At 46.2% G+C, this 144,179-nt stretch overlaps 1 protein-coding gene across 1 annotated transcript; it reads right to left on the reverse strand.

The window, feature by feature from the left end:
• Positions 1 to 6,988: 6,988 nt before the first annotated feature.
• On the reverse strand, positions 6,989 to 85,396 carry LOC147692496 (delta-like protein C). The gene is made up of 9 exons (XM_086938706.1): positions 84,734 to 85,396; positions 66,280 to 66,519; positions 35,288 to 35,345; positions 29,671 to 29,928; positions 19,304 to 19,665; positions 16,312 to 16,528; positions 11,931 to 12,603; positions 10,994 to 11,108; positions 6,989 to 7,901 (listed from the first exon to the last, which is right to left on the reverse strand). Exons 1-9 carry the CDS (start codon positions 84,806 to 84,808, stop codon positions 7,896 to 7,898), a joined length of 2,004 nt encoding a protein of 667 aa, XP_086794832.1. The 5' UTR covers positions 84,809 to 85,396; the 3' UTR covers positions 6,989 to 7,895.
• Positions 85,397 to 144,179: the final 58,783 nt, after the last annotated feature.

Genomic DNA, 144,179 nt, shown 5'->3' on the forward strand with positions numbered 1-144,179 from the left:
ACATTTAAAAATAAATACAGACAAGAAAATAAATGGTTCTCTGTCTGTATTTATCTGTAAAAATCAGTAAAAACTGAAAACAGGGAGCCTTACTTATGATGCATACACATGCAGAGTCCTGGGATTTGTACTGATGCCCATTCACAGGAACAAGACAGGATATTAGCATTCACAGCTCTAGTGCTGCTTTCAGTCCTAAACAGATGACTAGGTTTACCTACTAATACGTAATTATAAGATTTCAAAATTACAACACAAGTGAAGTATGTGTTTTTTTTGCAAACTACGATATAGTCATAGATAAACAATGTTTTTGATAAGCCAAATTTTTCTGACATCAATGTGTTCTTATGCATCAGATGATTGAAAGCCACCTTTCCCAGAAATCAACTAGAACAAGCAAAAAAGTCCAAAAACTGTTCGACCTCATCAAGTCTCAAGCAAACAGTCAACATAACCTCTCAGCCTTGGGTCAAGGGCCACAGCTGAATTGCAAAGAATTTGCTGATTTCTTCATGGATAAGACTGCTAAGATCAAAGCTGAACTAACATCAGCTCTTGAGCACTTGTCGATCAGTCCGCCTAACACCCTCCTTCCTTCCTGGTCGAATGTCACCTGCCTGCTCAGCTTTGCTCTTCCCCAAAAACAACGCACCCTGGAGCTTTTTCAAAACCCTGGATGCAAGCACTATACGCAAAACGCTGGCTACTCTGAAACCATCTAATCATTACAATGACCCCCTGCCATCAAACCTCTTCTTTGAAATTTGAACCTCCATACTCCCACTTTGGACTAAGATCGTCAATGCTTCACTTTGGCACGGTACTATTCTGAACTGCCTAAATTCTGCACAAAATACCTCTATTCTAAAGAAACAATCTGCTGATCCCACTGACCTACATAAGTTCCGCCCAATCTCTAACATCTCCACGTTGGCAAAGCTCCTGGAGAAATGTGTGCCTGTCCATCTGTGTAACCACATCGATCAATCCCAACTGATGGACCAATTTCAATCTGGTTTCCGCCAGGGTTATAGTACAGAATCTGCGCTCACTCACATTGTAGAGGATGCGCTAAGAATGCTTGATCAAAATTAATCTTGCCTATTGATCCTCCTCTACCTTTTGTCAGCATTTGATACTGTCAAACATGATAACCTAATTGACCTCCTGGAACACAGGATGGGGTTGTCTGGGCCTGTACTAAACTGGTTCTCCTCATTCTTTCACAATAGAACCCAAAGCTTCAAGTGAACCAGTCCCTATCTCATCCTACTCCGGTCGCACTGGGGTTCCACAGGGTTCTGCGCTCTCACCCATGCTCTTCAACCTGTTCATGGAGCCTCTAACAGAAATTCTGAAATCACCCAGCATTCACTATCATATGTACGCTGATGATACCCAACTTTACCTGAAGATCTCCTCCCCTGAAGACATCAGGTCCCTCAACATAGTCCTTCTGAAAACACAAAGCTGGTTGACACATAACCACTTGAAGCTAAATGCTCTCAAATCAGAATTCCTCCTGATCGCACCGCACAAGCAATCGTCAGTCATAGAACAATGGATGAATCAGCTAACTGCTCTCAACTGTATGCCACACATCGTTGATTCCAGCACCTCTCCGGGAATAATGCTAGACAAGATTCTGAACATGCAGAAGCACAATAGTACCCTCACCAAAGGAGCAAACTTCCAACTCAGCATCTTAAGGAAAATAAAACTTTTTCTCCTTCCACATAACCTAAAGCATGGGTACTCACAAACTTTCTGTCGGGGGCCAAAATTACAGTATGGTTTGTGGCCGAGGGCCGCACCGGTAGGAGTGGGGTCTGTGGGGCCGGTGCCAGTGGGGGGGCGGGGCGGGGCTAGAGTAAAAAAAAAATCAAACCCTTTTCAAAACATTAGACAATGCGACAATGCTGTATTTCAAAAGCAGATGTAACTACAAAGAGCACATTTTGATAATACATTTTTATTAGCAGACAATAGCAATCTTAAGAGGCATTGCATAGCTTTATACACACTTTGACCCCAATTCCATCACAGTCTTTTTCTCTGTCAGTCAGAATCCCTCTCTCGGTCAGTCTCTCTCTCTCTGTCAGTCAGTCTCTCTCTAAGTCAGTCTCTTTCTCAGTTAGTCTCTCTCTGTCAGTCAGTCTCTCTCTCTGTCAGTCAGTCTCTCTCTCTCTCTTAGTCAATGAGGTTCTCACTCTTAGTCAGTCTCTCTGTCAGTCAGTCTCTCTGTCAGCCCGTCTCTCTCTCCTATTTAGTCAGTCAGTCTCTGTCAGTCGGTCTCTCTCCCTCAGTCAGTCAGTCTCTCTTTCAGTCAGTCTCTCAGTCAGTCTCTCTCTGTCAGTCAGTCTCTCTTAGGCAGTCGCTCTCTGTCAGTCTCTCTTTCTGTCAGTCAGTCTCTCTTTCAGTCAGTCTCTCTGTCAGTCACTCAGTCTCTCTCCCAGTCAGTTGTTCAGTCTCTCTCTCTGTCTGTCAGTCTCTCTCTCTCACTGTCTCTCGGTCAGTCAGCAGTCTCTGTCAGTCTCTCTCTGTCAGTCTCTCCCTCTCTGTCAGTCTCTCCCTCTCAGTCAGTCTCTCTCTGTCAGTCAGTCTCTCTTTCAGTCAGTCTCTCTTAGTCAGTCGCTCTGTCAGTCTCTCTTTCTGTCTGTCAGTCTCTCTTTCTGTCTGTCAGTCTCTCTTTCAGTCAGTCTCTCTCTGTCAGTCAGTCTCTCTCTGTCAGTCAGTCTCTCTCTCTCAGTCACTCAGTCTCTCTCCCAGTCAGTTGTTCAGTTCAGTCTCTCTCAGTCTGTCAGTCTCTCTCTCTCTGTCACTGTCTCTCTCAGTCAGTCAGCAGTCTCTGTCAGTCTCTCTCTGTCAGTCTCTCTGTCAGTCTCTCTCTGTCAGTCTCTCCCTCTCAGTCAGTCTCTCTCTGTCTGTCAGTCTCTCTCTGTCAGTCAGTCTCTCTCTGTCAGTCTATCTCTCTGCCAGTCTATCTCTCTGCCAGTCAGTCAGTCTATCTCCGTCAGTCAGCAAGTCAATCTCTCTGTCAGTCTCTCTCTGTCAGTCAGTCTCTCTCTGTCAGTCAGTCTCTCTATTAGTCAGTCAGTCTCTCTCCCAGTCAGTTGTTCAGTCTCTCTCTCTCTCTCTCTGTCAGTCTCTCTTTCTTAGTCAGTCTAGCTCTCTCCCTCAGTCAGTCTCTCTCTATCTCTGTCAGTCAGTCTCTATGTCAGTTTGTCAGTCTCTCTCAGTCGTTCAGTCTCTCTCTGTCAGTCAGTCTGTCAGTCTCTCTCTGTCAGTGTCTCTGTCAGTCAGCAGTCTGTCTCTCTGTCAGTCTCTCCCTCTCAGTCATTCTCTCTCTGTCAGTCTCTATCCCAGTCAGTCAGTTTCTCTCTTTCTCTGTCAGTCTCTCTCTCTGACAGTCTTTCCCTGTCAGTCAGTCAGTCTATCTCCGTCAGTCAGCAAGTCAATCTCTCTCTGTCAGTCAGTCTCTCTCTGTCAGTCAGTCTTAGTCAGTCTCTCTGTCAGTCTCTCTCTGTCAGTCAGTCTCTTTCTGTCAGTCTCTCTCTGGCAGTCTCTCTCTGGCAGTCTCCCTCTCAGTCAGTCTCTCTGTCAGTCTCGCTCTGTCAGTCAGTCTCTCTCTGTCTCTCTCAGTCTGTCTCTCTCTCTCTGTCAGTCTCTCTTTCTTAGTCTATCTCTCTCCCTCAGTCAGTCTCTCTCTCTCTCTGTCAGTCTCTGTGTCAGTTTGTCAGTCTCTCTCTGCCGGTCATCTCTCTCTCTGTCAGTCAGTCTCTCTCTGTCCGTCAGTCTCTGTTAGTCTCTCTCTCTCATGCAGTGTCTCAGTCAGTCTCTCTCACTGTCAGTCTCTCTCTGTCAGTCAGTTTCTCCTCTTTTTCTTTCCACTCTCTCCACTGTGTTTCTCTCTCCACTCTCTTTTTCCACTCTTTCTCTCCACTGTCTTTCTCTCTCCAACCTCTCTCTCTCTATCTCTCCACTCTCTCTCCACTTTCACTCTCTCTCCACTCTCTCGATCCCTCTCTCTCCACTTTCTCTCTCTCTGGGGGGCCATGGGTACATTACCTGCAAGATCTGCGGGCCGCCAAAGAAGGCCTGCCAGGCCGCAGGTCGTACTACGAGTACCACGGACCTAAAGGTTGCGGTGCAAGCCGTAGTGATCTCAAAGCTGGACTATGGCAGCGCAACCCTTTGCAGCCTTGCAAGAGCGAAGGGTTGCCCTCAATTCTGCTGCTAGGCTCTTAACAGGCACTAAAAGATACCACTTGTGCTTTGATACCTTGTTTTGGTTTTAGCGGTTTGACAGGAGTTGGTGTGTCAAGGGCACGTGCATATTGTGACAGACGTAATCCAACATATTCACGGGCTCTTTTGGACTCTGTTGTTTGGGCTTCATGGCACTGTAAAGTGAGCTCAAAGCTCTCTGTGGAAATTTTTAGAGGGGATGGAATTACTGTTGTCGCCATTGGAAGGTTTGCTCTGTAGGTTGAACATGCTAGTAGAGATGAAGCACTGTTAGGATCATAGTAGCAGTAGAACCAACAAATTCGATTTTCAGTGGTGTGTGTGATAAAGAGGGCGATTGTGTGCCAGGCAGTGTGCATTGGCCCAGTCAAAACTCATTAGAATCCTAAGGCTTGCACAGTCACAAGTAGGCTCATTGCTGGCATAACTTGTCTACCTATGGGATGAAAATGCCTATGAGCAACATTTTGTTGACTTTACATTGTAGGAGGATGTAGGTTCAATTAACTCCTCTAGTAAGTTATGGGTATAGGGCAGCAGTAGACCACTGCTGCTATTAGAATTATAAGATTTAATGATGCGGAGGGCTGCTACACACTCGTATGATGAGTGGAATATATCACATATATTGGTGCATATTAGGCCAATGTCAATGGCATATGTTATTCTACCCCGCCTCCTCTTTTGCCCTCTCTGTTCTGCATCTTGATAATATGGCTTGTAGGAGGAAGATTATTTGAAGTATTTTCCCATAAACCATGTTTCAGTAAGGCTAACTGTATGACAATGTGAATTGGATAGGAAGACGTGGGAGTCCTGAGCTCGCTTCAAAGCTGAGCAGGTGAATGGGATAAGCAGTCTGGGGTATTACTGAATTACTATTGGATGCAGGGTGTAGCCAAGGGGCCAACACTGGTTAAGGACGGGTCACATTAGAGGGCATATTTACAAGTGAAGTGGTGGAGCGTGGCGTTGGCCACCTTGGCTTAATGCGTCTGTACCATATTTACAAAAATATGGTACAGCCCTGCGTTTCCCTCTGCGCTGGCGCTATGCTTAGCAGCCTAGCGCCAACGCAGGTACGCTTGCACCATAGTGCAAGGGTGTCTGCGTTGAGGAGAAGATTGTTTATGTGCAGGAATAAACCTAAACAATCTTTTACATGCCGTTTTGTAACTTCTATGTGTGCAGCACACATAACAGTTGCAAATTGGATTTTTTTTATGATTGTTTATGTACAGGAAGTGGGACTTTTCTGTACATACACAATAATTGGTGTTTTGCTGTTTCCATGCAGCACACATGAAAACAGCAAACATGAGGAGAAATTAAACTTTCTCCTTGTTGCGCCAGGGTAAGACTAGGTTTTCTCTGGTCTTAATTTTGGCGCTGCCCCATATTTACGCTGCCCTCGTAAATCTGGGGCAGCGTCAAAATTAATGGGTGTTGCGGTGGAACACCCACAGCAACACCCATTGCCTCCCCCTTTCACGCTAAGTATAGGTGAGGTAGTGTTTTTAGAAATGTGTTGAGGCGGTCAGCTCTAGCCTTGTGGTTTGGTGACTGGAGCAGTATTGCGGTGAGAGGTTGAAAAAGGTAGTTTTGTATTTGTGTATGGTGATGGCAAGGCAAACAGAAAGGGATGGTAGTTTGGACGATGTAGTATTGGCATGAGAACGAGACAGTGCACGTTTTGCTATTTTAGTGGTGAGCAGTTTTCTTTTTCGATTTTTTTTTTTTTTTTTTTTTTTTTTTGAGAAGCTGCTAGATGTTTTTATAGGTCAGTGGGTTCTTGTAACTGGCCCGAATCATAATATTTCTGTTGCTATACAGATTAATAGTGAGCTAGTGGTGCAAACGGGTTGGCAGCAACAGCTGAATTGTCAGAAGTGGGTTGAAGGCATCTCTTAGCTTGGCAGTTCTCCCTGGTGTCCAAACACACTGAAAAAAATATTTATACTAGAAATCAGAGGGCTTGTTTGAAATCTACGATGGTCAGTGCTGACGCCATCAAATGTTTCAAGGAATTCTTATTTGTACGTTAGCTGCATTCCCTCATTCTTCCTACCCTCCCATCCAGTGTGCTTTCCCCTCCAGCTGTGTGAAACCGGACATGCTGATGATGCCAGTAGAAGAGGGGGGTTTCCACGGCACCTGCACATGAAAGGCCCCCTAAACAGGAAGGACGAGCTACGCAAAAGGATGGCCCGGTCAAGGAAATTCTAGGGGAAGGAGCCAAAGAAAGATCTGCAAGCCTTAGCTTCAGAGAGCCGTCGAACAGGCTGACCAGTGGACAGGTCGATTGTGGGATGTGGCGGAGAGGTTAAAGGGAGCCAGTCCCGAACCATTGCTGAAGTTGGGCTCACTAGACGATTTAACATTTTTGGTATGCAGCTCACGCCTCCTCTGATTCATTGAACCATATTTCTGAACATTAAGATAAGAGTTCCAGGGAAAACATTCAGGAAAAGGAACCACTTCTAAAGCAGCATTGAAAACAGCACTTCAAAATGCAAACACATGCAGTGTGTTTTCCATGAGGGATTTAACGAAAACGAGCAAACTGGGCACGGTTAGCTCACCTTCATGGCGTTACCCATTCCTTTGTGTGCCTGCATAGCCCTGAGGGAGATTATAATCTCTTGGCATTCTGTACCATGATAAGTGGTCTCCCAGGCACCATTTCTAACACTAAGAACAAGAACAAATACATTAAAAAATTAAAGAAACTCAAATGTGCATTTGGCAAAATATATTTCATATATTCCTTTCAACAGAAAGCCGTACAAGAAAACTGACAGGGGATCTATATACAAACACGTCTTATAAATATACAAAATATACAAATTAAATATGCATATATAGCGATATATAAAAGGGATCTCAAAGCTTTGTACAAGTAGCATTGTTTTAAATTATAATTAAAAACACATTATGATAAAAATATTACACCCAAAACTTTGTTTTTTTCATTGATAAAGCTCAGTTTTCTGTAAAAGGTTTATAGTCCGTGTTTCTTATTTTTCTTTTGTCCTGAAGTAGAAAAGGTTTGACACGTTGGCCCTAAGTCAGCTGCTCCTGTAAATCTGTCCGGATTAAGTCAGGAGAAGGTCCTGTCAACACCACTTTGTCCAAAGTCTTCCCAGTCTCAGGAAAAAGTTTCACTCGGTCGAGAGTTCTTTAGGTTGTCTGTTAGACTTGGCCTGGGTTCCACCGAGAAGATACAGTCATCGTTCATGCATTGAAAGTAGGATGAACACAACAGTTTGTGGATGGACCATGATACGACTACCGGGGTAACGTTTGGAAAAAAAGGACCCGCCTCTTTGCCCAAAACTCTGGCGCAGAAGTCCCTTGGAATCAAAATGGAATGCTTCATGACCTTGCCGTTAGTGCAACATTTCCCCCGGCTCTGCCCATCCTACACACTCACCGGGACGCCAAGTGTCATACGCTCTTCCATCCCATCCCTGCTTCCGCCAGGATTCAAACCACAGTCAGTATTTTATAAATAGCAGCAGGAATAAATATTAAATATAACAAATGGTCTATATATAAATAAAAAAATAAAGAAAATCTAACTCCAGAAGTCCAGGAAATTTGTAAACATTGGTTATTGGTGGAGGCCCCAGGTCAGAGAAGTTTTAAACCTAGAAAAAAGAACCAAAGAGAAAAGGTTACACTTCTAAAGGGTGTAGGCATGCTCTGTCTCAGTGGCCTTCTAATGGTTGGCCAAAACATGAAATGGCACCCTAAATTAACAAAAGAAAATGCTTGAGACAATGCTGCAACCTCTGTGAAACCCTGTGACTAGCATTCCATTCCACCATTTTTATCTCAGTTGTACAGTTGAACCTCTCCATGATCTCCATAATCAATATGAAGTTATATACGTGTGTTCGGATTATAATACTCATCCAGTATTTGTTCTCTATTTCTGGAGGAATGTCAAAATCTTTGATCTGGCTATCATTCACTTTAAAGATCACCTTGACATATATTTTCTCCTTGCACCCTCAGGGGTCAGACAGGAATTCACTTTTTTTTACTCTTTCAAGTAGTAACAACTTAAAAATACATGGAGTATATGTGCTTCCCAGATTTACACTTTTTCCTTGAGATTGCTGACCTAAGAACGAATCAGTGCTGTCAGACAGCAGTTTAGTTAGAGCGGACACAGAATATTAACCAAGCTAGCCTAACAATATTAACATTCAGTTAACAGATATGGACTACTGCCTGCACTACATTTCATACTGCATTTCTAACACCCAAGTAACATTGCGCAGAGTCCACTAACATATCTACCCTGAGACAGACTCACTTGGATCATTTATGACATCTCTCGCAGTGACTGATGGTTAACCATAACTCGGGTATCACCAGGGGCTATCCCTAGAAGGGTCAATTATCATGCATCCAATCTGAGGTAACCTAATTTATACCATTAGAGACCTTACCTGTTGTACATATTAACTTAATATCCAGTGATAAACTAACCTGAAGGATCCCCTCAGTGTCACTTGTAGTAGCGCTGACATATTTTACTGCACAAGACCAGTAGCACTTGCAATAGTTGAGTGATTTGGCATCATACTATGCCTATTGTTTGCTACACTGTGGCATAACGTGGTTGACTGAGCAGTTTCCCAGTCTCATTCTGATGTTGGGCAATATATTTGTCCTCTGAACATTGCGATAATTTCTCTCACTACAGTGCACTGTATGAGATCCCCTATTCTTCAATGCCATAATGGCATGGTGGTGCCTGCTGGGTGCAGAATTCTCTGTAGTGTTTAGTGGGGCTAAGGAGATAGTTAACAGAAGGGTAATGAGGGGGTTTGATCTTTCTCTGATCTAAATGTAAAGTAAAGGATACTTTAAAAAAAATGCATTATAATTATCCCTTTATTTTAAAAGCTGGTATTTAAAAAAAGAATCTATTGGTAGCTGGAATGTAGGCCGGCAAGCGGGGAATATTTGTAGGATACCTTGTAAGAGCGTGGGTAAAGAAAAATCAGGAGGAGAGAGGGATTCCCATGCCACTGTAGGCAGGGTGTTGGAGAGGCAGGCAGGGAAAAAGGGGGATTTGATTTTTGTGTTGAAGTCACAGGAAGGGTCCGCCTAAGTAGATCAAAGTGGGGACCATTTCAGATTTGGGCGAAGTGACCTTTGTGATAAGAATGGACAAGGCTCCCCCAATTTGGGAGAGCAGCACACATGGCGGCTGCGCTGGGCCGGCACACCGGGGGACAACGTTACTGCACAGTAACATTGGGGGCAGCAATTGGCTCTTGGCAGGGCTAGGACCCTGGAAGTCGTTGGTTTCCACTTCTGGGGCACAAGCTCACTTGGATTGCGAACCCCTGCCCAATAAAAGGGGCGCAAGGCGGCAGTCGGGTCTTTTACTCCTTTTCTTACATTTGCACAGCAGCGGGGTCAAAGGACCACCCATGGGGTGCTGGCAGGAGGTCGTGGAAAGGTTCTAGGTGCACAAGGGGTTGCGAGCGACAGCTGTCATCTGGCCCTTATGGCCAACTACCCACGCATGCGCAATGGGCATACCTAGCACTAGCCCTTGGGGGAGAGGAAAAGTGACGGGTGTAAGGGGTAACCAGAGATAGGTACTATAGGGCAGATGTGCTTCTTGCACAGGGCATACCCCTAAAGAGGCATGTGATGGGGTGTGTGGGGTCCGACTCCTCCCCTAAGGAGGAACACACCAAAGTTCATTGGGCGGAGAGGCCGGGCCTAGACCGGAAAAGTGTCACAGAGCCAATCATGAGCTCACTTGAGGCATAAATTGGGATACACAGGAACCTGTCTAGATAGTGGTGGGAAGGTGATGTCTAGTGTATCTGTTAAGGCTAGGCACACATCACCTGGTGTAAATATAAAGGGTTACTCTGTATGCAGACGTGCAAATGAACTGTGATTTTGCTTTCAATAATGTATGTAATAAAATACGGCCGGGGTTTACAACTCTTAATCCAAGGAATTGTGTGGAGTTTGAGTTTTTAGGGGGCAGGTGGGGGGAAGTGGAGCGGACGTGGCTGGTCGAAGTTAGGCACCGGAAGACCTCAGCGATACAAGGCCATGTAGTATAGCATGCTTTAGCTAAAAAATAAAATGGGGACAAATTAGCTTGCCATTTCACTATGGAAAAAGTAGTATGATCACTAGATTAATGTACAGTGGGCCCTAAAAATACATTAACACATCATTGCAACTAAATTTCACTTTACGATTACTCGTTTTTTTGAATTTTTATATTCATACGTTATAATTTTTCAACAATATCATTAGTTCTCCATTTTTAGGAAAATATAAGTCATAGGTCCTATAAAAGAGCATTGAGTTAGCATTTTTTAAAGTTTGGTTTTAAGGGGTAACTGCTGAACACTCCTTCCAAATATTTTCACTCCCACGATCAGTTGTGTACAACATTTCTGGGGAAATGCCACCCCACCGCCTCTGATAGTTTTTGAGATGCTCTATGGGCCCTAGAATAATGCATTAGAACCTGTGCCTTTGGTTACCCACCACTTTTACAAACCTACTTCTAGTTTGACACCCACTGTAAAAAACATGTATGTCTAAGTGGTGAATGAGGCAAAACGTCAAGTCAGCCTTTGGGTATAGGAGTATGTCCGGAGAGGCTCCCGGTGGTACTTACAGTTCTGAAAGAAAAAAATTATTGCAGAAGCTGCTATTCGACTCACTCCTCTGACATATTCATTACCTCTGTGGCATAAATGCACGGCTCTGGTGGGTCCGGAATGATATAAATAGGGCGATAGCCCCCTTCTTTAGGGTAACCAATGGGTGGACTGCAAAGCCTCCCTTCAGACTTTTTACTGTAATGTAAAGAAAGCACAAGTTAGTAAATGTTTTAGGGGGAGATAGGATTATAGGAATACAGGACACAAGGTGGAACATGGGTTCTCTGCCGGGCTAACTATCAATAAAAAAAACAAAGCATCAAATTAGAGCATAGCTCCGAGGGAGAGAGAAACTGCAGAATCAAGTCCCTCATTAACACAAAAACAGGATCTGACTGGAAGCACGAAGTAACAGGGAAGAAAGAAATAAGTCAGAGTAGATTTTTTTTAAGTAAGGAAGGAAAAAATTGCAAACCAAAAAAGTGAAGAAATACATCAAATCACAGTAAAAGAAAGAAGAAAAGTGTGGAAAAACAACTCTGCAAAGCAACAATACAATGCGAGATAGAAAATGAGTAGCAGGAGAAAAGGTAAATTGAAAGATTAATTAATTTGAGAGAAAATTGCCAACGATTAAGTAAAAGCAATAGTAAAATAAGAAAAGTTGCAAGGAAAGTAGGAAGGGAAGATTGAACAAAGAACAGAAATACAGAAGTAAAAAGCGACTGGCAGATGGAAAGAAAGACGGAAAGCAGGGGTGAGAAGAAACTAATTAGAAATGAAAAGGTCAAGGAAAGAGCAAAAGATGCCAGAGAAGAGGATACACGAAGATTTGGGGAGGGATGAAGCTGGAAAGAATAAAGAAGGTAATGGGACTAAGTAAAGCAAGAACAGTGATGGAAAGAGGAAAAAGAACAAGAAAGAATAAAAGCAACCTAGATGAAGTAATCAGAATGAAGAGAACAAGACAAAAGAAACTCAGCTCTTAATAAGATGTTTAGAAAGGAGTGTACTTACTTCTCTAGCTTCTTCCTTCCAAATATCTCTGCCTCAGAGACGTTGCGTTCCAGGAGTTTCTGCTTGTATTTGAAGTTGTCGCTCAAGCAGTCCGAGCCGAATCGTGGGTCTTTGTTGGGAACCTTGAAGCATCCCGGGGAGATCAGGAAGGCCTCCTTTTCCTTCAAGTTGTTCCTGGTTTCCAAGTCATTCTTTACTGCATTCCTAGCTTTCTGCTGGTTCCGGCGCATCTGCTTCAGTAGCACCACAGCGGCACACACCACCAAAGCCAAGGTGATCAGCCCCAGTACAAAGGAGATAGCTACAGATGCTGGAAACTGGTCATCAGCTACACGGCGGCTGGGAGATGGGGTAGGGTTCTGGACCCGGAACTCACAGGTGGAACCCATAAATCCAGGAGGACACTCGCAAACATGGCCACTGAAGTGGGTGTAGCAAGTGCCCCCATTGCGGCAAGGGTTGGAACCGCACGCATCCATGCGGATGCTGCAGTCCTTGCCACCATAGCCAAGTGTGCAAGAGCAGGTGTAGCTGTTGACGCCATCCACACAGGTGCCACCATTGGCGCAAGGATACTTTGCACAGTCGTCGATGTTTACCTCGCATCGGATGCCAGCAAAGCCAGCCCGGCATTTACAGATCATACTCCGCCCCATGTCCAGGCAGTGCCCACCTTGGAAAAGAAAAAGATTGAGTAAAAAACAGAAATTGGTATCTCACATTCCTCCAAGCGTGGATTTAGACCCTTGGATGTTAAGGGGTAGAAAATGTATCAATATGCTAAAGCCTAGTGCAACTCGTAGGTTATTTCCATCAATTTATACAATTTGAAATGGAACAATAGCAACTTATCAACATGGCACAAAGTGTATGTGAGGGAAAAAAGAGAAGTTTCTTGACCGATTATGTTTTTGAATTTATATATAAGAGCATGACAGTCTATTCGTCTCTTTTAGTAGTTGCTGCAGTGCTGACATAACCGTATCTTTTTGGGAGAATACAGAATAACATATCAGCATGTCAAATAAACGTGTGGCTGTGTTTTTCGATTTATATTTTGTTCAACGTATTCATTTTCTGATTCCCTATCACAAGATGGGTGCCTTTAATCCTCAGGGCTCCCACTTACACGTCACACCCTCGCGAGTGGCAGGGTGGACTCTGGACCTTTATTAGGCCGGCTAGCATGAGATTCTATTTCCATCATGGACGGCATACTGCCACCGTAGATGAAACTTTTGGTATGTTCCTGAATTTAGTATCTCAGTTATAGAGGCATTGTAGGAAGTAGCATCGGCGACTGCCCCACTTTGCAAACTTTGTGTAAGCCCTATTCCCCGTATCGGGCAGCATCTCGTTTAAATCTCTTCCAACCTTGCAGTTAACATACATTTTCTCCTCACCTGCAGTGCAATACACAGATGTGTATGTCATCGTGAGTTACCGCTCACGTTTTCGACCTGGTGTCCCTTATTCCGCTGGGAGACATTGTTGGTGGTCTCTATTTTAAAACCGCTGTGGTAAGAATCATTTGTTGCCTATTTTGTAAGAGTATAATTGTGATCACCATTTTGTCCACAGCTGTGGATATTTCATTCATTCTCTACCTACGTGGACCGGAAAGATCTTAGGTCTAGTTGCTGTACCTTTGACCTATCCACTCTTCCTACACTGTGATTCCTTTAACCCCTTCCATGCTGATGACAGAACGGTTCCGTCATCAGCATCGGTTGAGCTGTGCTGATGACGGAACCGTTCCGTCATGACTCCGCCCGCGCAAGGCTGAGTCAGCACAGGCGGGGAATATGCCCCGCACGCAAGGGGTTAATACAGTAAACCATATTAGTGAGTAAGAATCGCTCGAGTTCAGTCTTTTCTCTACTGGACACATTTACACCGTGTAATTCGGGTTTTTGGCTGTATGTTTAGTCTACAGCTATGTGCTCATGAACCTAAGTGGTTTATCCACCACCTGTTGTACATCATTCATTCTGTGAGACAGCCTGCATTATACATTTTCCATCTATTTACATGTCATGCGCTTTTTAAGATTTCTTGCAGGATTATACCACACCTCTGAACACATTGAGATACCTTACAGTGTTGCATTCTCTTTCTTTCCTGTCAACAGGACATTGGTGGACTATCCATCAATGAAGTGGTTAATTATTTTCATCATATATCGTAAGAACCCCAATCAATGACAGATGGGAGAGATGTTTTCCCTGGCTTCTCTTTCTTCTTTTCTTCCTCCTGTATGGTCGTATATTGTTCTTATTCCTCTGAGTACTTTACTTGGACTATCAGTGCCTTTTCAGTATGACAGCCTTGTGTAATCTTAACTTTTTCTCATCTTTTGGGTTAATTCTATTTCTAAATACACAATATTCTTTATTTTCGTTGAACACATTTTAGTGATTTTCCTTTTGGGTATCTAGCTCACTGGTGACAAATCGTGAACTATACAGTGTTTCTATAATTATTTGTGAATGCATAGGTTTGACGTAAATTAACTAGGCACATGTGATTGCAGGTTTGTATCATAGTTTTATAAAGTGGCTTTCCTGAAGAAGGCGCTCGTGCCGAAACATTCGTAGTTTAATTTGGAAGATCACTGTCAACTGGCCACGGCAAGGATTTACTGTTACTAATATAACTATCATGGATGTTTAACGTACACCTCAGAAATTATTTGTTCCGTATGAATTGCATTCGATCACATCCGATTTAGTCAGTTTCCAGAGTGTATATGTGGGTTATTCTTCTCTGACAACAGGCGCGAATGGAGTACGAATGTATGGCTATTGATGATGTCTAATCCGATTATGATTATAGTATGTTTCTGTTTTTAATACTTTGAATTATACTGAGAAATGTATATATAAATGAAAAAACATAATCGCTTAAGAAATTTCTGTTACTTCTCTCACATGCCTTGTTGATGTGTTGCTAGTATCAATCCATTTCAGACAGTATAAATTGAGAGAAATAATCTAAGAGTTGTCCTAGGTTTTGGCATATTGATATATTTCCCCTGCTCTAGCAACTCATATTGTTTTGCATGGGGTCCCTTCTCTTTACAGGGGGTAGAAAATGGACACATTTAAAGGAGACAAAACACCAACTTCCGAAGGACTGTGTTGATTCCTAGGCCGCCTGCTATATTAGAAAGAGAAAAAACGCCTTCTGAGCTATGGGACAGTGTATTCCTTTCAATGCTGTTCAATATGAGGAATCCTCACCCCGTACAAAAGTGAAAGCATCCTAGAGGGAGCGGTACCCAATACCTGTACTGGTGTTTCAGGATTTTCTGTTGCAGATAAATAATGCTAATGTATGGTGCTAGGTATGGAAGAGAGGATCCGGCGCATTTGCTGCAGTCCCTCATTCTCTGCAATATGGAGCAGGTATTAGTAAATTGCCATGGATGCTTGCGCAGGGCTTGCCTGGCTGCGGACTGGGCAGTGGACTGATTGGGAAAACTCATGCTTGAAGTATGAAAAAGTGATGTCTAGGGTGTGATTATTGGACTTTTGCATGCAGATGTGGAAATTGGGCACCAATTAGTAGAAAAGGGGCTATACCCACCTTGAGACTGCAGGCTTGAGCATTGCAGCATTTGATATTTAATCCAAGCTAGACTGTCCTAGAAGGTCATGAGGAGCCAGATTAGTGACTGCACATCAATCTGAACAACATGTCCCGGAATGTATTCCTCCAAGTGTCACCGAACCACAGATTCTCACCCACCTAATAACCAAGCTCTTCCCATCACCCACCATCAGGTATCACCTCATCCAAAACCTTATTCTTGCATAATGTCCCTTGGGAGATTCTGCTAAGCTTCCTACACCCACAGATTACATTTAGGTACTCAAACCACGAACAGAGCCATCACAATAGACTGAGGGCTCTCAACCAGCTCCCAAACTGTACAATATGTCCCTTCTACTGAACACTGTACACAATCTCCGTCACTCCCAAAAGTCCATTCATTTCTACTAAATTCCCACCATTGTACATTCTTGTGACCAGCTGCGACAGCTACACGTTCCAACCAGTACACACACCCATAGAATATGTCAACTAGATCTTAAAGAAGAACAAGTTCTCAAACAGTCACCAGTTTGAACAGACTACACACATTCTTCACCATCTCACAAGACTACACCTGCACTCAATCAAGTGTAAGGCCAGCGCATTTCTCAACCAGTTCAAGACTGCGGAGAAGCCACATGCACTAAAGATCATTCACACTCCAGCAATACCCAACCAATTTGAATGTTCCCCCACCTCAGCAGCATGCAACTTTGCATCTACTCTCAATAAACGAACAGCACAACAAACATTCTATTGCCACGTATTCATACGCTGTTTGTACCGTTCAGGCAAGGGTTATTGCTGCAGCGGTCAATCTTCTTCTCACAGTTGGAGCCGTGGTAGCCCACTGGACACCGGCAGGTGTAGCCGCCACTAGACTTTTCTGCGCAGGTGCCTCCATTGAAGCATGGTCCGTCCGCGCAGGTCATGGCACTAATCTCGCAGTTCTTGCCATAGAAGCCCTGAGGGCAGGTGCACTTGTAGTCGTTCTCCAGATCCTGGCAGAGACACACACACACCATTAGAGGTCAAGTCACCTGGTCAACAACAGTGGATCTATAAATTAGTTCTCAGCTTGACATTTAATTTGCCCCACCACTAAGACTACCACATGCAATGACTTGTAGGAAAATGTCAGTGACCTTTTTCTCCTGGTCATGATGTTCTGCTGGTAAACCTCTCCACTAAAATGAACACTGACTGGTTGTGGCACCTTTCGATACGGACGGGGGTTTCTAATTCTCCAGTTACCTATGGGGAGCCACATATATATTTCCAGAGTAAATGACCTACTTCTGCAGATGTTCACGGAGGAGGATTAATTGCCACTCCTCCAATGAGCAACAAGACTAGCAAGCAGGTTGGGAAGAATGTAAAAAGTCAGTCAGCCTCAGGTTAAAACATGTCCTGAAATAACAGACTGATAAAGCTTTTACATTAAAATATAGACGGGCAAAGTCTTTATGTAAAATAAACATTGTTGTTGTTAATTATCTCTTTGCATGCATCTAAACCCACGTACCTGCATGCAAGTAGGGTGGGAATAATCTGAATTTAAGAACTCAAAACAGGTAGAAATGTATGCAAGGAGATGGTTATGGAAGAACGAGATTTTGTCACTCTCTTTTTTTAGTAATATTTTTGCAATCTATGTTTTTATATGGAACCCAGGAACTTCCATTTTGAGGGTTCTATGTTGCTCAAATACCAAGGCATAGTCAACTCACGAGTATAGAGCCAGCTTCCTCAACTAGTTTTCATCTGAAACAATTCCAGGGTAATGAAAATAGAGGCATCAGTTTGATCAATAAAAATATGTTACTTGTGTCTCCCTCAGCCCTAACATGCCACAATAGTGGCTATGTTTTCAAGGGGCAAAAGTATGTTTAGCTAGCTCCTTACGTTAGGTCCCGCTTTACTGTGGTGTCACACAGTAGTTGAGCTTGGAGACATCAGACCTACTCTAAAAATTCAGACTGACTTTAGCATCAGCTTTAATCCATTCTTTCCTGTGCTAATGAGCCTGTCTGCCAAAAGCACTTTTAATTTAGCAACAAGTGTGTCCTGCAACCACTTTTGCTTTGGGGGCAGATCCAAGAATTCAGGGTCACCATCTTTAAATAAATATGTCCCTATGCTCTTTCTGTGTCTCTACACCCAATCGAGTCTCACACTTTTAATTGTGAGAGTACAATACTGCTAAAAAAAATGCTGCTTGCTTCAGTAATTTAAATGGCTCAGACATATATTGTTGTCTCTAGTTTCCTCTGCGGTATAAGTCAGCAGGATACAAATATACTTTTTATATAGCTCACAATGACCTGAGTCGCCTCTAGGCACCAGAGATCTAGTACCTGCAAAAGATGTGACCACCTTGAGGTGATTCATGACTGTTCATCCCATGAATACTTTCTTCATGCCATCCTGTCAAAAGCTATCAAGCCACAATAACATGTTGGGTGAACACTGCTTTCTCTTGAAACACCGATGCCAAGCATTGGTCCTTGAGAGCCAGAGCAAGGACACATTTTCAGGATGACCTTTACAATATTTTGACGCGTGGCAGTGCAGCAAGCCTTCCTGCTGCGCTGCCATGCGTCAAAAATAAAGGGCAGGAATGTGCTATATCTACAAGATCAGGGGCATTCCTGTAATTGTCCCCTGTGCTGGCACACAAACAGCAGCCATGCGCCAGTGCAGACACACTTGCGTAATTTTGCAAGGTTGCCTGCCCTGAAGGGATGATTGTTATTGTGCAGGAAGGAAAACCTTCCTGCACAAAAATAATCATTTTAGGTATTTTTCCTGCAGCACGCATAGCAAGGGCAAAAAACGAGGAGAAATATAAGTATTTTTCCTTGCTGCCCCTCCTTATGCCTCCCCTGAGGAGGTTCCAAAGTTTGCAAAATGTTGTAAATCTGTGAATGCGTCTAGTTCCATGGATGTTGCATTGAAACGCCCACAGCAACACCCATGGAACACCCCTTTCACGCTGAGTTATGCGTGAAAGGGAAACCTATTTACAAGGGCATGAAAAGTCACGCAGGGTGACTTTACATGGCCTTGCAAATTTGGTAAAAGGCCATTGCACTGCAGATGCGTCAATAAAAGTGACACCGATGGCACAATCGTCTTGTAGAGAAGCCCCTTCGTATTTAAATCATTTACATTTAGGTCCATTAATTCCCCCTGATTTCATGTTGTGAGCCTCAGAATCTGGTGTGCCAGTAGTCCTCGTGAATCTATGTTGGACATCCATGATCCCTGATAAATTATGTAGTGGTGCATTCAAAATAGGGGCTTAAGAAAATAGCCATGGTCATTCTTTATGGGCGAAAGTCCCAAAAAAGTCAACTTGTCAAAACGCCAACATGAGGGAAGTCTTCTCCAGAAAGGAGAGCGTGGGCAAACACAGTTATGAGGAAAACCTAGCTCATACAAAATTGCAATCACTCGAAAATAGTAAAATGAATAACTGGCACGTTTTCCCAAATTAAAATTCATAAATACTCACAGCGAGAATATATCATTATCAGAACATCATCTGCCATGAATATTGTGTCATAAATATCATCCATTAAAAAACGGACGCCCTTTGGAGTCAGGATTACAAAATCTTTACCAAGTGGGATGAGATTTTTGTAAACAATATTTAGGGCATGATAAACAGGGCAGAACATATTTCTGTATAAAATATATTTTGACAGACGACCCCAACTGCCCATGGAAATAATAATTCAGAATAGTATAGTATGAAAGTTGCTGGTACTGACGTTGCAGCTGCCGCCGTTTTTGCAAGGGTTGCTGTCGCATTCGTTGATCTCGATTTCACAGACGTTGCCGGTGAAGCCGGGCTTGCAGCCGCAGGTGTAGCTGCCCTGGCCCGTGTTGCTGCAGGTGGCGCCGTTCATGCAGGGCCTGTGGTTGGTGCAGTAGTTGAGGTCCTGGTTGCAGAAGAGGCCGCCCCAGCCTTCCTGGCAGTTGCACTGCCAGGGCTGGCTGCAGGTGCCGTGCGAGCAGCCGGGGTAGCGGACGCACTCGTCGCACACTCGGCCCTGCCAGCCGATGCGGCACTTGCACTCTCCGGGGCGCTCGCAGTACCCGTGGCTCTCGCTGCAGCCAGGCAGGCAAACGGCTGCAGGTGGGGAACAGAGTCAGGAGGGGAAAGGGGGGTGTGGGGGTGGAATGGAGATGGAAACGAATAGAAGAGAAATGATAGAAAGCACGGAAAGTGTGAGAGAGCAAAGTGAAGGAAGGGTAACGTTTTTTTTTAAAGTATGAGATAACAGTAGAAAGAAATGGGGAGATAAAAAAACAAGGGAATGAAAAAGAATGAAGGTAAACGAAGGATCCGAAGGAGAAAGGATACGAAAAAGAAGTACATCCATGATGTCAGGAATGAGTACGGAGGAAAAATTGAGTGAGGACATTTGGGAAGGAAGGAATGACAAAAGACAGTAGGGAAGACAAAGGAAAGCAAAATAAAGGAGGTAGTAGGGGATAAGATAATATATAAAAGAAGGCAGAGATAAGAATAAAGGTTAAAATGAAAGGATGGGAGTGAAGAAAGGAACAAAGAAGGAAAAATGAAGCGACCAGAAATATAGGAATGTGTAAAAGTGAAGGAGAGATGGAAAGAAGAAAAAGTAAACAAACAAAATAAAGTACACACGAAGAGTAAATAGAAAATAAATCAAAGGAATAAAGGGGTATGAAAGAATTTTGGAAGGAAGGGAAAGAATGTAAAATGGTTTTGAGACACGTTAAGATGGGAGGAAAGAGAAGAAAAAAAGAACAACAAACAAAGAAAATACATGGAATTATTTTTACATACTAAGCAGTTAAACAACATCAGGCAGCTGTCGTCCCCTAGCTCAGACAAAAGACCCAGCCTCCCCCCTTTCCCGCCTGTACCACACGCCTCACGGGGCAGAGGATTTGGGGGAGGGTTGGACACGCGTGCCCCCTATTCACAGCGCCAGCATCTATTGTTGGCTTGACAATGGGGCCTGGGAGCTGCAGAGTTAAGGGGACCGCCTTGTGTGAATGGGGACCTGAGGACCCAGCTTAAAGTCTTCCTGCTTAGCAACCAGACTTGGGAAAGAAGAAATGTAACCAAGGGGAAGCCTGCTCCTGTCCACCCTTCGCTTTGTAAGGACGAGACCAGGAAAAGCTGGTTAAACCCCCACCACTGTCCCAACCCTCTCCTCACATCCAAACGGGGCCTTGTCAAAGGTGCCGCCTGCATTCAGCAGGCCCCACAGCCTTAACTCACGGTGCGCCATATGCCAGGGATCAAGACACTGTGTAACGCAAGTTAAACACTCCGGCTGGTGCCCCGCCACGGCTGCCCAGGGGGGAATAAGAAAAAACAAAGAGCATCACTGCAAAATGTCAAGATTCAGCTACCAGGCCTTGCAGTGTGGCAAGGTTCTAATCCACAGGGCTCTGGCCTTCCCTGGGGCTAGGAAACTGTTCAGAAATAAGGCCCCAGGTCATGCTATATTTTAGGCTAAATGTGCCATGTGATGGGGATGCTATGTATTAACTTATGACATATGTTGCACTATATTATCGTGTTTTCTGGGTTATTCATTTCACTATGGTGTATAACATTCTATACGTTATGTTAGAGGATGTGTTGTGTTATATGTCTTGTTCTGGTGTTTGAAGTTGCTTACCTGGAGGCAACAACACTTCTGATCTGGTTTATTTGCGGAGTCATCATCTATCCATATACAGTGCCAGAATGGGATGCAGGTCCTAGACTGGGCAGGAGAGATGGCCAAGCTCACTTGGTGATGTGTCATCAGACCACTGACCTGAAGCCCCTCAGGGTCTAAATAGCCCCTTCAACATTTCTTTCACAACTGTTCCTCTCTGTTTCTCCATTGCTAGCAGGAAAGGATCACTATATGGGTGTCCAATGGCAGGCAGCCGGGTGAGTGTGAATGATCATCAGAAGGAACAGTACATCCTTTGGAAACAATGTTGCATTCTGGTGCAAAGATGCATTCTACTCACCCACTTGCATACCCATGCAACTGCTGTGTGCTTAGCCTTGGGTGGCGGGGAACCCAGAAGGAAGTTTGAATAAAAGTCCTTTCTGACCAATCCTAGCTAATTTCAGCTTCCACGGATTGAAAGGGTCTTAGAACGATAGGAAGATAGGATATACAAGACAGAAGTTCCAGCTTAAAACGGAAGCATCCTCCCGAAACTGGTTTTGGCTTCCTGTTGATTGCTTTCAAAGATGTCCACCTAGGTAATACTTCAGTGGGGTAAGATTGGTTCCATTGAATTGAATGCCTCAGAGTATCTGTGTTGGATATGACCCTTTCTAGGGTGCTTTCCCTCAACTTTTTGCTTTTCTCCTTCCCAGTTTTCCACTGCTCTGGATGCTAACCTTGACTGCGAGCACGTTTGACACTGCTGTGCAGTGCCAAAGCTCTGTGCTCGTCATACAAACTGGCGATTGGTGTATATACGATTGGCCGATTCGAGTTAGGTGAAAGTCCCTTGTCAAGGGGTAAGACCTATACCTGCGTCATATATCTCGAATGCGCCTCCAGGGCCTGCTGCCTAGTTGTGCCATCCACAGAGGTAGCATCATCGATTGTGCCACAGGTTTGCCCTGGTGTGACCTGTGTGCACGTTAATTTTACTCGGCTTGGCATTTAAAAGCTACTTGCCAAGGATCTGCATGTCTCTTGCTATATCAGAGCTCTGGTGACAGGGTGCGATTTTGGGAAGAGGTTGGTTTGGTCATGTATGCCTGTGCATTACATGCAGGGGTCATGAATGACACCGGATCGGTTGTTCGGTATGATGGGGTCTGCTTCTCGCATTGGATTAGCATGAGAGCATGTAGGGAAAAGCTATTAAGCAGCATTTCCTATAAGAAGGATAGTAACAGTATAGTGTTTGGTATCGTAATGGCGAATTCTGCTCGGAAATGGGAGTGATTTTGACATTACGGTGATAGAAATGTCACTTTGGGAAAGTGGGCCTTTCAATGCTCATGGCTCTGTTGGCTTATCTCCTAGTTCACAACTGGGTGCTAGGGGGACAGCCACATCTGTGCATTCCTGATAGAAGGCAATAAAATAGGGGCTCAAGGGAAACTGTGGACCTCTGACTCTCAGGGGCCTTTCTGGGATGCTTGTGTGAGGGTGGAATTGGCACCTGCATTCCAAGGGGACGAGTCTTGGCCCCACTAAAGATTGTGATGAAACCTCCCATGGTAGAATGGTAGACAGGACAAAATTTAGAAAAAGCCAGCACATTTCAAAGATGGCCTTTTGAACTAATCATATCATCAAAGGCCATTGTAGGTATAACTACTGGGACCCTGGCCTCAGAAGCTAGAGATGTTTTTGGATTGGTAACCATACTATGCTAGTTCGATGCTGGGACATCGACACAAAGAATCATTAGGGCAGGAGGGACTGCAACTGGACAATCTGCATACTTGTGGTGGCCTGGAGCTTGTCCTGCTCCAGGAAGGGGACTATCACTTGGTCTATTTTGCCTGGATGTTACTGGCCTGCAGCTTAGTGCCAGCTGTCGTGGCTTGGGTCTCTCCAAGGGCTGGTGAGCTGGCCTCCTGTCCACGAGATCCCAGGGACACAAAGGTTCTCACTGTCTCCACAAGATCGTACGGACCAAACTGGGTGCGGCAGAGACAGGTGGAAGTGATCGTGGCTGGGAGAAAGGACCATCCTGATGTACACCATCATGCTGTGCAGAGGAGTGTGCACGTAAAGATCAGCAGCCACCTAAGGTGCCGGGACGTTAGGAGTTCAAGGAGTGCAGGGAAATTTGCTGAGTCTGAGGGACCCGTGCTTGGAACTAGGGGACCTGTGCTCCAGAGGGTGTGGTGTCTGAGGGGTGTTGGGGAACCTGAGCCGGGAGCTGAGACTGTTTCGGCCTCCAGATGGGGAGGATGACCGTGCCTGACAACGCGGCCTCTGTCTGAGGTCGTTGGCCCCCTCTCTCCAGACCCACGCCACAAGGTGCTTTGTTGTGGAGAACACTCTGACATGCCCAAGTGGTTTTGTGTGTCTTGTGGGCACCTACCGCTGACAGGTCACACCTCCACTTGAGGGGAAAACATTTCTCCAGACTTGGAACAAGGCAACTTCCTGGGTCAGAACCTTTTGTCTACGGGTGGATTGCGATCCCACACTCGTTCAGGTGCCGTCGGGCACCTGGAGATCTAATCCGGATAGACAAAACTAAGTAACTGTTTCCGTGTTAGGTGGTTCCAACTGTCTAGTCAACGGGGCGCCAGCCGGGACAACATGTATCATTGGCTGGTGTCGGTGAAGACTGAGGGTCTGGGTCTTGAGGAGTAGTCAAAGGCCTGTGACTGTTTGACCTTTCTGCTGATGGGAAAGTTCGATAATTGCATAAAACTGTAAATTGTATATACAATGTGTTTTTGTTTTGATTTCAATAGAGAAGTTTGAAAATTGCGTATAACTGTAGAGTGTATACACAATGCAATGTGAATCTCATTTTAATTTCAGTGTGTGTGTATAATACAAAGACAAGTGTTTTATACATACGGTGTGGAGTCTTTTTATAGCATACGCAGTGTGTTGCAAGGGTGGTATTGTGCCAGTTCTTTACACTCGAGCCCTGGGGATAAGCCTGACTGCTCAGTGCCAAGCTACCATAGGATGAGCACAGGTTATCAGACAATGGTATCATACTCATCCTATTTGGAACTGTGGATTCTGACTGGCTTTGATGCGTCTTAGCTAGTCCAAAACCGCTGGGTCTAACAATCTGTCTTACAGTTTTGATCCGCAGCTTTACTGACGGGACTAGACAGTTTGTAGCGGCACAGATATTTCATGCCATTCATTTTTAGGAATAGTATCATGGTTGTCTACAAGGACCACTTACTGTTAAAAATCAATGTATTTGACCATTGCTGAGTTAGGTAAAGGAGACAAGAAGTCATATACCTTGCGATCATGGCAAACTAAGTGGCACCTTCTTTCAGTAATTGAAAAGTTTCAGCACTCTGTCCATCATCTGCTTGTGTTTGCAATGTTCGCCCTAAGTGGCTATGGGTATACCTATACGTGGATTCGTTGCTCTCTGTGCCACTGGATTCAAGCTAGCCTGGCTGATGAGGGGTGATACCCTGAAACTGGTCCAAGAAGGCGTTTATCCGGTCCAGGGAGGACCTGGACTGTCTGTTCAGGCTGGACTGTTCCCATGAGGAGCTGGGTCAAGACTGATTTGCATATGGCTGGGTTCAAACTGGGGTGGCATAGTGAGCAAAAGAACAATGGATTCAACCCAGATCTCTTGACTGGGGTGAGTGGTTGAAAAGTTTCAGCACTCTGTCCATCATCTTGTTGTATTTGGTAACTTCTCTGGTTGAGACATACAAACTGCCAAGCCAGCTTCCATGACGAGTTAGCTGGGTTTTAGGGTGAGAAGAGCCTTCCTGCACAGTGACTGCCTCACCCAACCTGTAAAAGGCCAGCACAATTGGGCGAAGGCTGATACTGAAGTTCCACAGAAGAGTACACATCTCAATGTAGGCCTATGAAACAAGGACAGTGTATGAAGGAGGAGATTGGCACAGAACTCAGAAGCCATTCTTTTAGACGTGTCTGACTTTGACATTGGAGGTAAAATACCTCTAATGTGTAGTGCTGTCGCCATAAAACAATCAGCCAGCAAAAGCCAAAACAGTTAACTGAATTGAATGCAGACTCTAAATTTGAAACCATCTTCCTGAAATGAGTCCGAGCTAATAGAGACTTACACTCGGAGGCATCACGTGCTTTCGAACAAGAAAGCACTAAGAGAACATAGGACGAGACATTATGACAGAGGCTCACAGAAAACAGGCAGCACTTGGAACACTATTCAATACAAACATATTATTCGCTTTTGTGAAAGACTCTTGATGAGGAATCCTGAATGAACCATTAGCCAACACTGACTAATTTAGCTTTCAAAGAAAAGGGTTCAAGTCCCATGCATCTGTGGGGCAAAACGTAGACTGTATAATTGGTGGTCTGGGTGCTAGTGACGTGTGCCAAGTGCCATACATGTGCCATTGATGCTACATCCTTGGCAGGTTTGGCTACGTTTGAGACCCTTTGGCAAAGACGCTAGAGTATACAGCAAGGCAGCGTCAAAGATGTTGAATCTGCAGGAAGAAAACATTCATCTAAGCTGTGGTGTAAGTGAAATTATATTCGCTTTGTTGTATATGTTGCTGTTGTGTCACGGTATACACAATAGACTATTAAAAAAATGTAGTGTCTTTTGTTGGTGTTTTGTCAAGTATCGGCGTTCATGTTTATTGTTTATTAAAAGAGGTTACAAAGCCTGGACATGGACAGAACGGATCTACGTCATTTTCCAGTGGGACATAAAGAATTGGACACTCACAATAGCATGATAAACATTAGTATTACAAGAAAATAGACATTTGCATAAAACACACACACACACACACACACACACACAGGCACTAGAGTCCAGTCAGATTTTGATCACATGGAGACTGACAGGTTATTCACCTTTAACTAACTCTGTAGTTTTCAGAGGCATTATTGTATCAGGAAGGGCAGTTTACCTCTGGCTATCGGATATTCCCCATGACTATTATAGGGGGTACATTGTGCACTGTTGCATTACAATGGTTTTTGAGGTGAAAAGACTCCCCAGTGGTTTCCGCCATGTTGAGTTTGAATAGCACTGGCAACAATACTGCTCCCTGGAGCACCCTACACTCCCCTGATAAGAGTTGGGACACAGCTGTGCCCGGGCTCTCGGCCTGAGAACTTTTAGAAACAATGTGAACCAGGGAGAAGTTGTCTGCCCAGTTCTAACTTGGAATGATAAGAGCTCCTGCGCACACCTCAGTCCATATTTCACCTGCTGCTAATATTTCCAGCACCACCAGCAAGGGGCTTCAAACGTAGCTAGAATTGAATATTTGTCTGCAGCACAGGATGTAGTAAGTGCAATTGCATATTCTGCCATCCCTGTCTTTAATCTGCATCTACTTGGTTCAGTAATGACCTTTACAGTGGGGGAAAGAGCTATGATAGAGTATTGACCTGGGCAGCTCCTCATTCACTGTCTGTGTAATTTTGAGGATTGTATCCAGTCAATTAATTAAGCATGGTCGAACTTCAAAGCCCTTAGAAAAATGTGCTGCTTAGGAGAGAGCTCCTTTGGTAAATAAAATGTTAGTCCTATGTCTGAGCAAAGGGAAATATTTGACTCACTGTTTAGTAGGTGGATTAATCTAAATCCGGTTTGTTTCTTTTTATTCATGGACGAGTTCTAGAACTTCGTAAATTATGCATAGAAAATAACTAGAATGCTAGGTAAAAAAAAAGTTGCTTTCTAAAAAGAAAGTTGTTTTCCGAAATGCCCATTGAGAGATTATGGGACTAAAAACTGCCTTTAGAAAAATGGTGGATTAAAATAAAGTATGAAGATGCAAAAAAAGTACAGTTTTACAGTTAACTTAATGCAGTGAATATTTAAACAGGTTGGTAAAATGTATATTTCTGTGACATTTTAGGAACTAATGTACACAGTAAATTGCCTGATCAACAGAGGCAAATATGTTGAAATGGTACTGGGGAATCAATCTGTGTTGCTGGCTACTGTGAAGCGGGTTAAAAATTTCACCGTTAACTGTCTCTTTTGTGAGTAGTAGGCACAAGACCAGGAAAACTGATGTGAAGTAGATTGCGAAAGCTTTAACAGCTAAACTGTTAGCCATCATCATGTAAGCTGTTCAACCTAATACTATTATAAATAGGATTCACATCCCAAGATCTATACTCAAGTGCGTGTTCAGCCAGACTCATCCACTTATGTATATCTTCTCCTCCCCGACCTCGGTTTTCCAAAGTTCGCAAAGGGTAGTAATTAGATAACTACTGTAAACAAAAAATGGGATGAATGGTGTAATGTTAATATTCAAAGAGTGCCTAAGGATCAGATGTACTAAGAATCAATTTGGTAAAAGTGGTTGCAAATTCCACACTGACGTTTACCGCATTGATTCTGATTTTGTGAGCCAACTTATGTACCAATTTGTAGTGGGTCACAATCAAACCTGCCTTTTTAATATGCATGAGGTGAGTCGAAAAATTACAGCACACTATGAATGGCAACAGTAACAGGGATGGTGGCATGCTTGGGTCAGCAGACAACCATGTCTTTAATTGCTTTTTAATAAAGCAATCATTTTCTTTTTTTTTTAAATGCAATCCTTTTTCCTTAAAGAAAATCGGGATGTGTTAAAAAAAAAGTAATTTTTTTAAAGTAAGCAGCGGTTAAAAATGCTTACTAAAATAAAATTTTAAAATGTGTTTTTTAAGCATTCACAAAGGGTAAGAAGGGTCTTTTGGAGGCCCCTTTCTGTTTGCCAATGATTTGCCACTACCTTTCAGTGGTTGGTAAAATGTAAAGTTTTGCCACCTGATTTCAGTTGCAAAACATTGAGGCATTCCACTGTTAATCACGCCGGTTCCAAATAGTGATTTGGTAACATGCCACTGAAGCGTTTCTTTGGATTATTGGTCTCAAGCGCTCTTTTCTTATACATCGCATCCTTTGCAACTGCAAAATGCCTTAGTACATTTGGCACTAAGAACGTTAAAGTTACCATGCAGGTAATTTTTTTCTCATGCTAAATTGTAACATGTGCGAGCAGCTGTCTAAGCAGTTTAGGAACCGTCCAACCAACTAGTAACCACGCTGGAATGGATTACTTGGTCAAATTGTATATCCTGCTCATAAGAATCATCCAGTCAGCAATGCGTCGCAAGGCCAGTGTTGCCCAAGTGATCACCGTACACATTGTTGTTCCTTGAATGGAATGAATCTTTGAAATGTCATGGGTTTTACCTTGTAATTTGGGAGTTCTACTGGAATGACCTCTCGAAAAAAAAGGGACAGCCGATTGCCTAATCTAAGTCAAACTGTGCGACCTTTAGGGATAAATAGTGTACACAGAGAGCCATCTTATCTCTATGATATACAATATAAGGCAGAGCAGCAGAAACATATTTGAACTGAGATAACTGATACTCCCTACAAATGAGAAAAACTCATATTAGCATGGAGCGAGAAGTAATTTGCTTAATCTGTCTGTCCCCGTTCCCCACTACTGGATGCCTAAAAGGAGGTTGTTGTGGTGCAAAGATGAGACTCTGATCTCCATGACCAACTGGCAGAGATGACTGGAATAGTTGGTACATTTCTCCGTTTTGGAGGACCTGGCAATCATTTTGTCTGGGCAGTCAAAACAGACATTTTATGTAAGAATGGAGCTTAGGCCAGGGGTTTATTGTCAGGAACCTAAGCTCGGAAGACTCAAATGCAACCTCTTGACATCTGATCACGACTTGGTAATTTATAGGTAGTGCAAATATGCTCTTGCGCTAAATGTGAATCATCAGTGGTGATGTGGTCTAAGAGTCTAGACTCTGATAGGGGCTCCAATCAAGGTCTAACTAAACTTGTGCTTAGATAAACATTAGTTGTTTTGCTCTTGAACCAACCAGTAGTGTTCTTGGTTCATTCTGAAAAGTGATTTTGATGCCCTGAAAATGTGTATGGAAGAAAGGTCATACTAAAGGTCGTATTGAGCACAGTTAAAATGAATTGTAAAACGAATTGTAATCACTGTGCATTAAATCACTGGTGGAATAGCTGGTACATTAGAGCTATTGAGGGATGGGATGTAAGGATAGGGCGAAGAGTGCGACTAGCCCTGGGTCTGTGCATGCAGCCCTGATAAGAGTGGCGCAGTCTCGGTCTTAAAATGTTCTCTAAAGTGTCAGGAGAAGGGAGAATTAAGTGAGTAGGCAATAATGGTCAGACAGTGAGTTCACTTTCAGGCGATACAGAGAACCTCTTGGTCACAGTGGTAAAAAGGTAGAGGGTATCTCACTACCAGTAGTGTGAATGCTAAGGGCGATTGGTGTTCTGTTGTATTTTCCACTAAATTATCAGAACATAATTCATGGATTTGCCTGTAATTAAGTGCCTAAACTACTTTGCTGGCCAGGTACACTAGTTAACACATTACAGCATGCCAGGGATGCAAATAATAAGCACAGTGATCCATACTCACGTTCAGAGCAGTATTCGCCCCTCCAGCCAGCCAAGCAAAGGCGGTTTCCTTCTTCGTCGCAGCTGTAGTGGCCAAAAGTGTCATCCCGGGGACGGCAGTAGTCAGAACAGCTGTCCCCATAGTAGTGTTCATCACACAACACGTGGTAAGAATAGCGCAACTCGCTCTGCTCCCCAAGATGCACATCCTGTGACCAGTCCTCACCCACAGCCAAGCGCCGCCGAGTGGCCAAGCGGCTGAGCAAGTTATCACTGTTTTCTGAAGGTGAGAGGAAATGAGATTCAGGTCAGACATGCACCTCTGAACCTTTCAAGATGACGGCCATTCATTTACACTTTACCTGCTAGCATGCAAGCACAAAAGTGGAGCACATGCCCATTTAAACATTCAGCAGCCAATAAATTAGATACAAAAAGTTGGGCATGGATCCCTTTTTCATAATCTTTTGTGTGATCAAGCAAGTAGGTCAGGATCCCTGTTTTTAACATCTCTTCTGCGAAGGGTCCAATAAAAATGGCATTGACCTCTCTTCCAACACTGTGCCTATTGTGCGACTCAACCTGTAGGGGTTGGGTGTCAATTATAGTATTTCCTCTACCTTTTGTCTAACCCAATAAATAAGGCATGGTTTTGTCTCCTAACCCCTTCTATGCTTATTGTGTGACCCAAAATACTAGGCTTGACTCCTTGTTCTAAGCACCCCCGTCTATCCCATGAACTAACAAATAAGACAATCCCAGTCATTCTATCTGAAGCAGTCCTGGCTCGGAACAGTTGAGGCAAGACTACAGCTTTTGCAATTCTGTGTGCGATAAAAAAGTGTGGTCAGGCAACTCCAACCACCCAGCAGATTTCCTCAAAAACTCTTTACAAACTGCCCGGTAATATTGGCCATACAGAATGACCGTATTCTGTAGAAAAACTGCTGGGAAAAACCCTATGGTGCTCCAAAAGTTTCCTAAGGAGAAAAAAATACAGATTTCAATAAGTATTTTTATGTTCACATAAAAACAATATTGAAAGTGATGATCATTAGCGCATTTATGAACATCTATTTCTAAGAGGAAAATCTGAAAAAAATCTAAACTCAAAACCACTACAAAAAGTATCCATACATGGTTATAAAACTGAAAAAAATGTTTTCATATCTGACTCAACTTTGCTGTCAGAGTGATGGATACTGAGCAAATGATTACTCCTGGGAATATCAATGTGTATACCTATAGGATGCTGGGAAGGAGATAGGAGTCGCACATGGTCCGTTCCTGGACTGAGGACAGCTTACATTAACTATAGCTCGTTTTCTGTTATTATTTAAGAATCTACTTTTTCGATTATTTGCTTAACCTATGGCTGGCATTGATGACCTTCTCGTGGAGAATAAGTTGGGATCAGACATATGGGTTTCTTCATTGTCAGCAACAGCGGCTCTGTGTATTTCTTCTATCAGATGAGACTAAAACTTTAGCCTCTGCAGAAGATGTCATAGCTATTGACCATATCAGTGGGTATAGCTATTCCATGGCAGTACCAGATCAGTGGGTGAAAATACTTTCATAGAATTATTCAAATCTTTCGCAATTTTGGGAAAGGAATTTTTGATAGAACACTCTCCTTGTTAACTCTTCTTGTACTACATCCAAAGAAAAATGCAATGGTTTTGCTGTATATTTGATTTTGATAGGGCTGAGAACTTGAAGCACCCGCTACCAAACAGCGATCATAATTGTGAGGCAGCGTCCCCTCCTGCCTTTGAAAGTCTTCCAAGTCTGCTTATAAAGGCAGCAGAACCTCAGTCTAGCCATGAATGGAAAAACATGAGCATTCAGTTTCAACCAAAAAGCACCTCGTATTTGCAGTGCAATAATACTGTGATGCTTCTATCAGTAGTAAAGTGATTCCACTGAAATACCCAATGGAATGGAACATTGAGCTTCTGCACCAATTTTCACCTCATCTAGTAATTATGGGGTGTTTTCCAAGGACAAATCCTTTAAGCTTGACCTAGAAGTTTGACTCCTGGAAAATAATGCTGCATTAACACATGCAACAATGCTGGAGAACTTTTAATTCTGATTTAGATGGAAACACCTGTTCTGCCCAAGGCTACTTGCATTCTGAAAGGGGATAATGGACGTCTTAAAATTCCAACAAATTAAGATTCCGGTGCTTTCAGCACATTTGGCGCTTTTGGACATTCAAGATGTTAATTGTCAGCACCAAGACCTAATAACTATAATATTTGCCTGTGCAAGGCTAGTGATGGCAAGATCGTGGATTTCAAAGGAACCCCAAATGTATCAGAATGGTGCACTTTGGTAAACGAAATAAGAGTAATGGAACTTTCGCTAGCAAAACACAGAGGTCCAAAGGCATATAAAAAGAAGGAAAAAACTTGGAAAATTGTTTTTGACCCTGAAATATCAATTGTATAACTTCTACCTTATAAGAGGCCAAAACTACTGTGCTTTATTTGTCTTTTGTTAAAAAGTACATATGTTTTCTTAAAATGTATTTGCTTTTCCTCTGTTCTTTTTATTTGCTTTTGACGCTAACTGATCTGCTTATCTATTTTATACTGATTTTCTCTTGACATGTAAATGTAATATGCTCCATCTTGCAATAATAAATATATTTTTTTTTTAAAAAGGAAACCCCTGTTCTGCCCCATACTTTAACTTTGTGTGACACTGGAAAAGGTGCAGACTATCTATCGCTCCTTCCCTAGTACCATCCCCCAGAGCGAGGACTTGAGGTCCAACTCCACTACTAATGTGGTTCTTCCCACATTTCTCGCAATCTCTGAGGTAGAACTTGATAGGCTGGCGACCAAAGTAAAATCCGGATCTCCTACCGACCCGCTCAGACCGCGCAGTTTAGAGAGTCGGCTGCACTATGCCTTCCTCCTGTGCGCCAACTCATTAATCTCTCGTTCTCCTCAAGGACAGTTCAAACAAAGTGGAAACAAGCCTACGTCACTCCCATCCTGAAGAAACCCGCGCTGGACTCTCTCCTATTGGAGAACTACCGTCCGATCTCTCTTCTCCCTTGGGCCGCGAAGGTTGCGGAGGCTCATGCCAATGGAATCTTGACCAAACACCTCCAGACTGCTAATATTCTAGATCCCTCTCAGAATGGTTTTCGGGCAGGTCATAGCACCGAGACCGCTCTCCTTGCTATGACGGAACATCTGCGCTCTGTGCTTGACTCTGGTCAGACTGCGGCACTGGTGTTACTCGAACTCAGTGCCGCATTCGACACGGTCTCACATGAGATACCGCTACGACGTTTGGGAGAGGCGAGGGTCTGTGGTCTTGCACTTGAATGACTTCGGTCATTTCTAACAGGCCGCTCTTTTCGGGTCGCAACTCCTCCATTTGAGTCTAAACCCTATTTCATCGAGCAGGGAGTACCGCAGGGGTCGGCACTTAGCTCCACATTGTTCAATCTGTACGTTCAGCCGCTGGCTGCGGTCGCCAAGCAGTAGGGCCTGACTATGGTTTCGTATGCTGACGATACGCAGCTGGCGGTTGCACTCAGTGGGGACTCCGACTCTGAGGCCTCTCGGTTTAGGGAGGGTCTGACAGCAGTGGCTGGCTGTATGACGGCGAACTGCTTGCAGCTCAATGCTAAGAAAACTGAGGTTCTTGTTGTTGGTAAGCACAGCAACCTCTGGGGCGATCAGTGGTGGCCTCCAGAGCTGGGCCCAACCCCCATTCCGGTATCTGAGGTTAAAAATCTAGGTGTCTGGTTAGACCCTGCCCTCAGTTTCTGCGGACACACCAAAAAAGTGGTTGCTACATGCTTTGGTATTCTGCGTGGGCTCCGACCAATCTTAAAATTCTTCGACGCCCCTACTAGGCAGTTGATAATCCAGGCCACCATACTCTCGCGGCTTGATTATGCGAGTTTGCTTCTGTTGGGGGCCAATCAGGCGGAAGTTACCCGGATGCAGCGCTTGCAGAATGCGGCGGCCAGGGCCCTGGTGGGTCTTCCTAGATTCTGTTCAGCGAAGGAAACCATCCGGAAACTCCATTGGCTGCCCATGGCTCAGAGGATTGAGTTTAAGACCCTATGTCTTTCCTTCAAGATTCTTAAATTGTCTTCTCCCCAGATCCTAGAACACCTTCTCACTCCCTATGTCCCCTCTTGCTCCTTTAGGTCATTGGGTCAGAATTTTGCTACAGTTCCACGGTTCAAACGCTGCAGAGCGGGAGGCCGCTCCTTCCGCTTTCGTGCGGCCAAGCTCTGGAACTCCCTACCAGCTCACATCTGTGCCCTAGATGACCTGCTTATGTTCAGGAGGGCTATCAAAACCTACCTTTTCCCTCCTGGACCTTAATGGACTGCTCTTGCTCCTCTGCTACTTCTCCTCTTTCTGTTATGTATGCTGTGTTCTTTCTGCTAGTCAAAGCGCCGGGACGCCCCTTAGCTGGGGCAGCTGTGCGCTATACAAGTTATGATATGATAACATAACATAACACTCCTATTGACTGGGTGGATCAGCACAGAGTAACTCCTTTCGAGATGGTGTTTAAACAAAGAATGCCCATCATTGCTTCAGAGTCTCCACAATTGACTAAGTGTGCCAACTAGCAGTGTCCCTCATTGGAGTGGCATGCCAGCAGGGGGTGCAAAGAGTACCCACCAATGGTTGTAGCCTCAACACAAAGTGACCAGAAGTTAACTTGTATACCAAATGTGCCAATCATAAGTTAAGTGTTCCAAAAAAAGAGCATTGGGTGTGTCAACAAAGAGTACCCCAACAGAGTCTGTTTGTGTTAACACAGGGTACTTAACAAATGTGCCAATAAAAAATGTTCATCGATAGTTGGGTCCCCTGCTGTGTCCATCAGTGGTTGAATGTACCAACAGTGAGTGCCCATCAGCAGTTGAGTGTACCAACAATGAGTAATCATTAGTGATTATGTAGTCAACAAAGAGCCAGCTGGGCATTGTTCTAACAAAAAGACCTGTTTGTGGTGACAGCGCCAAAGGTGGTCAGATATGATATCAAAGAATGTCAGTCGGTGTCTAAATGTGCAAACACAAAAGATGTAATTTAAGGTGGGTGTGAAATATTTCGCTTCTGTAATACGACTGCATGAGAATCACCTATTAGTTAGAAGTGACAACATGACTTGGTACAATGTCTGGACACATGAGCATGCAGACAGTTGCAAGTGGAAATATATCATGCTCCCCAAGGCAAGGAATTTCTGCACTCCAGACATTTTCTAGGTGGAACACTGACGGCCACACAACCCTGCTATATATACGGAGTCGTAGGCAAAAAGTAATCTTACTAGATGTTCTTTTACGGCTGAGTGATGGCTACTTGGGTGGCACATGTCAGATTGATTGATGCCACCAGGCCCAGTGACTATGGCTATGTCTAATAAAATCGAGAGTGCAACTGCACCAATTGTGTCAAAATAAAAATATGCCCAGAGTTCTGACAGTGCGTAGATGTATCTAAACAGAGCTCATCCTACTGCCACCAAGCCTAAGCACATATTACTGTGATACGGTTAGTATTTGGACACTGTTCCTCATACCTACATGTGTCTACAAACAAAGACCCCTGTGGGATTCTGAATAACCTGAAGTCACTTACCAGTAGATGCCTCAGCATTGTTTGTGTTCCAGGACTCAATGATGAGGGAGAAAGTACCCTGAAATACACAAAGGCTTATAATTAAGGATCATGCAATCTGAAATACACAGCATCACTTCTTGCACCATAATGTGCAAATATATCCCAGCACTTTGTATGTGTTGTAACAAAGTAGTTTGTCAACTCTGTTAAAGAGCTGCGTTACTTACCAGAGCACCAGGGATTATTTTTAACAGATAGAATTACATTAATAACTAAAGGCGTGGACTCTAAGTCATGCGACAGACCTGATTTTGTGCACCTTTTAACTTTTCTTTATTTATAGACCCATTCTTAGATAGATCTCATCTTCTCTTCAGCTTTTATCAATAAGCTGTATCCAACAAATAGAATCCAGAAGTACAACTGTGTACGGCAAAAGATTGGTTAACTGCAGAACCAGATTGAATGAAGAACCCTGTGGGACTATGGTGCTTATGTCACTGATTTGGCCAACTCGTTGGGCAAAGAATAACTAATAGATGAACAGGTGGGAGATGGCAACATCGTAGTAGTAATCTAGGTAGGGTACGTTACTGATCGATAAGGCAATTCGTCATCAAGAATGTATGGTCTATAGAGAGCAGAAAGAGTAGACCAATGTGGCAATGAGAAGAATGGTATGGGTGGCTGCAATGTCTACAGAAAAGAAAGGCGCTTGTTGTATTGTGCAATAGTGTTCCTAGCCAGTCAGGGGTCAATAGCTGATAAAGGAACTCAAAGCTTTGCTGAAGAACCACAGGTGAGTAACATCATGGGGAGAATCTCATCTGTTCAATCTTCATCTTCATAGCTAGGCTACTGAACATCGTTTAGCCGGATATTAATTAACAATTCTAAAGAATACTTCTTAAAGACCATTTATAAAATAAAAATAAGCATGAAAAGCTGTAAAGCAGATGTAATGTGTAACAATTTCTCTTCAAACTCTCAGTGGCGGCTGGTGACATTTGAAAGCAGTGAGGCGTAAAAGTTGGGCATGACTTTTAAGCCGCAAGCGAAGCGAGCAAACGTGGGGCACAGGTTGAGCCCACTCCCAAGAGAAAATTGGAACAAGATTGGCAAATGGTGCATTTTAAAGCAAATGCATTTCATGATAAAGCTAGGCTTATAAGGCATTGAGAACGTATAGTCTTGAAATGGTATGCACCTACCCAGAATCTCAACTCTGCCCAACCCCATCAACAGGTTCAAAGTAAACACCTGCAACAATCATAAACATGTTTACCACTATTTCCCTGATAGCCTGCATCTTCATTAGCAAACAATCGCCCTCTACAATAGTCATCTACTGCCAATTATAATTGACACACTTAGAGACTTATTGGCACTAAACCACTAACACTGCCTCTTACCGAGGGCCACTTTCACTATTACCCACGCCGGTATGCTTTCTCCTGATACCATGACCTCCCCAGTGCCACTTTCACTCAACTCATATATTGCCACTCGGACCACTACTTATCCAAAGCCTCTCAAGTTATCACTTTCATAGCGTCACCCACTCACCTAAACCTAGCCACACTACTACCAATCACTCACTGCCACTGACGAAGAACAAATTTGATTGTGACATTCATATTTTGTATGCTTTGTACCTAGACATGATGCTGACATAACAAAACACTGTAATGTTCCGACTAACGGTCACTATTTTTAATCTAAATGTGATAACTACCTTTCACTGAGAATCTGTCCTAACCACAAAAACGATGGGTTTAGAAGGTATTTTAATCAAGAAGGGATGCTGAGAACTGAACCAGGAAGACAATCGTTGAAAGGTGCCTGTTCAAATCTCAACCAATCATCGGCAAAACTCTTTGGTACAGAACGTAACTATGGCAGTGAGACAGCAGTGCGTGGGGTATTACAGAATAACAAAGCCGTTATTGGCCACTGGTATGCAGGTACATTGCCGTTAATAATACTGGAAATGTTTAATTAATTGATTTCTGCCCTGCAAGATCCCTGACAGAGCGACAGACGCTACTTATTCAGGACATAATGACACGTATGGCAGTAAAAATCAACTGCATAAGCACAAAACTTAGCTGAAGGCGAAGCACCGATTCTTCAAGAAGCTGGAGACACATCCCTGGAGGAAAGCAACTCAGAGCCTAAATCCATCTTTAAACCTGAATAACGCTTGCCCCTCATTTCCTGTTTTTAGGTCTCGGGCCTAGCGTCACACTGCGTAAGCAGAGCCCGAGATTTTATGTTTTCCCTACAGTGGGGCTTGAACCCGCCCCTCTTCTCCATTGGCTGGCCTTGTAAATGCTGGCCAGCCATTGGAGGAGAGGGGCGTCACTCGGTTCAGGCCCCGTCTTGAGCTGATTCGGGGGCGTGTTTTTTTGAAGTTTTTAATCAGTGACGTCATCAGTCACTCAAATGCAAAAACACGCCGTCGAATCCGAAAATGTGCGTGTGTTTCTCCGAGGCATTTCCGCCTTGTCTTGGAGAAAGGTGGTGGTGTTTCCGGAGCTGCTCGCCTCATTTCCCTTCTGCTTTCAGGAGCTGCTCGGCTCCGCTCGCCTTCCCCCCTTCCCTCTGCCCTCCTCCGTCGCGCTCTGCTGCTCCCCTGGGCCCCCACCCCTCCCTCCCTCTCCAGCGGCCATGCTGCCTCGGCTTGTTTAGTTCGAGCCGATGAGTCGTATTTACAACACCTCCCCAATCATTTCTTAAGATTCAGTAGACATTTTTGTTTTTTTCCTTTCGAGCTTTTATTGCGTGCGGAGCAGAAACGGCGATTTTGAGTAAGAATCCCGAGGTTAGAAGAATGCATGCGGGGATGGGGCGGGCAGAGTGGCGGTCTGAGCATGTTCACCCCCTACGCCCGACAGACAGACAGACACCACAGCAGGGTGGCCCGGACACCTCAGAGGTGTCCCCCCTTCATCAGAAGATTATGCGCCCATAAATGTCTGTTTTCTTTAATATTCACCTAACGCCTTGACGCCACTTCTTAGCGCTTTGGGAAAACCCTAACAGACATGGGTGACACGCACATGTAATGTGCGACATTTGACTCCGGCTCGCATTATGTCTGCATCAGGACAAGGTGCCCGGGGAGGTTGAGGGGGGGGCATAAGTCAGTGCGGGTCACGGGGGCTGGGGAGAGAAATTGCAGGCAGGCTCCGCCAGGTGTCACCACGAACGCACGCATCTCTCACGCACACACACACGCCCTTGATTTGATTTGAATAAATTGATTTGATTTGAATAAAATGTATATCGCGCAGACAATAACCCGAAGGCATCAAGGCGCCTTCCCATTCACACGCACTCGTGCAACCCCCCAGGGTCCAGGCTAACGAGCCCGCGTGCCTCTGTGGACCTGAGCACCCAGTGCAGCGCCTAGCAGCAGCACCGCCGAGCAGAAGCACCAGGCGCTATATTACATGTCTACTGATAGACACCGTGTTCATGAACTAAAGCATCACAACGACCGAGTCAACACAATTCTGCGCCACAACACCGCCACCTGCGTGCATTGAGGGTTGTGTTTGTCAGTGCACGCGTGTCTTTGTCAGAAGAAGCCGCGGCTGTCACCAGACACTGAGTTTGCACCGTTAGATGTGTCTGAGAGTAGATTGTGTCTTGTAGGCGCAGACAGTGTCAGTGTGAGGTAGTGTACTCTGTGTGTCAGTGCGTGCTATTTGTGCCTCAATAGGTACTGTGTGTTTGTATCACTTGACGTGTCAGTGAGTAGATGTCTGTGTGTCACAGGTTACTGTGTGTTTGTATCGCTCACTTGAGGTGTCTGTGAGTAGATGTCTGTGTCTGTCACAAGTTATTGTGTGTTTGTATCACTTGACGTGTCTGTGAGTAGATGTCTGTGTGTCACAAGTTACTGTGTGTTTGTATCACTTATGTGTCTGTGAGTAGATGTCTGTGTGTCACAAGTTACTGTGTGTTTTTGGGGGGCTATGTGTGTGTGTGGGGCGCTGTGTGTGGGGGGGGCTCTCTGTGTGTGTGTGTGGGGGGCTCTCTGTGTATGGGGGGCTCTCTGTGTGTGTGTGGGGAGCTCTGTGTGTGTGGGGGCGCTCTGTGTGTGGGGGCGCTCTGTGTGTGGGGGCGCTCTGTAGGTGTGTGGCTCTCTGTGTGTGCGGGGCTGTGTGTGTGTGGGGGGGGCACTCTGTGTGGGGGGGCTCTGTGTGTGTGTGGGGCTCTGTGTGTGTGTGTGGGGGGCACTCTGTGTGGGGGGGGCTCTGTGTGTGTGGGGGGCTCTGTGTGTGTGGGGGGCTCTGTGTGTGTGGGGGCGGGCTCTGTGTGTGGGGGGGGCTCTGTGTGTGTGTGGGGGGCTCTGTGTGTGTGGGGGGCTCTGTGTGTGTGGGGGGCTCTGTGTGTGTGGGGGGCTCTGTGTGTGTGGGGGGCTCTGTGTGTGTGTGTGTGTGGGGGGCTGTGTGTGTGTGTGTGTGTGTGGGGGGGGCTCTCTGTGTGTGTGTGTGGGGGGCTCTCTGTGTGTCTGGGGGGCTCTCTGTGTGTCTGGGGGGCTCTCTGTGTGTCTGGGGGGCTCTGTGTGTGTGTGTGTGTGTATGGCTCTGTGTGTGGCTGTGTGTAGCTCAGTGTCTGTGTGTGTGTGTGGGGGGGCTCCGTGTGGGTGTGGCTCTGTGTAGATGTCTGTGTGTCACAAGTTACTGTGTGTTTGTATCACTTATGTGTCTGTGAGTAGATGTCTGTGTGTCACAAGTTACTGTGTGTTTTTGGGGGGCTATGTGTGTGTGTGTGGGGCACTGTGTGTGGGGGGGCTCTGTGTGTGTGTGTGTGGGGGCTCTCTGTGTATGGGGGGCTCTCTCTGTGTGTGTGTGTGGAGCTCTGTGTGTGGGGGGCGCTCTGTGTGTGGGGGCGCTCTGTATGTGTGTGGCTCTCTGTGTGTGTGGGGCTCTGTGTGTGTGTGGGGGGGCACTCTGTGTGGGGGGGCTCTGTGTGTGTGGGGGGGCTCTGTGTGTGGGGGGGTCTCTGTGTGTGTGGGGGGCTCTCTGTGTGGGGGGGGCTCTGTGTGTGTGGGGGGGGCTATGTGTGTGTGGGGGGGCTCTGTGTGGGGGGGGGCTCTGTGTGTGGGGGGGGTTCTGTGTGTGGGGGGGGCTCTGTGTGTGTGTGAGGCTCTGTGTGTGTGGGGGGGGGGGCTCTCTGTGTGTCTGGGGGGCTCTCTGTGTGTCTGGGGGGCTCTCTGTGTGTCTGGGGGGCTCTGTGTGTGTGTGTGTGTGCCTCTGTGTGTGTGTGGCTGTGTGTGTGTGTGGCTGTGTGTGTGTGTGTGTGTGTGTGTGTGTGTGTGTGTGGCTCTGTATGTGTGGCTCCGTGTGTGTGTGGCTCTGTGTAGATAGCTTTTTTGTAAGTGGCTCTATGTGTGGGTGGCTCTGTCTGTGTGAGTGGCTCTATGTGAATGACTGTGTGGGTGGCTCTATATGTGTGTGTGTGTGGCTCTGTTTGGGTGTAAATGCAATAGGTCATGCATATGCGAGCGATTAAGCTATTGGCATTGTAAATGACAATGCCATTTATTTACCGACTAAGCTATTGGCAAAGTAAATGACAATGCTATTTATTTATGATTTTTAAAAAAAAGTCATAAGCAATGCCAATAGCTCTACCTTTAATAATGCCGAGACCATTGCATTGTAAATTCTTGTTTAAATATGGAGCCAATCCGTACAACTTCCTCTCTCGTATTTCACATCATGTTTCAGTGTAGGAGCAGCAGTCATGTTAAAATAGGCATCCTCGTAGCAATACCACTATGACTTTCCTACTATGATATTTCCCAAATAATCATTTAAGCTTTTAAACCCACTCACAAAAGATTTCAAAGCCTCGCAGGAACGAGTAAACATCTTTAAAAAAAAACAGCTAAAACGGACAGGGCTCCAGCGTTAAATTTGTTTTCTTTTCATTCCAAACTCAGGCCCTCAAACCGAGAAATAGGCGATTACCCATGACGGCAGCAATGCGGTCTTTCAGTAGATTGTTCCTAACAAGTCACACAAAGAGCTGTTCTTTTTAAAACACTGAAAAGTATGTAATGTTGAATTTGAAACTAGGATTGAAACTCACTCACGAGGTCGTCTCAAGACGCGGTAAGAGCTGCACTCTGGTGGTCTTGTACGTTCAATAACCAAAATGCTTCCAAGTTCCTACATGACATCGGCTCCCATAAAACCCTTCCAACCAAGCACTCTGCCAGCATGTAGTGTGCATCTCGTCCTCACAGCGCGTCATGGCCTCACGAGGGGTGTAATGCGCTATATAAGTACTACAACAATTAAGTTGAACTGCTACGCACCAGATGTAACACCCCCACATTCTATCGTGGAGAAGTGTGGCTCACTGGTTAGAAGCTGCAGACCCTGAAGCAGAGGTCGGCCCGGGACCAAGGTTCAATTCCCGACGCGGCAGGGTCTTGGATCAATGTCCGCGGACTCGATAATTCTTGCCTCTGTGCCTACGCTAACCATGGGTCCCACTCTGCAACTCTGGGCAATAGCTTGCTTAATCTCAACAACGGCCCTATCAGCGCCAGGGATGCCTGGCTTCACCTTGGGGGTGCCCTCTCACAGGGAAAGCCAGGATGGGTTCCCCAGCGGTATACAGCGCCAGGATGCCCCGAGTGATGGGGTAACAGTGCGCTTTACAAGTATACATACATTTACATTTACATATCTTAGAAAATGGTGTTTCAGTGGCACCCGCCAGTAACAAACAGTGGAGAGCGCATCGGGGGAAAGTGAGCGGGGGAGGGGATTAATAATAATTTTAAAACGTACCTCGCGGCTCATAATACTCGCGGGGGGTCGCGCGGGGATGGTGCCAGGGGTTTTAAAAATTAAGTTTAAAAGAAAAACTTGAACATACCTGAACGGGCGGGTCGGCACCGCCTCTGCTGTCTGCTCCTGGGCTGGGGTCTGGTGCATTGGAATGGCGCCTTCTCTGCGTGAGTGGCTGGCAACCCTGGCTCTCAGCCAATCCAGATGCTGCTCCACTACTCCAGCAGCGCCCAGATTGGCTGAGGGCAGGGATACTCCCTGCCCGTTAGGAGACCGGGGGCTGCGCATGAAGCAACCCTCGGTCTCTTAAGGGGAAGGCTTAGTGCGCATGTTCGGGCTGATGGCACAAATTATCAGCCCAAAAACGAACTTGCGCATTATTGCGGTGCCTGTTGTCACTCAACCCGGAGAGTGCTGCCGCAGCCCCACCCCCTTCAGCGTCTGTGGCGTGTTCTACTTCTGACGCTAATTCCAATCAGGAGTCCTGATTGCTGCAATTAGCGTCAGAAGTAGAATGATTGAATGTAAATGGGGCCGTGGCATTAGTGGGGCAACGCCCCTAATGGACGCACCGCCACTGCGAACTCTATTGGGAGCTGTTATATCTTTATTATTATTTCTATGAAGCCTTTGGTCGCCACAACCATGTTGTTCATGAGCCGAGTGCTCATATCTTAAAAAGATTCCTGATTCAGGCATAGCAGAATCCAAGGACACATACTTCCCTGTTAGTACTATAAGATGACGAATACCAGGTAGTGGGATAGGGCTGAAGGGGTCAAAGTGAGCGATCAGAGGGAAACATGGACGTTTAATGCTAAAATCATCTTAAAGTTTCTTATAGAAAGGCAAAAAGAAAAGCAAAAAAAGTGTATGAAAACCATAGGAAGTCCATGGGATACGTGATGCAAATTAACATGGAGAAAATATTTTAAATAAAAATAGACTATGAACTTTGTTGATTGCTGTCACAAGCCTATATCACTGGCTGAAATGAATCCTGGCATATGATTTCTTACTCTTAATGTGGAGATTATCTAATCTCCCTGTACGAAAATCTGAATAATATACTTAGAAACATGTCGGAATCGTAAGAGAAATAGCATAAGGCGTAGTGAATAAAATTGTCCCTTTTGCGAAATATCTTCTTACAGTTGAGGAAGCACATTGAGAACACTTGGAATTGCTCTAAATTGCCAACAGTTGTATCTGTCTATCTATTTATTGAGTGAAAGGTCACAAATCCCACCACAGTGGATCGTGGTGAAATTCACAATGAATATCTGCAGCCCATTTGTATTTCCCAGTAAGACTGCATGTGACAAGGGATATATGAAAAATAATATACAGCATTTGGGCGATAAATAGCTACTTTCAGTGGCTGTAAAGGTCTGCAAGACTATCAATTACCAGAAATAACCTGTGTGTCATATTACTTACTGTATGCGGGGAGATTCGTTAACAAACTCAGACTTCGAGCAGAAGATACACGCCTCGTGCCTGTATCAATACTTTTGAAGCATTATCAGTAACGAAATTGATGAACAGAAGACAATCGCAAAAAAAAATGGAAGCTCTGTGTTTTGCCCAGCTTGGTCTACGAAGTCGGCTACCAAAGTGCCATGGTTCTGTGATGAAGATATGTCCCCCATAAGTAATTATGAATATGTAGGACACCCAGATGTCTCTGTGCTAGGAAGAGTCACAGTGAAAAAAGAATCATTGGAAAATCTCACCATTTCAAACCAAACAAACACAGAGTAGTGTATGCTGGATTAGTACTTCTACCCGACGTGTACATATTTTGAAAAACAGACGTGACAAACAAATGCCATTTCCAAGGTTGATTTCACTGGGAATACATTTACTAAGAACTGGGTCTGCTCCCAGAAGGCTGCACTTTTCTCCAGACTTGGCAACTTCTAACTTTCACTAGAGTAAAGCTCAAATGATGCAGGAAAGATGGGAATAGACTTATGAACCCACAAATGATTATTAAAAAATGCCTGTTGCCAAGTTTCTTAGGCCTTGCTTGAACTCTGCCTTCAAGGGTTTATGCCGGCAATAGTTTCTCTGTCTGGCATTATCAACACTGCTCCGGTCATTTCACACTTCCACCACCACTACTAACACTAACTCTGCTGGAGTGTAACGGGAAGGTCTTCATTCAACCATTATTGAGCTACAGGCCCACACGGCTTCTGTAACCCCTCTTCCTCTCTCCCTAGTGACAGCAAGCAAGGAAAGGCCTCCATGTCATAGGGGAAATTACCAAGCACATGTGGGACATTTCAGCTTAAGATATTGGTCACTTTAACTGATGGGGTTGCTTGTGTTTGTTTCACCAGCGGGAGCAGGCCATTCGGGCTGGGCTGTTTTTCTTGGATAAGTAAGTGGGTGAGACATATTTTCACACTTTGTTTGGCTAGTTATGCTGATAAATGCAGCAGTACCGTTACTTTTCGCATTCATTGAGGGCATACACATTTCCCATAGATTTCAGTCCACCTAGGAAGGGTATATATTTTCAATTCGAAAATCTTAAAAATAGCTAATGGGATTAGTCTGTGAACCTAGCTTGGTGGGTACCGAATGAACCCAATACTTGCACAACCTTCAGGGGATAGGTTATAATGGGCAAGACTCTGGTCGAAGTGGATAATAGGCCACCGGATAAAAACTGTGTGATGTCTTTCACTAAAGATTACAGGTAATATTCTTCCAAATCTGCTATATCCCCTCAAAGACAGTGCATGCTTGTATGCAGACATGTTCTGGGCAGGGATACCTAGCAAAGTTCTTGCTAATCTGTTGCTAACTGCTTACAATTTACATAGTCAAGAAAGATATGCAAGTTTTCAGTATCTGTGCTCCACTAGAGTCAGGGACCTGCAGAACCACAAAAACATGACCATATTCTGACTGTTCATCCCACACTATCAACATCACATGCTTTACTAACCGCTTACCACCTAGTACTTGTATTTCAACCTGCTCTCACTGCCCATCAACCTGTACAGGCGCTTCATCGCACACTACTGATGTTCCATCTGACACAAAGTACTGAGGCTTCACTACACTTTCAATACTGATTTGTCAATAGCTAAGGAGGCTTAAACCCACATCTAAAAAAGTCACACTGCTGCACACCCACGAAGGCTTTTTCAACCCACACTATAACCTATGCTGTTCTGTCAACATACACAAAAGGCTGACTGCATCTCATTAACTAAATCAAGATCCGTTTCTCTATGCTAAAACGTGTCTCTCCGTTATCCCCAACCACATTATTGCGAAAGGAAACTGCTTCACAAAGCTCTGAAGAAAAAAAGCGATGCACAGGACATCCTTGCACTCTTAGCCCATCCTACCATCCACGCCTTCTGGTCTTGTCAAAACGTGAGCTTGGTATCTTGGGACTTGTTTGGGGATATTGCTGAGTTACCACGAACAATTTTATTTTCAGAGTAGGAAAGGGATGCAGCGGGGGATCGTTTAAGGGTGTGGGATTCAGAGGAAATTCTCTGCTATGCTGTGCATCATTGGGCCTTCATCACCTGCCAGTGAAACAGTGCTCTGACAAACTGCTCTCTATTTCGCATCGGTAACACTCCAGGATCTCTGCCAGAAGATGACAGACATTCAGCAAGAAGAGTATTTAGTCCAGAGGGCGCAGGTGTCCTAATATATGATAAGCAACGACTGAGGGTTCATGGTAAGGGGCAAGACCGAAGCAATGGTGAGTAAGCCGCAGACCCTGTTCTTTTCAGTGGAGAGTCATCATGGAATACAATGGTACAAGTAGTTGGTCTCTGGACAAAAGGACTAGGTCAATTAACATTCCATCACTCATAAACAATAACTGGGTCAAACAAGGTTCTGTATTTGTTAACAAGTAGAGGCACTGTTTTTTAACGCCTTAACCGCTGCGTTTTTCCACCGTGGTGCGGGCGTTCTAAAGGGTGGGTGGGTTAGCGTCGGCCGTTGGCCGACGGCAGCACTAGGGAGGTAGTGCTGCCGTCAGCCAACGGCCGACGGCAGCATGGAACGGGTTAAAGACAGAGAAGGGGCTTGAATCGGCACGCTGTGTGTCCAAATAGAACACAAAGATTCATGAGGCCTTCCTCTGTGATGATATTTGTTTACTGCATTCATGGTTCTGATCCTATACAAGTCAATTAGGCGGTTTAACTTGACTGCCGTTTAAAATTCCAGCGTCCTGATAGAGCTGAAAGTTTCTTTGGATATCAGAAAAATACTGAATGTATTGGTTCTACTTCTGTACAGCAGGGTTGCAACAAGGAGAAGGGGAACCTTGCTTTGGACAGTTTGATTTTGTAGTACTAGCTTTCATTCAGAGTCTTACCTCTCTAAACCTTCTGTTACTCAGCCAAGCATGCCGCTATATTGTTATCAGGAAACTATTTACCACTAAGCAGTGAAGCTACTCAATTGCAACCCAAAATCCCTTATCGGGAAGCAAGGATTGTTCCCAAATACCAGGGGACCGCAATTCAGGCAAAGATTATACATTAAGACTCGTTTTGTCAAAGGATGCTTTTGGACAGTTACAGGTAATGTAACGCTTCTCCTGTGGAGGGTGGGGACCCCATCTTTCAGTGATGGACACACATTAACCAGGACTCCTTGGTATTGACCACCATAGAAACCAGTACTTTACATTCTACCTTGCCCACCTCTATCAATGATATCTCACTGGCTGTCCAATACCGGGAGTCTACCAGAAATCTTGTTAATCACCACTAAGTAGACCTTTAAATATTCATCCTGGATGGTAGTGGTAGTATCTTTGAAGGGATACTTTTATGATCATTTGCTTATGGGAGCCATCTGTAAAACATTCCTACTTTGCAAACCACCCACAGGGTCATGCCACATTATCTCCCTTAGCCTTACTACCTCTGACTCACCAATGCTTGCATGAGTAGCTCTGCCAAAAACAAGCATGTCGGAGCCTGTCCATGGCTATACTACGCCCTACACCAGGACCCCTGGCCGTTTTATCATCTCTGCATACACAAGGGAAGCCCTTCTTGAATTGCGGAATGACGGTAAGCTTGCTTCCTGTAATATTCACGATTTTAATAGTGAACCAGGTACTTACCGATGTTTGACCTGTAACTTTGCTTTAAATAAAGATACTTCCCTGCTGTTAGGAAAAACGCACCTTGGTTTTCCCTTGCCATGAAAATTGAGCGGAAAGATACTCCGCAGGTGATTTTGTGTGCACTATTAGATACCTGGTCCCTAATCAAGAATAAGTATGAGTTTGCTGATTTTGTAGAACAGAACGCACTCCACATTCTATTTGTGACGGAGACTTGGGCTGACACCACTTCAGGCTCTGCCTTTAAAATTGCCATCCATGAGGGTTTTCATTTTGAATGAGTTGACTGACAAGGAAAGAGAGGTGGTGGCATTGCAATAGTGTATTGCAAATTCATAAAGGTAGCCTTTCAGCCTACCACCCAGCTTGATTGTGAAGCCCTCATGTTAATTTGAAATGTAATAATACAAACTCTTTTCAAAGCCTTTTTATATATCGCCCTCTTGGCCCTGGGGGCACATTTATCACACTGTGCAGAACTTCATGGAATCCTGCATTGAACTCCCTAATCTCACCATTATGGGTGATATTAATTTCTATTTAGAGCTTTCTGACAATTAAGATACTGAAAATCTTTCAGTCTTAATGGTTTTTATCTTATTCAGATCATAAATGAACCCACTTACCAGGCCAATCATATGCTAGATGGATTATTTCCTAACAATCCAGGATTAAGTGTACAAAAAGTCCTGCCTCTATTATGGACAGATCATAAGGTCCTTTTTCTTACACTTAAAGTTTCCTCTACTAATGGTTCCAGTTCCAACTTTACCAGTACGTTTAAAATCCGCACTTGGAAAAACTCTAATTCTGGGGAACTAAATGACATTCTTTCAAACTCTAGTCCTGCTTTAGACAAAAATGTTGAAACTGCAGTTGCCAGTTATGCTAGCTGGTTACAATCTGCAGTGTCGTTGCTAGTCCCTGAAAAAACAATAAAGGTCACAGGAAGAGTTTTTCAGCCCCCTGGTACTCACAAGAACTAAAAGAATTCAAAAGGAAATGTAGATATCAAGAGCGCAGGTGAAGGAAAGAATATGAATCTGAACAAAAAATAAAGTATAAATCAATTCTTAATTAGTATAAAGCACTAATTACTGCAGCAAAATCTGAACACTTCACTGATAAAATAGGCTCTGCCAAAATCTCTACTAGAGAGCTATTTACAATAGCCAGTTCTCTGTCTAACTTGAGTAAAGGCAGAACTTTTAATCCTAATGAATTCTTCTGCGTCAAATTGGTGGCGTATTTTCAAGCCAATTTGAATCTTATTTTTCAGGATTTCAGCTCCAGTTTTAATACCTCTTGTGCTGATGGACATAGCTCCACCTCCAATGTGGCAGATATTCCAGAAACCAATACTGGTACTGATCAGAAGGTTTGATGAATGTATCCTTCCCTCTGTGGAGAAAGTAATCAATCTTATTAACTCCACAACGTTGGTGACTCCTTCTGACCCTTGCCCTCCTCATGTTTCACATAAAGTTACCAGGACAGTGGCTGTCTATCTTACGGACATACTAAATACAATTTTGACTGCAGTACAGTTTCCAGTTCTCTGGAAGAAAGCCTCAATACACCCATTGGTAAAAAAGCCCTCATTAGAACGCCAGGATGTGAAAAGCTATAGACCTATATTTAGGTTCCCCATGCTATCTTATGTGCTGGAAAGGGCTATAAATGAGGAAATTCAATGTTTTTTTATTCAAATCTTTTTGATTCCTCGTAATAATGGCTTTAGAGCAAATCACTGTATGGTGTCGACCCTATTGACAGTCACTGAAGAAAAAAGAATGGTGGTTGCCTAAGGCAGGAAGGAGGCGTTGATTTTATTAAATCTATCCACCGATTTCCACACGGTCAACCAATCACTTCTTATCCACCGTCTGGAGATGTTCGGCTGCAGGAACTCAGCGCTGCCCTTGCTGAGTGTGGTAAATAAAAGGCGATCCGTAGTCCAGGCGTAGTTGTAGACAACTCTTTATTGACAGGATAGATAGGTGGCAAGATAGCAGGAGAGAAGAGACAAGGAAGAAACCCCACAAGGAGCGAGCTTCCAGCTGCCCAGCCTGAGATGGCTAACTGACAATCCAGCCAGAGAAAGGCATTCAAACATTCTATGATGTCACAGGACATTCTGATGGAGTGGTACAGAGAGAAGAGACAGAGAAGTCATTTACCACACATCCTCCTTCCACCAGCGTCCTTTTCACCTTGTACAGTCTGCACCCTGGGCGTTTGTTTCGTGAAGGAGCCAACTGCCATCTTGCTGTCATCTGGAGGTTGACTGTCTCCAGCTACAAAAGCGGCTGAGACTCAGCTGGCCTGATCACCCTGCTGCGTCTCTCTACTGCATTTGCACCTTGACAGCTCGCCCTCTCTACAACCACTGTGTGACAGGTGTGTTCTCCCACCGTGTGGGCACGTTTTCTCCTGTGAGCGCCTGCTGTGTCTGCTTTCACGGAGTTGCCCCGGCGCTGGCAGTGCCCTCTCTTTCACAACAGCCACCATCTATGATGTCTAGTCGTGGGGTACCTACTTCTATGGCGGTGAGTGTTTTCCCAAGAAAGTGAAGTTTCCCCTGCTTTCCTTGCGACTGCGGCAAACTTGAGGACATTATCTAGAGTGTGAGCCGACGCTCGTCTTTGTGGAAACTGGACAGTGTTTTTTATTTTACTGGTGACTGGGGGACATTTTTATTTGGTTTTTTTTTTGTGCACTCACGATGCAATTACCTTCATGGGCAACAAAAAAGGTTTGGGTCCTGTCTCTGACTGGCTTGGACCTCCACTATATTACGAAACAGAAAAAACTAGCCAGTCGGGATTACTTTTCTAGTGATTTTGGAGGAACCCAGCCTGTCTGAACTGAGTAATCCACAAAGTTGTTTGGAAACGATTTTTATTTTGTTTTGTTCAAGTTAACTTATCAGTATGTTTTTAAAGGCACATTTATCAAAACAATCAAGTAAACCTTCAGACAAAAATGTGCGCAATATATACAAGTGTTGGAACTGTACACAATAAATACTCAAAATTGAGGAACACCAAAAACAAAACGATATACAAATCAATTGGGACTTGAGAAACATTTAACATAAAGAACCAGTCCTTCAAATTATAAACCAAAAGACAGGCGGACACAGGGATTCAATGATACTGCCTGCCTGTCTCAATAGGCCTGTGATTAGGTGTTTTTAGGATTGGACAACTAGGGAGAGAGAGAGTGGTATTATTTGTTCCCTAGCTTCACCCTTCTTCCTTGTCACAGGTTGGGGGTCAACGCGTTTCGAACCACCGATGAGTTATGGGTTCTCCTCAGGACGTGGACTGGGTGAATTCATTTCTGCAGAATGCACGCAGGTGCTGCAAGGTGGAGAAGCAGCTTCACACGGTGTGGAGTTTCTGAACTTGAAAACGAGTGAAAAGATGTGTTGTGGAATTAGGACGCCCGGTGATTAATCCGGAGGTCAGGGAGGAGCACTGCTTGCCTTCAATTGGAAATCTGGCGGGAACTCGACTGAATCCGTTCCGCGGCCTCCAGCGTGTGACGTGTGTATGTTAAATGTTTCTCATGTCTCAATTGATTTGTATATAGTTTTGTTTTTGTATATATTGCGCACATTTTTGTCTGAATGTTTACTTGATTGTTTTGATAAATGTGCCTTTAAAAACATACTGATAAGTTAACTTGAACAAAACAAAATAAAAATCTTTTCCAAACAACCCTGTGGATTACTCAGTACAGACAGGCTGGGTTCCTCCAAAATCATTAGAAAAGTAATCATGACTGGCTAGTTTTTTCTGTTTCGCAATTACCTTCATGGCAGTTGAACCGCCGCATTTTAAACAAGTCACGAGCCCTTGCACATGCACTCTTGACGCACACAACCTTACCGGTCTCGTGGTGCCGGCATTTTTTCCTCTGTGACGTCTGCTCCTTTGCCACAGCCTGCTGCTATGCAACGTTGTACAGCACGTCTTCGCTGCGAACCATCCGGCGCGGCCGTGACGACGTGCCGCCATCTTGATTGGAGTCAGTGCGCAAGTCTAGGCAGTATGTACGAGTGCGTCTGGTCCTACGGCTTGTGCAAAAGTATTACTGTTTGCCTCCCGGTCCACTCTAGCTTGCCCTGCAGTGCAAGTCCCATAGCCTCTTCTGGTCGTAAACAGTTTGAGCGGCAAGTGAAAGATGAGAAATGTGTTTCAACAGAGAATGGATCACGTCTTGTTGCTCCCTTACAGAGGTTGTATCCCACGGACTACGTGACTTTTCACTCTTATGGCAATATTCGGCATTTGAACACTGCAAGTATTCGGATCTTTTCAAGCCTTCACTACATCGCACTGTGCATTCGATGCTTGTCACTACCTGGAGCTGTCTGCGGGGACCCGGGTGAGAGATCGCTCACCGGAGCTCATGTCACCTATTTATTTTGTAGTTAACATTTCACTGCATGTTGCTTAGTAGAGTCTTGTCCTCTTTGCATTTTTTTTGAGACGGTTGTCACAGTTCTACCTATTGGGTATATTTGCTGTTAGTTTCAATTTTATCTTGAAAAGTGGTGGGTGTTTTTTTATTTGGCAAATGTGTGGTGCTCTTATGGAAAGTGTCTTAAGAGCTCTGCTGGCAGCATGAACCCACAGCTTGAAACTCTCACTAGGGTGTTTAGTTCTTTTGTTATACCCTATCATGGACAGTTTTGTTTTCCTAGGGCGAAATTTTTTAACTTTGGGGAGGTTGTGGTGCCAGTCAATGCCCAATTTTTGTTCGATAAGGGTCATTTTGTATGTATGGTGTACCCCATGTAGGGGAAGTTGTGGTGTTTGGTTTCCTGGGGTCAGTGCCACCCTTTGAAGAAGTTGCGCCACACAATTTTTACGTTGTTTTCCAAGGTGTACCCTTTTATTAGGGGAGGTTGTCAAAGGGTTAGTATCCCCTGGTGTACCCTTTCTTGGGGAGGTGGTGTGCGTGGTCAGCGCCACCCTTTGGCGAAGTTGCGTCACACGATTTTTGCGTTGTTTTGCAAGGTGTACCCTTTTATTAGGGGAGGTTGTTAGGTTGTGTCTACTGTGCTCTTTGTTCCAAGGGTTAGTATCCCCTGGTGTACCCTTTCTTGGGGAGACGTGTGCGTGGTCAGCGCCACCCTTTGGCGAAGTTGCGTCACAGGATTTTTGCGTTGTTTTGCATGGTGTACCCTTTTATTAGGGGAGGTTGTTAGGTTGTGGCTACTGTGCTCTTTGTTCCAAGGGTTAGTATCCTCTGGTGTAACCTTTCTTGGGGAGGCGGTGTGCGTGGTCAGCGACACCCTTTGGCGAAGTTGCGTCACACGATTTTTGCGTTGTTTTGCAAGGTGTACCCTTTTATTAGGGGAGGTTGTTAGGTTGTGGCTACTATGTTCTTTGTTCCAGGGGGTTAGTATCCTTTGGTGTACCCTTTCTTGGGGAGTTGTTTTTCCACAGTTTTAGGTTGCCTTTCTAGGTGTACGCTTAGAGGGGAGGTTGTTAGTGCACGTCATGCACTAGTCTGTGTTGCAAGGCATACCCATTATCTGTGTAGGTTGAAAGTTGAAAGGATTTGTAAAGCGCTCTGTTACCCAGCGGTTTCCTGGTTGCTAGTACGTTCATTGCACCGTTGCCAAAATATTTATTTATTGTACATCAAGGTGCACCCTGATTTTTGAAGGGTCGCTACCTTGTTTTACTAAAGAGGGTGGATGGGGCATGTAAAAATGTCATTTGCATTCTTATGAATTTGACCATTTGTGCATTTTATTTGTATCTCTCTACATGACTCTCTTATTTCTCTTGTTTCTGGTCCCACACTTTTGTTTCCTGATTTTAAAATTATTTCTATGCCTTGCTCTCGTGCCAACAGTTTCATCTGAGTGCTTGTATTCGGTCTTCACATCTTTCTTGCTGTTGTTCCCTAACGAAGGAGGATGTGTGGTAAATGACTTCTTTGTCTCTTCTCTCTGTACCACTCCATCAGAATGTCCTGTGACATCATAGAATGATTGAGTGCCTTTCTGTGGCTGGATTGTCAGTTACCCATCTTAGGCTGGGCAGCTGGTAGCTCGCTCCTGGTGGGGTTTCTTCCTTGTCTCTTCTCTCCTGCTATCTTGCCACCTATCTATCCTGTCAATAAAGAGTTGTCTACAACTACGTCTGGACTACGGATCTTCATTTGATTACCACACTGAGCTCGTTTTTGTGTGATAGGGAACAGATGGTGTCTCTTGGAGACTTCCTCTCGGATCCTTTTTCACTTCAGTGTGGTGTGCCTCAGGGGTCCTCCCTTAGCCGCACACGTTTTAATACCTATTTCACCCGCTATCCAATTTTATCTGCAGCAACAGTTTTGCAGTAATCCCCCTACGCAGATGATACACAAACTGTGGTGTTGATATCATCTGAAACTGAAGGAGTGGCTAAAAAGTTTCGCAATTGCATGGCTCACATCATGAGCTTAATGCAAAAAGAAACTGTCTGAAATTGAACTCAGAAAAAACGGAGGTACTATTCTTTAGGAATGACTTCATGGTGGCCGCCCAATCTTGGTTCTCATCCCTCCCTGGTCCAAAAGGCAAAACATCTGGTAGTTATATTTGACACCAAACTGTGTTTTTCAGACCAAATAAATCTAACCGCCTCCTTGTTTCTTCCTACTTCGGACTCTAAAGAAGATTTTTCTTCCCATACCTTTAGAACTACAAAAAACTGTCACTATAAGGATGGATTATTGTAATGCCTTGAATATGGGCTCTCAGAACCGTTTGTTGAAAAAACTTCAATCTTTTTAAAATGCAGCTGCCTGGTTGCTTTTGAAAATTCCAAAATGTGCCTCTATTTCTCAATCTTTGCAGAGCCTGCACTAGTTGCCAGTTAGGGTTAGGAATTATTTCAAAGCACTGTTTGGTGCATAAAGCTCTTCACCTGACAGGACCAGAATACTGAAAAAATATTTTTCTGGCACTCACCTAGTCGTATGTACAGATCAAGTTCTGCTAGACTAGTGGCTTTTCCCAGAATAAATAAAGCAAGATGGGGCGGCAGGAGTTTTTCCTTTTGTGCTAGCAAACCTTGGAATACTCTGCCGTTAAACTTAAGCTCTCAACCAAATTTGTGGAAGTTTAGGAAACCGCTAAAAACCAGGCCTTTTCTCACAAATAGATAGATAATATTTTTAACTGATTTAGGCTCTGGTAGTTTTTCTTTTTTAAATGCTAGCAGCAAGACACCCTTGGGTAATAGCATGCTATATACATTTATTTACATCACAAAGGAGCTCTTAGAAGAAGCTGAAGCTAGGTCCAGGAGCTCAAGTCCAGTAAAGCTCATAGTTATCAACTTACCATCCATGACTGAACTTAAATCATTGGTTCCTAAAGAACTACCTAACGGACATTTAAACTGTGGGATTCCACTGAACACCTTATCACATGGAATATTGCCCTTTCCAGTCAATCCTAGGGCTCCCCTTTAACACTCCATTCTGTGTATTCCTATACTTTGTACTAAAGCCTCCCATTTCACCTCTTGTCTAAAGAAGAGTCTTCACATAATCGACAGCCCATGTCCTTGGCTTTTCTATACCACACAAATAAACCCTGATAGTTACCGATCATGCATGTGGGGGTCCAGGAAAAAGAGAGTGAGACTTAGAAGAAACAGGAGTATTGAGCATCAGCTGGTGAAGGAGGGTTGGCATTAATGCTTTTCATACCCCATTGATGCTGCTTTACTTTAAACAAGCAGCAAGATGTCTGTTAACCATACATCCAAAGATGTGGTATCACATGGCGGCGAATGTTCCTCTTTTACACCACACCCATTACTGTTTCCAACATGCACCCCAAGTTGCTCCTCCACTCTTGCCTAAAGCCCAATAAAGCAGTCCCCCCCCCCCCCAACACTAGAACTGACAACCCTTTTCCTCTACAACCAGTCCTGTCCCTTCTACTCAAACCTAAAGATGTCCTTCCATCCCAAACCAAAATGAACCAAATCCTTATAGTGCAAACTTTTGATTGATCTGGATAGGGGTGTAAGGCTTACACTCAATGCTGCCCCTTCAACATACACTAAGTTTCTTCCCCTTTACTTGTAAATCAAGTGATGTTCCTTTAACCTGCATATTTGGTGCCTATGAACTTGTAGTTTATGTTAACCACTTAACAAGTTTTTCCATCTGACCCCTAAGCCCAGATATCGAGCAACACCAAGCATCCAGAACATAGTGTCATGACTTTGCCACTCTTTTCCGATGACCCATTCTAGCACTGACACTCATCTTTAACTGCTGGAAATAGATACTTACTCATCAGTTTGGCTACCCCACTTCCAAATATCTTTTTTTGTCTCTTTTTCCCAGCCTTAAATTTCCCTGCAAACCATGCAGCATCTACCATCTGTAGAGTGAACCCATTATAGGACGGCATGCACATGCCAGCCAGCTGTGCCACTAACTCTTAGAAGGGGTGGTTACGTGAGAGTTATCACTGGGAGTCTTTTCATTTTGAGTCACAAACAGGAAAAAAAGTAGAATTTCTTAAAGAACATCCAGACTGCGCAATGTTTTCATAATCATAGAAACATGCATCCAGCTGCATAAGACAGGAAGTCCATGAGTTTGAAAACTGGTTTCACATGTATGGCCAGAACAATGTCCGGATCCCAAGGAATATGCATTTGCCTCATAGGGAGAATGGTATTCAGAAATCTATTCAAATGTCTGGTTGGACAAAAAGAAGCTGTAAACTTGGTTGCATGTAGAGTAGGAATCATCAGAAGAATTTCTCGAGGCCTTCATTATTGACATGTATTGGAGCCTGTGCGAACAAGATAAAATAACAGTGCAGGCCACTGGGGACTGGTGCCACCCCTTTTGTTAGTCTGTCAACTGGAAAAGTATCCCCTGACTTCCGTGAGCTATTCTACATTATGAGCAGGCCACTGAAATTATGCAATTCTACACCCGTGACTTTTTATTTTGCATAATTTTGGATTTGCTGGATTTGCCACATAATTCATTATCTGCTGCATGTGCCACACAATTAATTATCTGCTGCATAATCTGCAGATTTTAACAAAAAAAAGTTGTTTCTAGCTTAAACAGATCAAAAGTTACTTAAAACATGGTGTCCTGTTTGCACGTAGTGGAAGGCACTTCACAAACGTTAACTGGCCATCTTGCACTTGCTTAAAAAAATGTGCTGCAATATGCTGCATAATATGACCTTTCTTGTCATATAATTTGGTACTCGCTGATGCATAATTTGGTGTTCCCCTGTCGCATAATTCCAATGGCCCTGATTATGAGTTAGGCTTGAGTGTATAACGGCTGATTGTAAAAGCCTAAGAGTAGAAGATCTTGTTCAATGCGTAGGAGCTATACGCGGGAATTAATTTTTTCTGATCTTTAGATGGCTGTCACTCACTAGCCAGTTTGGTAACATTTACAGCTTCATTGCAAACTAGTTGATTAATATAATGTTCAACCTAGAGAGATCTTGGTTCCATTTATTTGGGTAGTTAAGGAGACTGATGAGTCTGGCTGCTTTCACTGTTGGATGGTTATGGGAGATACTGCTGTGTGGGGCCTGCACACAGACCATTTTGGACCCACCATCTAAGAATAGGGGAGTGAGACTCCATGCTTTGTGAAACGACTCTTAACCGCTTGAGTGCCCGTGCTCTCAAGTAAACTCTGTAAAAAACTCACAAGACACAATTGGATGAAGATCGGAGGAGTTAGCAAGTCTTTTGGTGGAGACAGCAATGTACCACAGAGGATACATTAAAGGGCAGAAGAGTGTGGGAGCACCACTAACAATCAGATTTGCTCTAACCATGAGCTTGGTTCTCGTTGGCAACTACCAGTCGGTCAGCCTAGAATCAAAGTTAAGAAACTTAAAGGAATCACCTGTGAGGAAGGGATGATGTAATACTTTGAAAAAAGTGAGTTAGAGGATCCACTGAAGACCAGGTTCACAAGGTAAACGTAATTGCCTGTTATTCGTTAATCTAATCATACATGTCTTTGTGGAGGATCTCCTAGATACTAGATGTCCACTTACAAATGATGCAGTGCTTCTTCACACGGTTGTTAACCCACGGGAAGTGAAAATAATAAGGTATCAATTTAAAAACCTGAAGTAATTGGTGGGTAAACATAGGTTCAAGGAAAGCAAGTTCAGAATGAAGCATTCAGAGAACTGACACCTTGAGGGACTACAAGATGGCAAATAACAAATGTTTTATAGCCCAGTCCACATATGTTTATGTATCAGATAGTCATGGACACTTATTGAATTCTGTGTCAACCCATGGTTTCTGTCAAATTCTTTCATTCCATGGTTTCTTAGCTACCTCATGGCATCAGATATGCTGGGGGCTATTCACCTAGAGGTAGTCTGGTTAGTAAATTATAGTTGTTTGGTAGAAATTAAGCTTTAATACAAAATGCAATCCTGTCGTTGGAAGAAATAGTAAAGAAAAGTAACATAAGAAGCTCAGTGATGCCAGAAGTTTTCAAAAATGCTTTAAAAAATGCTGTCTTCCGCATTCGAAATTGGAAACTGGGGGATATTAAAGTATCACCCACTCATATAAGCAATTATGACCACTGAACCGGGTATGACAAGATGCAATCTCATATTTAATCCCTGTTTTGGATGAGGATGAAGAGTAATGAAATTTAATTTCTCTAGATAGGTCCATGCTTAAGAGTTAAGTATCAAGATATCCCTTAAATGTGTTGATGTTAATGTTCCTATTACCTACTGAAAGCATTCATTCCGGGATACAGGATTCTGCGTCTTTAATCACATGTGCCTGTACTGGATTGATTCTAGTATCTTAGAAATATATTTTTTATTTTTTATTTTTGGAGTTTTCTATAGCGCTAGCCGAGGTATCGGAGCACTTGACAACATTGTTATAAACAGATTATTACACCAAGAGTGGCCAGGTAAATAATGAGTCTAAGGTCTAAGGAAGTGTGGCTCACTGGTTAGAGCAGGCAGACCCTGAAGCAGAGGTCAGACCCGGGACCAGGGTTCAATTCCGAACGCGGCAGGGTCTTGAGCTCAAATGTCCACGGACTCGACAATTCTCGCTTCGGTGCCTGACCTAATCATGGGTTCACACTCTGCAACTCTGGGCATTAAGCTTGCTTAATCTCCACAACGGCCCCCCGCGGCGGGATGCCTGGCTTTCACCTTGGGGATGCCCTGTAGGGGTTATCTCACAGGGAAAACGCCAGGACGGGTTCCCAAGGCAAGCGCCGAGATACCTCCCCGATCGAGCGCTATATAAGAACATACAAAAAAAAATAATAATAATTTATCTGTAATAGTCTGGTAGTAATCGAAGCAAAGTTTAGAGTTTGATGTTCAGGTAAGGGGGAGTAATGTTCAGAATATAGGGGAAGTGATGGCTTTAACGTAGTTGCTGGGTCTTTTGTCTTGTGGTCGGGAGTTAAAGAAGATCCGTTGTTACTTTGTGAGGATTTGATTGAGGAAGAGCGTTTTGAGCTGGCTCTTGAAGGCTCTGTAGGAAGAGTTCGTCCTAATATGTATGGGAATGGCATTCCAGATTTTGGGTGCATTTCCAGTGAAGGACCTAGATAGAGTCTTTTGTTTGCAGGTTTTCGGAGGGATGAGAAGCAGAGAGTTGGTGCTTCTGAGGTTTCTTGTCTGTCCTGCTTTCTTGAGTTTGGCAGCTAGATAGGTGGGTTTGCCAGTGTGTAGAGCTTTGTGTGTGAGGCAGGCGGTTCTGAAATTGGCTCGCAATTCTACTGGGAGCCACTCGAGTTCTGTTAGCGAGGGGTGATGTGTTCATATTTCTTCACTCCTGACACCATTCTGGCTGCTGCATTTAGTGTTGTTCTTAGTGGAGCCAGGTGAAGTTTAGCCATGCCTGTGAGGGTGGCGATCCCGTAGTCTAATCTGGATAGTACAAGGGACTGAGTGGCTTGTTTGAGGTCCGTTGGTGGGATGAAGGGTTTGATTTTACTTAGTAGCTTTAGGTTGAAGAAGGCACCTTTTGCGGTGCTCTTGATGTGTTTAATCATATCCAAGTTAGGTTCCAGAGTGATACCCAATTACTTCACTAAGTCTGCTGGGATGAGAGTGCAGTCTAGAGCATCAACAGCCTTTAACCATTCCGTGATTTGCAGGGTTTTTTCCTTGCTGGCTAGGAGCAGAATTTCCGTTTTGATTTAGTTTCAGATGGTTACGGGACAGACACTTTTGTACTTCTCTTAGGGTGATGTTTAGTCTTTGCATGTCTGCTAGGGAGGAGGTTTCTAGTTATATTTGGGTGTCGTCGGCATAGAGATGAAAGGGAATGTTGGCTTTTTTGAGGATGATGGTGAGTGGCTCCATGTAGAGGTTGAATAGTGCAGGTGATAGCACTGAGCCTTGGGGGACACATCTGGTTATAGGGTGTAGGTCGGACGTGGAGTTTCCTATTTTTATTCTTTGAGATCGGTTTTGTAGGAAGGAGGTGAACCACTGTGCAACCACCTCATTGGCTCCTACCCTATCAGATGCAGTCTGACTGGTGAAATTAATCTTCTGAGTGACAGGGTCTGGAGCAATATTCCCTCTAATTTTGTTACTCAGTGTACGGCAATGGAGGGCCACTGGGCATCGCAGCCAAGCTTATGTGCGCTAAAGACTGGTGAAAATTGTCTAGGCAAGTGAGTACAGTGTGCAAGCCTCTAAAATTACTGTTGTTTATTCCAATATCTGTTTGCATGAACATGAATGCAACGCGGCTTATGTATCAATATGTAATAGTCATTATTGAGGCAAAGGATTTAATGTAATTGCATTGCAAACCAAAATGGTCACATCCGCATCTTGCACGTTGTGCTCACCTATGCCAAAAAGCCAAAGCACGAGACGAACCCTCAAGAATAGTCTAATCAACCTCATGTTTTCAAGAATTTCTTTAAGTGCATATTACCTCTCTGCTGATGCAGACTTTGACAAGAAGAAATGCTAAATGTAAACAGGGAGCCTGGTTTGGCCTCTTACACAAAATATAAACAAAACCAAATTACAAAGAGCTACAAGTTATGTGTTTTACTGGTAATTCAATAAAATATTGCAATAAATGATGCATGCTGGGAATTCGAATCCCACTTATCATGACAGAGCCAAACTAAAAGTCCTAGAATGCAGGGTAGTTAGGCAAGAAGTATTGATCATGAAGTGTCCATTTCTATGATCATTGGCAATTAGCGTTGTTTGCCAGGGCTACTTCTGCCTATTTAACCAGCTGCAATTCACTGATAGGAATTGCAAATAAAAAAATCAATTATCAGCCCCAAATGCCCTAACCCTTTCTTAGATATCAACTATGGTAATTGGAAAGGAGAAATCCCGCTGTGTCAGAAGGAGTGACACCAGCCTCCAATATCGCCATGTTTGGCTTGGCTTCTGCCTTTCACAAAAGTGATAGAGGAGCCCCACAGAGCTTGGCAGGCAGTAAACCATTAGCTTTGTTTACCGTTCATCAGGCAAATGTTACTTACGATTGTATGGGGTCCATTGTGATTAGCTCAAGCGGAGCAGCTGTGGATTATTACCACTGTTGCTCTATGTCTAGACTGTTCAGTTCTTTTAGGCACATCCCAAAGGTCCAGATCTGTAGCAGACCACACGATTGAATGCTGGCTTTGCAATTTATATATCTTAAAAAACTACCACAACAGTCCAATGGCGCACTGTGAAAAAGAAATGAGCTAGAATACAGCACAAATTGCTGTATTTAGAGGATTGAAATTAGTTAATCATGATGTACATCGTGGGTTGTATTTCAGTGTTTTGATTCAAAAGCAATTACTTTAAAGTGTACCAGTTTGGTATTTATTTAACAATGCTTGCAGGTTGAGGCATGGTCTTTGCTCTGCCACGTGTTCCCAGCTCTGCGAGAGTGGTGTGAGTGCTACTAGCACTACAGGCAACTGTTCTCTGCCTGTGTATGACCCATACATGCTAACAGGCCCGATTCATACGGAATACTGACACTTTTTGAAGTCAAAAATGCATTTATTTTTGCTGTCGCTCACACAAAATTGCCTCTGCTTCAATGCTAGCCATTGGAAAAAAATAAATTCCCCCGAATTTTTTTCGAAATCTCCCACTTTCCTTTTCTAAAATATTGGCATGTATTATGATCTATTTTGTTGTACTTGGTGTTTCACTGCCTATTTCTTTAAGAGTGGGAGGAACCCCTGCGACACTCCGGGGGTCCGAGGTAAAATAGGTGTGCCAATTTCTTTAGACACTTACATTTGGTCTGAGGGAAAATAAGTGTGCCAATTTATTTTTAGACACCAACATAACTCAAAAGTTCTACGATGATCTTATCAAGAATCAAATGTTTTCATTGTTTGTGCCTTACATTTGTGATAAGTAATACCATGTGACATAGGGGTGCACGGTGTGGTTGCAAGGTGTTTTGTCAACTAAAAAAGACGTGCATAGCCTGCCCTACAACCTCCGCTTTGCACATGCAACAACACATACAGTGCACCTGGAACAGAGCATATGCCTTTCGTCTGTTCAAATACATGCATAAAACGACAAGCGGAAAAAAAAAAGAGATGAACAATCGCTCAGCTTTCAGTTCCCATTGGGGAAGATAATTGTCTTAATGGCGAGTAACGGAGGGGGTGGATTGAATTTTCCTGATTACAAAAGGTCCATGCATGTTGGTGAATAAAGTAAAGGAGAGATGTATTTAGATTTGTTTGTTGGGACGATCAGCAGTGATGTGTGCACAGGTGACAGTGACACTTAAATCATTTTTTAATAGCTCTCGGTTAAACTCTGCACGAAATAAATTGTCAGAACTATAAAATGTTTTAGGCTGAACTCAAAGAAGAAAATAATATTCTTTTGAAAGGCTGCCCCTCTTTTTAACAAGTGGCGTATTAGATCCCTCTCTCTCGTTGCAGGCTATTGTGCACATTTATGGAGACACACTGATCTTTTTTTCTCAAGCTGAGTTCCATCACTGTGGTTGTTGTGTACCCCAGAGCAGCGGCAGCTGATTCCAATTGCACTATTACTGCAGCCCCTGTCAGTGCGCATGTCAGCTTGGCTGGTTGTTAACAGCTGGCCAATATGGCATGCACACTTCAGACTGCACATTCCTAGGGCTGAGAAATAGCCAAAGGCCCCAATGAGTGCTGGATTAGTCTGCTTCAACCAATCGGTTGGAATCACGTTGCACAAGGGAGGAAGACTTTCCCTTTCCAACTGCCTGCTGGAATTACCACCGAAGAGAGAGACACACCGGACGTGGCTCCATGTAACATAAATGATGTGTTTTTGGGCATCAAGCCTCACCATATGTTAATGTTTCCGGCCGCCAATGCCCCAGACTCTGGGGTACACAACAACTGCAGTGATTGAAGCCTGAGAAAAAATAAATCCGTGTAAAGGGTTTCTCCAGTCCACCCCAAAGCTATGAGGATCATCACAGTCAGGGTAAACAACAATCTCTGAAGGACCAAAGTGATCATAAAAATCAGCGAAAGCAGGCAGATAAAGGCAATTCCCAACTGCCTTTGAGCGTAACTGCGGGGGCCTTTTTCTTACAGACTCCCTGGAAAGGACCAGAAAATATTCCGTGTTAGTTGCAGGCAGTGACAGGTTCACCTAAAAGACACCTCCTTTGATTGAAATTCCAAAACAAATATTTACGAATATTTTTTTTAATGAAAGGCCAGCAGGTTATTTAGAGAATCAGTCTTGCAAGTACGTGGAGTTCAGCAATCGCCCAAATAAATAGGCATTGGTTCTTGGCAGAGCTGAAGAGACTCCCAGCCTTCTTTTGATTGATAGCGCATCAACAGGGCATCATCAGCTAGGATCAGCATGCAATGCCATACTAAGGCAGATTGTGCTCTGTACGAGTGCCAATGAACCACAAAACAATATTCCTGTCCTTGGTGAAAGGAAGACAAAGGTTTCCAAGCCGGGCAATTACCACATGGTCCAAGCTTCATGAGCATTCAATGATAGCTTGTCGAGGTGGGGCTCAGAGCTCTCCGTGGAATCAGTTTTGAGCACTGTTGCATGAAATATGAAGATGGGAAGGGCTACCCTTCAGTAATACTGCATTTTCTTTCTGGGCAGTGGTGTTATTTGAAAAAATAACAAATTGCTCTTTGGATGCGATCTCTGCTGGGACCACTTCTGCAGTCTGCCTGGTGGAACAAGGTAGGAGCAATAGTACATCAGACCCAAAGTTGGTGCAACATGACTGACATGAGAATGCTCCCCACTCATCATGAAACAAAGATACCGAAGGAGTGATGACCCAATATATGCATCCAGCAAATGAAGGGTTCCAACTGGAAGGGTCAGGTTGCAGGGGAGTGTGGAGCTTGCACTATGTGTGCTCACCTTTTGTTTTTCAAGACAGAGGTTGATTTAACGGCTCAAAACACTGGCCGTAACGTAGATTACATTACATTTTAACACATTCAGCTCATACTGGGCCGGCACGGAGAATGTTTGCCTTCTATTTTGTTAGATTCGTCTGCAGCCTCCTTCCCCTCCTCCCATATCATATGCCACGGGTGGAGGCCATAGTTTCACTAGTGAAAGTTATACTTTGTGACATGGCTATCCTCCTTGATTCCCTATTGTCAGGAGGGACTACCACACCAAGGAGTCGAGTTGTAGATCAGAGCGTGATGAAGCATGGGTCCCTGGGAGCAGATGGTTGTTTGCAACTAAATAAAGAGCACTTCTTACTCAAGGACCTCCACTGTCTTATGTGAAGGGGCCCAGAAAGGACAATCATCCAGGCGAATGAAATGAACATCTGCAGGGTATTTCCAGCACTGCGTGGATGTATTTATCATGGGGAATAGCAAGCCACAGTCATGCTGCTTGTGGTACAAATGAAAAGATAGCAAGTCTGAATGAGGGGTGAACTGCCATCTATGTTTACTCTCTTTGGCCTTAACTTTTTCACTTCATTTCTTTTTCCTGCAACTCTAAATCCCAGCAAGGCGTATTGATGGCTTCCTGTCTTCTGCCCAGCCTTTCTGAAGTATTTGGAAGAGATTCCGTGTTGGTTCTTTGAAATCAGGGTGAAAGATTACTCAATAGTTGATCTTACTCTGCACTGACAGTGATGTTCATTGACAGCCTGGCTTTTCCATCTGTTTCGTTATACTATTGTAATACAAATCTATATGGCTTTGATTACTGTTATATGTAGTAGAGTTCAGCATTCCACCCTATGGTAGAACCAGCATGACACAACTTTGCCAGCTTCACCAGATTTTTGACACTATCAATCTGGCTTTTGTCTTGTTGATAGCTTTATCAAAAACTCTTGCCTCCTCTCTTTGCCTTTAGATATTCAAGGCACGCAAATCAAGTTCAGGCCATTCTGTTTGGTGCATACATTTGTGAAAACAACCACAACTCAATATCTCAGATAAAATATCCTAAATATAGTAAATACAGAGTAGGGCAGGCAGCCCATGGTTATCAAAATCTAAAAGTGTCAGGGCTCTCTTCAGGTGGCCACTGCAGCTTGCACCACCCATTGCTCCTTCCATGCTGCCAATGATGGTACAAACACACCTACCAGCCATCCCGCTCTTGCAAGTGTGACACTTCATACTATTCCAGGCCCCCAAAGCTATAAGAGTGGCTTGAATGGCATGTATTAGTTATTTTTTAATTGAATTGAATTATTAAAAAACTGTTGTTATGCTCATAAATAAAACAAACAGCGGCACCATGTGTCAGAGAACCATATGCATCATTCGAAATTACGATCGCGAATTTCGCCGTTTGCGATCGCAATTGGGCTTAGTGGTATGTATGAATGAAAAACTGCCTCACAAAATAAGGATTTGCAAAATTTGCGATTCCCTATTTTGCAATTGCATTTAAGAAATCGCAAATTGCGATTCCTTAAATGCAATGTAAGATGCACAGAAAAAGGGCAATTTGGCCTTAAGGAATCGCAAATTACCACCGACTTCCAAGTTGGTGGTAATTTGCGATTCCTTTGAAAAATGCTTTTTTTTTTGCATTTTTCAAAGTGCTATGTGGCACACATACAAGCCCATGTGCACCCATGCTTATATCAGGGGTGCAACAGGGTGTCCTTTTGACACCCTTCCAACCTTGAAATTGCATTCTCATTTTGCGATTCTCTAATTGCTAATCGCAAATTGAGAATGTCTGGGGAGGGTTTCCTTAATTGCGAATCACACTTTGCGATTCGCAATTAAGGAATATGTAGGATTCGCAAATCTTTTTGCAAATCCTACATACATCTCGTTTTGTGATTCTCAAATAGCGATTCTCTAAAATTCGCTATTTGAGAATCGCAAAACCAAACTTTCATACATATGCCTCAGACTGTCATAATATGTGGTTGGTAGCAATTAAGTGCTGGTGCAAAGTACCAGAAACCACAGGCTCAAGTCAAGCACTGCCTACATTTCTTTTAGAAATGCGAAATACACATTTCTAGGACCTGGAACTCGAGCTCTGGAAGTATTGCCACTGTTTGCCTAAAAACGTCACCATACTCTGCTTTTTCTGGCCATCTTACACTCCACCAGCCTTCAAATGTATTGATGTCAAAATGGTGGATTCTTCTATGCATAACAGCACCCAGAAGCAGTTAATCTCAGAAGGAGCCTGGTATAAATTTAAGGAGCAGGAACATTTGAAATGCTGCACCTTTATCCCATGCTGCCAGCTCACTCCACATCCAGTGCTGTCCTTTTGCCCCGCAAGCAATACCTCCAACTTCCTACCCGTCCAATGCGGCCCATTCACTGTACAATTAATATTATTGCCTTACCTAACATTCACTGAGTTACTTCATCTGATTCAAGGTTGTGTTTTCATCTTAATCTGTGCTCTCATCACCTCACAAAATGTTACTGCTTCACCTCACACTCAAACCTCCTCCCTTACATGTACATCCTCATTTTTTCCGCCCTCTAAATTCCTCCCATTGTCAAATACATTGAGAAGCCAATATTGTCTTGTTCCTTACCGGCCACTTGAAGTGGAATGGCACCCGAATGGGGCTGCTTGCTGCAATAGAGCTGGGGTCGGCAGAGAAGATGTCGCTCAGTGCTGTCCCAAACGTGCAGGGTGGATCTGGGGACACTACGGCTTGTGAGTGCTTAAGGCATACTCTGAAGAAGAGGCGACATGGTCTTCCAATGCGGCACAGGTTGCGAGAGCTACTGAAAGAGTGGACTTTCAGCTCGAAGACCCCAGCAGGGTGCACCTGCAAAGAGAAAAAAAGGGTTAGATTAGGGAGGTAAAAAGAGGGGCTGCAATAGATACAGTCACAGACGAGAGGGAAAATAAGAGTAGAATGATATAGAAATAGTTTAGAGTTTATGTGATTTGGGGTGTTTAGGGATGGTTAGTGCGTGGAGACAATGAGAGTGGTCACAGAAGGGAATAGTGTAGAGAGGTTAAAAGATGGCGAAAGGTTTTTTTTTTAGAAATACAGGGATGGAGCTCAAAGGGGGAAATTAATATGTTACTTACAATGTGGGGCATTATTTATTATCGTGTTACAGATTACTTATTGTTGGACTTGGCTTACTCTGCAGTGTCTTCCCCAACTTTTTGCCCTCACCCTCCTGTTTTATGATACTATTTTTGTTTCCTTTTAGGACTCTGTGCACTTTATCACTGCTGCCCAGAGCTAAAGTGCTTGTTCTCTCTCCTTAAAACATGGTACATTTGGCCTATACCCAATTAACCTATTTAATTTACCCTTTAAACATGTATCAGGTGTGCCACTGCAGCCTGTGAGTGCAATTTTAAAATGCCATTTTGTCCTGGCAAAATAAACCCTTTTCCAGGCTCAAATCTGCCTTTTTATTTAATATAAGTCACCCTTAGAATAGGCCCTAAACAACCCACAGTGCAAAGGTGCAATGTATGTAAAAAGGTTGGTAGTGAAAAAAATCTTACATTCGTTTTTCACTACTGCTAGACCTGCTTCTCCCATTGGATAACATTGGAGTTACCAGATTACATTTAATAAGCTGAAACCTCCAAATGGGAATAGGTAAATGGTTCATGTTTAGGGTCTTTGGAATTGTACTGAAAATCCTCTTCTACTGTGAAGTCAGTTTTTTTTATTAAAGTTTTAAAAAAGCCACTTTTAGAAGGTTGGCATTTTTCTGCTTTAACCATTATCTTGGTCACATGACTGGGCGTAGCTGGCAGTTGATCTCTTTGTTTTCCTCGTGGACAGCAACACACAATATAGAGCTTAGGTGTGCCTGGATAGGCCATCACATGTTGGATGGGAGGGCAGGTTTTGCACAGCCCAACTTACACTTAGATAGACTGTGTCCTGCCTTCTCACAAAGGAGTGCATATACCCTAAAGTTAGTCTGGAGTCAGAGCAGGGGGGGTAGGAAACCTGAACATATCAAAAGGAATTCTCTAGAAGTTTCTCCCACTTCAAAGAAGGCACCAGGTATAAATATTGGACCTCAGACACCTCTTCAGTACACTCCTGGACGTGTGGATACTACTTTGCAGCCAGAAGGATTGCAACTTGATGTCCTGCTTGCTGAGAGGGAAGATTGGACCTTCTTTCTTCGTCCCAGGCTGAAGTGACTCCAAAGGTCAGCCACTTGATATCCTGTTCTGAGCTACCTGGACATAGCAAGCTCCAGATGCTCCCAGCAACTGCTCAGCCGGCCTGCTGCCTGGACCTGCCTGAGCCCTGCTGGCCTGTGCTAGAGTGAGTTCCTGATCCCCAATTGGTGCCCCTCAGGTCCTGGACCCTTCGTGTGGCCTCAGTTGAGCTCCCTTAAGATTTTGGGCTCTTCCAGAATGGGCCCATTGATGCCAAAATCTTGCCGCCCACACCACCCACCAACACGAAGTTTAGGCGAACTATCTTGATACAGCATCGACCACACGCAGGGATCGCCGATGCAAAGCGCCAGCAAGGACCGTCTGTGACACTGACGCGGTACTTCGCGCTACTTGAATGACGCTCTGTCTTCTCCTCACGGCCCCTTCCGCTGTAAACGGAACTCGTTGTGCTGGACTTGAAGGTAACTGATTTTCGCCTGGTCTCGCACGACCAGATAGTTGCACTTGGTGGTTTAGACTTTTTGGTGCTATTTTCACTAAAATCTTTAAAATTGCATATCTCTGGTTAAACTATTTGCTTTTTTTTTAAGGTTTTGGTGTCAAATATGTTTTACATTGTATTGCTTCTAAGTTAAGCCTGACTGCTCTGTGCCAAGGTACTAGAGGGTTGAGCACACATTAATTTGGGGTTTGCTTGTGACTTCACCCTTCCAAGGATTGAGGTTGCTACTTAGGTAGGGTTTCAGCCTCTTCAACCAGTAACCCCATTTCTTACACTTAACTTTCTACCATCGACGTCCTCATTAGTCCTGGCGCTGGACATTCTTATCGCACATTTGACATTAGCCACACATAACACTAATGTCGGTTCCTGCAATTTTCTAGAAGAATAAAAAGAATGTAAGAAATTGATATCTGAAGGTATATTAGAAGTGGAAAGTAAGGAATTCACAGGTCGACACAGCACTAATTGTAAATGCTGTTATCGTGTGGAAGAGACTTTTAATTGATGCTTTCTCCTGCACATTATTTTCTGTTTGATGATTTCACCAACAGCAGAGAAATGCAATTCGGAAACGAGCCCGGGGAATGAACAGCCCACCAAAAGTTGGTCTGCTTAAAGATGGCGCCGCAATTCCAAGCATTGCAGCATTCAGCAATGTTGGTCTCTGTCTCTAGCTGATCCTCAACAAACCTCAACATATAAAACTGGAGAACCCTTCTGATATCAAGACAAGATCAAGGTGATGAGTGAAAATCGACTCAAAAATACGAATCAGGGATTGAAAGATATTTTTTATTTTGTTGTGAACACTGGGTCCCTGTCAACCAGTTAAAGGACCACCAGTACAGAAACCTCCGAGTCTCCCCATACCCCCATACCCTTTTTACCTTGGTGCCTATTAGAGCCTCTTTTCCTTTAACACCTTGGCTGCTGTGCATTTTACCCTCCTGTGCTGATATTTGATGTATCCTATGGTTTCATGACGAGCTCAGCTCGTCATCAGCACAGCTCAACTGTGCCTCATGACGAGCTGAGCTCGTCATGAGCATCGAAAGGGTTAAAAGAGTGCATAGGTTTGAGTGCAACATGGATAATTGAAAACAAATCCTGCTGACCTGCGTTATGAGACAAGAGAATTTTTTTTGAGAGAACTAACAAAAACTGCAAACTAATCAAACTAATAAGATCATTGAAAAACAAACTTTGTTCGTGGAATAATGAATTACCCATGGAACTGAGGCTAAACATGTTTTCCATGCTTATAGTCAAACTAGCAATAAGAAACCATGACATTCATAACATTAAAAAAATTGCTCAATAAAGGCTTTATGTGCTTACATTACTCCCAAAAATAGAACGTCATACGGTGTCCCAAATGCGGTCTTCTTCTAGTAACAAAGACAAACATGATTTCACCCCCACCAAGTCACAACCATCATCTTGGCAGCCATGTGTGTAACTGTAACTTGTCTAAGTTGGAATGTAGGATCTTGCCTGGAATAATAGACACTGTCACTTTGGCCAAATAAGAGGTAGAGGGATGCTCAACCTCAGCAGGTTATGATACTAAACATTCTCGTAAAGTCTGGAGCAGATCAAAATTGGGGTAACCTGCAGCAGATGTGCAACTAGAGCCAATTTTCGGGGAGGGGGGGCTAATACAAATTGGGAGGCGGGGTAATTCTTCCAGCAATAGGCTGAGCGGAGATGCAGGGACTCTAAGATGGGGTAAAAAAACAACAAAGCCTTGTTAACAAATAAATGATCTTTTAACCGCTTCCGTGCGGCGCGAATTCCCCGCCCATGCTGACTCCGCCTTGCGCGGGCGGAGTCATGACGGAACGGTTCCGTCATCAGCACAGCTCAACCGACGCTGATGACGGAACCGTTCCGTCATCAGCATCGAAGGGGTTAAAGACCTGTAGAGTACTCAGGTGCGGCTGCAATAAGACGGACGCCAGACCTGCCAGCCTACAGCAGCTCAAAAACTGTCTGTGTGTTTGCCCGGGAAACTGTCTCAGCCCAGGCTGACACAAACAACGGAGGGGCTGAAGCCCTTTTGAGCCCCTTATGGTCGTTGCGCGCCTGACCTGCAGTTACCTTAGCACGCGATTAAGAGAGGACGAAAGGGAGTAATACTTGTTAGCAATTATAGTAAATGGCAAACTCTCCGTGTCAAAGGTATCGAGTCAAAAATTGCATTTCATTCTTTGACCAAGACAACTGAGTAAGCAATCAGTGAGTGAAATCTTTATTGAGTTTCCAGTCCTACAAAGTTTAATTAATGCTTCTGAGTTGATGTGGCCAAATATTCTACTTACCAGTCTAGCAGCATGCAAAAAAACAAGAGGACAGATAAAGACCACATTAACATTGGTTCCCTGCAAAGAAGATATCCCGGGCTACACCTCCTGTTCACATTCTCCTCTCCTTCCTCATTCTATGAGGAAGACCTTGATTCAAGCTCCAGTCATCAGCCGCCTAGGTTATTGTAATGCCTTATTTGCTTCCATCAATGAGACAGTGATTCATAAACTGCAAGTGGTTCAGAATGGTGCAGCACGTCTCATAACTAACATTGCACGTCTCATAACTAACCTTCCACTAAGGACGGCTTCTTCTCCTCATTTGCACTCTCTTCATTGGCTGCCAATTCATAAATTAATCATTTTTAAAATGTGTTGTTTGACACATAAATCCTTAAAAGGCAAAGGCCCAGATTATCTGTCTGCAAGGTTTTCCCCTTATGGACCAGGGAGATCGTTAAGATTTAGTGATAAATCCCTGATCATCCTCTTTGACTAGGAAACTCTCGTTCAGTAGGCAGGTCTTTTTCTTATTAAGCTCCTTTGTATAGGAATAAGCTTCTGCTCAATTACTTAGTTGTAGGGATCATTTTAAATGTAGAAAACGGTCTTAAGACAGAGCTGTTCGTGGCTTAGTAGTTCTGATTCTGTTTATGAGCTGGGCTTTGCCGAGATAACACTGATTTGTGCATGTTATAAATTAAAGTAACATAACATAACATAGTGGTCCACATTCCAGCTCTTGTTCCCAAGATGAATAACAGAAGAATTAAACAAATTGCTTGTAATGCCAACAGGTTGATTTTAAGGTGTATCTCTAGGGTTCACAGAGCACTCAGCAACAGGCTGTCTTTCCTGAGACCCAGAATCTGACAAAGAAAAATTCAAATTTCAGAATAGCAAGGAGAACAAGTGCAGTAATTGTCTCCTTCAATTATATTTTCTTCTGGTGTCCACCAATAAAACATCAGCAAATCAGCAGTGATTATCTGACAAATTCCCTGTTCATGGGAATTACTGTTCGCTTAGAAAGAAGATACAAGAAGACAGTAGAGGAGGCCCAACTCACTGAGATAAGGCCCCCCTGTCTGACCTAAAAGTCTTTTAATAGAAAAGCACGCACCCACGTTTGCATCCAGAATAGTCCCTTTGAAGATACCCTTCTTCTGACTGCATCACCTGGGGTTCTCAAAAAAGTTATCAGAATATGAAACTGGTTTGAATACTATCCCAGTCTTTATTAATCAGTTTTGGAAAACAAGTGTTCTGCCTTCATAGATGTGTTACCTGCCTAAATCTCTGATGCCCTGTGTTCCTGGCAGTGCAAGAACTATGAGCGCTCATGTCTCACCATAAACTGAAGGACTCGCCTATACTTAGGGCGAGTCTGGTTGAGCCGGTGAAGCGATTCTTTTCTTAGATAGACAGGAGGGTCTGCAGTAGACAGACTATGTTGAATCTGTAATGGATTTTGCGGATTTGAGATGGAGGACTAGGATGGGATTCAGACCCCCATCGCTCATTTGTGACTGCAAAAATAAAACGAATAGCGTCCTGAATGCCATTCTCCTTGGCATTCTTTTGTCTGTCTTTTTCCCTGGTAACTCTTGTTCCTCAAAGGGCAAAGTCTACCACAGCGGGATAGGCAAGTGTAAGTTTTGTTCACAAAAGGTAGAAAATATCAGAATTTGATTTGCCATACTAACTGATCTGCGATTTGCCATTTGGGTCTCTCCGTGAAGCACCGACTCATCTCCCTGACTAGAGTTGAGTGAAGGCAGTCTCAGATTTTATGGAGGACTTGCAGCGGTGATAGTGTGAGTTGTATTTGAACGATGGCTGAGATCTGCCTTAAGGTGATCCTTGTCCCTTGAACAAGCAAAAATGTGCGAGTCTGCTGATTGGATCTCGGCTGGTGAGGTGGTAAATATTTATACCATTAGCTTTTATAACAATGGAAATTTGGGCGATGCCCCATACTATGGGAATGCTTGCTAGCTGCAAAATGTCTAATGTGTTTTTTTCCACAAATGTTTAAATAGACAAGTCTTCACTCGATGGACCTGCATGAGTAGCTAATTATGCACAGAGTTCTGGGGGCATCATGAAGAAGGCGTACAGACTGGAGATCTGTGAGCACATCATTACTGAAAGGAGACACTCTTTCGGCCTCTTCTCCTTCCTAGGACACATGCTGGCAGGGAATCTGACTCACTGTCCCACTCTGGCAAATGATAACCAGGAAATGATAAATCTTCCGGCTTTCAGACCAATAGGATGGCAAAGAGTGTGTGTCCAAATGTGTTGTGTCCACCTTCTTAATTTCTGTTTCCAGAGCCAAAAGAATTTGATATTGTATCTTGTAAATGTGGTCACTACAATATAACTGGGAGCGTGAAAGGTGCTGCCATGAACATATTGGGTACCACTGGCAAGTGGAGTGGTACAAATAAGTTTAAATCTGAGGGAGATGGCACTGAGAAGCAGGGTCGAAACCCAATGTGTCTAAAGATTAACTGACATCAATATCTGACCAGAGTATAGAAGTTGAAAGCATTGATAGGTATTGTCAGCACAAAGCTGGTGTTCCTGTTCAGCGAAAAGGCAGGTTATGGCTGTAATTTAACTGAATCAAGCCAAGCCACTGAACTTTTTATCAGATTGTGACTGGTTGTTAATATGTTTCATGCTGTTTTGAACTAAATGTCGTTGAGTGGAATGGAAACAGCTGCCAGGTCGGTGGTGTCCTTTCTTCAGTATGTGACAGGCTATTGAAAACATCAGCAATACACAACCGTTGAGGGACTATGGGTCTGTCTTCTGTGGATCTTCACTCCAGTGAAGTTAAGCAGTTTCTCTTTAGTGGAAAAGAACTTGCATGACCCTCGTGGTTGCCTTTTCTTAGTGAAGAAGAATCCACAAGAGACCACACCAATGGGTATGCTACCACCTAGTCACGATTTGCCTTACATTGGGAGATGTGGGGCCAGTGACCGTCTACAAGAGTGTAGAGCGGCTATTGAGTAACTGCCTACCCCAAAATAGCTCTGTGCTGTATTTACCCATGTCACGAGCCAAAAGTTCCAAGCAAATGAAGCTGCTAAAGACACCGTGGAGGTGTTTCTACTACACACTCAGACCAGCGTAACAAAGGTTTAGGATGGGTACCCCAATGCCCATGATACACCTCTCGCGCATGCACAAAAGATGTATGCAGCTGCCTCCTTCCAGAGCCTCAAGGAACTATATCCAGAGTGCATCACTGAATCTGTGCAATTCAGAAGAAAGGAGTTACATATTTAACACCCTAAAGCCTTATATATGGTCACAAGAGATAATTAGGGCCAATCGCCTCAACATTCTCTGTATAGAGGCCCTGCATGTAAAACAAATGTGCTGCGAGCACAGACAGCTCAGCTGGAGAAGAAATTCCTGATTTCAGACTATTGTTCAACTAGGGGTTGCTTATCTTGTGTGATTTGCCACTTGTTGACTGCCTGTGTATCACCATCATCCAATGGAGAACGTTTTATGATATTGAATCTCCATCAGTCCTAAGGTCGATGAAGGACTCCTGCAGGAGTGACAAATAGTTGCAAATCACGGATCAGAGACAACAGGGGCTGCCAACAGAAACTTTGTCCTGAAATTCAGAGAAGCAGCAAGCAGCCTTATAGGTATGAATTGGAGCATCTGGAGGTAGCCAGAGTGAAGCAGAAACTCTGGCCGGTGCCAGCTCTAAAGCCAGGGCTAGAGTTCTTGCTCCAGGCAGCAGAGTGCAATGACAATATTCAGGCCTTTTGGCCAAAATATTTGTACCACATACACACGATAGAGCAGTGGTCACCCTCTGCACGAAAGATTAGCTTGTTAGTTCTTGACAATACTTACATTTTCAGCTATGTATGGAACTCACAATTGAAACAGTTGCCTGACGTGTTTTAGAGGCCTTACTGTTAAGGCTGAACAATGTAAATGTTCTTTTTTGGCAGTTAAGTACTTTGAGCATGTTGTTGACGGTGGCCAGGTGTAGCGCCCAGAGCCAATATTGTTACCACAGCTAAGTGGCCCATGTCCAATGTTTAGTATCAAGTGAGGACTTTTCTTGGTATGGAGGAGCATTACAGACGCTTGGTTCTAACTATCTGTCCGGTAGCACAGCCCCTGTAGTGTTGGCCTAAGATGTGCCAAAACAAGGTGGTGGTCTTAAACATCATGTTTCATTCGAACAGAAGATTGAAGTGTGTGTAAATTCTTTATTGGCAATACGTGAACTTGAATGGACTTATCAAGTGAAGACCAGTGCTCTGATGTGGGGATAGAAGCAAAAAAAAAAAAAAAGATAATGGACGAAATGCTGAACAATGCAAAAACATTCATCCCCAGTTACAGATCTGGGTTCAATCTATCGTTTTTTCGCTCACATTGACATCTAGTTTGGACCCAGACATTTGCAAATCAGTCTTAACCCTACTCCTCATGAGAACAGCCCAGCCTGACTTGCCCAGCCAGGTCCTCCATGGATCAAAAACAAGCATCCTGGAACCGGTTTCAGGGTTTCACCCCTCATCAGCGAGGCTAGCTTGAATCCAGTGGCTCAGTGAGCACAGGACGAACGTCTGGGCATACCCTTCCCGCTTTGGGCTACAAAAGCAAAAAGAACAGATGATGGACAGAATGCTGAACAATGCAAACAGTCATCCCATAATCACAGATCTGGGTTTAATCTATCATTTTTTTGCTGACCATGCCATCCACTTAGGACCCAGCACATTGTTCAGCATCCCGCTCATCAATTGCTCTTTTTGCATTTGTCAGTACAAGTGGGAAGGGTATGCCCAGACATGGGTCCCATGCTCACGATGCTACTGGAGTTCAGCTAGCCTGGCTGATGAGGGGTGTTACCCCAAAACCAGTCCCTGGATGCTTGTTTCCAGTCCAGGGAGAACTTGGTCAAGACTGATTTGCATATGGCTGGTTCCAAACTGGATAGCTTGGGGAGAAAAAAACGATGGATTTAGGCCCTGACCTCTGCACTGTGGGTGGATGTTTCACATTGGTCAGCATTCCATCCATCAATTTTTCTTTTTGCTGATGTAGGGATAGGGCTGTGTAAATTCAGGTAGACGCCAAGGGTCAAGAACACCGGATAGTTTACCAGAGCTGTAGAATGCAAGAGTCTGGGCAACATCTAATAAAGAGTATTTGTCCAACTTCCCCAGATTGAGGTTCCTCTTTAAAGCAAGCCACCTCAGTAGCTGAAGAAAATGGGGCATATGTGTATGGACTGCTGCAGTGACACAGTTACAGGAACACTTAAGGATTTCGGTCCACCAAACAGTACATTAACTAGCTGGGTACTTGTACAAACAGTTTCACGAGAGTATCAAGTTTTCGGAGCCCCCCCTCACTTGTATGCATGAGGTCCAGCTGTGCCTTTTTGTGTTCAGGTGTGCACTTTCGGCATTGCTGGTGTGAAAGAGTTCTTAAGCCCAGTGCCCCAGTTTGAGATAATAGAATCACTGTTTATTTCTTACAGTCAACAGGGGTCTAACAGTCAAAGCCACAGGGAATACCACAACTGTCATTCATTCGTCATGTGGTCTTTTAGGTTCTAAACGCAGACTGGGCTACTTGGAGCACATAAGAACTTAAGTGAGATTGAGCGTACGTGTAGTTCTGACTTTCCCTTGCAGCGAACAGAGGAAGGCACCTTGGTATTACATGATGGGAAAAGACAGTTTGAACTCCAGAGCTGTGTTTAATTTAAAATCGCACAGTGGCATCTCAGGTGGCCAATAAAAGATGCCCTTGAGGGACCGATTGGCTGCTGGTTTAAGAAATAATTTCCTTCACCCCACTCGCAAGGTCTCAAGAGAGAGTGCAGTTAGGAAGCCAGACTGGTAGGCCAGAAAGTCCTGAAACAATTCACGTGGAATTAAGTAATTCAATAATTTGAATGGATTTTGCGGCATACACTTCACAAAGTTCACTGAACTGGAATAGGCTATTTCACTGCTTTAAAGGTAAAGGACCTTAAGATCGTTATGCAAAAATGATTAATATCTATTTTAATATAAAAACGTTATTATGTGTGAGCTAGCTGGATTGGAGCTTAAAATGCCTTGCAAAGCTTGTGAAACAATACCCGATTTGATAACCTTCCACAAAGCTGTTTTTTCGATACTGCATCTACCACTATGGTATCTCAGCTCCAAGATACGCTGATTTTTAGAGGCGGATTCATGTAGTTTGTGTTCCATTGTCTACATGGGCTTGTTGCATGTTCAGTAGGCTTCAACCCCTGAGGTTTACTTGAAACCTACTTTGCCTGAAAGAAAAAAAAGAATTAGTATATCCATTGATGGAAGTACCCAGGAGTTCCACCGCCTCTAGCTTAGGGTAAAAAAAGTATTGAGGTCAGGCATGTTACTTCTTGAGGCCTCAGATGTTTTGCGGTGAACTGATTGGTACTTATGTTGCGGCCTGGAACACCCCTCTCTGTTATTTAGTTTTTCAACTTCGGTCTCGTGCATGCTAATATTTCCAAAGAGAAAGGAGAAAGATGCTTTGAAGAGTGCGGAAAGAAAGCAAGAAATGCTAGGAGAATTATGAGAGACAGACCAAGTGCCTATGTACGGGTTTGTGGAGACAAGAAAGTGGCTAAAAGAAGGAGGTAGGGATGGGGCTTGGGAGCAAACCGGTATATCGGTCAAGATTTTGACAATCTCTATCTTTGAATAATGTTTTTGCAGGCTGGGTTTTCACATCAAATAAATCAACTGTAACCAAAAGGCTGAACATGGAGGGACAATAATGTGAGGTCCTCCTGCATGGACCACAGATGCTTTTCTGGCAACCAGAGGCAAGCATGGGGCAACCCATGCACATAAGAAACTCTGTAATGAAGACTTTAGATACCACCATGCTGTAGTCAAGAGGTGGCACCGGCAGTAATGACAAGGGTTCTACTGATGTAAGATCCTTTCCAGCATGGGGGAGGCACAGCCCATCAAGGTGTCCTGAGACAGTCCCGGCGAATGACAGCTGCTGTGCAAGAATAAGGCCGAAAACGATAACTGTCATCCAGCACCTGTGAAAAGAGTTGCACTTACCTTTTGGTTCTGTGTGACAAAATCCTGGTTCTCCCATGCCTGGCAGAAGTCGACCACAGGTGTCCGTTGGCACAAAAGACTTTTGAAAGACCTACATTTAACCAGGAAATTAGAGATCATGTCTGTATATGGTGTTTTGGCCCCAAACACTTTAGATAGAACTAGTACGGGTCAGATTCCAAGCCGTGCTTAATTTGTGCGGGTGTTTGCTGATTCTCAGCACCCACCTTTTTTTTTTTTTTTTAACTCTGGCGCTTGTTTATGATCGTACACCACAAGGTGGCGCTCTCAGTCTGTTTGTCGAGCAAAAGCACGAGTGCTTAGCAATTCATTATATTTAATCATTATATTTAAACAATGATCTAATTCGCACTTTCAGGCCAGTCCTGCAGCTTGGGGCGACCTGCAACAATCCAAAATATCACACCGGTTTCAGTGTGATTTTTATTAGGTAATGCTGGCACTTTCATATAGCAGCAGTGGCAGGAGCTGTGGGTGCCCCCGGCGGTGGTGGGATGCCTTGGCACAGATGTTTGGGCCTTGGCACAGATGTTTTAACAAATGATTCACCGCTTCCAAGGCATAGCACCCTCCCCTGCCAGTGCACTTTGTAATAAGGGTAAACCCTTGAGAAGCATGAGGAAGGTGGCTTGCAGGAGAAATGCCGTCCCGCTTAACGACAAAGGGTCTCCGTGCGCCGACAACATGCCCAGCCTCAGCTGGAGAAGACAGGCTGGTCTCAAGAAAAGAGATGATATAGGTTATTACCACACGCAGCAGCGGCTCCTGAACTAGTTCCACGTTATGCCGGGCTGAAATAGAGCGGAAACGAAGTGCAGATGAAGGGAAGAGAGAACTAACAAAGACAACCGTCGCTTTTGACCTGAGGTTAGCATGACGTGTGGCACAAAAGCCAAACTTCCAGAAAATGTGACCTTCCCCTTGACAGCCCCAGCCAGAGACCCAAGTTGCAAAGCCGCCAACGAGACCACGGAGCGGAGGGTAGTGACTGCGCTGTTACTTCCAGTGTTTAACATGAGCCCAGCTGGCCCCGGCACGTGCCCAGAGTTCACCCCTGCACTCACACACACACACAATCACCACGACCGCGCTAGGAGACCATGGCAGCGGGAGCTACAGGCGCGAAGGGGTTAAGAAATGGGACGGGGTTATACAGGAAACTGTCATACACGAGGGCCCCAGGATACTCGGGGAATTGGCACGTGGAGGATCAGTGATGGCTGAATGAGTAGAGACATCGCCTGGTGAGTCCGGATTTAAACTCCCTACTGAGGTTCCAATTTATGAAAGGCGCTACTTAGTTGGTGGATGAGCTAGAAAATTGAGGAGTGAGACGCAGTGAACGAGTAGTAGTGAGAACGGTTAGTTGGCACGTGGCTAGGCACGAGAGGGATGGGTGAGTGTTTAGACAGGGAGCGGACGGGAGTCAAGGCGATGAGAGAGCTAGTCTGCCTTAGACATTGCTAGAGATGAGGGGTTAGGTTGAGAGAGAAAGAACGAGATGTGGGGGAACGGGGACGGCCACTGGTTCGTTGGGGTCGGGTGGGCAGGGGCTAGAGATGGTAACTCTTTCCTCGGATACAGCGGTTTCTGTAAAGCGCGCTACATAAGAGCACACTCGCCTTTTTCTAAAAAAAAAATACACCCTGCTTCCGAAGGGTAAATGCTCGTATAATGAGAACCTGATTAAAGTCCGACCCATTATCCCTTCGTTTGGTAATAAAAAAAGAAAACAGACATAATTTGGTGAATTAAGCCACTCGGTCTGGGTGCCACTGCACCTGATGCACTATGGATAGCTGCGCTCCTCTACTGATCTGAGAATGATCCTTTCAAATGTCTTCCTGTTGTTGACACGCAACGCCCAAAGCCCTTGCAGAGATTTGGTCTATTGTCTCTTTCAGCAGCTGTCAAACGAGGGTTCCTAACTTATAGCCTCCACCTGCTCGCTGTGTGATCGTGGGCAAATGCTTTATTTCCCGAGGCCTGCCGTCATTTGCCTTAAATTGGTAGCACTTAATAAAGATTAACCCCTTTCACCGACCTCCACATAAATTAACTGCTCAAAAACAATAATAGAATTGTCCCCACAGGGTACACTGGGGCTAAATGAGATGTAAATGCGGGATACGTGTCCGTCTGCTAGTGTTTTGTTTTAGTTCGACGCTGAGAACTGAAATGACCCTCTGTCGTCCCTATGATGTCTATGGGTTAGCAGCGGGGGCGGTAGACTGGGGCTAACTCTCCTGTAGCAGATGTTTTTAACAGATGTCGTTTGCCCTTCGGCTCTCCTATGCTCAACCTTGGTTCTAGCGCCCTGACGCTTCCACGAAGACATTCTTGGCACTGTAACAAGCCTATAATAGCAATCGATGTGGGAAATACAAAGTTTTGTGAATGAAGGGGGACTAAAATTAAGTTGTATGACCTGGGAATGGTTAGCGGGAGGAATGCAGTGGTAATTAAGAGAGCGCTACACTCGGTGGCATAGGGGATTGAAGGAAGGACACTGACATGGAGAGAAACCGGGGCAATTGAAAAAGGCTGAGTACAAAGGGATGAGCGTGAGCACAGAAGAAACAGGAATATGGTAAACACACCTGAGACTGAACACAGACCAAAGGATAGAGTGTGGGAATGAAACTGGGGCCTTCGAGAGGTGTGTAGACTGAAGTGGCAGCAGCGAGGCTGCCACCCGAGAGGAATCATGGTAACTAACAGCAGGCATGGAGCGTCGATTAGGAGCACAAAGACATGTTACATGAAAAGTAGACTAAGGGCGTAGAGAAATTGGCGGTCGGAACACAGAGTGACGACTGATGCCATAAAGAGGAGGCAGGGAATAGAATGATGCTATAGAGGGGAGATGGGGCCCAAGTAACAGATAGGAGAGAACTGGAGTTTAGAAAGGAGTCTAGGGGCATAGAGACACTGAAGGACGAAGCGCAGCGTGCATAGGGGACTAAGGAACAGAGAGGAGAGAACTGGGGTGTAGAAAGGAGTCATGGGTCGAAGCACAGTATGCATAGAGAACTAAGACACAGGGGAGAGAAGTGGAGAGTAGGATAGAGGCTAGGATCATAGATAGACTGGAGGACGACGGAGCACAGACTGCATAGGGGACAAAGGAACAGAGGAGAGAACTGGAGTGTAGTGGTGTGGCTCACTGGTTAGAGGAGGCAGACCCGGAAGCAGAGAACGCCCGGGACCAGGGTTCAATTCCCGACGCGGCAGGGTTGTGGACCAGGGTCAACGGACTCGATAATTCTCGCCTCAGTGCCTACTCTAACCAGGGATCACACTCGGCAACTCTGGGCCAGGGATCACACTCGGCAACTCTGGGCATTAGCTTGCCTCATCTCTACAACCGCCCCCCACAGACGCCGGGGATGCCTGGTTTCACCTTGGAGATACCCAGAAGGGACCATCTCACAGGAAAAGCCAGGACGGGTTCCCCAGCGGTCTTCAGCGCCAGGACACCCCGAGATGGGGTAACAGTGCGCTTACAAGTATCATCATTACATCATTACAAGAAAGGAGTCTAGTGGCATAGAGAAACTGGAGGATGAAGCACAGCATGCATAGGGGACTAAGGAACAGAGAGGAGAGAACTGGAGTGTAGGATGGAGTCTAGGGCCAAGAGAGACGGAAGGGGGGAGCACAGAGTTCATAGGGGACAAAGGAACAGAGGAGAGAACTGGAGTGTAGAAAGGAGTCTAGTGGCATAGAGAAACGGGAGGATGAAGCACAGCATGCATAGGGGACTAAGGAACAGAGAGGAGAGAACTGGAGTGTAGGATGGAGTCTAGGGCCTAGAGAGACGGAAGGGCGGAGCACAGAGTGCATAGGGGACTAAGGAACAGAGGAGAAAACTGGAGTGTAGAAAGGAGCCTTGGGGCCTAGAGAGACTGGAGGACGAAGCACAGCGTGCATAGGGGACTAAGGAACAGAGAGGAGAGAACTGGAGTGTAGGATAGAGGCTAGGACCATGGATAGACTGGAGGACGACGGAGCAAAGACTGCATAGGGGACAAAGGAACAGAGGAGAGAACTGTAGTGTAGAAAGGAGTCTAGTGGCATAGAGAAACTGGAGGATGAAGCACAGCATGCATAGGGGACTAAGGAACAGAGAGGAGAGAACTGTAGTGTAGAAAGGAGTCTAGTGGCATAGAGAAACTGGAGGATGAAGCACAGCATGCATAGGGGACTAAGGAACAGAGAGGAGAGAACTGGAGTGTAGGATGGAGTCTTGGGGCATATAGAGACTGGAGGACGAAGCACAGCGTGCATAGGGGACTAAGGAACAGAGAGGAGAGAACTGGAGAGTAGGATAGAGGTTAGGACCATAGATAGACTGGAGGACGACGGAGCACAGACTGCATAGGGGACAAAGGAACAGAGGAGAGAACTGGAGTGTAGGATGGAGTCTAGGGCCTAGAGAGACGGAAGGGCGGAGCACAGAGTGCATAGGGGACAAAGTAACAGAGGAGAGAACTGGAGTGTAGAAAGGAGTCTAGTGGCATAGAGAAACGGGAGGATGAAGCACAGCATGCATAGGGGACTAAGGAACAGAGAGGAGAGAACTGGAGTGTAGGATGGAGTCTTGGGGCATATAGAGACTGGAGGACGAAGCACAGCGTGCATAGGGGACTAAGGAACAGTGGAGAGAACTGGAGAGTAGGATAGAGGCTAGGACCATAGATAGACTGGAGGACGACGGAGCACAGACTGCATAAGGAACAGAGGAGAGAACTGGAGTGTAGAAAGGAGTCTAGTGGCGTAGAGAAACGGGAGGATGAAGCACAGCATGCATAGGGGACTTAGGAACAGAGAGGAGAGAACTGGAGTGTAGGATGGTGTCTTGGGGCATATAGAGATTTGAGGACGAAGCACAGCGTACATAGGGGATTGAGGAACAGAGGAGAGAACTGGAGTGTAGGATGGAGTCTTTGGGCATATAGAGACTGGAGGACGAAGCACAGCGTTCATAGGGGACTGAGGAACAGTGGAGAGAACTGGAGAGTAGGATAGAGGCTAGGACCATAGATAGACTGGAGGACGACGGAGCACAGACTGCATAGGGGACAAAGGAACACAGGAGAGAACTGGAGTGTAGAAAGGAGTCTAGGGGCATAGAGAAACTGGAGGACGAAAAGACAGCGTGCAGACTGATGCCATAGAAGGGAGAGAATTGGAGTATAGGGGCATAGAGTATAGAAGGAGTTCATATTGAGGTTAGTGATAGTACATTGGTGTTAGAGGGAGTTTGGGACCATTGAAACAACATAGGAACACAAACAAGAAAATGAAGGAAAGAAAAGTCTATCCCGCGGGGCATATTTGAAGGTACCGAAAGGCACAAAGGAGAGCTGTGAACCTCTAATACTAGGAACGGGTGCCGGTGGAAGGACGAATGCAGGTATCTGTGGGATAAGGTTAAAAATCTCCTGCTGGAACACCCCCAATTCCTCGTGAGGGAGTCCCAGTCATAGGGAACAGCAACGAGGGATTTTGCTGCTCAGCCTCCCCCGGGCATTATAGATAACGACTTAGTGTTCAACTTCAGGGGTCCCGGGCCATACAGAGACCTCTTAGCAGCACGATAGGTGCATGACCTACAGGTCGGGGAGGACACAGAGGGCCATGGTAACTCTGGGCCGAGTGGGGTGACAAAAGTGAGAGGAGAAAGGGCTGAAAAGACGGATTAGGAAGAAAATGAACCCGATCAAGAAGCAGCGCAGGGAAATCACAGATTATTAGGGGGAGATAAGAGAGCAGCACAGGCAGACCCTGGAGAAACAGACTGACCAGGAAGAGATTAAAGACAGATCAAAGCGCAACACTGGCTTATAAGGGGAACATACAGACACACCAGAGGGGCATGGAGACAGACCAGGAAGAAGCAGGGACAGCTACGGGGAAGTAGAGAGTGATCGGGGGAAGTCGCGACAGGGCAAAATCAGAAAGCAGCACAGACAGGTAAGGAAGAAAATAGTGACGAACTAGAGAGCAGCAAATACTAGTCGTGCAGAATAAGTAGAGACGGCAGACAGCACTACAAACAGATGGCGAGGAAATAGAGACAGGTCAAAGAGCAGCACAGAGTGACCATGAAGACCTAAAGTCAGTTCGAGGAGCAGCACGTGCAAAGATTCAGACAAATTAGGAATATTTATTTGAGGCAGATCAGAGAGCATCACTAGTCGATCAGGAGGAACGAGAAGGAACAAATGAGGGAGTCGCAGAGAACTTAGAGAAGTGTAGAGGCAGATCCTGGATGACTCAAACGGGTCAAGGAGAGGGTGTGGATTAACGGCTAGAGCAGCCGACTCTGAAGCTGGGGAACCAGGTTTGAGTCCGGCGGGCGGGGGCTCAGGCACTGTGATTTGGGGCAAATCATTTAATCTACCCGTGCCTAGAAATGAACGTGTCCGTCTGTAATGCAACTTGTGCTCATGTAAAGCGCTCTAATACCGTCATGTCGAGTTCGCGTTATATAAAACTGCAAAACAAAAGGAACAAAAGACATGCCAGGTGCGAAATCTATATCAAGTAGCAGCGCGTGCATGTGGGACCGGATATCGAAGGGTGAGAGGGGCAGCTGGGAGATGAGGAAACAGCAAAGACAGACCAGGGGGGTGAGCAAGCAAAGAAAGTTGGAGGAAAGGAGAAACGAGGACAATGGACAGGTGATTGTGAGGGAACCGTACAGGCAGGACTTAGCGAGCTGGGAAGGGCAGTACAGAGTTCAGGGAGCAGCGATGAGAGTGAAGGGGTTCAGGCCCCAAGGAGACAGGTAAATGGCTCGGATGCCAGATTCAGGACGAGAGAGGACAGAATTAAAAACAGCTCAGGCAACTCCGATTTCTCTGAGCTGCAGGAATATCGGAGAGAGCAACACATAGAACAAATGGAAACACTCACCGGTGCTGGCCAGAACAACGAGAGCAGTCCGACCAGGAGCAGGGCCCCTCTGGGGCAGGCTGGACACGGGGCCATGCTGCCGCCTACGCGGAGAGATCGCCGGTGGAAGTAAGTATATCACAGCCCACGAAGAATAAATCTAGTCCAGCAAATAGAAGACTGTAGTCCAAGAACTCCAAAAAGGAGACAAGCGAGGAGGGGGTGGCCAAGTCCTAGGCTGTCAGTCCGAAACGGAGTCCCCAAGGAGCTGGACGGGATCCTCTGCGCTTTGCCTCCCGGATCCTTCTGGGATTTATTGGAAGATCTGTGATTTCCCGTTTCTCTGTCCTTAGGATCTCCCCTGCATTTCAGATGCCCTATGATAAACTAACTTTGTGAAGATGCTGTCTGGTCTGCCCCTCCAGTCTGCAGTGTCCTAGGATGTCCTCTGACTTCGGCAGCCTGTCTCAAGCAATGCCTGTTTCTGCGGTCTTGGCTCTCCGCTAGCTGGGGTGTCTCCTTGTTTGTTGCCGGTATGACCTGTTTGGTTCCCGGGGACCCTCTTTTGCGCAGGGTATCCTGGGAGCACTCCGTGCAGCTGACCCCCCTGTCACCGGTGCGTGGAGCCGCCTGCTCCTGAGTCTGCCTTCTGACCTCGAGGTGCCAGTGTCCGCGGCTATGAATGGGCCGAAGGTGCCTCCCACCGGCTTTATACTCCCAGCTCCCTGGTGTCAGATCGGTGTCGCGCTGGCCCCGCCCCTCGGGCTGGCCACGCCCATCTGTCTGCCCGAAACCCCTCAACTCGTCAATAGACCATACGGCACACACGCGCTTCCTGATTGGCCCCGCCTACACCGCTCCCAAGCCCGCCCAGTCACTGGTGCACGCGACACGAGGCCCGCCCCCGAACAGAAGTAAACACCTTCAATCTCAGCTATTCCGATTGCTTAGATTAGGGCATATTTGACGCAAATCTCTCGGTGGCGGGTTTAGATTATTGGGCTCAAGGCAGGTGCAAGCGGTGAGGCCCAGTACTTGTGTGTGTGTGAGGGGGGGGGGGGGGGGGGGGGGGGGGGTGACACTTTTCAGAAAAAAAGGTTTTAGGGTGATTTCAGAGTTGTCAAGTGTGGAGGTAAAGGGCACAGAAGTTGTACAAGCACTTATTCCACAAAACTGTATACTTTTTTGCTGGCAAATAAGGGTGTGTCCCCTCCCCCGCCTTATTTTGGAGCTTTTGCGAATTATTTCATTTAACTTAAATTTATACCGCGAAATAGACCTATGATTAGCCCCACACCACATTATAGTTTTAAATTCACAGTTCCATATAGTCGTGAGGAGTAGAATAGGGAACAACAGATTTGTTGAGAATAAATACGTTATAATGTTGTAGGAAGCGACATCTTTAATAATTTAGGTGATATAAACAATGGCAGGAGAAAGAGGAAAAGTAACAAAGAAAATAAACTCCAGTCATTAGCAACATCATTTAGTACAATATGGGGCATAAATGATGTAGGAGAGAGATCAGAATCTGATTTAGAATAGTAATCGGAAGCTGATGCGCAAAGATAAAACCATAATCGATCTTATTAATGAAAAACCAACATAAAACAACGGAATCACGTTTTTATAAGCGGTCGTTGGGGGTAACAGGGGGGCTTTTTGGTACTTTTCTGGGTAGGCGAGGGGCACTGTGCCAAATTATGTAGGGTGCCAGTAACTGTTGTGTGTGTATATATACATATTTATATTTATATATATATATGATATATATAGATATATGTGTGAGTGTGTGTTTCTGCCCAAACTTCCATTTTCGAACCCCCCACCTCTCCCCTACATTTATTCCCTGGCTGTTTAGTGCTAGCACCTCCACGTTGATGTCTGTCTTGTTTACATTTGTGGGCACAAAAGAGGCGGGATCCCGCGCTTCGCCAAAGGGGTCGGTGAAGCCCCCACATATTCGGCACACTGGTGTGCAGCAGGCATATGTTTCTCTTTTTTCGGGGGTCGTTTATGAGATTGCTTGTCAGATGGTATGGGGGCGTAGTACCCTGGGGGCCGCGTCTGGACTCCGCCTAGTGCCAGATGGACGTAGACAACAGTCGCCATCCTCTCTGTGTTTGCGCGGGAGCCTCCCTCGTTCTGTTTTTTTTTCTCTCACAAAAATGCACGAAACTTTTCACTTTCCCTCTCATTTCAGCGCTATGTCAGGTACTTTGTTTTTTTGAAGAGCGCACTGGCACCAAATGCCCGGAAAAATTCCTGATGTCGCACAGGTAGTTGCCGTCTGTCCCTTCTGCAGAAATTAACGAGCCACGCTCTGTCCGACTTTTCTCCTCACGGTGTCACCTGGGAATTGTCCTCCTGTCTGTAGGGCGAACTGTGTGATCTTGGGCACGACGGGAATTAACGAGTAGCGTGATTTACGGAGATGTGAAGGGCTAAACATCTGACTCTCAACAGAGCGACTACTTTTATACAATGGCGGCGATGGAAGGGGATGGGCGCCGATGGGGGCTGTGCACCACCTGTAAATGCCCCGCACCCCCCTTGTGCCTTACCACCAGCGACAACCGCTGCCCAAAAAAAGACCAGACACTGTGGCTGGGAAGAGCATTGTTGTTTCCGTTTACATTTCATGTTTTATTGCATATCCTAGGAGTATTTTCGTTTTTCAGCATGGTTTGCTTCCGTAGTGTTTTTATGCAACACATTAACTCGTTTATAGTGTGCAGAGTGAAAAGTTGCCCTTATGCAGTTGTGCGAGTTCAGGGTGTGCCATGTCTGAGCGCTGTGGAGTTCAGACCCAATAAAGTGGACATTTCTCAGAGTGGCTGTCTGTGGTTCATAAAGGACTCCGGAACACATGCTCATCCAATCCTCGGCCGCTCTGCTGAGCACACCGCGCAATGGTCAACTGTGCATGTTGTAATTGTGAATATATATTAACGTGTGTTAAGGAGGTACGCAGCTGTCAAAATACTGACAGTGCGAAAATTAAGGAACATTCAGTGCATGCAGGTGAGTGGGTGAATTGTATGTGTGGGAAGGTTAGTGAGGTGAAGGAAGATGCAAGAGAAAGTGAGAAGAGGGTGCTGAAGAGTAAAGAGGTGAGGCGTGAGATTTTCAGAAAAATAACGCAGAGAAAGGAGCATATCAATCTAACATAAGGACCACAGAAGAGAGAGGTGTAAATAGGTGAACGGGAGTGCTTGAGAAACTCCAAATGCATTGCCCCTTCCATAGGCCAGAGTTTGCTTTCATTCAGTCCGCTTTAAAACTTTAAATTACTTTGTGTGTGTGTATAAATATATATATTTTATTTTTTTAATGTCCACGCTGGGGTCTTTTTAATGCTCTCGCCTAGATTTGGTAACGCCAGCCAGGCCCTCTTGCTGCACGTGCAAAGAATGGATCTCCCCACTGCATGGCATCTGTGCTTGAAGTGGCAGCGAGATGACCTGGCATTGTGCCAACCACTATGACGCACATCCCGGGTGAGGGTGCTGACGTGGCCACCTCTGTGTCTACTAACCTGAATGAGCCTGTACCCCTGGACCCTCGAGCAACAAACACAGATCTCTGGTGTCTAGGGCTTTAACGTGATCAGCCCAAGATCACACAATGTATTCTCTTGGGGGAGATTCTTTTCGAACAGAGTGCTTCTGACTGCAAACTCTGCACCTTACCCACTGGCCCGCTACTCTCCATCAGCACAAAACCCGGTGCCCTGGGTACCCACCTGGGCATATCTCTGCCCATCACTCTCAGTTACTCACTCTGAAGCGAGCTGCGAGGGCTTATATTGCTGCAGCCACCTGTACCCGCCACAATGTTAAACACAGGGCTGGCGCGGGGAGGGGGAAGCGTGGCATACATGGCTGCCTCTGTGCCCACCACCACGAGGAACCGGTATGATCCTGTGCCCAGCAGATCCAAGCACAGAGCTGGTCATTTTTCGGGGGAGGGGGCTGTTTTTTTCTGGTGCACTTCCAAGATCAGTGTTGAGGGGGCTGAACATGACCGGACCCCCACCCCCCCCCCCCCCCTTCCCTACCCACAAGTCACAAACACAGTTCTGGTTGGCGGGAGGGAGGGTGTTCCCAGATCTCTTTAGAACTGGTAATAGCGGGACGCGTGGGGGTCATTACACTGGGCACTTCTGCCTTTCTTTGCTGCGGGAGGGAAGGGGGGGCTCTTTGTTTAGGCACAGGGCGGTGAGGAGGGGGGCCGGGAGGGGGATAGAGATTTCCAGATAATTGCTGCCGAGGACGCCTTGCCTCTTCAGCTGTATGCTAATGCCCAACACCTGCCCGGCTGCCCCCCCTCCTCCCCCGGCACCTTTCTCTTCTCCTCCAAGACCACCCCGCCCTCTCCCCCCCCCCCCCCCCCCATCCTCCTCGCCACACACGCCAGGCGCTCGCCACGCACCAGCAACTGCCCCAATAATTGGCACCTTTTGTTGGGACAGAAGGGGGGGTGGTATCGAATCAACATCTGTGAACATTTCTTTTAAGGTCTGGCTCTGTGCGCTCCGACTTTACAGCCGTCGCACTGCCCTGCAGCACCCACAGGCCCACTCGGCAGCACCCAGGGGCCTATCGAGCACCCACAACAGCACCAGTCCGACACACACAGAGCTCTGGAGCACCCAGGGGCCTATCGAGCACCCACAACAGGACTCTGCTGAACACAAGGGCCAGTCAGACACCCACAGAGCTCAATAGCACCCAGGGGCCTATCGAGCACCCACAACAGCACCAGTCCGACACACAAAGAGCTCTGGAGCACCCAGGGGCCTATCGAGCACCCACAACAGGACTCTGCTGAACACAAGGGCCAGTCAGACACCCACAGAGCTCTGGAGCACCCAGGGGCCTATCGAGCACCCACAACAGCACCAGTCCGACACACAAAGAGCTCTGGAGCACCCAGGGGCCTATCGAGCACCCACAACAGCACCAGTCCGACACACAAAGAGCTCTGGAGCACCCAGGGGCCTATCGAGCACCCACAACAGGACTCTGCTGAACACAAGGGCCAGTCCGACACCCACAGACCTCGGGAGCACACAGGGGCCTATCGAACACTCACAACAGGGCTCTGCAGCACAGATGAGCCAGTCAGACTCACACAGAGCTCTGCAGCACCCAGGGGCCTGTAGAACACCCACACCAGAGCCTCACAGCGCACATGGGCCAGTCGGACACCCACAGAGCTCTGCAGCACCCAGTGGCCTATTGAATACTTACAACAGAGCTCTGCAGCACAGATGGGCCAGTATGGCACCCACAGACTCAATAGCACCCAAGGGCCCATCGAACACCCACAGCAGGGCTTTGCAGCACACAAGGGCCAGTCAGACACCCACAGAGCTCTGCAGCACCTAAGGGACTATAGAACACCCACACCAGGGCTTCACAGCACACAAGGGCCAGTTGGGCACCCACAGAGCTCTGTAGCACCCAAGGGCTCATCAAACACCCACAACAGGGCTTCACAGCGCACATGGGCCAGTCGGACACCCACAGAGCTCTGTAGCACCCAAGGGCCCATCAAACACCCACAACAGGGCTTTACAGCACACATGAGCCAGTATGGCACCCACAGAGCTCAATAGCACCCAGGGGCCTATCGAGCACCCACAACAGCACCAGTCCGACACACACAGAGCCCTGTAGCACCCAGGGGCCTATCGAGCACCCACAACAGCACCAGTCCGACACACAAAGAGCTCTGTAGCTCCCAGGGGCCTATCGAACACCCACAACAGGGCTCTGCAGCACACAAGGGCCAGTCGGACACCCACAGAGCTCTGTAGCACCCAGTGTCCTATTGAATACTTACAACAGAGCTCTGCAGCACAGATGGGCCAGTATGGCACCCACAGACTCAATAGCACCCAAGGGCCCATCGAACACCCACAGCAGGGCTTTGCAGCACACAAGGGCCAGTCAGACACACACAGAGCTCTGCAGCACATAAGGGACTATAGAACACCCACACCAGGGCTTCACAGCACACAAGGGCAGTCGGACACCCACAGAGCTCTGTAGCACCCAAGGGCCCATCAAACACCCACAACAGGGCTTTACAGCACACATGAGCCAGTATGGCACCCACAGAGCTCAATAGCACCCAAGGGCCCATCAAACACCCACAACAGGGCTCAACAGCATACAATAGCCAGTCAGACACCCACAGAGCTCTGTAGGACCCAGGGGCCTGTCGAACACTCCCAACAGGACTCTGCAGCACACAAGGGCCAGTTGGGCACCCACAGACCTCTGGAGCATCCAAGGGCCCATCAAACACCCACAACAGGGCTTTACAGCACAAATGAGCCAGTATGGCACCCACAGAGCTCAATAGCACCCAAGGGCCTATCGAACACCCACAACAGGGCTTTGCAACACACAAGGGCCAATCCGACAACCACAGAGCTCTGCGGAACCCAAAGGCCTACTGTGCGCCAAAGGACCTCTGCAGCCCCTTGTGGCAATTCACAAACGTGGAGCACCGCATTACCACCTGGAAGACCCCAGCAGCTACAAAGACCTGCAGCACCCACGGCCCCCTGCAGTGCGTTTCACAGCGCTTCAAAACCCATATAGCTATACAACAGGCACACAAACAACCAGCATACATAGACTACCCAAAGCCCCACCCAACAGTCATATCCCATCAAGCCCTAGCACAGGACCGCCCAACCTCTGCGCCACTAATACACCACTCAACCACCCATTACCTCCACCCATCTTCTGAAAAAGTAAAATCTACAAGCTCATTTTTACCGTAAGTGGGGTGTTTGGGTAGTTGCTAGAATTGGAGGTATGCTATGGTGGGGGTGTTTTGAAGTTGAGGTAACGAGGTCAAGATGTTTATCTTTATGCAATTCCAATGTAAGACTTCTGCTCTGTTAGGGGGTTCTGAGCTAACGGTGCACTGGTGAAACAAAGGTTAATGCAGAAGTAGGAGGAGTGGTGGGGAATTGAGGTGATGGTGTTGGGATATGAGATGCTTAGGTGGGGCAGGGGTGAGAGTGCCCAGTTTAATGTGGTGGGTCGGTGGATAATGAGGTAGAGGAGTGCTTGTGGTAGTAGTTCGGGAGATGCTGAGGTAGAAGTGCTGAAGAGGAGGTGCTAGATCACTGGATTCAGAGGTAAGGAAGCTGGAGGGGAGAGTGCTTGCGGTAGTTTGGTAGGTACTGAGGTGAGGGTTCTGCATTGAGGGGGTGATATGGGAGGTACCAGGTTAGAGGGTATTGAGGTATGGTATGCTGTGTCAGATTACTTGGACCGTAGTCGGGGTGCTGGTTTGGAGATGCTGAGGAAGCATTTGAGACAGGACAACCTGACTAGAGTAGGGGTTCTTATGCTGAGGTGATGGGGCAAAGTTAGGGATGCTACTGAGGGCCGATACTGAGGTGAGAGTGCTGAGTCAATCAGGATTTGTAGAGTGTGGCTGCATCACCCAGAGGGTCTCGAGACTCTGACCGATGAACTGCCCGTTCTCCTATCAGTTGAATGTCCATGTCTTGAGGTCCTTCCTGAAATGCTGGAGTGAAGGTGAGGCTCTGAGGTGAAGGGGAGGCCATTCCAGCTCTTGTCCGCCAGATGGGAGAAGGAGCGGCCTCCGCTGTTTGTCCAGTGGATGCAACGTGTGGCAGCTAGGGCGAGGGATCTGGATCTGAGTTTTCTGGTGGGCTGGTGAAAGGTCACACGTTGGTTAAGGTACGCAGCTACTCCATTGTGTAATGCCTTGTATGCGTGGGTGAGTAGCTTTACTGGCATCTCTTCATAATTGGTTGCCAGTGGAGTTTCCTGAGGTGAGTAGTTATGTCGAGGATGAGCCTGGTCGCTGTGTTCTGGATTGCCTGGAGCTTCTTCATGAGTTGGGCTGTTATTCCTATTTAGAGGGAGTTGCCGTAGTCGAGTCTGCTGGTGACGAGAGCCTACATGACCGTGCGTCTGGTGTTGGTTGGGAGCCATCTAAACACCTTACGAAACATATGGAGCTTGAGGAAGCAGGCGGTGGAGGCTGCGCTGACTTGCTTTTTCATGGATATCTGGCTGTCGAGGATGATGCCGAGGTTGTGGCCATGTTCAGTGGGTATCAGGGTTGGGTCCAGAGGTGGGAAAGCACCCTAGATTGCTGAGTGTTGAGATAGTGGCACTGGTAGGGCTGGTACTTTGGGTAATAATGACAGCAACCTGTTTTTATATAGCATTTTATATCGCAATTTTGGTTTTTCTAATCAGTGTAAATACCAGGCAATACTAACAGTCCAGATATGGCATACAGATTCTCATTACACTTGGAACAGAATAGGGCGGGATATTTATGGTAAATACTGTTCCTTTGCAAACTTTTGTTTGCACAGGGAGCTGAATTTAGCCCTTAACTAGTAATACGGGCCATAGCTGGGTACCACCGTCCTCTGAGCAGCACACACCTCTAATCACAGGGAACATACCCAACAACTATCAGGACACTTTAGAGCAGGGATTTCCAAACGTTTACGCAATAAGAGATTCTTACGATCGGTGAGAATCGTCCTTGGCTGCAAATATCATTAGTGTTGTGACAGTGATAATAGCGGACAAGGTTACATTAAGTTCAAGTTCAAGAATTTATATAGTGCACTACTCACCCAGAGGGTCTCAAGGCGCTTGAGGGAGGGAGGGTGCATTACTTATCGAAAAGCCAGGTTTTTAGCTGCTTTCTGAAGGAGAGGTGGTTCTGTGTAAGGCGGAGGTGAGTGGGGAGAGAGTTCCAGGTTTTGGCCGCTAGGTAGGAGAAGGATCTTCCTCCCATGGTGGATCTGTGGATGCGTGGAATTGCGGCGAGGGCTTGATTGGATGATCGTAGTTGGCGGGTGGGTGTGTAGAAGGACAGTCTTGTGTTGAGGCATTTAGGTCCTAGGTCGTAGAGGGCCTTGTGAGCGTGGGTGAGGAGACAGAACGTTATTCTCTTGTTGACGGGGAGCCAGTGGAGTTCTTTCAGGTGACCGGAAATGTGAGCTTGACGAGGGATGTCCAGTATGAGTCTGGCTGAGGCGTTTTGGATGCGTTGGAGTTTTTTCTGTAGTTTGGCAGTGGTTCCGGCGTAAAGGGTATTTCCATAATCCAGTCGGCTGGTGACCAGTGCGTGGGTGACTGTCTTTCTTGTTTCGGCGGGGATCCAACGAAAGATTTTTTTGAGCATGCGTAGGATGTTGAAGCATGAAGATGAGACGGCGTTGACTTGTCTGGTCATCGAGAGGGTGGAGTCCAGGATGAAGCCCAGGTTACGTGCGTGATCTGTAGGTATGGGTGCTGTGATCACCTCAGGTCCTCAGGCACAGATGCAGGTTCTAAAGTAAAGCAGGCTTTATCAATGTGGAATGCCTGTTGGTGCATGATAGATAACAGCAATAGCTGCAAATCCCCCGGTACAAAATTTAATAATATTAGAAATAAGTCTTCCTAGGGTCGCATGATTTATCTCTGAAATAGCTTTAAGTATACTTTCAAAATTCAGCTATTTTTCTCCAAACAATAGCTAATGTGTTGGCAAATAAACACATTCTTGTCTTGTATTTTGGTATACATAAATTAATCAAACCAACCTAAAGTTTCTAATTTAGTAGGTTGGGCTGCACACAAGCGAGCTCCCAGTAGTTCATAAGCTACTCGTTGGTGAAGCCTGCTTTAGATACAACATTGCACACTGGTACCACACAGCACAGATGTCCCATCTAGTTGGTTATTATCACACTCATAACAGTACTCTTCACCACAACACACCATTCACTGTGATGCAACAGAATACATTAAGACAGAACTCCTAACCAGTACTTAACTTGTGAAAGAAAGAGTGATGGTGCCCAGGGCTCTGCTCAGAAGCTGCAGCCAGTGCAATCGAATGTCAGTGAGCTGAATAGCAAGACTGCATAATCCTAAATGCATCTCATGCCTCTTTAATCCCCTACCACACACTGCCTGCCAGGTTCTCTTTCTCTTTCAGGTTCCTGTTTTCTCTTTTTGAGAAGTTTTTTCCGTCTTTCTCTTCCTTCGACTTTCTTTTTTGTCTGTTTTTCCATTTCTTGCTCTGATAAATGTCTGATATTTAAAAATAAGGCCCAAAAATGAGTCCTGGTGGCCCCCACCGGCTCAAATTAAGCACTGCTCTTTACATCCACTGTAGCCAACTTGTATCTTTATTTCGCAATTACACCCAACAGGACTGGTTACCGCCAATGAGCTAACATATGTGACTTCTGGTGGGAAATAAGCTTGCCAACCATTCTAGATGGTGCATCAGTGATACGGTACAGTCCTCCAGGAGGTCTCACCTATAAAACACCAAGAGCACCCCCATCCACACTACTCACAGAACATTTTCACAAGCCAAATGTGACTTCAACCCTCGATTGAAACCTCAGAACCATTTGAAAAGTCATCCATGGACTAACAAACGAAAGCTATGTGTTTCCATACCAATGGATGGTGTTTAATTAAGTGGAGGGCCCCAAAGATTTTCTTTGGCACTCACCATCAGTGCCAGCGGATGCTGAAAGTTCCAAGGCTCGAGTCCTGATTCTAATCTGCTGTTGATGGGGAAGGCTCTTAAAACCTGGCTATTTGCCAATCAAGGAATCCATCAGGCACCATATCAGTTCCACGTCATGTCTCTGTCTTCTAACAGCTTACACCACTCTACTCTTCCTGTCTCTTTATCTCACTCTTGAAGGCTCCTTTCCATTCCCATTTCCCCCTTTATCACTATTCCTCTGTCTTTCTCCTCCGCCTTCTTTACCCTTGCTCTGTCTTTCGCTCGGACAAAGTCTAATGATGGACAATAAGCCCCTATCCCCAAAACTGTGTTCCGGTGTCCATCACCTGCACAAATTAAGCACTGCAAGTGGCGGAGTGTGCACCTTGCCAACGTTCATCTCAACGTAATGGTACTTAGTTCACCCAGCAAGAAGGATAGTCCGCCATGCTTGTACTGGAAACAGTGACCTGTACAATGGAGTTCACTGAGCATCCTACCTTGGTAGCGGTGTTTTTTGGGCACTCACGTAAGGGTGAAAGATGAATAAAAGGAGGAGTGTAGGCAGAGCCTGCCTTTAGGATGAGTGAGCTGGGCCAACGCCCGGGGCGTCATCCTTCAGAGGGGGCGCAAGAGCAGCCTCCAGAAAGGCCCCATCCAACGTGGCTCTAAAGAAAAGTGTAGTAAACACTGTCCTGAAGTCTGTTTTCCTTCTTTCTCTTGCCCCCACCTTCCCTCTGCCCCTCCCATGCCCCCATCCCCAACACACTGGGCATTAAAGATGACAAGTGGGAGGGGGCTGACAAATTTAGTTTCTCTATTTGAGCAGAGGCCTGCTCTGGCTGTAGGTGGAAGCCTGAAGGGGAGGCTTGCTTAGGGGTACTACTAAAGTAGTGAGACGCGCTTTGTGGGGGAAGAGGCGACAGAATCAGTCAGACCAAGGTTGCCCTCCCCACCCCCAATGCTTTGATTTGTTTCAGTCATCAATCCCTCTGGCTGAAACCTCAGGCCCAGCAGAACGTCTGTCCCGGGAAATGGGCGCCATTGTGTGCGCGCGCTAGAAGTGAGGCCCGTGAATAGAGCTGGAATTAGCCCGAGGCTTCTGCTCGGCGGTGTGTGCCTGCCATCTGCCCACCTCCCCCAGCCTCTCCTGCTCGAAACCTCTCAGAGGAGCCCCACCTCCACCCTCGACTGCTGCAGGCCTCTTGTGCCCCAGTCCTTACATGGAACCGGTGCTGATGTAAAGCGCTCGGGACGAGTTTGCGCTATATAAAAAAAACAGCAAAGGACTCCGTTGGAGAACTTATCAAGCGCCCAGAGTAAATAATCATTCTAGACTGCAAACCAGGCGCTATCAAATACATCACGCCTGGGGTCCGATCAGGGCTTTTAGAACCCACAGCCTGGGGCAAACAGCTTTCCCCACCCCTGTAACTATGGCCTAGCATAGAAAAGGCCGCCAGCAGCCGGCGCCTGGTGTAGAACAGCCTCCTGCCCCCCAGAGCCTGACACAGAACCGACTACCTCCCCAAGTGCCCAAAGTCCATAAGAGCACAGAACCCAGAGCCTGCCATCAAAACCCAGAGCCAGGGGTAGAACAGGCTCTGTATCCAGGGCCTGGGATAGGAGAGATCTCCCTGCACCCACCACCCTGCTCTGAACAGACCCCAGCACCCATCCGGTGCCTGAGATTGACGAGACCCTCAGGGCGTGGGATGGAACAGACCACCTTCCCACGCTCAGAGCCCAGTACTGAACAGACCCCGCACCCGTCGCCAGGAATAGAAGGAACCCGCAGGAAGATCATACTTGGACAGTACATACCCAAAGCACCTAGAACCTTGCATAGCAACCCCCTCCTCCAGAGCCCAACATAGGACAGCTTTTCAGCCCTCACAAATTACAACTGTTCAGACACACCAACCCCCATAGCCAAGCATACAACAACATAGAGATCCTCTGATAGAACCCCCACCCCCAGAGCGTGGGAACGACCAACCCCCACTTCCCACCCCCAGCAGACAGTACCAGCTGCTAGAGTGTGCTTATTCACGGAGTACCTGCTGGAATGTTATTTCCCTTGTGAGTTCTACCTGTGGCATATTTCCTACGTGATTTCTGGCTACATCACCTGTACAATTTGTTGCGCCTTAGAACCCAGATTTTATGGTTCCACGGCCGCCATCTTGAACTCTGAAGCACATCTACTCTCTTAACATCAGCAATACCTCCCCAACTGCTGTGTGAGGGAAACATGAACAAGACAGATTGCAGGCAAGTTCGCAAGAAAATGAATTTCCAAATATTCTTCAAATTCAGCTTCTGGAGAACATCCATTTGTGCCACACCATCTGTGAACCACCAATTGTGTCTGCTGGTGGCTTGTGAATGGAACTGAAGGATATTGCCAGAGGCCTGCTCCGCTGAAGTTTGGTCCTGACGCCACCATACACTCTGGACTCACTTAGGATGGTTTCCTATCAAACATCTTCACACTTTCGAGAAGAGGGGCTCTTTTCAGTGTAATATCTGACGAAGTCATTTGTAAAAACAGAAAGAGATAGATCTGTCGGGGTTTTCTCTTGCACTCATCACCAAGAACAATGCTGGGCTCCGATACCTGTCCCTTCCTGGTTTATGTTTATGCATGAGTTGAAAAAGTCATATGGAAATACATGGAACTTAACATACATGCTACAAATTTAGTAAGAATTAGGTCTAAGCTTAGGCACTTGACCAGACCCAGGATAAAGTCACCAAATAAAATGAAAGTTTGTTCCATTCTGCAATTGATCTTGCTGCACATTTGTGGGGAGGCTTATGCCCTGGATTTGCTGTTGCAGCTGCTCTATCTCTACAGTGAGTTCCACCAGAGCTCTACCTGCTTCACTCTATTTCTTTAATTATTTCCGAGTGTGTTCTTTCTCTGATGAGTTCTAGCTTCTCCCACAGTTTCTCATGTTATGTTATGCCACGTCATGTAATATTACGTTATGTTATGTGTATTTGGAGTGCATCTCACCCAAGAGGATATCCTGCCACCTAAATTAGAAAGGTGGGTCCCTGGCTTGGACCATTTGGAATAGCCAGGTTTTCAGTTTCTTGAGGAATTCAAGGACTGAGCTAGTGGCTCTGATGTGCGAGGGAAGGTCGTCCCAGGCTTAGTGAGCCTGGTGAGATCTGGCTTCATTGTGGTCCCCTGTGAGTCTCCCAATACTGTGTCATCAGTGAGTTTTGCATGTTCTGCCTGGTTTCCCTTCAAGGTGTGACTAGACTGCGTTACTATGCGAGTTCTATCTGCTCTGCCTGTTTTCCCTGTGATTTTTGGATGTGCTGTGTTTCTTCAGTGCGTTCTAGCTGGACTGTCTGTGTCTCCCCTTGAGTTCGAAAGGACCCGGATGCCCCCAGTTTGGCCTGCACCCCCACACAACCCAAATGAGGAACCAGCAGAAGGTACAGAGAGAAATTTGGTTTTGGTGGAGCAGATATTATTGCAGTAAGGTAAGAAACAGGCTCAAAATTGTCAAACCATACTTGTATAAAAAAACAGTCATAAAAATTCAGTGACAAAGGCACATGAGAAATGAAAACATCACACGAAATAACATTGGATTGTGTGAAGCACCATCAACACCAGGGCCATTCCGCAATATCGAACGCCATCGGACCACACAGGTGCAACCACCTGCATCCGTGAACGTTGGTCCTGTGTCACTGTACTCTTGTCTGCATTATGGGCACCGCCCCCAAACACCAGCTCCCCAAGGGGCTGCGAGGAGGTGGGCAGGAGCAGTGCCCACCCCGATGGTCTGCGCACCCTAGCCCCCAAGCTGGTGTGTACATCCTCTGGTTGACTCAGGACTGCTGGACCTTACCACTTAGTGCTGTCCTGGGAAGTCTGCTTTGGAGGACCCCCCTGCAAATTAGGGGTGACTTTAGGATTCTAGCTCCCCAAGCCTAAATATAGGGTCAGGTGGGAGGGAAAATTGCTGCCGGTCCGCACGCCGCTGCCGCAATGGCCAGGTCCAAAAATAAACCAAGGCCAATGGGCAGGCAATCTTTATATCCCATGTCCACCGCGGCAGCAGTGGCCAGGTCCAAAAAGAAACCAAGGCCAATGGCCAGGCAATCTTTATACCCCATGTCCACCGTGGCAGCAGTGGCCAGATCCAAAAAGAAACCAAGGCCAATGGCCAGGCAATCTTTATACCCCATGTCACGGGCGGCAGCAGTGTCCAGATCCAAAAAGAAACCAAGGCCAATGGCCAGGCAATCTTTATACCCCATGTCCACCGCGGCAGCAGTGGCCAGATCCAAAAAGAAACCAAGGCAATGGCCAGGCAATCTTTATACCCCATGTCCAGGGCGGCAGCAGTGGCCAGATCCAAAAAGAAACCAAGGTCAATGGCCAGGCAATCTTTATACCCCATGTCCACCGCGGCAGCAGTGGCCAGATCCAAAAAGAAATCAAGGCCAATGGCCAGGCAATCTTTATACCCCATGCCCACGGCGGCAGCAGTGGCCAGATCCAAAAAGAAACCAAGGCCAATGGCCAGGCAATCTTTATACCCCATGCCCACGGCGGCAGCAGGCAGAAGTGACGCGACACTCCTTCGACACAGTGCACTTCATGCTGCCTCACCCCACATCTCGCGAGGTGTAGCGACAGGAAACCGCCCCTGGCCTTAAACTGCCCTTGCCCAGAACATGGGGGCTCTGTCCAATGACACCGTCTTTCCCTAAGAATGTTGGGCTCACTGCATCCACGGTGGTACGAAGATGGCCTGTTTCCCCTTTTAACTCTAGATGCACTGATTTTCCAGTGAGTTCCAGGTGCTCTGTTTCCTTTGTGAATTCTAGACGTGCAGCTTGTGTCTCCATTGTGCTGCCCTGGTGATTTCTAACAGCATCGATTCTGCGTTGATGCCTGGCTATACATGTGCCAGCACTGTATTGCCCCACCCAGTGAGTTCCACCTGCACTGTATACCATCTGCACTCACTGTATTTCCCCTCGAGTTCCACCTGCAGTGTATTGCCTGCCCCCTTGAGTTCCACCTGCTCTGTATTCCATCTGCACTGTATTACCCCACCCAGTGAGTTCCATCTGCACTGTATACCATCTGCACTGTATTGCCCCTTGGGTTCCACCTGCAGTGTATTGCCTGCTCCCTTGAGTTCCACCTCCTCTGTTTCTCAGGTGGATTTTGTCTGCGCCCTCTCTGCAGCTCGGCTGTGTTTCTCCGGTGATTTGTTGCTGTCATGTAGCTCTCCAGTGAAGCCCTGCCTCACTGTCCATCTCATCCATGCTGCTCGCGGGGTCGTGACCCCGGGTGCATGGGACAGCCTGTCCTACACAACAGGAGGAGGACTCGCCCTTTCAGACATTATTGATGTGAACAGAAGTTTGGTTAAGTTCCTCGTCTGCGGGTGCGGGGGACAGTGCTTTCCCTTTCAGAGAGGGGGCATTGAAGTGCTGCTGCCTGCCTGATGTTTAGGGCCCGACACATGGTCTGTGTGGGGGGTGGGCCGGCGGGAGCTCTGCAAACTGTTGCTCCCTCTGGCCTGTATTGTGATTCTAATGAAGGGACGCGTGCCTCAGCTGGGCTCCCGCCTTCATTACCCTAACCTGCTGGTGCAGGGGCCCCGCACAAAGAGCCGGGGAGCAGACAGGGCCGGCTTCCATGACGGCTCCCACAGTCACACCGAGAGGTGGTCCCCCGATACGAGCCCCGAAGGCCTCCCATATGGAGGCCGCAGCGAGGCTCGCCCCTCATCTCTAGCTGAGGGACGGGGGCACTGCTGGCTGGCCTCTTCTCAGACTACAGCAAGGCTCGCCACTCGTCCTTAAGCAGAGTGTGTGTGGGGGGTGGGTGGGGCTGGGACTGCAGGCCCCTCCCCAGGAACGTACAGCGAGGCTGAAGACCTACCACTCATCTCTAGGGGGAATGTCTCTGTATTCTTTCCCGCCAGAAGAATACAGAAAGGCTCACCCCTCATTCTAGCAAGGGGCATTACAGCCCCCCGCCAGGAGAATGGAAGGTCCGCTCCTAGTTTCTAGCAGGGAGGGAGGGGGCCTCGCTCCCACCCCCTCACCAGGAGAATCCAACAGGCTCACCGCTAATCTGTAGAGGTCGGTGTGGTAGAGGTCTCTCTCTCCAGGAAAATACAGCTAGGCTCACCCTAATTTTGTATGAGGTGAGGAAGAAATACATACCTCTCCTCATCTCCAGATGGGAAGATATGGGGTTTCCGCAGGGCCCCCCTAGCAGTGCTTTAAACGGGCCGGTATTTATTTATTTTAAAAGTTTTATATCGCTCTAGTTTGACCCGTAGGTATCAGAGCGCTTTACATACACCCTGTAAAAAACACAGACGGAAATAAGGAAGTAAGGAAGCAAACCAGGTATAAAAAAAATACAGCATGAACAATAAGGTGGTTAGCACAGTACGGTCACCAACTATCCTTGAATGTCAAGAGAGAGGAGTAAACTCAGATATTGAAGTCTAGGTTAGTTGCCGGTACTGTCCGGTACTGAGTACCAGCACTTTTAAAAATTATTTTGAGAGGGAGAGTATCAGCACTTCTCAAGAGTGACGTAATACTTTTAATTGGAGGGTACCGACACTTCTCATAAACAAACAGGTACTCTGATACAGAGTGCCTGCACTTCAATTATCCATTTAAAGCACTGCCCCCAAAGAGAATACAGCAAAGTCCATGCTCATCTCTAGAGGAGTCGGGGTGGGGGCTGAAGGTCTCTCCCCAGGAAGCTACCGCAAGGCTCGCCCCTCATTTCTATCGAGAACTGGAAACACTGCAGGCCTCGCTTCAGGAACACCAATGTTTACCCCCTTCTCTACCTCAGAGTTCTTCAACAAGATAAAACCCCCAACAACCTGGGAAAGCCCGCTTGCTTTGTTTTTATTAGTAATAGAACTCCAATGAGCACTGTAAGAACGACCAGTTCCGGTGACATCTTTATTGACGTCTTATGTCCAAAAACTTACGTCAAACAAGGCACCTTTCAGGTATAAATATTACCAACGTTGCCTTAGGCAGATGCGATGGTGTGGTGAATACAGGAGCAGAACAGCTGTCCCTTGCAGAGCCCAGCAGATGCGAGAAGCCCACGGACGCGGCCCCTCCTCCTCCTTGACGCGCTGAGAAAGACGCTGTCTTTTCTCCTGCCGAGAAAATCCAGCTCCGGCGTTTCCAGCCTACCCTTGCGGGTGACTGGAATATCGAGTCCTGAAAGGAGATAACAGCCCTCCAACATTCTATCCCAGAGGTATGGTGTTGACTAAACCCTTAGAGAGAATTCTTGAAGCAAAACCTTGGCAAAACCAACTTAACTAAACTGCTACTTACTTACTCCCTCCCAAGTATTAGGCTTAGGTCAGGTACACTGGGGTAGGCGTAGTTAGAAGCACCAGTTGAGTACGTTAGTCAAATGTATATATGAATGTATATATTTTATTCATTTTAACCATTGTATGGCTAAGAAACCATATCAATGCTTTTACAGTATTATTTCGCAATCCTCCTTTTACTGTACGCACTTTTTATAATAACAAGTCTTGCAATTGTGGCAATTCATTTCTCTTGTACGAGAAGAAAGACTGTTCAATAAATAATACCTTTTATTGAAAACGCCCGTCTCTATATTCTATGCATCTTGGTGAAAGTAATCTGCACAACTGACTGAGTGAAATAGCTGTCTATTGTTTCACACGACTCTAGAGATTGACTCTTATTCTAAGGAGCAAAGTTGTCATGTTTATAGGGTTGTTGGAAATCTGAATCCCTTCTTGTCTGTACCAGGGAAGCTGATCACTTCCTCTTCAGTCAAGAAAGTTTCCAGTGACCTCTGAGCTAGTTGGTACAAACCCAATTAAGTTTAGCATAGTCAGTAGAGACCTGGAAGACCGCACTTCTACGTCTACACTGCTGTTTATGTTATTCCAATGCACAGGGCCTATAGGGAAAATAGGAACTACACTACATGGCGCCCAACATTTGGTAAGGCGATAAAACTAACGCAAGACGTTAGAGTAACTCAGACGTGCTTTTTCACACAGACCCTTTCTACCGTAAATACTCCAATAGACGTCTGGAGTGGGTGAAAGGTTAAAATCCGCCCGAACTTAGTAGGAAGAGATTCCTATGTAAAGCTCTGGTTTATTCAAAGTTGAAGTATACTGTGTTCCAAAATATTGTGCACCTAATCTTTGTCTCCTTGGAGACCAGCTCTGAAAAACTTTCATTTATACAATGTCAGTACTAGACAACAGGACCGCTGAAGCCGCAGTAGATGCGTATCAACGGGACGCCGGTGTTAATGAACCGGGTGCGATAATCATCCCGGTCAACATAAGAAAAACTATAACGTTAAAACTTATAGAAAATGGACTGACCACACAAGGTGGCACAGTCGTCTTTGTGATAGAGGCACACGAATATCGGAAGACAGAGGTATTCTATTCATGGATTAAATTTCCAGCGGTAAACGCTGCAACAAACGAGTTCCACTATTATAAAATAGGGGAACCACCGGATGAGTACGCTCCTTTCGAGGAGATTGAAATCCCATTAAAATACCAAGAGCATCTGCTCTGGTTTAAAGGCGCCCTAAAACACAATGATCATATTACCAGGCTCGGTCCACTAGGTAGACCAGGAGCAACGTGGCCGGTTCTAGCCAGCTACACACCACATCCGGACATTGATAAAATGTCTAGAGAAGAACTTTTAGCACCGCTAAAAACATTAATTAAAATACATAGACAGTTAGTCCAATATGTAATGCGGACTGCAACAGTCCAAACAGCTGTTAATGTTCCACAGCTGACCCCTCATCAGGGGAACACAAATAAAATTACACCACAGAACATACAATCATGTCTTGGTAAAACACCCATAAAACGGGAACAAATTCCTTTCTGGTTAGTGCAGAAAATTACTCAAATAGAGGCAGTATTTCCGAATACTACCCCTATTGAGAAACACAGAATTCTGACCATCTGCCTTCCAATGGGGGTCGCACCACACGTGGAGGACTGTGACACTTGGGGTACAGTCTTTGCTTCCATTTACACAAAAACACATGGTGTTCCGTCAATGGCGGTAATACCAGATGTGCTGAAACAGATTCAGAATGAATACGGTCCAGAACCTGCTTTAACTCTTGGTATGAAATTACTGAAAGACTTCAAGCAGGTCTCGGCTATATTATTAGCCAACATAAAAGGAGAAGCAGCATCTGTGGCGATCCGCCAGAAGTTGAAGGAAACAGATATAACTGATCAACCAATTGAGCTTGCCAGAATTATAGAAAAATGTTATGAAGAATTAGGTAGAGACAGCTTGGGTGGGAAACCAGTAAAACCCCAACTACTCGAAAATCCTGAAAAATTATTTATTAAAAATAATTCAAACACTCCTAAAAAGAGCTGGGATGGAAATAAACAATCCACTCCCAAGGGAAAAGTTTTCCAGTCCAGAGGAAGGTCTCCTCGACAGAGGGAAAGAACTCCGACTCGAGAACACCAGTCTCCCCAGAGGGAGCCCTCTGAGAAAAGATATAACCTTAGAAATAGGGATAACTTGAAGAAGCCTGATAGATATCAAAGTATTGATACACGTCCCTCTCGATCTTTTTCGCAGAAATCGGAAAGAAGAGGACGGTCAGACCCAGGAGAGCACACCAAGTCCAAAGACAAGGAACCTGCTCAAAGTAAAAAATTGCAATTTCCAAAGAAGAAGGTAGCCAGTATTAGAGTAATCGAACATGCCGAGGATACTGAGGACACAGCTGAAAAACGGGGAGTGGGCACAGACAATGTTAGACAGTGCAGCAGAAATCACCATAGCTCGCAAGATCCTGATGAGTCATCTGGAGACAGTGGACACGAATGAATACATTCAAGTAGAAACTGCCGACACCAGAGTTAGCGAGCCTCATATGATATACGAAATAACACTGCGTATAGAGGGAGATAAGACCAGGAAAATAAGGGGTCTATTTTGGGATAAACTCTCAAAAGGCTATGACATCCTGTTAGCTGAAAAAGATTGGCCCCTGGAGTTTGTCAGGGAGTGCCCTCGTGGCGAAGAAATGATTATGCCTGCCTTCTCGAATCACATTCCGATTCACACTAAATATATATATGCAAGGAAATGGGCAGTGGCCCAGGCACCAGCATTATATAAAAATCATGTAGGATGGGATGAGGACTCTCCTCCTCACAAAATCCAGTTAAAAAGTCAACCGACTGCACAAAGGCAGTATCCAATTAAGCAAGAAGCTAAAAAACAGGTCAGGGAGATTTTAGATCAACTTGAATACCAGGGGGTGATTGAAACATGCACCTCTCAAATGAACAATCCTTTGTTTCCTGTCTCCAAACCGGAAGATTCATATCGTCTAGTTTTGGACTACAGACACCTAAACTCATGTTGCAAAACATTTGCAGTACAAAATTCGCATAGTGCTGCACTAATGAATAACATAGTTCGTAAAAAATATAAAACAACATTAGACATATCTAATGGTTTCTTTTGTCAAAATATTGCACCAGAAAGCAGATACTTGACCGCTTTCTCAGTAATGGGGTCACAGAAAAATTTCTGTAGGCTCCCACAGGGATTCAAGAACAGCCCAGGACTATTCTCAGCCAGAGTAACAGAGTTACTACAAATATATGATGATGAGGCATTATCTTACGTCGATGACATCTATCTAACAGACGACGACTTGGAGACTCACTTGAAAAGGGTGAACACCATAATACTTGGGTTCGCAGCAGAGGGTTACAAATTCAACTTTAAAAAGTCTCGAATTGCCCATCTGACAGTATTATTTTTAGGATACGAATTATCAAGTGAAGGAAAAAGCCTAGCGGACAACTTCTTAGAGAAGTGCGCTGTACTCCAAGCACCAAAAACGCTGAAGAACTTTCAATCGATTCTAGGTTTCCTGAATTTCAGAAGAACTTACATTCTAAATTATGCGGAGAGGGTTAAACCTCTCTACGAACTAATTAAACCTAATTTTAAACCAATCAACTGGACTCAAAAACACACAGAAATTTTGAGATCACTGCAAACAGACATGTTAGCAAAAACAAAATTAGATACACGTGACAATGCACGAAACCTTGTAATCCGAGTCATCCCAGGAAGATGCGGATTCACGTACCTGACCTCTAATGAGGGAGAAACGGTACCAATTGCTTACAAATCACATTTGTACACAAAAGCAGAAATAAAATTCAGTTCAACGGAAAAAATTCTACCTGTGGTTCAGACTGCTGTAGCAAAAGAAAGGGCCCTAGCACAAGGTAAACGAATAATAATCGTTACACCTATACCTTCTTTAGAAGCGGTAACTAAAGCGAGCATTCCTAATGCTAAAGCTTTGCATCCAAGATGGATCCAATGGGTTAATTCTCTTGCTGCAACAGACGTGGTGTACGAATTTGATCCAAACTTAAAAACACACGAATTTTTACAATATGAATATGAATGTCCTCTTCCAATTGAAATCCTGCCTCTAGAAGAATACGGAAGTATCATATATACTGACGGATCAGCACAACCCACAGTTGGGGGTAAACAAGCTTACAGTGCTGCGCGCCCGATTGTTAAAGGTCGTTGGCACAAAGGAAAATTTAGACCAATGGTCACTAAAACACAATCTCTAGGAGATTGTTCAGCTCAACGAGCCGAATTAGTAGCATTTAAGATGGCGCTAGAAAATACCGATCGCGAATTCTCCACACTCATAGTGTGCGATTCATATTATTGCGTACAATCTTATAATGAATATTTGCAGAATTGGGTGGAAAATGGGTTCAAAGATGCAAAAGGTGGCACAATCAAGCATAAAATGCTTTGGGAACAAGTAGTTCTCTTACAGAAGGAACTACAAAAGACTCACGTGATACACACTCTGAGTCATCAACGTGATGGCGTTCACGTTGCAGGGAATTCATTGGCTGATGAAGCCGCGAAGGCAGCTGTGCAAACGGCTTCCGTAGCTGCGATTACTCGGTCACAAACAAAAATAGACAGCGACATTCTACAAGCTGTCAATGCGTCAGTAAAAAATGATAGTAAGACACTCCCAAAAGGCTTTCCAGAAAAGTACTTATATTTAACAGATACGAATAATGTTCCTTTTGCTCGAATCCCTGGAGTGGGGGATAGAGTAATTCCAAACATGGAACACAGATTAGGACTAATTACAGCGGCACATGAAGGGCTTGCTTCTGCACACGCTGGCGTTTCCGCAACCATATCACTATTAAAACAGAGATATTGGTGGCCTCGCATGAGAATACAAACTAAGAAATACGTATTAGAATGCGAAATATGCCAAAGAATGAAAGTATCAACAGTAAAACGACCAGCGCAGACACCCCTTCTAATCTCAGATAAACCATTAGCATGTGTTTACCTGGACCACTGTGGTCCCCTACAAAGGGACGGCAACTATAAATATATCATGGTCGCAGTGGATTCCTGTACGAGATTCATATGGATGTGGCCCCAGCGCTCGGCTGACGCCAAAACTGTTATAAAAGATCTGCGAGTCTTTATCGGCACATACGCAATCGCCATGTTCCATTCTGACCAGGGTCCTGCTTTCAGCTCTCAAGCTTATAAGGAGGCCATGGCCAGCATGGGCGTTGGGTTGCGATACTCTTGTCCATCACACCCTGAGGGGAACAGTGTAGTGGAAAGAAAAAACCGGGACATAAAGCAATCTATAACAGCGAAGGTATTAGGTTCGGGTGATGGGTGGGTCAAACATTTAATAAGTGTCCAACTTAATCTAAACAACTTGCCAAGAAATTCTCTAAAAGGTTTCAGCCCGTATGAACTATTGTTCGGAACTAGAATGCATGTTCAAGACCTCGATAGTCAGGCTTCAGTGGTAAAAGATAAGAATAAAGACTTTGACATCAAAGATCGTTTGGCTGTTTTACAGGACTTGAATAAACCAAGAAAATCCTTAAGCAACATAAAAATAAAGCAACAGCCAACTACCACTGAAGAGGCACCACCAGCCCCAGCAAGACCTGTCTGGATTCCAAAGATTGGGGATCTAGTCAGAGAAAAAATAGCGGTGAAGAAGGAATTTGGGCCTTCTTACAGAAAAGCAGTACCTGTCTTGGCAATCAACGGAACAAGATCAGTAGTACTACCGCCTCTTGCTGGTAAAAAGGAGAACCGAGTTGTATCAATCGACCTGGTAAATCTACGGGCTCCCGAGAAGAGCAGGTGCCACTGTCTTACTGAACACCTTACACTGGTTACCAATTGCTAAGAGAATTCTTTTCAAAAGTCTGACTTTTGCCTTCAAAGCTCAACAAGGCACTGGCCCTAAGTACATCAGGAAACGTCTTTCCCGTTATGTACCTAGCAGGCCTCTGAGATCATCTTATTTATCCAAGATGACAGTCCCGACTATCAGGCGGGCAAGGTTGGGAGGTCGATCATTCCGCTATCTAGCCCCAAAGGCTTGGAATGAACTACCACTCTTCCTCAGACAGGCTCCCAGTCTCCTTGCTTTTAGAAAAGATCTGAAAACGTGGCTTTTTACTAAATAATTTCTTTCCCTTCTTATCTGCCTGCATTTTAGTTGTTATGTTGTTGTCTGACTTGCCGATATTCTTCGTCAAAGCGCCGGGATGCTCCCTGGAGTAGCCGTGCGCTATAGAAGAAATAAACTAACATAACATAACATAACAAAACCACAATCATGTGGCCTATAATCAACAGTAGACCAAGTGGACTCCCAAGAAATAACAGAATACCCAAATTTGCAACAATCCAAGAGGTTCAAACTGAAAGACTAATCACATTTGATAAACCTGCAGTGCACAGAGAGGGACTAAGCAATAATGCCATGGAACTCGTGCCTCTTGAAACACAGATTGAAACAGTTCGTCGTGAAACACCAGTCTACAATGATGTGGTATCAGAATGTGCTACCAAAAGACAAATTGAGAAAACAATTCCAACAATTGACAGAACTACCTCTGGCTACTTCATCAACTTCGATACCTTTTCGGAAGATCAAAGCGACCCTGAAGTGAGACCAGAAACAAAGACATTTAAAGAAAAAACAACAGAACTCTTTCATCAACTCACGGAAACTTACCTTATTTCTCCATGGTTAGAGTTTTGGTTTGGGCTAGGTGTACTTTTCCTCCTGCATTGGCTCATCATGATACTTTGTTTGGGAAAATTCATTGAAAGGAAATATAGTTCAATGGACACAGCAAGTCAGAACATCAACTTAGTTCTAAAACCACACAAATCATCCCACGTGAAGAAAAGAGGACTATCATCAGTAAATGTCACAGCCATTCCAATACCCGGCGGGGTAGTATGGGACAAGACTGACTATGAAGTATATGGCCCGGTCGAAATCCTGAAATATCCTCACCAGTTCAAGGTTTCATTAAGTGACTTTGTAAAACCAAGTAAATTTTCTGATGATTGGGATTTTGAAAGTATAAATAATATGATGTCTGATTTAGTGTTGTCAGAAAGATTTACAGAACATGATTATTTACAAGGTTCGTCCAATTATGAACAGATGTACTGCTTCACACATTATGGTGACCATTACTTACATAAATCTGCACAACCTAGAAATGTTTTAAAGTATAACCAATGGGAACATTGTGCAACTCCTCCTAAAAGCAGTTCGAAAACATTCTATGAGAAATTCCAGTACTTCTCAGGGTTTAATACAAGTAATGCAGAAATGTTTTATTATAAATTGTTAGATAAAACAGGATTGAAAACTATGCTGACAAACACTAAATTGATATATTCAGAAGCATTTTATGAAAAAATGATGACATTTGGTTTTGATTTTTGGAAAAATAACATTGAAACAAAAACCATCTGGGGTACAAAAGAATGGCAGGTACAAGGCATAGAAGCATTATTTCGAGCCTGCATGATCCCAGAACAAATAATGTTCTTAAATGACACAATTCACCAAACAACCTGTCTTGGCCTAGCTAAGATTAAAGACCTTAACAAACCGTCTATTCCAAAGCCAATACCTGATAATGTAACCACGGATATTGAAATAGACGTATCTCAAATTTTACATTTAAACAGAACACATCCTGATTGAAAAAAGTGGTTATTCTGGCCTGCTGACACGAATAACTGTCAAGATAGATTCCTGAACAAAACACAGGGGTTAACAATGATCAGACCAGACCCTAGATACTCCCAGAGACAACATCCAGGGATAGTAACAACATACAGTGTAGGGAAGCTGTGCCTTGAATGGCTAGAAACATCCACACTGGCAGAAATTAAGCAACACTTATCTTTACTTAAAGATGGTGCTGACTTGCGTGATTTCATTATGGGACCACGCAAACAGCGCCAAAAGCGCTTCATAGCGGCCAGCATCTATGCGGCATACAACGAGGCTTGGAAAGTAACTCAAATTGAAACAGCTGAAAAAATACGAGAAATTGATCGTATTAATTTGGAAAAAACACTTTCTGTTGTGGACAATGGGTTAATGACTCTGTCCTCCAGAATATATTCACTGGACAGTATTGTATCATCTGCCATCGATATAATAGATAAAGACTTGCTAATGTTACAGCATGGCCAGTCACAATTACGTTCTATTGTACAGCTAGGCTGGACGCTGAAAAATCTTCGCTCAGGCTATGTGCCATGGCGTTTAATCAACACAACGTCATTATTTTCCATCTTTAACCTTACTGATAAACAAATCAGCTTGGCACAGAAAGGAGCAGACTATACAATCCTGAGCATCGAAAAACTTGAGAGATTACCATTGACAATGTCAGAAAGACCTGTCATTGAATGGATAATACACAGGATTATCACAATTCCGATAACAACTTTCCAATTTAAAAAGTGCCTTGAATTTATACCGACTGGCCAGTATGAACGATTGGGTATAGGGTACATTAAGTCAGCATGGAAATTACCATATACACACACGTGCTATAGTGACAACAACAAAAATGTATTTCTTAGTGGTGAAAATTGCAAACATTCACTAAGCGATATACTTTTGTGTCAGGGTATTAATTTACACAGGGCCTGTGAAGGAACTTCAAACAACCTTTCATGCCACCAACATGTCACACCTGCAACGCAGATAGAGCCTTTCTTTAAGCAACTCTCAAACGGGAGTTACATTCTAATAACGGATCACAGCTGTTGTGGCCTCATGCCAGGGAAAGCATATCTCGTAAGCGTAACTTCCATGGTCACTTGCTGTATGCAAGCATTGTTTCCAAACGGCCCTGGAGACTCCGAGACTCCCATTTGGCCTTGTTAGATTGTCTCTTCTATACGAATTGATACTTTAAGCAGAATGAAGTCTGTGCTTTTACAGACAACAGTGCCCATCACGTCATCAAAAGAGACGTATGATCTTCAAGTTGCAAGGACAGCTTCGGAGATACATGACCTTTTATCAACAAATTGCCCCGTGCATTTCACAGAAATGCTTAGCCAAATTCTAAATATGTCAAGTGCCGTAGGCATCCCAGGCGTATTTAAGACCATTTTTTCGGGACTGTTAACACCATTCAAAGCAATCCTAGGAATTATTCCTAATTTTGTCCATTCAGTCTTTGGCGGCATACCCCTAACTTTGGGACTTGTAGCAGGCATTTTATTTTTGACCCTCCTGCTCCGATATGGCAAGCCAAAACACAGACATGACTCCAGCAAGGATGGAAGAAACTATCCTAGCAGTACGATACCGGGACCGCATAACTAGAGTCCTTGGATTGGCCAGGCTGAGAGATCTGAACATGACCTGGTTTCTTTCATTCAGACCTATATGGCAGACCTGCATCTTACCTGTGCTTCGATGTATGCTATGCGGAGAAGAATGCGTGTTGGACACCTGTCTTGCACATCCATCAGCAGTACCGATGGATATCGATACTTTGCTAAGTCCTGTAACGGCTCACGCATTGTGTTGTCCCCAGCGGCTACCAATCCTGATGACGGCATTCGTTGAGACTCCTGTGCTACGACTAGATGGTGACAGTGGAGCGAGAAATAAAAGCAACATCACCCAGGTACGACCTTCTGTGAGCTTTGCTGATCCAGACATCGATGATAGCAATCATTCTCACACCTGCCAAGTTACAGCATTATCGAACTTGGTCGAACTGTCACCTGATTTTGTAGACCAATTCTTTGAGAGCCTGTCTGATATGATGTTCTCCCCTGAACAGAAACAATGATTTTTGAATAACATTCCGACACACAGCGTTCCCGTGAACTCTGAATTCGGCCTTCAGTTTTGATCAACAAAAACTACTAGAACTCTATTCCCCCATTCACCATGAAAGGATTTTTTTGGGGGGAATTGAACACTTTTTCAAAATATTTACCTTTTTTTTGGCACGAAAACCTTTGCTTAAAGTAGAACTATTCATAAAGAACAGAACTTCTATTTTTAGGTACATCTAGAGACATAATAACTTTAGCTCAGCCTCTAGCAACATGTTACAGCAAATGCATTTATATGTGATGGAATATTCTCGCCCTTCTTTTCTGTATAAAGAGATATTTCATGTGTAATTCTTTATTTTTCGCAAAATCGTTCAACTGTTTACATATGCTATAAATTTTGAATGATTTCTATGCTTAAAGACGTACAGTACCTATATTTTCATGTATTTCAAATACACCATTTCAAATGCAAATATATATTTTGGGGTGGGTAATGTTACACACGCATCTTATTGCTTAAGTTTTTAGTAATTTGATGGACATAAATTCGTGGAGTGGGTGTCGTGTTCTAATCTAGGACCCCGATCAATATTGTGACCTTATGCCCCTATACGGCTATAATCCATCCATTCCCCTATAATGGCATAAACGATCAAGAGCCATATTTCAGAAACTCGTCTCTGGCCTAAAACGATCAGAGCCATATTTCAGAATCTCGCCTCTGCAGCTCATTACAGTAGATGACACAGCAGAAGCCACTATCTTAGATTCCTAGATTACACTCCGAGTTCTTCAACAAGATAAAACCCCCAACAACCTGGGAAAGCCCCGCTTGCTTGTTTTTATTAGTAATAGAACTCTAATGAGCACTGTAAGAACGACCAGTTCCGGTGACATCTTTATTGACATCTTATGTCCAAAAACCTACGTCAAACAAGGCACCTTTCAGGTATAAATATTACCAACGTTGCCTTAGGCAGATGCGATGGTGTGGTGAATACAGGAGCAGAACAGCTGTCCCTTGCAGAGCCCAGCAGATGCGAGAAGCCCACGGACGCTGCCCCTCCTCCTCCTTGACGCACTGAGAAAGACGCTGTCTTTTCTCCTGCCGAGAAAATCCAGCTCCGACGTTTCCAGCCTACCCTTGCGGGTGACTGGAATATCGATTCCTGAAAGGAGATACCAGCCCTCCAACATTCTATCCCAGAGGTAAGGTGTTGACTAAACCCTTAGAGAGAATTCTTGAAGCAAAACCTTGGCAAAACCAACTTAACTAAACTGCTACTTACTTACTCCCTCCCAAGTATTAGGCTTAGGTCAGGTACACTGGGGTAGGCGTAGTTAGAAGCACCAGTTGAGTACGTTAGTCAAATGTATATATGAATGTATATATTTTATTCATTTTAACCATTGTATGGCTAAGAAACCATATCAATGCTTTTACAGTATTATTTCGCAATCCTCCTTTTACTGTACGCACTTTTTATATTAACAAGTCTTGCAATTGTGGCAATTCATTTCTCTTGTACGAGAAGAAAGACTGTTCAATAAATAATACCTTTTATTGAAAACGCCCGTCTCTCTATTCTCTGCATCTTGGTGAAAGTAATCTGCACAACTGACTGAGTGAAATAGCTGTCTATTGTTTCACACGACTCTAGAGATTGACTCTTATTCTAAGGAGCAAAGTTGTCATGTTTATGCGGTTGTTGGAAAACTGAATCCCTTCTTGTCTGTACCAGGGAAGCTGATCACTTCCTCTTCAGTCAAGAAAGTTTCCAGTGACCTCTGAGCTAGTTGGTACAAACCCAATTAAGTTTAGCATAGTCAGTAGAGACCTGGAAGACCGCACTTCTACGTCTACACTGCTGTTTATGTTATTCCAATGCGCAGGGCCTATAGGGAAAATAGGAACTACACTACGCTACTTGCAAGGTCATGATTGTTCCCAACTAGTTACCAGGTCACCCCTTTACCGGAGTGACCTTGCGCATGAGGCCCTTGTCCCCACTTCATGACGTGGGTTCCCCCCACGCCCTTTCCTCACACCTCCCAGGGGTTGGCCCAAGCAGCCTACCGGAAGCGGGACTTCCTACCCCGTGCCCTTCAGTTTACCGGCCATAAGCCCCCCCTGGAGTGGGATGAGGGCCCACTGTCCCCCCCAGGCATCCCCGTTAAATAGTGGGATGCCTACTAACTGAAGTAATTATTTTCTAGCAACCATGACTTTACCGCCACGGGCCAGCATAGTTGACTGACTATCTGGCCCTCCCCATCCTCTACCTAGGGTTCCCAGAGTAATGCCCTGTGCCCCCCGCTACCATCCAGGCTAATATATTCTCTAAGAATATCTCAGTCCCTAGTTTAGAAAGGTGGACCCCGTCCTGCAGATAGCAGTGCTTACCCCGGATGCACCCATGCAGGATTGTCTCTAGTTTAGGGGTCCTGAAGAGTCGACTAACCCTGTTGTTGATCCTCTTTACCAAGTGATTCAACGCCCAGACAGATTCACCCCCCACCATTGGAGTCTCGGGATCATATGAGACCATACTAATGATGCTAGGGCCGTGGTTCCCAAACTGTGCGCCGCGGCGCCCTGGTGCGCCGTGAAGGGAAGCCAGGGGCGCTGCGCACGATGTGGGAAAGGAAGTGTTTAAGTTGCACTAAATGTGTCACTTTCGCCCCCCGCCTCCGTGATGAATAGGTTGCTCTGCCCCTAGTCTCAGCCTTTCTGAAGCAGAGCATCACGGCGGCAGGGGGTGCACAAACAGCGCACACAGGACTCGGCTACAGACATAGCTGTGAGGCCCACCTGCCAATGAAGATCTAGGCACTTCTTACTCAAAGGCAAAAGATGATGCCCATAATCCCGCATTTTGGCGCCTGGCAGTTCTAACCATTAAAAAAGACAATCAACTCTTTCAGCTGCTGATGAGCTGTGAAAGAGATGCTGGTCAGTGGCAGAAGGGAAGGAGTTGCATCACAGGAGGGGGTCATGCTATTTGTGAAGTCATGAGCACCTTTGGTTATTTAGATGCAAATAGCATTGAAAGAGTAAATGAAACTATTTTTTTCATTTTTTCCCCCTCAATTTTTATATAGAGCAAACACAACCCAAACATATTGGAGTGCTTTACATGAGCACCAATGACATTTCATAAGGACATGTTCCTTTTTAGATAAGGAGAGATTAAGTTATTTGCCCAGGATCACAGGATGTTGAGCCAAAACCAGAATCAAACCTGATTCCTCAGTTCCAAAGTCGGTAGCTCTGACCTCAAGCTCCCTCTTCTCCCCTCCTCTGCCCATGCTCAGGACCTGTCCAGGGAGTACACTCTTAATATCTATGTCATACATCTGTGGTTCCCAAAGTGTGCGCCGTGAAGGGAAGCCAGGGGCGCCGCGCCGCTGTGCAGGATGTGGCTCTGAAAAAAATATCTAATTATCCTCAAAATGTAGTGAAACTGCGAGCTGCCAATTTTGGAGCTGGGGAACCGGTTCGACCCTCGGTGTCAGCTCAGAATCCTGTGTCATTCTGGGCAAATCACTTAATCTCCCAGCGCCTACAAAAACAGAATACATTAATGTATCCTTGTGTAACGTGACTGGTGCTCTTTGAGTCGAGTTTGCGCTATATAAATCAACACCAAAAAAATAAATAAATAAATCCAGCCAACCAAAACACAGAAAAAGGGTAAAACTTTTCAAATGTCAAATGACATTCATGAACGTTCCTATTATGACGGCTTTTTCAAATTCATGTGCAACGTTGTACCAAGTCCATTATCAGGCAGAAAAATCACATTATTGATGAGATATGTTTTGGATTCTTTAAATGGTGGAATCATTTAATGATTGGGAGAGAGAGAGGGTGTTCGTGCGCTGCTTAATAAACCTGTGGCGGTATCCCAGTGTTCTCTCTGGGAGCACAGATACGCATAAAATAACTGTCTTTAACCTCCATTGGGTGGGTGGGTGCAGGGTCAGGGTCCTGGTGGAGAGCATTGGGTGGGTGGGTGCAGGGTCAGGGTCCTGGTGGAGAGCATTGGGTGAGTGGGTGCAGGGTCAGGGGCCTGGTGGAGAGCGTTGGGTGGGTGGGTGCAGGGTCAGGTCCTTGCGGAGAGCATTGGGTGGGTCAGGGGCCTGGTGGAGAGCGTTGGGTGGGTGGGTGGGTGCAGGGTGAGAGGCCTGTTGGGGAGCGTTGGGTGGGTGGGTGCAGGGTCAGGGTCCTGGTGGAGAGCTTTGGGTGGGTGAGTGGAGGATTAGGGGCCTGGTGGAGAGCGTAGGGTAGGTGCAGGCTCAGGGGCCTGGTGGAGAGCGTTGGGTGGGTGGGTGCAGGGTCAGGTCCTTGCGGAGAGCATTGGGTGGGTGGGTCAGGGGCCTGGAGGAGAGCGTTGGGTGGGTGGGTGCAGGGTGAGAGGCCTGGTGGGAAGCGTTGGGTGGGTGGGTGCAGGGTCAGGGTCCTGGTGGAGAGCATTGGGTGGGTGGGTGCAGGGTCAGGGGCCTGGTGGAGAGCGTTGGGTGGGTGGGTGCAGGGTCAGGTCTTTGCGGAGAGCATTGGGTGGGTGGGTCAGGGGCCTGGTGGAGAGCGTTGGGTGGGTGGGTGCAGGGTGAGAGGCCTGGTGGGGAGCGTTGGGTGGGTAGGTGCAGGGTCAGGGTCCTGGTGGAGAGCGTTGGGTGGGTAAGTGGAGGGTTAGGGGCCTGGTGGAGAGCGTAGGGTAGGTGCAGGCTCAGGGGCCTGGTGGAGAGCGTTGGGTGGGTGGGTGCGGGGTCAGGGGCCTGGTGGAGAGCGTTGGGTGGGTGGGTGGGGGGTCAGGGGCCTGGTAGAGAGCGTTGGGTGGGCGCAGGCTCAAGGGCCTGGTGGAGAGCATTGGGTGGGTGGGTGCAGGGTGGGGGGCCTGGTGGAGAGCATTGGGAGGGTGCAGGCTCAGGGGCCTGGTGGAGAGCGTTGGGAGGGTGGGTGGGTGCAGGGTCAGGGGCATGGTGGAGAGCGTTGGGAGGGTGGGTGGGTGCGGGGTCAGGGGCATGGTGGAGAGCGTTGGATAGGTGGGTGCAGGGTGGGGGACCTGGTGGAGAGCGTAGTGTGGGTGCAGGGTCAGGGGCCTGGTGGAGAGCGTTGGGTGGGTGCAGGGTGCGGGGTCAGGGGCCTGGTGGAGAGCGTTGGGTGGGCGCCTTATGCCCTGATGCAGCCGCACTCTGCCAGCTTCTGTCTTTGCCTCACTCCTCGTTGAGGGGTCGTCACTCGTGACTGCGGCATTTTGGAGAGTGTGAGGGAAGAAGTGTGCAAGGAGGAGGGGAGAAGGGTGCAAGGAGGAGGGGAGAAGGGTGCACGGCAGAGGGGAGAAGGGTGCAAGGAGGAGGGGAGAAGGGTGCAAGGAGGAGGGGAGAAGGGTGCACGGCAGAGGGGAGAAGGGTGCACGGCAGAGGGGAGAAGGGTGCACGGCAGAGGGGAGAAGGGTGTACGGCAGAGGGGAGGAGGGTGCACGGCAGAGGGTAGAAGGGTGCACGGCAGAGGGGAGAAGGGTGCCAGCCAGAGAGGAGAAGGGTGCAAGGCAGAGATAAGAAGGGTGCAAGGCAGAGAGGAGAAGGGTACAAGGCAGAGGGGAGAAGGGTGCAAGGCAGAGGGGAGAAGGGTGCAAGGCAGAGGGGAGAAGGGTGCAAGGCAGAGGGGAGAAGGGTGCAAGGTAGAAAAGGGTGCAAGGCAAAGGTGAAGTAGGGTACAAGGGGAAGGGGGAGAAGGGTGTAAGGCGGAGGGGGAAAGGGTCCAAGGGGGATGGTGATGAAGTTAAAAATGTGCCCCCCCCCCACCGAAAACATTTCTGAGGATACCCATGATCAGAGCCCACCTCACGTAAACTTCTTGTAACGCCACAGAGCTCCTTGAGCCTTTCTCTAGCCTGGTTACATTTAGTGGGAGTGCTTTATACTACTCTATGTATGCATTCAAATGTACTTTATAAGATCTTTGTGATTGCAAATAAAGATTTATGACAGTGATGGCGACTCTCTGAATCCTTCATCACGTCTAGGCTTGTTTCTTCATGTAGACCAGTGGCTCCCAAAGGGTGCGCCGTGGCACCCCGGTGCGCGGGTAAAAAAATGGTGGGGAGCCACGGCCAACTGCCAATTAGGTCAAGGGAGCCACGGGTCAAAAAGTTTGGGAACCACTGTGCTAGGGTGTTGTATAACATTTTAGGACTCTAGTGTAATTTTCCCGAATTATGCCCTTATATAGGTATAAATCACCATGTCCTTATATAGGCATAGAAATTATAACCCTATTTAGACATAGCCCACGCAGTCCAAATACGGCATGAATACTTCCACTAGTTCAGAAAATCCACAACGATTTCTTGGAAAACTTGGCTTCAGCAGTTAGGGACTTCCCCTTGCTTGAATATTGATTTGTCCAGAACTCATGGAGTTTTCAAAGAACTACGACTCTTTGATGACGTTATTATGCCCAACTGTACGTCAAACTCGGCACCTTCAAGGTATAAATATGCCCACACTTGCTATAGCAAACACACAGTGGTTTGGAGCAGTTCGACTATCTACTTGCCCCACGCATCTCGCCACAGCAAGTGCCGAAGGAAGCCGACCCTCCAGCAGACTCACTGAGAGAGATGCTGTTTTTACTCTTGCCGAGAAATCCAGCTCCAGTGTTTCCAAGCTCCCCTTGCGGGGTGTTGGGAAATCGAGTCCTGAGATAGAGAGATACCAGACCTCCATCATTCTTAACCAAGGTACGGAGCTGGTTAGACCCTAAGAGAAATCTCGGATAGATTCTTGGCAAAAGAATACTAAACTTATGCTACACCTCACTTGCTTCTTCCCTCGTACTAGACTTAGGTTAGGTACATCGGGGTAGGCGTATTTTAGAAGCACCAGTTGAGTACTTTTAGTCTTTATTTATTTATGTATGTATTTTATGGCTTAGAAACCATACCATGCTTTTACATTATTATTTTATAATACTCTTCTTGCTGTACGCATTATACTTTACAGCCAGTATTACGATTGTCGCAGTTCATTTCTTTTGCATGAGAAAGAAGACTGTTCAATAAATACTTTTATTGAAAACGCCCGTGTTACATCCTGCTCTTCCTCCCTCATTGTCCCTCCTTAATGTTAGTGTCTGCTTGTCTATGTCATGTCTCTGTGATGTCATCCATGATTCTACCTGTTGCTGTTCAAGGGATTTATCAGTTACCTGGAGGCTGAGCAGGAGGTTACCTGCTCCCGGTGGGGTTTCTTACCAGACTACATTTCTACTTTAATGCTGTACCTGACCATCTAATCTCAAGAATAAATATACTACTTGAACATTACAACGAGGACCCATCATCTTTATTTTACTGAATGCAAATCTGGCGACGAGGTAAAGAGGACCCATTTAAAAGAAAAAGGACTTCATTGAATTTAAAAAAGACATCATTGCAACCAAAGACAAGAAGAGAAATGTTTAAAATTACTTTTCTGCCTCTGGGTACCCCACCAGTGTCTGAATCGAGGCTGTCGGTTGGATTCAGACACCAGTGGGTACCCAGAAGCAGGATGTAACAGCCCGTCTCTCTATTTCTCTGCACCTCTAGTGAAACGAAGCATGCACGAATGACTGAGTAAAATATCTGAAGATACGTTTTATCTTGGGGAAACAAAGTTGTCATGTTTATGCGGTTGTCAGAAACAAATCCCTTCTTGTGAATTCGAGAAAGTTTCTAGTGACCTCTGAGCTAGCTGGCACTCACAATTAAGTTTAATATATTCGGTAGAGACCTAGTAGATATAAGTCCTACGTCACATCTATACAGGGCACAAGTCGTAAAATAAGAAGTGGGGGGGACGCTGTCACCGGAAGTGACATCACAACAGGAAGTGACGTCACAGAAGGTGCCGAGCCCCCTCGTCCCAGTGAGGCCAAAGAATGAAGTGCAGCTGTTTGGCAGGGAGGGCGGCGTCCCCCTCGATAAAATAAGTGGGGGGACGCCGTCCACCCGCGTGGTACCCCGACTCGAGCCGTCCATCTATAGGATATATTATTCCAATGCGCAGAGCATATTGGGAATATAGGAACTACACTACAAGGGGACATTGTTTAGGCAACCACCCTATTTCTGAGCTTAATGCCTCTACTACCCCTTTTCTGCCCATGTGAACCAAATCAATCCCTCCCAAGTGAATTATTATTGCAGCTGGTGTCACTGGGGACTTCACCAACAAAGGAGCGATGAGCTTCTGGAACTGCCCCAGTCTCAACCCCCTTGACCATGTATTGACACGTTCCAACCCTCCTGGCGGGTCCTGTCCATAAAGTTGCCTGTGAGAAAATGCTGTTTTAACCTGTTGATATATGAATGTTCTATGATCCAGACTTTCTTGCGGCCCGCCCCCCGGTAGGTACCTAGAGTGGGCGGTGCGCATTGGACAGGGTAGTGATGACATGTTCTCCTCCTGCGGGACAGGATGTGGAAACTGCAGAGAAATGGAAACAAGTCCAGCGTTAGCGATAATACTTACAGCAAGTGCAGCCGTACATAACGCTTGTAGCAGTCCAAAGACCAACGCCCTATTCTTTGGGAAAAATCTCCACTTCCATTTCCCCGACCTTCAAAGGGGAACTCACCATTTCCATCTACAGAACTGGAACCATTCTCATACAAGCCACCGACCCGCACCTCACCACTTTTGACTGCCACTTCCCCACTCTTCTCTCCTCGTTAACTCAACTGAGCCATCAAACCCTATCTCCCCCATCCCTCACCACCCTCACTAATAACGTGGAACTGATCCAATCTCCCTGCCCTGAAGACCCTCTCTTCTACTCATGGACATCCACCATCAATCACTACAATCACACCACCCCTATCATTACTCTCCATCGCCAAATACCCACCACGATCACATCAACTGAGCACACCAGGAGTGACAAACTCACAACTAACAATCCCCACATGGCCGATCCAGACAGTTTAGTCTCTGACCTTAGCCCTCCTGCAACTGAAATCCCCTCAGACACTCCCCTCCCCACCCCTGATAATCTGAACCCTCCCTCACTTTATTCCCCGACCACCTACACAGTCCCCGTTCCCCCGACCCTGACTCCCCCCCAGGTCGAACGCCACTCCCAATCCTATGGTCTCTCTCCCCCCTCCCTCCTTTCCACACTCCCCTTCTGCTGCTGCACTCCCACGTACACAACCTACCTCCACAGCTAATCTCTCTGACATGATCCAGAACTCAGACGCTGTGCCTAGAATTTCTCTCCATCCTCACCTGGACACCAGTCCCACTTCTTCCCCCCTGAACTCCTCGAATGGGAACACGACTAATCCGGCTCCCTGTGTAAAACCTCTTCCCTCTCCTAATCCCAGGGACTCCATCCTATCCCTGACCCCTGTGAAATCTCCCTCCATAGACCCAAGTCTGTCTCGACCCCTGCCTAAAACCTCAAACTTTTTCAGTGCAATAACACAGCAACTGAACAGAATGGAGAGGAAAATTAACTCCCTTACTGCTGATTTCCTTCACTTACAGCAAAACCTCCTCAACAGAGACAAGCCACCGTGCTCCCTCCCCCTGGGTATTCCTGCCCCTACCCCACTCAATACACCTCCCAAGGCCCCTCTTGGTTCACCTCTCATGGCCCCTACCCCACTCAATACACCTCCCTTGGCCCCACTCAATACACATCTCATGGCCCCCCAGAGCACCCCTCCACCCCCCAGTCCAGCAGTGAGTCAGACATTTAGTCCCAACTGGGATAGCCAGCCCTTCTCGGTACCGAAACCAGATGAGATCAATGACTCTTACCTCGCTTCCAAACTGAAGTCTTCCCCTTTCCACATCCCTGTTATTATTGGCACAAACAGAATCCCTTAGGACCCGGATCCCCCAGCATGCTCCCCGCTCCCTCCTTATGACTTGACAACCCACATGAGAATCAACAACAGAGATTTGTGTGGGTGTAAAAAACGGCCATGTTTAATATTTTTGACATTTTCATAAACATGACAAGGCATTTCAAAATTCATTAAATGCAGTTATCAACACAATTTTATTCTTGTCTTCCTGATCTTCTTTCGCCAGATACAGCTTCTAATCCTCCAACACAAAGGGGGGGGACTTCCGGCTCCCCTCTTCCATGCCGTGCATCCACGCGAGGTGCAACCCACCTGCGACTCATGAGGAGAGGGCCCCCAACCTCTGATCCTTGTCCGCCTTCTCCAGGGGCCCACCCTCCGACCACCGGGCTGACCAGGAACCCAGGAGGCTCGTAACCTGTCGCCCTAGCCTCCCCAGCCGGGGCCCTATTTCACAGCGGGGAGCTTACCGTCTCCCCCCCAGTGCTAGCCTAGGGAGTACGCAAGGCGGACTCCCGTCCATTCCGTCGGTCAATTGTACTGTTCCAAGGTCTTTCTACCGCAACACGCCCCTCTAATCCACTGAGCTAAAGGGACGGGTGGGTGGGAGTTCAAATTATCCTAAGGGCTGTAGGAGGGAGGACGCTTCCGGGAGGCCGCCACGATCCGGTGCCACAGAGGAAGGAGAGGCCGGGGTCACTGCCCCCAGTGCCTAAATAGGTCACCAGGCTCCGCCCTCTGTCGCACCGGAAGTGCGTCCTCCTGTCCCTGGAAGTGATACGCGGCCGGTCGCCCATTGGGGCAGACCGGTCGCCCCTATCTGGATCAGGTAGGAGGGGCGGGGGCCGGGCCCTAAGGGCGCGCTTGCCGATGCTCAGCTCGCGCTTGGCATAGGACCCGGATCCCCCAGCATGCTCCCCGCTCCCTCCTTATGACTTGACAACCCACATGAGAATCAACAACAGAGATTTGTGTGGGTGTAAAAAACGGCCATGTTTAATATTTTTTACATTTTCATAAACATGACAAGGCATTTCAAAATTCATTAAATGCAGTTATCAACACAATTTTATTCTTGTCTTCCTGATCTTCTTTCGCCAGATACAGCTTCTAATCCTCCAACACAAAGGGGGGGGACTTCCGGCTCCCCTCTTCCATGCCGTGCATCCACGCGAGGTGCAACCCACCTGCGACTCATGAGGAGAGGGCCCCCAACCTCTGATCCTTGTCCGCCTTCTCCAGGGGCCCACCCTCCGACCACCAGGCTGACCAGGAACCCAGGAGGCTCGTAACCTGTCGCCCTAGCCTCCCCAGCCGGGGCCCTATTTCACAGCGGGGAGCTTACCGTCTCCCCCCCCAGTGCTAGCCTAGGGAGTACGCAAGGCGGACTCCCGTCCATTCCGTCGGTCAATTGTACTGTTCCAAGGTCTTTCTACCGCCACAAAGGTGACCAGGGCCCACAGGTCCGTCACCTTCCCCACCTGCGCTCTGCGTGAAAGACCCTAATGTTCTAACCCGGCTCAATGTACCAAAGCCCGATAACTGCACCCCATCATTGCGATACGTCACCTTACCGGAAAAAACCATCCGGTGCGGAATGTGACACCAGCAGCCCTTCACTGAGCCCACCTGGTCACTTCCAACCTTGTGATACCTCACCTCTCCGGAAACTGGAAACCATTCGGGTGGAATGTTACCCAAGCGGCCCTACACTGAGCGCTACTTGGGCAATTCCTACTTGAGCCGCCTCACCGAGACATTCCAGGCTCTCAACTTCCTCCCAGGGCCGGCTGCCCCGACACAGGAAACCTGGTCCCTTCAGGCCTTCCGGCCATACCACTCGCCCTCGCCATGGTCGCCTTGCTGCTTGCCGCATGGACGAGTGCCTTGTGGCACCACCACCTTCGTGGGTACACTACTGAACAGGAGAGAAATAGAAAAGTCAAGTATGATCATTGGCAAATCATCAGCAATTCTGGCACCCCCATTCTGGTCAAACGGGTCTCCGCCACCGCTGGATGACCAGCGCCCGACCTTGTCCATTGTGCCGCCTCTGTAGTTGGTGTTACCCCACCAATCCTGCCCGAGAGGGTCAGGTATCCCAACACGCTCAGGCTCCGTCCCACCAACACTACTCTAAACGACTTGCTCTGGTACTGCCCCCGACAGTCAGCACACTACAATTACAGCCCCAGGCCTGCCCACTCCCGCTGCGCACCCAGGAAACTGTTAAACATCTTTATGGAAACAGCCATCCCGTTTTCCTGTGTATTCCTGCCTGACGGACCCATCTAGGGTGTATGGGAACTATACGCCAATTGAAGGCGGGGTCCTATGTTATCAAACAAGGCGACCAGAACAGTGAAATGTAGCTACTTCTTAATTCCCTGAATCTGGCCTACTTTCAGGATGACAATTGACATGGGGGGATGGTGGAGTGAATTAAACTGCAGCTTATCCTATGGTTTCCCCTCCGGAATTAGCAGTACCGCGAACCGTATGCACACGATAGACTATGAGCCACTGAGACTACTATGTAAGGTACCCCCATGGCGCTATCCTCCTCAGTCTCCCGTACTAGCAAACAACCTCTTAACTCAATTGTAAGGGGGCGCTCCCGCCCTATTTACATCCCCTAGAGCTGAACCTCCACTCTTGCACGTTCTGCCCCCTCTAATCCCTTTGTTCATAAATAACTATCCACTGGCAACCAATCAGGCTTGCCCCTCTCCCGACAGTCCAGGCCCATTAAGGTCCTCCCTGGTCATATCATGGATCTGCTCACCATATGCACTTACCACCCAAACCCAGCCATCGGGAGCAAGATGTAAACAAACAGTGGCCCTTAAATACGTCCAGGTTTGAATACTACAATTCTCCTAGGAGCAGACACAAAGGTCACAGTAATTCAGTGGGGGCCCAATAAATTGCTAAAACCACCATTTTTGAAGAGATAAAGCTCGTCAGCCTTTGCCTTATAACACTTACACCTCCGAGAGCCCCTCATCCGGGGACATCCTCCACGAAGCATAGTTTAGAATGATTGTCACCACCGGACAATTTCCGCATTCACCCTTTGGATGAAAACATTTCAATACTCCACTAAAGAAACGTAAAGCTGTAAATTGTGACGCCTTCTTCTCCTGTAGTAACAGTAAGTCTTCCTTATTATTTTTGCCACACCAATCAAACAGCATATCGATGTTTTCCACCATAGTGTGATGCATCATTGCCCAGTACCCTTTTAGATGCATCATCCTGGAACCCTGGTAAGCTGATCCCTACGTGTTCTTATGGCACAGCAATACGGATGCAACTTTTCTCAAGGCATACACCGAACATAATGATGTCCTGGCATGGTACTGAGTTCCTAAACCTCGTTACTCATATTCTAGGTCATGCTTGCACTTTACATCCTTCACCAGGGATGACCCTATATGCGGCCTATGTAATATGCCCCTAGCTGGGCACCCTGTTAGCATACCAGGGATGACCTTACATGTGGCATATGTATTATGCCCCTAGCTGGGCACCCTGTTAGTATACCATGGAATGTGTAGACTAGGAACTAGCCGCCCTGCAGGCACCTAGGGGTTAGAGCACTCAGATGAGATAAGTGATGGCGCAACCGAAAGAGGCCGCCAAATGTCAGCAGCTGAGGGTTAAAATTCCCAACTTAATTTGTGACTACCTTCCAAACAAATGATAATGGAACCATTAAAGAAATTACATATTCGTCTTTCAAACTCATGGGCAACGCCATAGACTCCATATTTTACATTTTTGGACTAATACTTCCTCCTTTAGAGGAGACATTCCAATTTAGCCAAATAAATAAAAGGGGGTAACTGTTGAATTCGCATTCCTACAATACTAATTCCACTTGAACACGGGTGAAGGCTGGGGAACACACTTTCTGGTGCAGAATATTCTCCTCTAACATGCTTGCAAACTTTGTCACACACGTTGATCGGAGTGAATTCGTAGTTCCCTTGATGTATAGTGCCTCGCAATATGTTCCCGTAGCACTGCTGCCACATATGTCCTGTTCTGTGGCACAGAGGGCATCCGTTCGCCGCAGAAAGCCAGGGCGCACGTGGCGCCCTGTGGGAAGAGTGAAGGACCGGCGCTAGCGCCATCTGCCTCAGAGTAGGCGCTCTGGATGGACTGCAGTGCCCCCCCCTGCACACGCACACAGACGAGACAACTCAGAAGAATCGTCACAACTACGGCACTACTCCCCCTCAGGGTGGGATCGCTGACAAGTTTCAAGCCTGCATCATTTATACGTTTTCCAAGCGCTATACGGTGAATTGATACCCTTTCAGTAGCGACGAAGCTCCCAAGAGCGAGGCGCTTTGCAGAAAGCAAAGCCCCGACTCGAAAGTGCTTCGGGTCAGGAAACCATACATATGTAGTGTGCACCCATTCAGTGAAAGCCAGCGCCTTACATTGCTAAGACAGGCTTTAGATTACCAAGTACTTGAAAGGAATCGGGCTTCAGATTAATTACGCTCTTTCAAAGAAGCACGTTTTAAGTTAATCACCACAATGCATGTGTCCCATTTCAGGGTAAATCGCCCCTGATTTAGACATCACGTTCAACGTCAACTAAGCACGTTAGAGGAATCAGGCTTGTGCTTTGTATTGATATCCTAAGCGCCTCGGGGGAGGAAGGGGCCCGCAGCCCTGGTTACTATCACCCACACGTCTCCTTAGTTCACACAGAGATAATAATCACTGCCTTGACGGACCATGCGCTCAGTAGTCCATGAGGCAACTCGTCCACGGTGCTATATTTTATCAAAATTGGGACCCCGCATTAGTAGGTTGAGTGCCCTATCACAAGAAATAATTACATTCGCAATATAAACATGATTAGGAAAACCTACAAATTCTAGTACGCTGAGCAATTCACATAACGCTATCCGGTATTTTCTCATTTCGGAACCTGAAAGCCCGGTCCGTTTAGGCCCCGCCCACACACTCGCGGTATACCCTGTCTTCCCGCCATCTAACCGCCATGCTGGACGGCTCACTCAAGCGACCCCAGCGCCCTTCGGCGCGATTGCATAGGAACACACACTTGGTCACTCGAACTAGCTGGAGCTCGAATTTCGTGACTCATTCGTTGTCCCAAAAACCATTGTGAGCGTCTTCGAGGCTGGGCACAAGTGCCTTCCTCCCCAATCTACTACGGACCATCTGCTTTGATGCTGGATAGAGGCCTTTGCATCCCTGACTTTCACGAGCGCAGAGCGCAACACTCGTGCTGTCCCTGTGACCAGGAGCTTCTTTCTCACCATCTGGTTAACTAATCTTTCTCCGACCTACCACATACACAAGAGGCATGTGAACTCGCATGAAAGCCCCGCCATCCCAAGGCTTGAAACCTCGTCTCCCCTCCCGGGTAACTGGACATTTCCAGATGCAGCCTTCGCTTAAGGAGGGAAACGCGGAATCCGATTCCATGCGGGCAGGACCCGCCCGCCTATCTGACTGCAATCACCCTTAATAATTATGGGTTACGCTATCTAATGTTAATTAACATGATAACCTTAATTAAACTTTTTCGTCAGAACAACACGAGAGCAGATACCTCGATAAAGAAGGTAAACACAATAAAGTCTTCTTAATATGAAAACCCACGAGGTCATCATTCTCCATGAAATCAGTGCATCCCAAACTCATAAAATAGAAAGTGACCACGCGTTATCTCACATATACGATTACATTATCGATTAATGGGAGAAAGTAGTAGAAGCATTTAAAACTTCCATCTCCGCCCTCACTTAGGTGGCCCGTGTTCCGTTTACTCTCCGCCCCCCCCTCAGCCCGCCCACGTCGACCAGGAAGGAGCCCGCATGCCCAGGAGTCCCGCCGGCAGCCGCAGACCACCGGAGCCGGCTTCAACCCATCGCCCGCCCCGGATACCTCTCCCGCAATCTGCGGCTGCACACAGGCCCCCCAGGCACCCCCGACTCCTCACCTGGCGAGATGGACGGCTGCAACTCGACGCGCCTCTCCTCCTTGTCGCCTCCCGCCACGCTCTTGGCTGGGTTGACTCGCGACCCAATGACCTCCAGCTCCGGACGAGGGGATACGGGGACATTTAAAACTAAAGAAATTTACAACTAAGGAACTCTAAAACTAAGGAAATTAAACTCAGCTTAAAACTAAGTTCAAATTATCCTAAGGGCTGTAGGAGGGAGGACGCTTCCGGGAGGCCGCCACGATCCGGTGCCACAGAGGAAGGAGAGGCCGGGGTCACTGCCCCCAGTGCCTAAATAGGTCACCAGGCTCCGCCCTCTGTCGCACCGGAAGTGCGTCCTCCTGTCCCTGGAAGTGATACGCGGCCGGTCGCCCATTGGGGCAGACCGGTCGCTCCTATCTGGATCAGGTAGGAGGGGCGGGGGCCGGGGGGGCCGGGCCCTAAGGGCGCGCTTGCCGATGCTCAGCTCGCGCTTGGCAAATACTGTCCACTCGCCTAGACCCCCTGCTCAATACACCTCTATCCACTTAACTCCCCCTATCATCGAGGCTCCCCGTCCTCTCTCTTGTATGCTCCTAAACTGCAGATCAGCATTACAACATAATACTGACATTGCTGAAGCTCTGCTCGCTGAAGAAATTGACATCGCTTTCCTCACTGAATCCTGGCTCAATGTCCACTCTACCCCCATCCTTGACATCCTCACCCCCAGGGTACAACATAATCAGACAAGACAGGCCGATCAAAACGTGGGGGGGGGGGGGGGGGGGACTAGCCATCATTCACAAAGCTGGAATACAGATTACCAATCTCAAACCTGCAGAATACCTATCGTTTGAGTACCTGGGTGTCAAACTCACCATTAAGGGCACCTCATCCATCAAAGTCTACACCATCTACCATCCGCCTGGAGAACGTACTCTTTTTCCAGAAGAACTAACAGACCTAATAATACGGTTCTCCTTGACAGATACAAAAGACGTGTTCCTGGGTGACCTCAATATACACTGGAACGACCCAAAAGACTCCACTGTTCTGAACCTATCCAACCTTCTGGAAATACATAACCTCAAACAACTCTGCAATAAGCCAACTCACATCAAAGGTGCAACACTCAATGTGATCATTACCAACAACGAACTGGTCTCTCTGAGAGAGATTTCTCCCATTGACTGGTCCGACCACCACCTCATTCTGTTCAGGATTGACACACCTGTCAGCCACCAACCTACTCGTGACGTCAAACCTAAACTCTTGACCAGAAACATCAAAAAAATCCCTTTATCCGAACTTGAATCCTTGATTCATCCCCATCTCCAACTCCATCCCTCATCATGGACGGCTGATGACCTCACAACACACTTTAACTCAAAAATGACAGAGTTTTTAGACTAAGTAGCTCCACTCAAGCTCAAACAACATAGGCAAAACAAATCTAAACCCTGGTTCAACGTGGAGCTAAACAATGAACGGCGCCAACTCAGACAAACGGAAAGGGCTTGAAGGCTTAACCCCTCGACCTTACACCTAACAGAACTTAGATCTGCTCGGCAGGCGCACAAAAAACACATTTTCAGGGAAAAGGCGTCCTTTTTTCGCAGCCAACTAAATCTGGTGAAAAACTGACTGAGCGAACTCTTCAGCATTGTAAAAAGCCAAACTAATGGCACCCCCTCTCAAGATATCGAAGCCACAAATGAGCGATGTGAAGAAATTGCCACCTTCTTCACTAATAAAGTCTTGAAAATTGATCAATCCTTCATGCAAACCGCAAACACTCCTTCCCTCATTACCTGCCCCCCTTCTACTTCCCCCGACAACGCAGAAAGAGTTCTGTACAAGGACAATCAGACCGGCCTCCAGCTAAAAAACAATGCGCACTGGTCCGGCTTTGAGCAAGTGGCGGAAAACAAGGTCTTCGAGATAATTTCTAATCTCAATCTTCCTCCCACACCATGGACCCCCTCCCTTCCACAATCATAAAATAACTCAACCACACCATTTCCCCTTTCTGGACAAAAATCATCAACGCCTCTCTCACCTCAGGCTGTGTCCCAGACTCCCTTCAACTAGGACAAATCACACCCATTCTCAAGAAACCAGGGGCCAACCCTAATGATCTGATCAACCTCAGACCTATCTCAAACCTCCCATTCCTTGCAAAAACATTGGAGTCATGTGTTCTCCACCAACTCAATAAACACATTGATGAGTTCAACCTCCTTGACACCTTTCAATCAGGATTCAGGAAAGGCTGTAGCACTGAAACAGCCATACTCAACGTCTCGGACGACATTCACAAAGCCTTAGATGATGGTGATGCTTGCCTACTCATCCTTATTGACCTATATGCGGCATTCGACACAGTTAATCATCCAGCTCTTCTAGAGACCTTGTCGAAGAGCTCCAGCATAAATGGTACTGTACTCAAATGGTTCACCTCTTTCCTCCAGCATCGCTCGCAACAAATTAAAATCAAATCCTGTCTCTCGAAGCCAACAAAAGTCACACTTGGGGTGCCACAAGGCTCAATCCTCTCTCCGTCCCTCTTCAATCTCTTCATGGAGCCCCTCACAATCATCTTGAAAAAAGCTGAAGTGAGTTCCCACCTTTATGTGGACAACACCCAAATCCATTTCAAAATAAAGTCTCCCGATGACATCCAACACCTCAATACCACTCTAACGGAGATCCAAGCTTGGTTCAACGCCAATCACTTACAGCTCAACCCAGATAAAACAGAACTGATCCTATTCTCTCCAAAAAGCAACCATCGTCCTATCCAAGAGTGGCTCAAGAATCTGGTTGCCCTAAACTGCCCCCTCGTTCTATCCAACCCAGTTAAGTCTCTAGGCATCTCCCTTGACAAGAACCTATCAATGGAGGACCACATCAAAAACTCTGCAAAAAGTGCTCTTTTCTCTCTAAAACACCTCAAGAAATTGAAGCCTTTTCTTCCCCATGATGACCTCAAGACAGTAGTTCAATCCCTGGTTCTCTTTAAAATCGACTACGGGAAAGCCATCCTTACAGGGACTCCAAAAGCTCACCTAGCCCCTCTAAGGGCAGTGCTGAACATCGAGTAGCAAGAAATCATCCAGGTAGTGCAGAACCCAATGGTGCCCTGACACCTGCCTAAAAACCCATTCCAACAAGCATTGGAAATGCAATAGGTCTCGCATTTGTTTGATTTAGAGCTTTTGGTGTTGTAAATGGCAATGATTTGTACCCATGTGTTATGGTTTGTATGAATGTTATTATTTGTATATAAAAAATTATTTTATATTTATTTTATTAAGAATTGTATTTAACGTTGCTTACAGACTTGAATAAATATGTAATAAAAGTTATTAAAATTGCGATGAGCCCGGTTGGTGGTTGTAGTGACAACCCCATGAGCTGCCCATTGATGTGAGCTGAGTCTAGATATGTTTTAGGAGCCGACAACTTCAAGATTGTTTCAGTGCCTGTAAATCACGTTGCCATGGTGACCAAGCATAATAACCGGGCCAACCAAACTGATTCCACACAAGCACAGGCACAGAGTACTGGCATGGGTAAAGATTTTAAGGTAGAGGCAGGAACAGTAGTGATACAGTATATCTGGAGGTGGTGGGTTTAAGGTGCAGGAGAGGTAGTAAGGTAATGGGTGCGGTGGTTGTATTAGGGAAGAAGTTGGGGTAGACGTACTAAGGTATAAACTGGGGGAGCGGTCCTGAGCTATAAGCAGGGGTAGAGTGGACTGTACCAAGGATAAAACATATTTGAGGGGTAAGGGACTTCAGGCAGGAGGAGATATAAAAAGGGCACAGGGCTATTGCCGTAAAACAGGAACCCAGGGGGGAAATAATAAGTATAGGGAGTTTTTCGACCGGAAGAGAAGTAAGAGGGCCTAGATTTTTTTACTAGGGCAGCAGCCACAATGGCCCAGCAGCAGGAACCCTCAGAGCTCCACGGCAAGCTCTGCTCTCCCCGCTCCCTGATCGTGTATCACCCAATTACAGGTGTAGAACGAGCTCCATGGATGGCTGCCGCCAAACCATGTCTAGCTCATGTCAGCATAAACTATGCGGCCTCCCTGCCCCAGGCACTCACCGTGGAGCACCATAGCGAGCGCAGCTCTCCCCGATGTGCGGCCACGCATCACCTGGTATCGGGCGAAGAAACAGAATCAGGGCGGGGCTGCCGCCAGGAGAAATCCAGCCCATCAGCATAATAAACAATGCAACCTCCCTGCTTCTCACATAGTTCCATTATCGGTCCTCACATTCCCTGGTGAAATAAGTTGCGAGGAGCACCATGGCAAGCGCAGCTCTCCCCGATGTGCGGCCACGCATCACCCGGTATCGGGCGAAGAGAGAGCTCCAGGGTGGGGCTGCCACCAGGAGAAGTCCAGCCCGTCAGCATAATAAACAATGCAGCCTCCCAGCTCCTTGCACTCCCTGGTGAAATAAGTTGAGGGATGCAATCTAGTTTCCTGTGACCGCCTGTTATGTTTATGCATGTGCTGCATCGCCGCCAAAAACGTGAAAGCTATTGAACAGCGTCTACAACCAACAGCTGCATAAATGTTACTGGATTAAATAGAGGTGGGCGAGTGCGCGCAAGACGCGGCTGCCATGTTTAAAGATGCACTGCCCAAAATTACCCAGAATGTTATTACAGTAAATAAATAGAGGTGGGTGAGCAGCGCAGAGTAAAAACAAAGGGGTACGGTGGAAAAAATGACTACGCGTTTGCATTATATATATACACAAGGACAACAAGTCGGCCTGGAGCGCAGAACAGCCTTGGAAGAGACACGGGAGGGCAGGAGCGTGACGCCGTGAGCATGCACGTTGGCGTTCCCTGCGGCTCGTGCCAGTGGCGGCGCCTGCAGTCTGCCCGTTTCTGGGAAGCGCGTCTTAGAAGCGCGTTCACAGACCGGAGTCTGCTCGTGCACCGGTCTGTACCACTTGGGGAGGCAACACAACCACAATAAGGCTCGCTGGCAACTGCAATGCCAGGCGAGACCTAAAAAGGAGCTGAATTTCTCAAAGTAAGAGCAAGAGACCGAGCAGCCCATTGGCATGCGTAATGTCCATGTAGAATTTCCCTTCCAACGGAAAACCCAGTAGGTCGAAATCTTGTGGGTGCACAGGTAATAAACAAAATGCAGATTCAATGTCTGATTTTGCCAATAAGGTGCCTGGGCCAAGTGATCACAGCATGGCAATTGCCTGGTCCAATGATGCATATCTGACGGGGCAGATTGCTCCATCAATTGCCTCATTCAATGACATACCCTTGGGAGCAAATAGGTTATGGATGAGGCGGAACCTCCCCGGATCTTTCTTGGGAACCACCCCCATGGTAAACAGACAAAGTTGGTCACGGGGATTGAGTCAAAGGGGCCTGCCACTCTCCCCAAATGCATTTCTTTTTCTACCTTATTTCTTGCAGTAGATATGTCATCTCTCACTGACTGCTGATTGCGGCAGTAAGACATCCCTGAGTACCCAGGGGCTGGGATACGGACACCATCCCTAAAACCTTCAAGCAAAATCTGTGCTGTGCTAGGGCATGAATATTTATTCAGCCAGGGTACCAGGGCCATGAAATCAATAGGTGAGTGCGCTTTTGGAAACTACTGAACCTCATTCCTGCTTCTTTGCTCCCCTGTCTTTTGATTTTTTAAAACACTTAGACTCTGGGTGTGAGGAGAGCCCGCAGAATGAGAAGGATTGTTTGAGCTTACAGTAACCACTGAGACTGGTGCATGTCTTTCTATTGAAATCCCAGCATGCTCCCGTTTAGCTGCCCGCCCGTGCCCTCCTGGTGTGGGGTGTAGCTGGCCGAAAGGACTGCACCTTAGGTGCATCCTTGCCCTGGTAATTCATGTGTTAGAGCTTTGGCAGATGCTTTTACCCTTCTACAGGCTTTATCATATTTATTCCAGCACATCCTACCATATTCATCATGAGCATATGTAATCCTGTTCTGGGAACATACCAACACTGTGCTTAGTCCTGGAAATGTCTCTATTATTACCCCATGGAAGTTCCCAAATGCCTTTATCCAATTAATCAGTGTTTCATCAAGCTTCTTTCTAGTTGGCCATTTGGCCCAATCCCATGGGTGGGCCCACTCCCTAGCCGTCTTGGCCTCCTCCTTTTCAATCTTGTCTACCAACAAGTAAAATATGTTTACATATTTACCCTTCCAAATCTGCTCTTTCACATCCTGCGCAATGTGCCTAGCCAAACACTCTCTGTTGGAGCGTACATCCCCCAAACCTAACATTGGCAACAATTGCGATGTACCTGTTGATGTGCCTGCTTGCATCTTGGCGTCGCCAGGTCCTGCAGCAGCCTTCACTGGGGCCTCCAAATCAATAGCGGTGTTCCATTAACAAGAACCTCAACCGGTGGCAGTACCATCTGTGTTGCCTTCTCAACTCTCGCTGTCAAATTCCTCGCCCCCTCTAGCTCATTGCTCTCTGCTCACAGGACCCCACTACCTGTACCTGGAATCACTGCCCCAGCCTTTGCTAGCCATGCCGCTAGGTTGGCCACCATGTCCTGCTCCCTGGCGCTATATTTGGAGTGGCTGCAGCTAAAGGCTATGCTGGCATTGCTGGCACTGGTGCCTCACCCGGGATGGCAGGGACAATAGGCATTACTGTTGGCACTGGTGCCTCCGGAGCCATTGTGGCAAGGGCGATAGCTACAGGAATGGCTGTTGGTAATGGGGCAATAGGCGAAGGTATTGCTATTGGAAATGGAGCGCACAGGGTAGGGATAGCCGGGACTGCCTGGCTCTAAAAGGGGTATTAGTGGCCCTGCTGGGATCACTGGGACAGCCCTCCCCTCCCCTGCTTTTTCTTTGATCTCCATGGTACCCGAGGAAAAGCAGCCCTGGGTGCCACATTAGGGTGCCTGGGCCTGTCCCCTGCGCCTTCTTGCCCATCTACCCTTCTGGTGAGGTCTGCCACAGTATGGTTCAAATCATAAGAAAGCTGCTACATCTCTACGGGGAGTGTTTGGCTGAAACATGTCGACCTTTACAATTCTTTGACATATTGGATCTCACTCTGTCTTAGTTATATCTTTTAATCCTGACCTATGGATGCCCCATTAAAATTACCCAGCACACCATAGAGTTAGTTTTAGCTCACCTTCACTATTTGTTTCACTTACCTCTCACCACACCCCACTTGTCTAGAGGTTTAGTATACCTCCTCTTCATTAATAAAACATCCCTGAGCTCCTCCCTCTCAGTGAGAGGTTTGCAGCCCACACTGCGACTAAGTTCGTAGTGCAAGGAGGTCCCCTATGATGAAGCATGCCACCTAAGGGTGGGTGAGGGCAATCGTACTAAGAAAGGGACACTCTAGCACTCCGATAGCTAACTAGACCCACAGGCCTACTATTGTGTTTTGTAGTTGTAAGAGTGGGGAATTGGCCCCCTGCTGGTCTCTCAATTTTTCTCCGGTCCTCCTTTTGTGTAGTATATATAGAGTAGCACCACGCAGAGCTTTGTGCTGTGCTGCGTTGCGTTCCTCTAGATTTTCAAGTAAAGCTGGGTCATGCAAGGTGGCCATGTATGGCTTGATAAATCTACCTTAGTAGTTGCATCACCCTTACACCCCTTTGTACGGTGCAAGGGTGATGCAAATACTGGATAAATATGCCCCTAAGTTTGTCAACAATCATTGGGACACAGATACTTCTGGACCCGGTAGCAGTACTTATTCGCACCATTTTAAATGTCTTACATTGGGTCTTCCTACTTTTCTCTCCAAGCACCTTGAACTGCATACCCAGTTAATTCAGCACCGAACATAAGGATGAAGGGATCCCTGTAATTTCTGCCCATGCCTTCCCAACTTGCATGTGCTGCTAGAAATATCCTTTTTACACTTCCTATGAATACATTATTATTCTGATTTTTTTGATTGTTGATGATTACTAAGTCACATTTGTATGATAAAAAATCGCTATTCTTATGCTGTGGTAACTTTTTCAGGAGTCCCTTGGTAATCACGGTTACTGGGCTCACTTTGCTATTGAACCCAAAACTGAGCACCAACGGCCTCATTTATGAAAAGTGACGCATCGATGCGTGTAAACAGCGATGCGTCACTTTTCACTGCGCCCTCCTTGCGAGACCAATGGTGCGTCATATTTACAGTATGACGCATCATGGCGCAAGAAGTTACAGATAGGTCAGTATTTCTGACGTATCTGTATAGCGCATTGCTGGAGTGTGTCACAAAAGTGACGCAACTCCAGCAATGTGTCCTTGCACATGGGGCAAGCCCCATGTGAAAGGGCCTGCTCCAGTCTTACGCCTGCTGTGAGGCAGGCGTAAGAAATTGACGCATTTGTGTCATAGAAGTGGCGCAGTGAAATCTTATAGATTTCACTGCGTCCCTTCTATGACCCTGTCTTGTGTGAGAACGCCCCCCCCTGCATACATTATACCTGGCGTAGATATAATGTAGCGCAGGGGTTTACAAAGTGACTCATCTACCTAGATGCGTCACTTTGTGAATATGGTGCAACTAGGCACATTTTTTACGCTGCTGGTGCGTCACAAAAAGTGATGCACCGGCAGCGTAAAAGTGACGCACGGCCTCATAAATGAGGCCCCAAGTATATACACCCCTTAAGCACTTGACCCGCAGGGTAGTGAAGTCGGGTACTCCAAGGCTTACACAGGGAGATGTGGGGTTAAAGACTTAGCACTTAATAACTCATCTGGTAACAAGTGGCACAGCACTGCCCAGACAGTTTTTAGTTTGTTAAACAAAAGTGCTTTAAAACTAACCATAATACAACCACTGAGCATAACCATCAAAGGGCATTGTCAATAAAATGTCATTTTTAATTTCGTAACTCATATAATCTGTGGGCCAGTCTAACTGTACTTTATAGTCATGTCTTAGATAATAATAATGTGTAATGGCCTATGGGCTTCTGGAAGGGATAAACTCATGCGGTTCAGTTCAGCGGTGTGCCCAGAAGTTATAGGACCCAGCTACCATCAGTCTGGCCTGCACCCCTACACAACCCAAACGAGGCACCAACAGAACTCGCATAGATCATGAACATGGTGGAAAATTTTTCAAAACATACTCATATTTAAAAACACATTCATGTAAAGAAAATACTTAGGTCAAATAATAGCAACACATCATGAAGAATTAGGCTCTTCTGATAAGAAAAGACTACACAATAAACAGTACAGTATATGGACTCATGAACGCCAACACCAAAGACCTCCCTCAATCCCAAACACCATTGTTGGACCACACAGGTGTAACCACCTGCATCAGTGGGGGGTGGTCCTGCCTCACTGTACCCATGTCCTCATACCAGGGCACCGCCCTCTAAACACCAAGCTACCTGTGGGACTGTGATGAGACGGGCAGGAGGTGCATCCCCGTGCCCACCCTCGTGATGTGACCATTGCGCACTAACCCCCAAGCTGGTATTTACATCCTCTGATTGGCTCAGGGCTGCTGGACCCCACCTTTGGTGCTGTTCTGCGGAGTCTGATTTGGAGAACCCGTCTACTGACTAGGGGTGAATTTAGGATTCAAGATCCCGCCACCTAACATAGGGTTGGGTGGGTGGAAAATTGTTGTAGCTCTGGCCACAATGCTCTGCTCCTGGAAAAAGGCAGAGCCCAGGGGAAGGTGCACCTATATACCCCCTGGCCATTGCAGTGGCGGAAGGGACGCACATGCGGCACAACTGCATTTCCCTTCGCCCGGGAAGTAGTCATTGGCTGACACATCACCGGATTGAGGCAGGGCTCGGCTCAAAGAGGTCCGGGGTCCTAAACACTGCGCTCCCTATGGGTGGTACACTGTCTATTGTTGTTAGTTCCCAAAAACTTGGTTATTCCTCCCTCACCCTTTGGCATCAGAGAGAGTTACATTCTACTTTGCAGTCCTTGCTGGCGGTTCATACATGATACACCTTCAGTCTGAGGTAGAAGAAGCGCCATGTGTTCAGTCAGGGGAGCATAAACAATGCCTGTACCGGCAACAGAGCGTCTGTGCGGTGGCTACGTTGCTGCACCATAGGCTATTCCACCATGCACCATAGGCTATTCCTTGGGCTTAAACAACAGTACCCAGACCTACCTTGGAGCCAACCCCAGTTACAAAAGCGAGTTAGGCGACATCCGATGGTCTCACCTGCAGACAGGGGACTTGGCATGGCTCACTCTGATGCAACAGCATACTGCAGTTGTAAATTGATGAGTCCTTCTCACGTCGAGGCTCTAACTTCTAGTATTGAGATCACTCACGGAGTACTTAATTAGTAAAAGAAAAATTGGTGGGACCAAAGCTTTTGCTCAGAAGCCCATTGCCAGCAGTATCAAAGATCTGAGTGCCAAATACCAAGGCAAAGCGTTATTTCTGAAAAATGAGTGCTGTTGGGCCTGACCTGCAACCACTGGCTCAAAGCAAGCACTGCACCCTCTACTCACTTTGTGGTTCTTCAGAAGGCCCCTCTATCTCTGGCACTTCCACAGGGCAGCTTATGCTGCAGGTGCACTTGTTTCAATCAGACCTCACCTGGTGCAGGGAATCCCCAGACTACAGTCCCTGTCACAGTTCACAACCTCCTTGGCTCATTCACGGTCCTTTTGGAAGGACACCCCAGCAGTTACACTAAGGAAAATGAATAGGGCCTGGACCCCCCAGCATGCTCCCCTGCCCCGCCCGCCAAGGCAAGTGATACATCCCACAATCAAATTCAATACTACCAGAAAGTGGGTGTAAAACGGCCATGTTTAATTTTCAACATTCATAAACATGACTAAAACAGTGCATATTAAAATTGATGAAATCAATATCACACTTTTAATATCGATATTCAAAATTGTCATAACTATCTATTAGGACTAACTACTTTTTCCCCAGCACTAAGGGGCCCTCTGGCTCACATTTCCAAATCGGAGAACCTACGCAAGGCCCAACCACCTGCATCCTTGAGTGGTGGGCCCCCAGTCCTCTAGTCCTTGTCCACCATATTCGGGGCCCACCCCTCTACCACCAGGTTGCCCAGGAGGCTCGTAAGGAATACCAAGGGGCCGCTGCCCCCTGCCCTAATTTGAGACCTGGCGCCCTTGCCTCCTTAGCCGGTGAACCCATTCTCCCTGCGGAGAGCTTACCATCTCTCCCCTTAGTGCTGGCCTAGGGAGTACGCAAGGAGGACTCCCGTTAACCCTGTAATTCAATGTCAATGTTCTGTGGCCTCTTTTCCGCCACAAGGGTGACCAGGGCCCATAGGTCCTTCACCCTCCCCACCACAGAACAAGTTTTGCACGAAAGACCATATTCCTCTGATCCAAAAGTCTGTGACAATGTCTGATAAATGCACGCCATCCTGATGGAACATCCTATCTCCTGTGATCATCCGGTGTAGGATATGACCCTTCACTGAGCACATCTTGGCCAATTCTCCATTGAGCCGCCTGACTGAAACATTCAAGGCTTGCGAACGTCCTCCAGTACCCCATGAGCGGCGTGGGATCATGCAAGACCAAGCCATCCGGGCCTGGGGAAAGGCCCGTCCAAGCCGTGCAAATTCTGTCCGGAGGGCTTCCTTGACCGCAAGACATCCCCGATCCACCTTGTCGTTGTCGCCCAAGTGAAGAATGATGAAATCCGGGGACTTCTGTCCCTCGTGCGCCCAAATCTTCTCCACGAGCTGCCGCAGGTGTCGAATTCGCAGGCCCCCAACGCCCTTCCATAGAAACTCCGTCCTTTTCAAGCCCAGTGGTTTTTTCACTCGCTGCTGCTGCAGCCGCACCATGGCGCGCCGTACAAACGAGTGCCCCAACACCCACACCACCTTCGCATGCATACTAATGAACAGGAAAGAAATGGAAAAGTTAGGAATAGTCATGTCAAAATTGTGAGCATCTCTTCACAGTAACTCTGGCTGTATGTATCGCTTAAAACACTCTGATGACCAACGCCCCACCCTTTTCACTGTTTCGGCTGAGAAGCAGCCCCTGCTGCTAAGGTTGCCGCCCCAATTCTAAAAGCGTGTGATGAATAGCCCGCTGAATTCAATCCCAGTTTAGCCAACGCCAACCCAAAAACTGCCTTGAATTAATACTGTGACACGCAATCCCCCTGCTCATGTATGAACAGGGCCTGTCCTATCCCTGCAGGGCGAATGGGCAAATATGACTGCATCAGAGCTACCAGGCAGATTGTTACACCGGGTGCAGGACAAAGATGGATTGTTGTCCCCTTTCCCATCTGGTCAGTTTTTGATTTCCTATGGGTCACTACTAAAACCCCCGGTATCAGCTTGGTGTCGCAAAACTGAAAGCCCCCCAACTGGTCAGCTCTGGAGGTCCCAACGAGTTCCCCCAATCGAAACGCCCCATAAAAGGCCAGGGAAAATACAGCCCTAAATAATATGCTCTCAAATGATGAGCAGCAAACCAAAGGAAGTGACTCCAGAATGTCGCCCAGTGTTCCAACGTCTAAGGGCCTCCTGCAATCCCTTTTGGTTCCATCTAACCTGGCCCACCCAGACAAAGCTTTCTTGACCATAAAAGATGTGCCCGGGTCGCGTTCGCCTGCCAGCTTAGCGAAGAAACCTACCGCTGTCACATGTGCCCTAGCATAAGAGACTGGCCTACCCTTGTCCCTCAACATTTGTTAGAAACTGTATATTGCGTTGTCAGAAAACAGGCCCACTATCCTGGCCTTCCGCACAAACATCCTGTAAGACATGAAATGCTGTTGGTAAGATCTTCTAGTGCGATCGCTCAGTGAGGCACTACCTGAGGCTGGTCTAAAGGTAATTCAGTGAGTTGATGGATCATCTATATACTTTAGAAGTTACTATGGGCCCCTCTTTTAATAGAAGGAGGCAAAAGCAATGCAGGATGTTAGGGGAGAAGGTTTGTCTTTTGTAAATAACCCCCATAAGAGCGCAACAGTGGCCTAGGAGGAGATCCGCCCATCCTGTTGGCCTCATCCCACCCTAAACCCTTCTGGCAGTACTTTGTGCTGGCCGCACTCCAAGAGGGGCCTTTGTAGAGAGAGGACCCACCGACCATATCTAATTTCACCTCAAAGTGTCTCTTGTCTCATGCAACTCGCAGACACATGGAACCTGCGAGTTTATCCCTGTCCGGGGCCATTCCAGGGGCCACCCAGAGTGATTCAGGGTCCATCTGAAGCCAGCATTGTCCCAGCACACAACTTTTGAGCCAAGACGCTCACTCTCCTCTCTGAATGTCAGAACATTGCTTTGGTTTGCCAATTCGTTATGCTTAGTTTGTCTTAGAGCGCTCTGAAGCGGCTGAATGGTGGCAAGCTGGCGCTATGTAAATCACCTATACTCACACAACAAATTATGCATTATGTACATTATATATCATACAAAAATATGAAATCTAGGCTTCCCATTGGTTGAAACCCGTAACCTACTTGAATTTTGTAATTGTCGCGAATTATGGAAAATAATTAACAGGTATAACATCACTCCCACCATTTATAGGTTTTAATTAATCTCTTAGCTGTATAATAATAATAGGCGCTCCTATTAACTAACAGCCATTTTATTGACATGGTTGGGATTCGAACTGCTTCCCCAAAAGGAGCTCCACTCAGTGACCTATTTTAGAGGTTTAGGAAAATATATGATCATTTTCAAGAGATTTAGGTCCTTTCCAGACCTATTTCCACAGACCTGGTGACGAGAGGCCCATTTGCCAGGCCCCGGCTGGAGGTGTGAAGCCCCTCTGCGTGCTGGGAAAGTGACACCTCCGCGGGGAGAGGAGGCCTGCCGTTCCTGCATGTGCCCCCGACGTGTGAACGCCGACGCCACGGCTCACTTGTGCTACACGTGCGAAGAGCATTTGTAAGAGACACACTTTTTCACGCCTGGACAGATGGGCAGCTTCTGCCAGCCGGGGTTCCCAGGCCTGAGGGGAGGGGGAGGTGCGGTTTCACCCAGCAACGACCACGCTCTTCAGCGTGCCCCGTTTTGGGGGCACGTGGGTCGCATTTCTGTAGAACTCCAGCCCCACGCTTGGATATTACCGAAACAGCTGTACAGGCTGGCGACATATGCACAGAACCGAAGTCGTGCTGACAACACCGACCAAGAAGCCCGGGTGGCAAATCATCAACAAAAAGTGATTTTCCGGAAACACGTCATACCTTTCAAACGCCAGCGTCAACTTTGTTGGTCCCACAGGGGGAGGGGGTGATATAGGTCCCAACAGCCGTCCCTGCCACGCTTGGACGCGCCAAGGGTTACAGATATAAATAGTGCAGCAAACGCAGTAGCACCAGGACCCCTAGGTCTGTGAGTCCAGTTGCACTCCACTTAACTTATGATGTAAGCAGTACCTAGCATGCCTGCTGAGAGCCCTCTTAGGCTTAAGGCTTATGCCATGCATATGTGTTGGATGCCGGAACTCAGTAGCACGTCCATTTTGCAGGGGGCACAATTTTGTGTTGCACCAGAGCCCACTTGATGTTGAGCAGAGAAGTAACAGAATAAAACTCCCTTCCTAACTCTGAGCTGAGTACTTTTAATGTAAAGCCACTAGACAGCGACAGTTTGTAGATTTATATAGAGCGGTTTATCACCCGTGAGGGTCTCCAGGCGCTGTCCACGAATATGGGGAAATTAAGTGATTTGCCCAGATTCACAGGATGTGGCGGCAGGACTCGAACCCGTGACCGCATCTCCCGAGTCGGCAGCTCTGCCCGCTGACCACATGCATCCTCCGCATCGGGGTCTCTTGCTCAGGAGTGTAGTAAGGGTGCTGAGGGTCACACACCACAAGTAAGGAGAATAGCCCCCCAAACACTATGGTCGTATAGTAAAATACAGCCATAATGAGGTTGCTGTGTGGGCCCCTCAGGCTCCTAGGCTTCAGTGCCTCTGCACCAGCTGCACTATTGTCGGCTAAGCCGCTGTGGCTGAGATAACTAAAAGTGCGCGCGCGCCCTGATCAATCGCCATCTTTTCACTCGGGGCCTGACCACAGCTGGACCCTCACAGATTAGGAGATTAGGGCACTGCTTTTCACTCTCTGAACCACCAGAGGGGGGCGAGGTTAGATTGAAAGCCCTCCCTGAGAACACCTGCTGGTCACTGGCTATGGCCGCTTTCCACCCAACCTCCCCCAACCCAAGAAGTCCCCAGTTTTCAAAGTGACCTTTGGGATGAAGTGAAACTCGCCAAAGCGAGGATAACCAGGACCCACTTCTTATGCACGACCTGTCATAGACAGACCTCACAGTAAATGAACGCTATTTACCCCTCTGTTGCTTTTAAAAACGCCTAATAAATACTGTACCCTCCTCCCAGGCCTTCAAAACTGACCTCAAAGTTCTCCTCCTTCAAAGACACTTCCAAATATAATTCTCGCCCTCTCTACTATCTGAAGGAAGACCTTCCATTATAGGAAATTCTATTCTCTATGTGCCTTCCCAGTGTGTTCCTGTGGTTTGAGTGGTCTGCCATTTATTGCAGTATTATCCTTCTACCGGTGGCTGGTACTCTTTTGTAACATGCACAGGTCACTTTTCTCTTGTAACACACTGTTTGCTACCTCTTACATTTTGTTTGCTATAGATACTTGCACAAGTGCCACCATTGCCTATGTAACGTGTGTTCTTGTGTTTGAGAGTCTGCCATTTATTGCATTATTATACCTCTACTTGTACTTTGTACGCCTTTGTAACTTGCACATGTCACTTTTTTCCTCCTGTAATGCACCGTTTGCTACCTCTTGTATTTTGTTTGCT

The sequence above is a fragment of the Lissotriton vulgaris genome, chromosome 9, assembly GCF_964263255.1.
Source record: "Lissotriton vulgaris chromosome 9, aLisVul1.2, whole genome shotgun sequence".
NCBI lineage: Eukaryota > Metazoa > Chordata > Amphibia > Caudata > Salamandridae > Lissotriton > Lissotriton vulgaris.

Coding starts and splice junctions, on each gene's coding strand:
- LOC147692496 (XM_086938706.1), bottom strand. CDS start 84,808: ATGGCCCCGTGTCCAGCCTGCCCCAGAGGGGCCCTGCTCCTGGTCGGA. Junction 66,520..84,733: donor CGTTGTTCTGGCCAGCACCG/GTGAGTGTTTCC, acceptor TTCTCTTTGCAG/GTGCACCCTGCTGGGGTCTT. Junction 16,529..19,303: donor AAAACGGCGGCAGCTGCAAC/GTCAGTACCAGC, acceptor TGTCTCTGCCAG/GATCTGGAGAACGACTACAA.